This window comes from Melitaea cinxia, chromosome 9, assembly GCF_905220565.1.
Source record: "Melitaea cinxia chromosome 9, ilMelCinx1.1, whole genome shotgun sequence".
NCBI classification, from domain to species: domain Eukaryota; kingdom Metazoa; phylum Arthropoda; class Insecta; order Lepidoptera; family Nymphalidae; genus Melitaea; species Melitaea cinxia.
The window spans coordinates 15,028,861-15,173,039 of record NC_059402.1 but is presented as its reverse complement, the minus strand read 5'-3'; the positions used below and the strand labels follow the sequence as shown (position 1 = coordinate 15,173,039).

The following is a 144,179-nucleotide window of genomic DNA, read 5'->3' as shown; positions in this document are numbered from 1 at the left end:
TTATTTTGACTAGCACTTTGATACAGCTTGTGACCCTGTTTCTGCTCCGCGGTTTGCGGGTTCGATTCCCACCTGAGTCTGGGTGTAATATTTGTATACATATATATTTATATATATTTATATATGAAACTTGCTAATTCTGTGGGCTATGTCGGTTACTTTCGTTCTCTCGCGGATAGTCTCATTTCTAATCCTATCTTTGAGAGAAACCCCAAGTATAGCCCGTTCCATTACACTTACATTCATTTTCATCACATATTTATAAAAATATTATGATGGCATGAAATGTAATAAAATTAAGTACTTAATAGAAGTAACCAACAAAGCCTTCTACTATACAAACATATATATAATTTGAAGAAGAAATTGAACTTTGATTTACTTCTAATAAGACATATATTAATTAAACAATAAATCAACGTTTACTAAACATGGTTATGTCGCATTGAGCTATCAAGTTAATCCATATGATTGGAGGAATTACGTGGATTAGCGTATTGTGAATCATTAGTGACGATCAATAAATATTTGACAGGTTAGACGAGAGTAACAATAATAGAAGTTATGATTGGTTATTATGATTATGATATCAACAATCAAATAGTTAACAATAAAATACCTAATGTTATTACTCTGGTGTTTTTCTTAAAAATTCTATTGAGGTTTTATTCTCGATCATACCGATTAATTTTCTTCGTAGCTTATCTATCCTACGTGATATTGACGAAATTATCAGCGCTATTTTGGTATTACTCAAAATCAAAATTAAAAATTACTCTATTCATATGAGTTTCAGAAGCACATCGTCATTCGAAAATCTAAATTTATATTTATTTTAATTAATTATAGTTAAAAACGAAATTACCACAAATTCGGAATGTAGACTCTACAGAGAGAAGAATTGGCAAGGAACTCCGCTGTTACTCTAAAAAAAATGTGTTTTAATATAAAATTTGTAATATCTTGTATGAAATACAGCACATCATTGATTATTAATCCTGAACCGAATAATATGCTTTAGCTATTAATCCCTTTTTAGTACAAACTTTAAATTTTTTTCTCTCGCAATTGCGAAATCATCTGTGGGATTTTATTATACATGCGAATACCAAGAAAGTAAACTTAGAGTTAGAATTTTTTCAATCATTTTGGTTTTTTTACTTTGGTTATTACGACTTATATCAAAACAATCGATATTCTTGTGTGAATATATAATATACCTTATGAAAAAAAAATCCGCAGGGAGATATGAGCTCTATTATCATAAATGCCGCGAATAGTCCTTATTGCAAAATAAATACAGTCTCAATACCTGTAGCATTAATCCACAGTAACATATCGTAAGACGTAACACTATGCAAATAGCTAAAATATATTAAACGCGCAGTAGCGTCGGTCAATTGACGAACTTTTCTAACTGCGAAAGCTGTGATTAGTTATTTATTTTCATTGTACCGAATGATATTCCTCTTTTGTTGGAGATTGTCTGTAAGAGGCGCGATTAGTGATAAGGCCTTTGAACTTTTTTAAAAGTTATATCTCTCTCTACGAAGGAAGAGAATCTGAGTTTAATACACCACGCTCTTCTATTGCGGGTCGGAGGATATATTCCCTACTGTGAGTAAAGATTCGCTTCAGCCTGTAATATCCCACTATTGGGCATAGGCCTCTTTCTCCATGTAGGAGAAGGATCAGAGCTTAATCCACCACGCTGCTCCAATGCGGGTTGGCGGATATATTCCCTACTATGAGTAAAGATTGCTAGCAGATATTTATGATAACAACCGGAACCGATAGCTGAATGTGCTCTACGAGGCACCGTGGGGAGACCCACAAGGATAGATATTCAAACCGAAAAAAAAAATATTTGTACAGTGTCATCGTTTTAAGCTAACACACCACTACTCCAGAGCGGAGTTTAGATTGAATGCTTGTCTTCTTCTTGAAGTGCCATCTTCTCACGAAGTTCGGCGATCATTTTGACAACTTGTACCCTTGATACCGCAGCCCTGAATAACGAACGGATGCTTTTCCCAAACCATTGGCGTAGATTTTTTAGCCAAGATGTTCTTCTACGACCCACACTGCGCATGCCTTGGATATTGCCCTGGATAATAAGTCGAATCAGCTGGTATTTAGAGCTTCTCATGATGTAGCCGAAGTATTCAAGCTTTATTTTCTTAACCGCGTACACAACTTCCGCTTTCTTCTTCACACGACTTAGCACAGTTACGAATGCTTATAATGCTTATAAATTTGTTTATATAATAATAAATAGGTAAATATTTACAACATAAACACACAGTCCTGTTCCTAAAGTAAGCAACTTAATGCTTGTGTTATAGGCAACAGCCGACTGGTATAGCTACATATTTTTTTTTCGATAAACATACATATCAATAATACATATATAAATAAATATATTTATTACACCCAGACTCGAGGTGGGAATCGAACCTACAGCCCCCGGAGCAGAAAGCAGGGTCACTACAAACTGCGCCAAAGGGCTAGTGTATGTACAGCAAAAGCTACTTCAGAACTGAAATAAGTGTTGACAATGAAAACAATGTTTAATGTAAATATTTTCGGTAAGAGCCTAAATAAAAATAAATATTAATTTCATTTAATAATGTAAAAAACTTTACAGTTTTTATCGTAAACAGCTTTAATATCGCATGCCATAAATACTTACTCAAGTTACTTAACAGTTATTGAAATTATAATTTATAAACATTAAAGATTTAAAGGTTTAGTTTTGATAAATGTATGAAGAACAATAAACGAAGCCGGCTTGAAAAGCTTAATACATTAGAAAAGTACAAAACTCACTTAATCAACTCACTTTGGGAACCTTGGAACTACGCAAAGTTGGATCCGAAAAATTCAATCGAATTCACAAAATAGTAATTTGCAAACTAAATAATATTATTTACGATTCACGAGCTCGAATAAGCTTTTTATATTCTACGTTACGATATTAGTATTTGGTGTCAAATACTATAGAGAAAAAGTGATGTAAATTTGGAATGAAAATACATCACTGTTTACATATGTATTTCTTTTTTACAAACAAAGTTAATACTTACAGCGGTAAAAAAAGTTCTTAAGCTAGTAGTTTTAACTGAGGTAGGGCACAGCAGGAATTTCCTGCTCAAAATATGGATCAGCCCGACTGGGGTAGTACCTCGACCTTACAGAAGACCACAGCTAAATAATACTGTTTTCAAGCAGTATTGTCTTCCTGTTGGTGAGTAAGGTGATCAGAGCTCCTGGGGGGATTGGGGATTGGGTCGGCAACGCGCTTTCGATGCTTCTGGTATTGCAGGCGTCTATACATAAGCTACAGTAATCTCTTACCATCAGGTGAGCCGTACGCTTGTTTGCCGACCTAGTGATATAAAAAAAAAAATAGTAAAAGGCAGCAAACAAGCATACTTGTCCGCGTGATGCTATCGCAGCCTATTGACACCTGCAAAACCATGGACATTGCGAGCGGGTTGATGATTAAAGTCTCAGTCCTCCAAAGGAGCTCTGGCTACCTACTAACCACAAGAATACCATTTTAGGGCAGTGTTATTTAACCTTGTTCTTTTGTTGGGTGTAAGTATATTTTTGATTGATTGGTCTAAGGGTTTTTATGTGCCAGTAAAGCACATTTGTTTCTGCCAAAGTCATGTACAATGGAGAAAGCACGAAGAAGTATATTTTTAAGCATATTTTTAACTCGGACAATTATTACAAATTAGAAAAATTATACGGTATAATTTTAAAGATATCGTATCGTATATTGTAAAGTACACTCGTAGTTCAAAGTATCGCAATAAATTGAAATATTTTGCTCGCAATAAACTCACTGAATAGACGCGAGCAATAACAGCTAACGTCACGGCAGTTAGGAGTTTTTATTTGGAAATTAATTCTTTACGTTCATAATGTTGCCATCTTTCAAATAAATTGTTTTCCACTTTTAGTTCTTATTCAGTCACGAATGTTGGCAAAATGGGAAATTGTTTGTTCTTGAATTAATTAAGCGTATTGTGCACCTATATTGAGTGCATGTAACATGATTTGGCGTTACACATTATAGACTAGCGGGTGACCAAAACAAACGATCTGATTCGGTGAAAAGCGGACTATTAACGGCCTGTGGATTAGTGTTGATATGTTGGCGTTGTGTTTGGAAGACGTCGATTGACTGTTGCTATAAAAATGTGTTGGCTGGATTGTGTTGAATTTAGTGTTAGTAGATACGTGTAAATGTGGCTGAAGCGTTTGTTTGATGATTTTGGAAAATTGAAGATTTTTTTTAGTTTTAAACCAAATCATGTTTTAAATCATCTATTTGCATATTATTTAAAGTGTGTATTATTACTTTCTACTGATCGTATTAGATATTATACCTAGCTATAAAATTGTTCTATCAAAAATATAATGACACATTTTTATTGTTCTTTTCAGCCTCGAGTGCCTTTTGACAAATTTTTCAAATATTTTGCTTAGGATTTAGCTGTTTATGACCGCTTATAATCACTCTGAATGTATATGCTTTGAGCTTGGAGATCAAACTAACGGCTCAATCAGTAGTTGACGCATTATGCAAATTACTAAGACTTAACTGTTTGTTTAACATAACTATAAGTGTCCGTAGCTTCAAACAATATCTGTTATCGATCTATTTTGATATAGATATATATTTCATCAATTTACTAGCAGGATATATGTCTGATTTTATATTGATTGCGCATAGTATTGGCAGTTTTTAGAAGAGTCACTGTCGATTTATTTTTGGTTCCTCTCAGCTATATAGTTGAACAACTCCAATGCTTCAGCTTGTAATATGCCACTGCTGGGCATAGGCCTCTTTCCCCATGTAGGAGAAGGATCAGAGTTTAATCCACCAAGCTGCTCCAATGCAGGTTTGCGGATATATTCCCTACTATGAGAACGATTGCTATCAGGTGGACATGAAACAACCGGGACCGACGCCTTAACGTGCTCTTCGAGGTTGGGAGACCCAAAAGGACTGCACAAACACCCAGACCACGGCAAACACTTGTATGACCAATACAAATGTTTGTAATGTTCGGGGATCGAACCCGCAACCGACAGCACAACAGGTACAATCCATGGCTGTAACCGTTGCACCAACACGGCATCTAACAACAATGCGTCTAACAGAATTATTTTCAATAGATATGTTTTATTATGATGTTATGCAGCAGTTGAACATCAACCGTTGGCAACAATGTGTGTCATCACTGAATGGTCACAATAAAATGAAAATAGCACGCACCATCTATCGAAATGGAATCGGGTTGACTTTAGAGGTACACATAGTTTCCTTAGAAGTGGTTGAAAGTCAAAATTTAAATTTATGTGTAATGCGTATTTCGATTTTATTTTTTCTATTTGTGTTAGTAGGTATACTTTACTATTTCGCAAATATTTTAACGTAGGTATTTAATACATTAGTTTGAAATTACAGACTTTATATTTCCTTAGTAGTAGTCCAAAGTTACTTAAAATGCGGAATGTACGGACATCTTTAAACGTAGGGCTCATCTTAAGCTGGAGTTATATTATGTCTTGTAGGCTTAGTGAAAGATAGTGAAATCGCGAAGAAAGTCACGAATACAGCTGATATTTATTTAAAACATGCTCATAATTATAAATTATGTAGAATTATCTTAATTTGAAATTTCGAACTGAAGTCCTTTGTGACAATAATGGTAACATTCTGTTTCCAATTCAAGCCGTGGTAGTCGACAGTAGACCTATAGTGTATTTTCCAGACATGATGCTTTCACGTTAAAATTTACACCGGGGGATTGACTGCCCTAACAGATGCTACCAATGGGGTAATATAGATTAAATCACGGCTCTCTCTCGATCTCGAAACGTTTATTTATCGTTCCGATTATCGTGATGGAGATGTTACAACTTTGACGATACAACGTACCGATTTATCGGGGAATTTGAAGATAAACGGTAAAGGAATACTGTTACAATACTGTACAAAATATTTTATAAGGAATGCTGTTACAGTACTATACAGAATACTTTTTTTACTATATATATGTACATATAAACAGACATATTTCTTCAGATCATCTTCTTTTGGCGCGATAGGAAAAAATGAAGAGTATATTTACCTGATGCGCGCGCACACCGTCACAAAAAATATTACTCTGAAATTAGCTAGCCAATGAAGTATAACTTCTTACATGCGTACATAAGTACACACACTTTTTTAAATTGAGGTTTTTCTTATGACTATTTTGTTTAAAATAAGGAGCAGCCTAATTAGGAAAGCATTACCTTTAAAAAGATTATTAGTACTCATCAGCGGTGTTGACTTCCCGTGGTAATAAGAGGTCATTGGATTATTCTGTGTAGACGGTAGGAGTAAGGTTGGCAATACCCTCGTAATGTTGTCGTTGCAGGAGTCTATAGGCTACGTTGTTCATTTATGTGTAGCATGTATTACCGTACACCATTTTACCACACTAAAAGACAGAGACTACATTTATGAGTAACTTTCTTATAAAAATAGTCATCTTTAGAGGTATCAATTATTATGAAATTTCACAACGCTTAAAAAGAATTAAATATTATAGGATGTAGCAGATAAAGCTATGACGAATCAGTGAAAGGGTAATCACTCAATCATTCGTTCAATACATAATCTCCAACTAAGCATTACATCGATCCAGACGACAGCAAACAAATTGAATCATTCACGCACCGAAATTGGTGTAAATTTTTAAATCGTCGACTTCGTACACAAAATAAACAGCACTTTTTGTATTTGAACCGAAAATTACACAAATACAACAAATTGTAATTGATATCTGATAGATATTTACAAATTAAAATTTTAAAAGTGATTATTATTTTTAAAACTGACCACCGATTCGGAATGTATATTCTGTAGGGAATAATCGTCAAGAAATTACGCAGTTACTCTTTTAAAATTAATATATAAACTGTGTTTTAGTACAAAATTCGTAATATCCTCACATGAAATACAGCGTCAGCAGTGCAGCGTATACAGTAATTTGAAAATAAATGAAGAAATTGAGATTAAAATGAACTGTCTTACATTACCGCCGTTGCCGTTACTTTAAAAATTGTACAAAAACGTGTAAATAAATATTTGGAAATGCGTATGAACGTATGATACACACGTACTTGTACATCTTAATTTAAAGTGTAATTACTTTTTACTTGTTTTTTTTTCTGGTCTAGCTTTTTCTTATGTTGTCTTTCTTTTTAATAATTATTTCTCTGTATAAAGACGTCGACATAAGAAATTTTCATCAAAATTTCGAACCAAAGTTCGATCGTGGCGCACAATATCCGTTGAATAATACCTACGAGCAATGATCGCGATCCCGGGTTCCCGGGATCCGGGAAACACGTTCCCGCTCTGCCGGCGCCTATAATTTGTGTAACGGTTTCAGTGATGCATAGAACAAATTATTTTGAAAGGAAATGGTAGCTCGTTTGTATAGTTTTTGTGATATATATTTTGATGTTTGTATTTTAGTTTTTGTACTTATTAGTTTTTTTACTTTATTGATAAAAAAAAAACGTGTAACAATATTATAGCAAATTAAAACGTAATGTTACGTCATGTTTGAAATATTTCCTTTATATAAGTTGTTTGTAAGAAAACACTATCAGTGATAAGACTGCCTTTGCACCTTTGCGTATTTCTTTCATGTACATTTGAACTGTGCGAGTATTAAATAAATACGATATTCCTAGAAAACATAATATGATTAATATTTATTATACATATTCATCATCATCATTATTACAGCCTATACAGTCCACTGCTGGACATAGGCCTCCACAAGTTTACGCCGAAAATAACGTGAACTCATGTGTTTTGCCCATAGTCACCACGCTGGGCAGGCGGGTTGGTGACCGCAGTACTGGCTTTCTCGCACCGAAGACGCTGCTGCTCGTCTTCGGCCTGTGTATTTCAAAGCCAGCAGTTGGATGGTTATCCCGCCATCGGTCGGCTTCTTAAGTTCCAAGGTGGCTGTGGAACCTTGTTATCCCTTAGTCGCCTCTTACGACACCCACGGGAAGAGAGGGGGTGGCTAAATTCTTTAGTGCCGTAGCCACATATGTATATTATATATATTATTCTACCAAAAATATAATGAAACAACTTTTTCGGATTTTATCGCGGTTTCTTAAGTTTCTTAGATTGTATTTTGATTTCGGATACTTAACAGCAACTATCTTTATGGGAGGACTACCAAAAATATCATCATCATCATCATCAACACAGCAGCCTTTCGCAGTCCACTTCTGGACATAGGCCCCAACAAGTTCACGCAAAAATGGCATGAACTCATGTGTTTTGCCTATAGTCACCACGCTGGGCAGGTGGGTTGGTGACCGCAGGGCTGGCTTTGTCGTCGACTGACGCTTTTATTGACGCTGCTTCCCGTGTTCGGCCTGTGTATTTCAAAGCCAACAGTTGGATGGTTATCCCGCCATCAGTCGGCTTCATTAGTTGCAAGGTAGTAGTGGAACTGTGTTATCCCTTGGTCGCTTCTTACGACACCCACGGGAAGAGAGGGGGTGGCTATATTCTTTGATGCCGTAACCACACAGCATAAATATGTTATTTTCAAACATGTTAAAATTATATCACTCCCTTATTCAACCAAAAATACACATTAAAAGAGGTTTGTTATAATTATCATAATGTAATCGGTCACCTCGACCCACAGACGTCACTTCGAAATCGCTGTTCTAAGGTATCGGGCCACTGTTTGCCGAGTCATGGTCGCAGGATTATTTGTGTAGCTTGATTTATAAAGGTTAGGTTTGTCGCGGGACGGTAGATTGGCCCCTATTACTGATAGTGTTGGCCGAGGGTCGGGACGGGGCTTAATCGAACTTTTATCGTAGCTTAGTAATTAGTCGAGTGCTCTGAGCTCGTATTGTTGTAGATGTCTTTATAATGTCTGGGTAGTGATGTGTGATTTATCGACAATGTGCTCGATTTTATTTATTTATTTTTTAATTATTATGTTTAACATTTAACATTAACGGCCAATTACTTTATTATCAATAGTACAGATTAAATAGATAATATGACATAAAATCCAAATTGTAAAATGTACAATAACATTTTAAGTAATTATTTGGGAAGTTAATACAATAATCCAATAAACGAATAGATATTTGTAGCGGTAAACATAAATTGATGAATAAAAATTATTATTTATTTACGGTTACACTCAATTAGAATAAACCGACTTACTTACTTGAGTTACTTAGTATATTTGAATAATTTATAATAAATAAAAGTACGCAGGGTAGTAAATTAAGCTTTTACAATTTGCTTATACATGAATATGCCTAAATTAACCTAAGGACACCTAGCAGTGGAGTGAACAGGCTGTACATAATGTATGCGTCATCTCTTAACGTCAATCAGAGCTTCAATCTAATCCGAACGGAAGACTCGTCAGAGGAATCTATGGGGACGTATCGACAAATGAGAACGATTTGAGAGATCAACCCCTTATTCGAAACGTTTGCGGAATTCCACTCAAATGTCAAACGGGTTGACATCGAGGAAACAAATCGATGATATTAAAATTTAATCTTTAATTGGAAAATAGCTTTTATTTTTTTTTTTAAAATATAGTTTTAGCAAAAATGTTATTGAATTTCTGTGACGTTAAAGAATAGAATTTTTTTTAAATTTTAAAATACTATTTAAGTAGTAACTATTTAAATAAAAAAATAAAATATATAAAATCGAGAATATCTATTAATTCATCCCATTGAAAAATTTGCTATGTTTCACGTTTAGACTTATATTCATTTCTATAAAATAATACTTTAAAAAAAATACTACTATTTTTGATCACTCTAACCAAATTTAGCAAAATATATACATAGTCAAAGAGTATGTACCTACAGAAGAACTTTATTTCACTGAACTGTGTAGTGAAATACATGTTGAATTCGGTTTCAAGGACAAATCTTGAATGAACATGTCCCAGTTTCCTTTTAAAAATACCACATGCAAAATTATCATTGGTATGCTAAGACAGAGGAAACCTGTAGGGACATAACGCGCTAATGAGCCCCGGGAAGAGGTCAAGGCTCGTTGTTACGTCTGAGGGGGATTTGCACCAATTCCCAGTCATATATTATGTACGTCATCATTGTTTGATCAAAAAGGGAGTTTTGTCACGTGTTGATTTTGTATTACAGCTCCAGCGAGTTTTACATTTGGGGTTATAATTGTAAGGAAGGCTTAAAGCTTTATAAAGTTAATGTTAAATAGTTAATTCAATTAGTATTCGTAGTAGGTATTAATTATAATTCATTTTGTTATCTATATATTTATTCGTGAAGCAAAACTTTGTATCCCTTTTTACGAAAATTGTGCGGACAGAGGAGTATGAAATTTGGCACACTTATAGTTTATATAGAGAAAGAGTGCAGGTTGCTAAATTTTTTTTTAAAGTTATGTATAAAAAATACATTAAACACACTACCATGTATTTGACACACACACACGTATGCATATTCTTTTGTTTATTATTATAGAAGTGTAGTCTTTGACAACAGAACTTTAATAATGTTCAAACTTATAAATTTAAATTAATTATGGTCGAATTTCGACCACTTGGCGACCACTTTAACATTGTATCAATGTATTAATATTGGACTAATAAAAGCACCCGCTTTGAGGATGAACCGCTGTGAGGAATGTCAAAGATTATAAATAGAGTGAAAAAGGCATTATCTCTCCTTTTCTGGATTTGGATGGATTTGGCATAACAATTGCAAACGCGTCCAACACTACAGTGTTGACAACGTGGTAATATAGGCTTGGATAACCTCAGCACAAAGTTCACTGACCTCGGTAAAGTTTCAAATCAGATTGACCCAAACATAATCAAGATAAATAATTGTGTTTGCTCGCAAACGAAAAAAAAACCGACTTCAATTACATCGACAAGTAATACAACGTAGATCGACGAAAAAATAGTCAAGCAACTACGCGTTATCAAAGATTACTCAAAAAGTAGTTATCAGATATTGATAAAATTTATATGTGACCACATGATAAACATCAGCTTTCGATTAAATTAAAAATTATCAAAATCGGTACACCCAGTAAAAAGTTATTACGGATTTTCGAGAGTTTCCCTCGATTTCTCTGGGATCCCATCATCAGATCCTAGTTTCCTTATCACGGTACCAAACTATGGATATCCCCTTTCCAACAAAAAAAGAATTATCAAAATCGGTACATCCAGTAGAAAGTTATGTGGTATAATACAACGTAGGTCGACCAAAAAAGCGTCAAGTAAAAACGCATTATTAGATATAACTCGAAAAGTAGTTGTTAGATCTCAAATAAATTTAAATGGGACCAATTGGCACACACAACCTATCGATTAAAACAAAATTTGTCGAAATCGGTCTACCCAGTCAAAAGTTCTGATGTAACATACATAAAAAAAAAAAAAAAAAAAAAAAAAAATACAGTCGAATTGAGAACCTCCTCCTTTTTTGGAAGTCGGTTAAAAAATGAGATAGATTGATTTAAATTTCAATCCGGAATAGATTATAAACATTACTTTACAGTCTCCATTATAAATATACTAATAAATCCAGAAATCCTTACGTCTCATCATCATTATCATTACAGCCTATACAGTCCACTGCTAGACATAGGCCTCCACAAGTTTACGCCAAAAATAACGTGAACTCGTGTTTTGCCCATAGTCACCACGCTTGGCAGGCGGGTTGGTAACCGCAGTACTGGCTTTGTTGCACCGAAGACGCTGCTGCCCGTCTTCGGCCTGTGTATTTCAAAGCCAGCAGTTACATGGTTATCCCGCCACCGGTCGGCTTTTTAAGTTCCAAGGTGGTAGCGGAACTGTGTTATCCCTTAGTCGCCTCTTACGACACCCACGGGAAGAGAGGGGGTGGCTATATATATTCTTTAGTACCGTAGCCACACAGTACTTACGTCTAAATATATTGAAATGAAAGTAAATAATTTCTAATTCTCAATTAATTTCGTTAATGAAAAGATGGTATCACAAAAACCTGTTAACGATTTCCTTCGTTAAGGTATATTGGTAGGGATATTGTATACCATTGAATTCAGAAAATATTACGCTCGTCAAAAACGTTACAATGGGTCATATTTACATTTCGTTTATTGTAAACAGTCGAAAAACCTTTTTTTAAAATAGTTTACCGAACATTTTAAACAATTCCATTCAAAAATATCTTACGTTAACGATCTCACATTAAAATGCATAGCTCCAACAGTTTGAAAGTGCAATCGAATCAGGCGCGCCGCTAATTGATTGTCGAAAAGATTAAAAGTTAGAATTGTAAGTTGTAACTTGACTTAACCTTTAGGTCTCGGATTAAATTCACCTCATTAAAGTTTTTCTTTTCTTTCTTTCTTTAAGTGACTTTGTACTATTTGATGTTAAGTGTGATACATTTGTTTTGTATATTATTATAATTAGATGACTAAGTAATTTGGGGTTTTATATCTACGTAAAAGTATCTGTCATTCAAAAAAAAGTTTTTGATAATTATATAATATGGGAATAAAAAAAATCTGAAATAAAAACCTGAAGTGAACGTAAAAGTATTTAAAGAAACCTGAAGTCTTATGTTATAACTGGCTGCTCGGACACACTTCGTTCTGTCAAAAGTTATTAGTAAAAATTGAATTTAAATTTTTTTTTGTATTAAAACCTTTCGGTGCACTTAGCAACATTAATTTTAATTTATATAGATAATAGAAAAGGTTTTATAGTGTGAGTGATACAATTTTAAAATTAAGAGTAAATTCAAGACTTTGTAAGAAAGTCAATTGTCTGTATTGAATTTTAACAAAAAACATTTTAAATTATTATTTTTAAAGATCAATTTATAAAGATTTTTGTTTATTTTTTTTGCAACAACTGGAAAGTTAAAGATTTAAATATCAGATTAAAAAAAAGCTCATAAAATTGTAATAAAATTGATTTTTATTGAGGTAGGGAACAGAAGCCCAATAAGGGAAGTTAATATTGCAGAACCTGTGATTGAGAACCTGAGGTGGACCTGAATATTACAGAATATTGTGTCCCCCCCTATGGTGAAAGTAGTCCGAGCTATGTTTTGTGTCTGGAGACGCGCTTGCGGTACTCCTGATGTTACGTCTGTGGGCCACGGTAACTGAAATCAGATGGATCGTGCATTTATTTGTCTCCCTTGTGGTATAAAAAAATTAGTTATTTTTTATATTAGATCAGATAAATGGATGTCTTAAATTGTACAATAAATTATAATTTGTCATTTTTTCTTTAAAGTAATTTGTATAGTAACATTCAAATTCTCGCAAGAAAATGATCACCAACTCAAAGCGCCTTATCGTGATTTTATGAAAAAATTAAAAAATAAAATTAACTCTTTATTATTACGAGACAATTATAAATTAAAATCAAATAAATTTTAATGTCTAATTAGTAAGCACGAAAACTTAAACATTAAACCATAAACTTTTTGGTTTCTTCTGGTTATATACCATATCTGACTGCAAAGCTATTAATAGCTTGTGTAAAGAAATTAAAGCAAGAATTGTTATTGTATATCATGTAACTTATCTGATGCATTATTTTAAATAATGTAGTTTAAGTTTTCTATGTAATCAGTTCACACAAGCTTCTTATGGTACCAACCAACGTAGTTATAATTATTTATCATTATTTTTAGTCAAAAAACAATCCGTATTCTATAATACTTAATTTTCAAACAATTCAATTGAGCTTCTAGAATATTTTAGAATCTATTTGCTTTATTGTTTTTTTATTGAAAAAGTGCGTAGTTTCGCTTAAAAATCGTTATTTTATATTTTATTAAAAAATCGGAAAAAATAGCTTCGACTTAATAACTATATGCAATCAATTTTTTTATAAAAACTTGGTAACCATTAAACAAACACTAACGAATTCGAGGTGTTCATAAAATATGAAAAATATATAAAAATTAAGGTCACTTGGAGAACACTTTCGAATGGTAACAATTTTGCGTCAGTCGAGTGACTTTAAAACGACGAATATTTAAAAGCAACATCAATTAGAGGCAAATATATGCAGATATCGACCGGCAGCAATTTGCGATCAGAATTTTCGGTCAACTAAATGAAGGAGGCGGTTTTCGAAATACGTTTGTTACTGCGACATATTTAATTAATGAATAACCAACTTTTGATGATGGATGTATCTAGTCACGAAAAGTAAGATTTTGTAAGAATAGTTTGTCATTGTAGTAGATTAGATATTAGCGTCTTCTGTGCGACAAAGCCAGCCCTGCGGTCACCAACTTAGCTTAGTGACTATGGGCAACACACAAAGTTTACGCCATTTTTGGCGCGAGCTTGTAGAAGCCTATCTACTTAGGAGTGCCCTCCAGCAGTGGACGGCGATAGGCTGTAGTGAGTAGTAGATTACGAAGATCTTAGGAAGATGTTAAGCAAGATCAAAGACAATACTTATAATTAGATATATACAATCTATCAATCTAAAGATGTTCTTTAATTGACTAATTTTATGATTTACTAGTTAAATTAGGTACCAAATTTGACATTTATAGAGATAAAATAATAGTTTTTGTTTTTATTACGAAACTTTGTTTATTAGGAAAGTTGATATCTAAAAGAGATATTGCCAAAATTCTCCCACATTGATCTGATGGTTACAGACGATAAATGTTACCCAATCATAAGAGAACAACCATTGAAGTATTAACTGAAGTAGGACGTAGTAGGAAATTTCCTGCTCAAAATATGGAGCAGCCCGACTGGGGTAGTACCTCAACCTTACAGAAGATCACTGCAAAATTATACTGTTTTCAAACAGTGTAGTATTCCTGTGGCGAGTAAGGTCACCAGAGCTCCTGGGGGGATAAGGGATAAGGTCGTCACCACGCTTGCGATACTTCTGGTGTTGAAGACGTCTATAAGCTACGCTATAATCGCTAAGCTATAATCGCTAAGCTATAATTGCTTACCATCGTGTGAGCCGTGCGCTTGTTTGCCGTCTTATCTAGCAATATACAACAAAGAATCACAGACTATGCTATGAATGCAATTGATTTATTTACAATACGACTATAGCTTTAGATGAGATGGTATTGGTACAAAATTTTAAATTAATTTTACATTATTTTAAAACTTAAAATGAATCGAATTATCAAATTTACGTAATTAGAATAGCTTGTAGTTTTAATAAAGTTATTGTTACCGTCGTTTCGTTGATAAACTTAAAAATCATAAGTGGTTTTGTTGTTTGGATCTTTTAACGATTATTCGAAGTTGTTTTAATTTTTAACGTTCCAATTGTAAAAATTACTTTAAAAACACAAAACCGTTATTTAAATACTTAATACAATAAACGATTGCATGACTCTCATAAGTAAAAAAAAAAACTTGAAAAATTACGAGGAAAAAGTTTTAAAAAGTTATAATTACGACGTCATAAAATGAAATTATTAAGTGATCTCTTGTTCTTTTTTAAAGGTGAATTTTAATATAAACTTCAACGTTGAAACACATTCCTTTAGTACAAATTATACCCTTACATGATTAATCGGTAAATTCAGCCTTATTAATAACGGAATAAAGACTAATACGGTGAGCAAAAAATAACTTACCTGTAGTCTGAATGAAATGCGATTGCCGTGACAAATGACTTTTCTTTGACTAATGACCTTATTTTTGCGTTATTTCTAAAGTTGCGCCTTTTATTTGATGAAGTTTTTTTTCCTTGTAGAACAACGACCCTGAGAATTTGCTTTTTAGTGTTGTCGCAAATTATATTTTCTTAAATTTTCTTGTTGTTCTTACCTTTTTCTTTTTTAAATATAACTTGTTATACATCAAATACCCATGTAATAAAAATGTCGGGTTGAAAAGAAAAATAATATTAATAAAGTAAAAATGTATATAGTTTTATAAAGTTAATACATACATAGAAGGTATATTGAAAAAAATATAGGGATATAATAGATATTTATAAAAAACAATTGCCGGAAATACATACGTCTATGTAAACATTATAACATAATAATTGTATAACATAATTAAGTTGTAACTATTAATTTGAATTATGATATTTATTTTTCATTTGTTTATTGTGTATGTAAAAAGTAAATGTGTATACTAATATTATCTACTATAAATTTTTAGTCAACTGGATATCCACAGGTTCTATAATTGTGTTTGCAGGCAAACGAAGAAAAACCGACTTCAATTACATCGACGAGTAATACAACGTAGGTAGACGAAAAAATAGTCAAGTAAATACGCATTATCAAAGATTACTCCAAAAGTTGTAATCAGATCTCAATGAAGTTTAAATGTGACCGCATGATAAGCATCGGCTTTTGATTAAATTAAAAATCATTAAAATCGGTACACCCAGTAAAAAGTTATGCGGATTTTCGAGAGTTTCCCTCAATTTCTCTGGGATCCCATTATCAGATCCTGGTTTCCTTATCATGGTACCAAACTAGGGATATCTCCTTTCCAACAAAAAGAGAATTATCAAAATCGGTTCATAAACGACGGAGTTATCCCCGAACATACATAAAAAAAGTATATGTATATACGGTCGAATTGAGTAACCTCCTTCTTTTTTTGAAGTCGGTTAAAAAATGCCCATGCCTTTTGTAAAATATCATGCATTATATAATTATGCTAATCCTACAGGCGATTTATTCTTAAGACTCAGATTGACAGTCCCGTGGAGTGCCTAGTAGCTAAAGCTAGGACGTCGACCAATTGACAGTCTTGTGGACTGCCTAGTAAAGCTAGGACATGATCCGATTTTTTTGTAATATTAAAATAATGTCATGGAATTGGATTTGTTGATTTTTTTATCTACATATTATTAAAAAAAAAAACTTACTTCTTTGTCTACGGTTTAAGAAAAAATTCAAAGGTTCATTACACATTATTATGAAGTGTATACCAATTCAAACTAATATTAATAAAACAAAATAAGCGTTTTTTTTTACTCGCTTCTCTCGGGTACTATTTTGAAAATTGTCTGTTTTATGAATCCTGTTTATTGTGAAAAGTTTTGCGATATAAAAATGAATAAATGGGAGTCGTTTAGTCTGTACTATAATAATATAAAATATAATAAACGGTAGAGTATTCACATAAACAAGCTTATTTAAGAATTTAAAGGAAATATATCAAAAATTATTCTTATATTATACTGCTATTTTTATAGCTACACCATTTTTATAGTTTGCCTTTTAAGCGGGAAAAATATTTTCATCAAATACAGAGTGCTAGATGCGCCTCTTGTTTTTACCCGCGTAATTTCCAATTCCGTGGTCATGTCGGTATAAAAAGTAGCTTATGTATTCTGCATCTTCAGCTATCTACGTACTATGTTTCAATACAATCAGTTCAGTAGTTTTTGCGTGAAAGTGTAAAAGTTAAATATATATATTATATAAAACACCTATCTATCATCCATCCGTCCGTAAGAATTAAGCCTGGAAGCTACAAGGCTTGTTATGCTGGTTTTTATACCGGATATTGACATAAATTACGTAATACTAGCTTCCCACTTTGGCTTTGCCTAGATTACATGATTTTGGCTATTTCGATGTGATCACGTAGTATTCTATTTGTGAAAAAAATTTAAAGTCGATCCAGTAAATTTTGAGTTCACCCAGTACAAACAAAAAAAAAATTACTAAATTAAATTTTTCATCTTTACAATATTAGTATAGATTTGTTTTTTTTTTTGTAAAGTGCGAAGGTAACTGCTGAGTTTGTTGTCAGTTCTTTAGAAGATTCTAAAAAACTTACAAGACACACAACTTTCTCGACCCATAATATAACATTAAATATAATATACTAGTACGCTTCAAAAGCGCTTTAAAGCTTACCCGAATAAAGTATATTTGATTTTGCTCAACTTTGTAAAGCAACTAGCGAGTAGAGCTGCAAGGGTTGTCTTGTTTTAATTATAAAATTTCCCAGTCACGATAAGTCAGAACATGCTAATAACTCGTTACGAGACTTGTCAAGGGCCCATTGTTACTGTAATTGGTATGTTAAGGTTTAACACCGTGATAATTTATATGATTATAATTGATGTGCTTCAATCTTAATTTCTTAAAAGAGTTTTTTTTGTGAGTTAACTTTAATTGGTCATTGTTCATAGTTAACTGGTTGTTTTATATTTTACATAGTTGCAGGTTTTTCATAAAGGGTTATTTCGATTTATAATTCGATTTTTTTTCTTGTCATTGTTTCCTTTTACTATTTAATTTAGTAAAGCGTTCTAATTAAATTCCAAAATCAGTAGAAAAATAAAAAATATATAATATATGAATAAACTTTTAAACATTGAACCAATTTAAGTGTATATGTTACAAATATAACATAAAATAAATGCTAATACGATGAAGTCTTATAATTGATTTTCAAAATAATTTCATTTGAAACATATTTGTACGTAAACATAAATATTATGAAATACTGTGAAGAGAAAAATTTAAAGAAAAATCATAATAAATAAAAATAACAAAATTCAGCCAAACAAAGTAGACTAGTAACAGTTAAAATATACAAATAATTGTATTTCTCATACATTTAGAATATATTTGTTAAATTTTTAATACGGAAATGATATGAAGTGAGGCCGCTATTGCAATATAATATTTGTATTTTTGTATATTGGTACAGATATTAATAAGGCCATTTAACACTAATCTTTTTTAAATTCTCCATTTTTTGTAAATAATACAATATAGACTGATATAGCAACAATTGACTATATATTGTCAATTTCATTTTAAAAATTTCTGAAGCAAATTTGTGTAGCTACTCGCGGCATCGGTATTACTACGTTGTTTTCGATTTTTTAGATTACAATCATGAAAATTAAATACATAAAAATAATAATAAATGATTTTAAAGAATTAAATATAAATACTTAAATTATGTTACACTGTGTTATAAAACTCATCAAAATCACAAATAAGGGTCGTGCTTACTTAACGATACTTTCAAACTCGAGTCCGCGTGTGTCAGTAGATAAGTTTGTTTGTTGAGGCCTCGGTCGATCCGTTAATCGTTCCTAATGTTCTGGGATTCGCTTAATGGATTGCGTAGGTTAAGCTGTGGTCGTTCACTAATAGCTTGTTAACTCTTGACTAACAATTACATCTAACCTATGAGTCTAATGTCCGGAATTAGTTATCCTCAAAGTGTAGGTGTTAAGTTTTATCGTTAGGAAAAAGTTTTGTATGAGTGTTTCTATATGAATTTATTCCTCTGCTTATGATTTTTTTTATGTAAAGTTATGTCCACAGGCTTATAATGCACATGCTTTTGTTATTCCGATTTTGATTTTTTGTTAGTGATCATTTACTTAGTAAACTACTGCAGCTTACATTAAGAAAACTAATTATGCTATCTTAGTATCCCTAATGCAGACGTGAGTCCACCGACCAAAATTATGCTAACTTAATTGATATCTTACATACAAAAAGAGAGTTCAGTTTCGATACGGTATTCGTGCGAAATAGACGCGTCGGTAATAGTATTATTGTTTGTTTATAAAATATCATCGTGACACTCGGGTCGACGAGTTTTTACCTGGCCGTCCGGCCTTGACGGCACGGCTATAGAAAAAAAACGGTTGCTTACAATGAATGAAGACATCATTTATACGAATGACGATAATATTGAAAATATGTACTGCAATAGTTCGATGATTGAAGACGAAACTATATCAGTTTGGGAAGAAAATGAATATAAGGAAAATGAAAATGTCATGGTAGAAAGTAATCAAGAGAAGAATTTACGAGCGGAGAAGAGAAATAGAGTAGAAGATGACAACGAATGGTCTGTAGTTAGTGGGAAGAAGAAAAAACCAAAATCACAAAATAGTAAAATCGAAATTTATATAACAGGTACAGAGATTTTGCCTAAACAATTCACGATTGCGAAACTACTCAAAAATAATAATATAAATAACATAGAAGGAGTTAAATACATCAGCCCATACAAGATAAGAATTGATTTACTAAACGATATTGATGCTGACAGATTAATAAACTGCAAAGAGTTTATTGAGAAGAAATGGAGAATCTATAGAGCGATGGAGAAAGATGTGTCCTATGGAGTAATAAAAAACGTAGATTTAGAGTTAGCAGATGACGTCATACGGGAAAGTATAGTATGCCCAAATCAATTTGAAGTGTTATCTGTCCTGCGACTTCTGAGACGGAGTACGAGTAGTGGGACTGGGTGGACGCCAAGTGAATGTGTCAGGTTATGCTTTAAAGGTGCATATATGCCTCCATACGTGTTAGTTGACGGTCTAAAGATAAAAGTTGATCCGTATGTCTTTTCTGTTACACAATGTGCTAAATGTTGGCGTTTCGGTCATATGACCAAAAGGTGTCCGAGCAGTAAAATAATCTGTCCAAAATGTTGTGGAAACCATGCAAACTGTGAAACGACAACGTATAAGTGTATTAACTGTGACGGAAACCATATGGCTTTATCAAAGATATGCCCAAGCTACTTAAAACAAAAAAGAATTAGAGAATTAATGGCAGAGTACAATTGTACGTATAGAAAAGCATTGACCGCTTATGTTGCTCCAGCATCCTCAGATATAGCAACCAATGAGAATAGTATTAATTACAACCCTGAAAATGCTAGTGAAATAAATTACTTAGAGCACAGTCAAAAACGTCTAGGCAAGAAACCTTTTGATATTTTTCCTCAAGATTATAATGATAATATAGAAGTAAAAAAACAAGACATGGTTACATTCGCTGAAATAGTCAAGACAAGAGCAGACGTGCATTGCGAAGAAATTTCACGTAACCCGTCAAAAACTGAGGCTAGAAGTACATCGAGAACATTTAAAGGACAAAGTAAGGAAAGTCAAGATAGGACAAAAGAAAGGAAGACAGATAAGAATGAGTGTAGTATAAGTGCAACAGAAACAGAGAAAGAAGACAATAGCGTTAAATTAACTGAACTTTTAAGCCGGTTAAAAGATATTCTATTTCTTAAAGATATTTCGGTTCAATCAAAATTTAATAGTATGTTAAAATGTTGTTTAGAATGGATAATATTATTTGCAACACAATTTCTATCAGAGAGATCATTGTTTAAATCTGTTTTAGAAATCTTTATAAATAATGGCTAGATCTAATAAAAATATTAGTTTAAATATTTTGCAATGGAATGCTCAAAGTATTAAAGGTAGATTAGTATCGTTACAGAATATTCTTATACAAGAAAAAATCCACATTGCTGCCTTGAGTGAAACATGGCTTGACGTAAATACAGTAATTAAGGTAAATGATTACAATATCTTTCGCAAGGATAGATATGATTCCTATGGGGGTGTAGCGTTATTAGTTCACAAATCAATTAAGGCCAACGTTATATCGATAAGCGACGTAAATCGTTCTTTAGAGGTAGTAGGAATTAATGTACATAATTGTGGTGTAATAGAGTTTATTATTTCTTTGTATTGTCCCCCTTCTGTTCGTTTGAATCAAAGAGATTGGGATGATTTTTTTGCCAGGTTCAATACAAAGTCTCTTATTTTAGGGGATTTTAATGGACACCACACTAATTGGTCAAATAGAACAGATACAAGAGGAACGCATATATTTGATTCACTAATTGAAAATTCACTTACTCCTTTAAATAACGGAAGTCCGACGCGTTTCCAACTAGTTAACGGTATCTCACAACAATCATCACCAGATATTTCTTTAGCTTCATCGGATATTGCATTACAATTTAATTGGAACGTATTAAGCGAATCATTGGGAAGCGATCATTTATTGATTAAAATTTCTACAGAAGTTGGCTCTACAAGAAATTCAGTTAAACGGCGCAACTATAAAAATGCTGACTGGGTTGGCTACAAAAATCTTTTAGAAACAATGTTTACAGAGTTTACATACAGCAATAATTTACAAGTAAGTTATAATAATTTTATTAAGTTTTTAAATATTGCTGCAGATATTTATATACCGTATAAGAAATTGAACCCTAATCCCACTAATAACTTTCGTCCTTTACCCTATTGGAATCCTGATCTCTCTAAGTGTGTAGCCGAACGTAGATTAGCTTTATCTAGACTAAGACGGAATCCTACTCCCCAAAATTTAGATAACTATCGTCATAAAGTACAGGTAGCTCAAAAAAATATTCGCAGAGCACGGGAGAAATCATGGCAAACTTTATGTAATTTATTAGGCGAATCAACAAATCCAACAGAAATGTGGCATAAATTAAAATGGTTTAAAGGATACAAAATGTCAAAAAATTATATTGACAAAGAGAAATGTATTAAGATACTCGAAAGCATTGCACCGGACTATGTCTCACCAGAGATGCCTGTGTTTGTATCAGATAATGCACGCTTAGAGTCAGAAATATCGTTGCATGAATTGAATGGCTGTATAAAGAATAAAGATACATCACCAGGTATTGATATGATTTCATATTCAATGATAAAATATCTCCCATATAACGCGAAAATAATTCTTTTGAAATTATTTAATTCTTTTTATATGAGTGGGTTTGTACCATTACAATGGAGAGATGTTGTCATTATGCCTATACCTAAACTAAACGGAAACTCAAGCACAGATACAGAATTTCGACCTATTTCTATGTTGTCATGTACGTGTAAAATTTTTCATGCCATCCTAGTAAGAAGATTAGAATGGTTCATAGAAAATAATAATATCTTACTGCCAACAACAACTGGTTTCCGTAAGGGTCGGTCAACTTTAGAAAACGTATCTCTTCTTGTTTCAAATATTCAATTAGGCTTAACTAAGAAATTAAAAACTGTTGGTTGTTTTATAGACTTAAAGGACGCTTATACTAATGTTGATATTACAGTACTTCTAACAAAAATGGATCACCTAAAGCTAGGAAAAAAAATGTGTACCTATTTGTGGAACTTCTTAAATGACAGAAATATAAAAATCAATGTAGATAATACTTTGTTTTCTAGGAAGTGTAGCAGAGGTTTAGCTCAAGGTGATCCATTTTCACCCTTATTATTTAACATTGCAACTTCTGACCTATGTCGAAGCTTAAACACTAGTCAAATACAGGTGTCTCAATACGCAGACGACTTTGTTTTATATATTACATGCAAAAACTTACAAAAAGGTGCACAATGCTTACAAACTGAAATCGATAAGTTTGTTTACTCTGCCTCGAGATTAGGACTGCAAGTATCTTCCGAAAAATCTAAAATTTGCATCTTCAATAATAGGAATAGTCATGAAATGGTTAATATTAATATAAATAATTATACACTAGAGGTTACTAATAATATAAAATATCTGGGTTTATGGTTAGATAGTAATTTGAGGTGGCATAATCATATTAATAATTTGAAAATGAAATGTAATAAATTGTTGAATTTATTTAAAGTGCTTGTAGGGCCTGGGTGGGGTGTCCACCCAACGCATTTACGTCGACTTTATATAGCTGTAGTACGCAGTCGCTTGGACTATGGCAGTTTTCTTTATGGAAGTAGTTGCAATACACATTTAGTTAAGTTAGATAAATTACAAAACCAGTATATGCGAATAATAGGTAGCTTCGTCAAAAGTACTCCAATCCACGTCATGGAATCCGAATTAGGTCTCCAACCTTTATACGTTAGAAGGGAATATCTTGCGGGTAAATTTTGGTTTAAATGTATGTCTCTAGTTCAAAATGATATTTATAGGGTTTTAAATGAAATTATGGATACCTACCACAATAATAGATGGAGGCGTAAAAAAATACCACCATTGGCATTAGCTCATGAAAAATTTAAAACAACAACTTTTTATAAAAATAACAGGTTAGGATGTTTCTGTTTAGACACGTGGGTAAGCAATGTGGATTTATCGGATGTAGTAGAAACAAACATTAATGAAATAGATGATGCTAAAAGAAATTATAATCCTACTAATCTAAAAAATATATGTACGAGATATTTAAATGAGAAATATGTAGACTTTTATAGAATTTATACCGATGGCTGTAAGAGAAGTGAAGGATCAGGAATGGCTTTGTTAGATTATCAAACAGGTGTGTCATGTAAATTTCAAGTAAATCACAATATGTCCATAATGCATATAGAACTGTCAGCTATAGCTGAAGCGATTTCATATTTAGATTCTATGGTACCAGGTAATTACTTGATTGTAACAGATTCAAAAAGTGCCTTACAGCATCTTTTAAAATGTACAACAGATGTTAGGGGAGCACCTGTGGCGTATGACATATTAAAAGCAATAAATATTTTGTCTCGTAAAAATAAACAGTTAAAGCTACAGTGGGTTCCATCTCATATAGGGTTAGTTGGAAATGAAGATGTGGACCTTCTCGCGAAAGAGGCTTGTGTAGACGGTATACCTTTTGATGGACTTCCATATTTCAGTGAGCTTACAAGATTAATTAAAATAAAATGTAATGACATTTGGAACGAACATTTTGATGTCCGATCGCTCACTAAAGGTATTTGGTATAAGACCGTTCAACCTTCACTTCCGATTACACCATGGTTTTCTGACTTAAAACTTAAAAGAAAAGATTTAGTCACGGCTTTTCGACTTCGATCCGGTCACATTCCCTTGAATAGCTTTGCAAACCTTGTAGGGAAAGCACAGTCTGCAAAATGTACCGAGTGCGACCAAATTGAAGATGTGTATCACATACTCATGGAATGTGTGCGGGTCGAACTGGAAAGGCAGACCTTTATTACTTCTTGCAATATTAATCTGCTTGATATAGGTATGGTTAATGTAATATTAAGCCATCCAAAATCGTCAGAAGCAAAAATTCTTTATTATATGTATAACTTAGCGTGTAAGCGAAGGTAGTTTTAAGATGGTTCTATGAGGGTGTCATGTTCAATACTTGAACAAACCCTCTTTAAATATTAAAGAAGAAAAAAAAAAAAAAAAAAAAGAGAGTTTTTTTTATTTCAATATTGTTATTATTATTATTATTTTTTTTTCTTTTTTTATTATATTGCGCCTTATCTTAATTATTATTTTCATTATTATTATTATTATTGTCTATGTTTATATGAACACTTACTTGCTATCTATAATATAATCTGTTTATGATTAAAAGTATTATGATTTATCATCCAAAATAAAATGGCTAACTGCTTGGAATTCGAGATTTTTTTGTTCAAAGGTGGCAAACAAGCATACGGTTCGAATAATTGTAAGAAAATACCATAGTTTATCGCAGCAGCAACATCAGGAACATTACCAGCGTGTTGTCGACCCTATTTTTGACCCTTCTCTGAAGCTCTGGTTAATTTACCCACCACACAATAAAACTAAGAGGAATGTAAGGCTCTGATCTTTTGTAAGGTTGAAGTATGTAGAAGTGAGTAGTTAAAATTTCGACAACACCGACGAAGAAGTGGGGTTGGTCGAAATTTTAAGCAAGATGTTTCCTACTGTGCCTAATCTCAGCCTTGTTGTTTTTAACTATCTCTAATTTCACCTCAATTATAAGGTTAAATATTTTTTGCTTAAAAAAGTTATTTTAGCTCCATAATTGCAGAATATTAAAAATGCTGAAACGTGTGTTTATATTCATGCATTTTACTACAAAGATACCGGTCATTCATAACCATTGATCGCTTATGATGTCCCTATCCTCTAGGAATACAATTTTTGAAAATATTCCCTTATTGGATGCGTATGTTGTAAAACAGCTGCACTGGTCAAATATGTGTCTAGCTGTATACGCCATTGAAAGTTCAATGGTTGTGAGTCTGAAACACTGATATTGTTAGTAGTCGTTTCCGTTATACTATATAAGTTCATTCAAGTACTCTTTTTTCATGCAATCGTTATTTTGTTAGATTTTAAAATTTTAACTCAAACTGAGATTTTAAATTTTATGCGTAATTGGCGTTATATGGATTGATATAAAATAATCTATCACAAACTACAATTATGCAAAGTAACCGTCTTTTGACGAATAATCAACAAAGAGTATTAATCAAAGTTTAAAATGTTAAATGTAGCGGAAATATAAAACTATAATTCTTTATAATAAATAAAATAAAATTTTACTTCTTCTTATTTTTATGTATCATGTGTATTAAATATAACATATAAACCACGACGCCCTCCTTAGCTTTCGTCAGAGATTACCTCATGTCGACTGTGTCATTGTCGTCAGTCTGTTTTCATAAAAATCAGATAATCTTAAGCATATAGTTACTATACTCTTTTACCTACCTGCCTTATCAAAAGTTTTGTGGTAAACTTTCCATTTTATTGTTCACGAATGTATACACAAGAACAGCTTAGCTAAGTCCATAAAATAAAGTATTGAAGAATATTAAGTGAATAGTAATAATTAAGTCTATGAAGTACAAAAAATTAACCAATTTTAATAACTATTAAAAAAAAAAGATGAAAAATAATGAAATAATTTCACGAACAAATTTCACTTACATATTATCTATATCAAAGAAATATCATCACATTCTCATCTTGCGTAACAAAAAGGAAAATTGAGATGTAATTAATTATTTACCTCAACATGAACTTTGATACATTTTCGTTATTAGGATTACACAACACAGAAAAATACCCAATTAGTCTAGCGATGTCTGACAGGCGGAAAAATTTCGAATGGTTTATTGCAATATGACCAAAAATTCAAGCAAAATTCGATCTAAGTTTTGATAATAGCAAATTTTGGATAATTATCATTTTTTTTTCGTTCTTTGTACTCGAAGCTTCGCCACATCGCATGATTGCTGAATGCAATTAATGTTCTTGGTAACTCGCTATGTCAGCCCCTTGCAGGTTTTAATTCGGCCTTTCGTGTGCCACAAAAATTGCTGGCCTAGAATAATTTGATGTTTTAGATTTTTTTTTGGTATAATTCAATTTAAATTTCAATGTTAATTTTTTTTATTTCATCTGTTTTTTTCGATTTTTTTGAGTTTTTTAACCCTAACCCAATGGTTATACATATATTAACGTATCCTATTAACCTAAAACCCGGCTGGAAATAAATTTGACGAGAAAATATTGTTAATAGCAACTGTAACACAAACATAAAAAGAAAATAGCGATACGAAGAGATAGTATTATGAACCGGAAATTCTATGTTGTTATGAATACGTATATAGTCTCTTGTTTCTTGTAGATAGACACAACTTCAATATAATTTTGTGATTGTCTTAACTTAACATAGTATGTTACGTACTTCAATATTTTTTTAACTGCTTACTAAATTACCGCTTTTTTCTATACATTTTTATTTAAAATTAAACGATGTTTAATAACCTTATCGGCACTAAGCAATCGTCTTAGTGTATTCACCATTCTACGCGACATTGGCGAAATCATTTCAGTCATCTTAGCACTGTTGTCATTATACGAAAGAAGAAAAAGCCCAGCTTTTTAATATAGATCTTTTTCCTACATCTGTATAAGATAGTTCAAAATATTTTAGATGACGTCACAAACTAGTCGCTGAGAAATATTTTTAAACCATCTTTTACAAATGTGGCTCTCGTTTTACATACGCAATGAGTTTTCTTGTTCGAGTGGAATCTTTTAAAACGTTACCTTTTCAACGATGTCATTTAGAAGGTTGACATACATTTACTGGATATAAAATCGTTAACGAACTAAGGATGATACTTATATTACTTTATGTGGTCTTTAGACTAGTAGATTTGATGTCTGAAAAAAATAGAAATTTTTCTAGATTAGTTCATGAATAGAAGATAATAGGGTTATCGACCATTATTTTTTTTAAACCAAAATTTGAAAATCTGCTAACATAACACGAGCCAAACCCGTGTTAGCCCTAGTAAAGTGTTAATGCTTTATTATTAAAACACTAATCAAACGCAATGGTTTTGTTGGTTAACAGCATTTGTACTGCCATAATGGAAACGTTTATAGTACATTATTGTACGCGGTTTGTGTCAATTTAATTATCATTGACGTTTTTAGTTAGTGCTTACATTAGAATAAAACAGAGTGTATTTGAATAGGTGGAAAATCGATTCGATGACAAATCGTGCTTTTGGATGCGTATTTATCTTTCTTATATATAAAATGCTCGTGTCACAATGTTAGTTAAAATACTCCTCCGAAACGGCTGGACCGATTCTTATGAAATTTTGTGTGCATATCGGGTAGGTCTAAGAATCGGCCAACATCTATTATTAATGGGGAATTAAGGGGGTTAATAACATATATGGCAAAACAATGTTTGCTAGGTCAGCTAGTTATTATATCATCATCATTACAGCCTATACAGTCCACTGCTGGACATAGGCCTCCACAAGTTCACGCCAAAAATAACGTGAACTCATGTGTTTTGCCCATAGTCACCACGCTGGGCAGGCGGGTTGGTGACCGCAGTACTGGCTTTGTCGCACCGAAGACGCTGCTGCCCGTCTTCGGCCTGTGTATTTCAAAGCCAGCAGTTGGATGGTTATCCCGCCATCGGTCGGCTATATAGTTATTATATATATAGTGCATTTAGGAGATGTATATTTTCAGGATAATTATATTTTGGGTACAATTTTGAAAGTTTCATTTCATTCAAAATTAAAGTTTTCTTTATTCAAATATGCTTTAAAACTACTATTGAATCTTTTTTCACAAATTTTAGTTATATTTGTCTTTAATTAATTAATTATGGCGAGTGTTAAGTTACCACCGATTAGTAATGTAGATTCTGCAGAGAAGAATCGAAAAAAATCAGCAGCTCTTTTCAAAACTGTCAGTCACATAAATTTACTAACAGTATATTTCCGAATTTATTCCAGACGCTAACAATTAGTTATATAGGATCATAAAATGTTTTTATTATTCTTAAAGTGAAGCCATTTAATAAACTTATACCACACTATATTACACGAAAAATCCATTCCGTGTACCGCTCGCATAATTTACTCAACACGATTGAGATATTTATTTACTATTTCGCAACTTACGTAGGCAGTTTTATCGAACGCCCGAACAGTAATTTCGCCGTTTTTAACCGATAAATAGTGACCCGAAATGCGAAATTGTTAGGAATCGAGGATTTATTGGTCTCAGATCATGCGATCATGGAACGATTCGCATGCCACTTCGCGAAGTTTTTGTTAATGTTCGGGATGCCCTCATTAGATCGTGTCGGATTTGCATTCAGTATTTCGTTAATGGACTTTATTTTATCGTTTTTGTTAGTGGCTTTATGAAGTTAAACATTTTTTGATATTTCAATTTTGATATTTATTTCTGGTTTTTTTCTTGTTTGTCTCTTACTTTCTATTTTTCTCTTTTACATGCGACTAAGGTTTGAATCCAATCAAACTATAATAGTTGACTCATATAATGTAATAAATATTAGGGAATTCTTAAATTGTCTCATATACTTGTCTTCTTTCCTTCTTCTATCTTTACACATGTTATATACAATTTTACACTGTTGAGTACGAGATTAAATACATTAAACAAATTCCAGAAAACAGAATAATTTTTATCACCCTTACTAGTTATATATTTTTTTTTCAATAAATTTTTCGGGTGTTCCAATTTAGACTCCATTTTAATTATTCCACTAAATTGCTTTCACATTGTCGCTTGTATTACTGTCATTCAGCTACTGGTTTTTAAAATGGGTCGCTGTTAGAATCGTTTTTAAGCACTCTATATTCGATATTTAAAAAATAAAATTCAACGAAACGCTTGTTTACAGTGACATGTGGGTTACGTTGGGGATATCCATAGTTTATACTCGAAAATAGTATTAAAAATATTGCTTGCTTTTATTTTAAGCTACGGTGTAATCCAATTTCGTAATCCTTGGAAGCGAATTTATAAATTATTTATTCGTGTCAACGTGATACTAGAGTTTGTTCGCGGTTGTATGTAGAGACTTATTTTTAATTAATTACAAAAATAATTTAATCTTTTTTAATTGATGATTCTGAATGGATTTATATTTTCTCTAAATTTATAAATTAGACTCATAAGTAAAATGCTGACGTAATAAAAATATATATCATTAGATCTGTCCCACGGTTTCTTAGGGTTCACTCGTTAATTTGAGCAAAACAAAAATAGCCTATGATACCCTTCATGGTAAACGAACTATCCAACACAAAAATAATTTTTCAATTCGGAACAGTTCTGGCACCTAAGTGCATCAGTTTCTTGTTATGATAATATTTTTGTTTGACATCATAAGACATTGTACTTACTGTTCTTTATTAATATTATATATATATATATATATATATATATATATATATATATATATATTCGTATATTTATTTGATATATTATGTTAACTATTTTTTCATAATTAATGCAAAATATTGTGTGAAGAAGGTCTTTATAAAATAATACTCATATTTAAATTTGAGTTGTACTCTGATAAATCAACTTAGTTTACAGATTAATATTAACCAAAAAATAGTTTAGAAAAGGCATTAAATTTTGTTGAAATTTTGATCAATTTTGACTAATACTATTTCATCAATAACACATCTTAAAAATCTATAGAGCTTTACCTAATCGACGTCGATCAAGTCAAATTATCTTCTTTCTAAATTCGATAAATTCGCCGCACATTTCATTAAATAACAACAAACTTTATTACAATCGCGATAAAGGAAAAATTCGCGTCACATTCAAATGTAGTTTATCAATTCTCTCTCAGTTTGTCGACAACTAGAACCTTTTTAATCTCCCCGCGGTAACGGTCGCCATAAAGAGGGCTCCCAGAATAATTTGTCAAGTAAACGAGCGAACTGATTTTTTTCCACGAATAATACTACGCTAATTATTAGGGCTTTTGCTTTGATGCCTCGAATTCGTTCTGTTTTTGTGTCCATATTATTTATTATACGTTATTAATATGACGGAGAGCATGGTCGTATTTTATTGATCAAATCTTGGAAGATAATAAATCGACTTGAAAAAAAAATGTTTGGAGCTGGTTGGTTGAGGCTTGGTTCATTTGTTTTGTGTATGCCTACTTTTATTGCCTTAAACAAAGTACAAATTCAGGCTTCTGTTCATTAAAGCTAAGTAAACTACACCATAACATAAAGAGTTTTCAGAACAAAAAACAAATGACTTCGTGTTATTACTATATACAGGATGTTCGCCTTACATCCAGTTTGTTGTAAACATTTGTCTACGGGGATTGTGTTTGCTTTGTTCAGTTTATATTTATCGATTTATCTTGTATAAAAAAAGATTGTTTTCCTTTAACTTTTATTCTTTCTTTACGCGGTGTATTAAGTGATAATAATAATATTAATTCAATAACGTTTTTTATCGAGATTGGTAGCTAATCAAATGATATTCGAACTAGTATTCTAACTCTTCAGTTTTTTTTAAAATAATATTACTGACAGTAAAATATCTCTTGTTTATCTGTTACGTCGTTTTCTAAATCATAAATACGATGTATAAGTCTGAAGCATAAATTTGTATTTTTAATTTAATTAAAACCTTTAGACAATGCGCTACAATGACGTCATTAACAACTTGGTAATCTAATCTTGATAAATTTTATTATCATATATATTAATACGCTAATGTTAAGATCGCCTCCCTTTTTAGAAAAAACCTCATAGTTGTTATACATAAATTACATATCATTTTATAGATATTTGCTTGCTCTACCGGCATCCACATTCCACAACTAAAAATTTATTATTGCTTTTATTTTTGTAAATTAGTTAATGATTAAAATTATTAAGTACAAATTATTGTACGAGTATTGCTAGTTTATATTAATTAAACAGAATGATGACGACGCGTTGGCGCAACGGTCACAGCACTGGTTGTGGCTATTGCGTTGGTGGTTGCGGGTTCACACATGACAATTTTTTTTTATTCGCCATACAGTGGTTTGCCATAGTCTGAGCGTTTGTGCCGTCCTTGTGGGTCTCCCAATCGTGCCTCGGAGAGCACGTTAGGCCGTAGCTCGCGGTTGTTATCATGTACGCCTAATAATAGTGATCGTTACTAATAGTAGGGAATATATCTGCCAACCCGCATTGAAGCACCGTGGTGGATTAAGCTCTCATCCTTCTCCAAAACGGGCAAGAAGGCCTATCCCAGCAGTGGGATATGACAGGCTGGTTTGAAAGCAATCGTTTTATGTTATATAGTCTTTAAAAAGTTGTGTTAGCTAAACACATGTTTCAAGTTATGTGAATCTAGTATGTTATAAAACTCTGTGGTTGAATCAGTTAGCCTCAAGCAATGAAGTAAAACCGGTACTAATTACTGTTGAAGTATAATTATTATAAATTACGGTCAGTTTATTTTTTGAAGTGAAACCTCTTAAGGCGCATGAGGGTAAAATGTTTACCGTTGAAACGGCAACGTTTTGATGAAACGGCAACGTTTTTGTCAGACTTAAAAATTAGTTTGTCAAAGAAGTTTCAATTCTGATTTGTGTACTTTGTACGCACGCACTTTTATTTTCATTTTTTGCGTATTATTCTACCGTTTGATACTAAAAGGTTTTTCTTACTTTTTTGACGACTTTGGACAGCAGTAATAGTAATTGGCTGATGCGCTGGAGGCGAGTTTGGCAGATACTTTTCGTGGTGAGACTTTTTGTTTCCTCAAAATTATAATATCACCTTATTTCCGAAGTGTCAGGTTTTTTAAAATCATTATACATTAAAAATGCAAATCGTTCTAAAATTATGCGTTTTTTTTATTAATTTAGATTCAAAATCAAACATTATCAGCAAACAAAAACCTAAAAGTGCGCGACGATCGTAACGATAGTTCGCATTGACGCATCGTCGTTGTCTAGCGAAAAAAATGCCAACTAACATCGACCCTGATTTATGCATCCAATACGCGATTTATTAGTCGTCGAAAAATCCATGAATCTGATGGTCGTTTTCGTTCTGACATAACGCGTGATGGCGACGTACGGAAATATTGTGTTGTTTTACGATACGTAAAAAACAAAAACAGAGAATTGTTATTCAAGTAGATAAATAAAGGCTTTGTTACCAGCTAAAAAAATATTAATACTTTTTCTTGCAGTAAGACATAGTGATAGAAAATAATTGCAAAATCTTAGAATACCACTGCTATGGAAACATTAGAAACATTTGATATTAATATAATCTTCATTAATATTATGTAGTATTAAGACGAATAAAGGTTGATTAGGGGGCAGGGCGCAAAGGTCGTAGAATAGCAATTAGGTCGGCAAACATATGTACGGCTCACCTGATGTTAAGCGATTACCGTAGCTTATAGACGCCTGCAACACCAGAAGCATCGCAAACGCGTTTCCAACCGTTCCCCCGATTTCCCCTAGGAGCTCTCCCTAGGAACTCGGTCACCTTACTCACCAACAGGAATACAACACTGCTTGAACATTGTGTTATTTAGCTGTGGTCTTCTGTAAGGTAGACACTGGTAAGGCTGATCCATATTTTAAGCAGGAAATTTCCTTTTGTGCCAATTAAATGGAGTGGAAAGGTTCTCGTGTTGAGATCAGATCAGGTCAGATAGGACAGCCGTCGGTCAATCAAGTCAGACAACACCGAAAGGTCGTACAGGTATAGATTACAATATTGTCATTAACCAAGCACAAGACATGTCTTAAACAATTCAATGGAGCTTGATTTGTATTTCGATTCTTTGTATTTAACTCAGTGACGTGGCGAGTTTAACTGGCGCCTGGGGCACAATACCTTTTTAGTGCCCCTCAGATTCGAAAACCATATGATATGTTTAGCAATTTTTTGTTTTGCGGACCATTTGGCGCCCCTTTGTGAGTAGCACTCGGGGCATGATGCCCTCCCTTGCTCCCCCCTTGCTACACCACTGATTTAACTGTATATCACCTTTGCCGTATTGACCAGATAATCTAACAGTAAGAAACAAGGCTGCATGGATTTGTAATTCCACACTATTAAATCCTAATAATCTATATTAATATAAATTCTAAAATTATTTTCGATATTCACGATGAGTTAAATGAGTTAGACGATGTTTCGTACGAAGAAAACTTACTCGGCAATATTACTATCAAGTAAAATTACTTTATTGAACATTAAATTGAACTCAATTCTATTAGTGATAAGGTTAAAAATCAAATGTTAGACGATACTTTTGGCAGTGCCTTCATATAACTCAGTTAGTGAATTCAGTACAAAATTTGTCGATTTTAGTCATTGCTATATAAAAACGAATTAAGATTTTTAGCAACAGCCTCACGCTCACGCTCCTAGGTAATCGAATCTTGAATTTAAAACTTAGATAAATGTCTGCATTTTATTTAATTTACTGTAAAATTTTTGCTTCTTTAATTTTATTGATTTTATGTGCTTTTCAAGAGGATTCGCTCGCTTCAGCCTGTAATATTCCACTACGGGGCATAGGCCTCTTTCCCCATGTAGGAGAAGGATCAGAGCTTAATCCACCACGCTGCTCCAATGCGGGTTGGTGAATATATTCCCTACTATGAGTAACGATCGAGTTGTATTTATTATATTAGGATGAAAATATTTAGGTAAACCAGTACTAAATCGAATATGTATTTTTCTAATTTGCTTTTACGATGTTCCATTCAGCTAGTTAGCACTACTTCCTTAGGTAACCTCGCAAAACTCACTTTTCTAGTAAATAAATAGAAAGGAATCAAGATCCAAATGAACTAAGAAGTACTTAAGAGTTAGCCGAGGTTTGAATTCACCTCAAGGAAAGTCAAAATAGGTTCTAAAAAGTCGGATAGCTTTAGAATTAGTTTTAAAGGTGCTAATAAGCTTCAAACTATAAGTACCATGCTGATACCGCTTCGTTAAATTCCTGTATTTGTCTGATGTTTTAACTTAATTTGAACTTCTAGTATTATATATATATATCTATGTGTGTGTCTGTGTGTGTGTGTGTGTCGAGCGATGATGTGCGCTAACAGTAGGATATATCCTGTCCAAAATTAGGAGCAGCCCTACCGGGGGAGTACAACTCAACATTACAGACGATCACAGTTCGATAAAACTGTTTTCAAGGAGTGTTGTATTCCTGTGGTGAGTAAGGTGGCCAAAGGATGGTCAAAGGCCAGATGCTTCTGGTGTCGCAGGCTAGGTTGTAGGCTACTATAATCGCTTACCGTCATCAGGTGGACCGTACGCTTTTTTGCCGAAATTGTCGGCTAAATAATTGTGTTTGCTAGTAAACGTAAAAACCAACTTTAATTGCATCGGTAAGTAATACAACGTAAGTAGACGAAAACAGACGCACTAGTCGCCAATACGATTTTCGAAGGTTCTTCTCGATTTCTCTAAGATGCCATCATCAGATCCTACTTTCCTTTTCACGGTACCACCTTTGGGATATCTCCTTTCCAACAAAGAAAAAATCAACAAAATCGGTCCATAAAAGACGAATTTGTCAGCGAACACACATAAAAATATGTATATACAGTCGAATTGAGAAATCTTCTCCTTTTTTGAAATCGGTTAAGAAATATCATGCCTTTTTTCCGTAGTCAGCGTTATTCCGTTCCCAATATCATAAAACAGGCGAAAACACTTCACCAGGACATTGCCTTGTTTTGTATACTCGTGACGATTACTGGAGCATATCCTGTTTCATCTGCGTCATAAATTCTTTGCTTGTGAACTTGAAACTGTTTCCTGTAGTTATGACATTATATCATTTATTTTCTTACTAAATATAATAAATATTATCTAGTAGTAGTAGTTTATTTATTAATTAATTTATTTATATGTTTATTATTTATTTATATTATTATTATATTATTAGATTGTAGGATTCCCTATGTTTTGCCTTTTTGATGACCCTACTCTGTTTTGTTTTAAAATCTCCTCTACCCCAAGGTTGTCTGGAAGAAATCGCTTACCTAGCGATAAGACCGCCTTTGTGAATATTATTATTATGTAAGTTTTTATTTTTTTAAGATACCTATGTACTTTAACTTTTATGCACAATAAAGTATATTTCTTCTTCTTCTAGTAATACTCCAAAAAAATTTTTTTTTAGTGTGCTTTGTAAGCAATACTGAAGCCTATACTACAGTGTTTAAAATTTTTTGACTAGTAATTTATAACTCGAAACTATTTAATACATTTAAATTAAAATTAGTAAAGTTTATACTAAGAGCTAGACTACAAGCTGCAATATTTTTTTACTTATTTATTTATTTACAAAAAAAAAAATTGATACAATTTATGTGATAATCAGTGCAGCCAAAAAAATTAACAGTATAACAGTGCACTGTTTTTCTAAAGTAATAATACTAAAGTACACACGAAATTTTATACTAATATAAAAATATGATACAAAGCTATACAAATATAGATTATATATGTGAATATAATTGGAAAGAAAAAAAATTAACATCAAGTGGTTAAAGAATAATGATAATTATAGTAAAACGAATAAATGCGGCCATTTCATTCTCTCTCTATATGTTGGTCTAAAAAGAATTTTCTAAATATGTCATTATTTATCGTTGTGTCCATTTGTTATAAATATTCTTTGACGATTAGCAGGAAAGTGGACATAGGGTGCCAATCAAACCACCAATTGCAAATTCATGCGACGTTTCGATCCTTTATTGGACCATCATCAGGCATCTACAAAATACAAAACATTGAAGAAAGTTGTATACCTAAATTAATCCACAACAACAACCAAACAAAAAGAACCAAATCATCAGTACCTTTACATACGGTAGTCAAAAGACATCTCCCCGTCAAAGTTCTTTCATTATGTAAGATTCTAAATCCAAATACATTATATATTATTTTTAAGTTATATTTTAAACTGTAATCTCTAAATTTTGAAAATTTAAACTAAAACATTTGAATTTAATAGGTAACAATATGCACAATTTTAAGTTATTAAGTTTTTGATTTTTACAATTTCAAGGCATCAAATTCTCCGAACTTGACTATTGAACTGCATCTAAAACATCAATCATATATGTACACACAAAACCATCAAAGACTGACAATGTCTACACAACGATCACAACCAACATTTTATATTACCTTTACATATGTTAATTAAATTTATAATTTTTTTCCTCCTATTTTGGTTCCTTTAATTTATATTATTTCTACCCACATGTATTTTTCTTCAATTTTATATATTAATTTTTTTATTATTAATTATTTAAATTGTTAAGATTTAAAAATATTAGTCATTTCTTATAAAATTATGTCATTTAAAATTGGCTAGTTACAAAATTTTTTTTTTTTTTTTTTAATTTACATTACAATTTCTATTTTGTAGTTATTACTCTTTACATTTACTACTTAACTACGGTACTAACTACGGGTTAGTACACTGGTAGTGTGTAGTTTGTTTCTTGTACAATGCAACGTGTTCGGCTATGTCTTATGTATAATTTGTTGTTTTAGACACGAGAATACAAGAAATTGGAGAACAAAATGTAAATGTAAAGAGTAATAACTACAAAATAGAAATTGTAATGTAAATTAAAAAAAAAAAAAAAAAATTTTGTAACTAGCCAATTTTAAATGACATAATTTTATAAGAAATGACTAATATTTTTAAATCTTAACAATTTAAATAATTAATAATAAAAAAATTAATATATAAAATTGAAGAAAAATACATGTGGGTAGAAATAATATAAATTAAAGGAACCAAAATAGGAGGAAAAAAATTATAAATTTAATTAACATATGTAAAGGTAATATAAAATGTTGGTTGTGATCGTTGTGTAGACATTGTCAGTCTTTGATGGTTTTGTGTGTACATATATGATTGATGTTTTAGATGCAGTTCAATAGTCAAGTTCGGAGAATTTGATGCCTTGAAATTGTAAAAATCAAAAACTTAATAACTTAAAATTGTGCATATTGTTACCTATTAAATTCAAATGTTTTAGTTTAAATTTTCAAAATTTAGAGATTACAGTTTAAAATATAACTTAAAAATAATATATAATGTATTTGGATTTAGAATCTTACATAATGAAAGAACTTTGACGGGGAGATGTCTTTTGACTACCGTATGTAAAGGTACTGATGATTTGGTTCTTTTTGTTTGGTTGTTGTTGTGGATTAATTTAGGTATACAACTTTCTTCAATGTTTTGTATTTTGTAGATGCCTGATGATGGTCCAATAAAGGATCGAAACGTCGCATGAATTTGCAATTGGTGGTTTGATTGGCACCCTATGTCCACTTTCCTGCTAATCGTCAAAGAATATTTCTAAATATGTTTTTATAGTTGTTTTTTTGAATTTTTCTTTTATATCCGATGGCAGACTATTTATTAAGAAAGGAATAATATATTCAAGCGTACGTTTTCCATAAAAATTACTATGTCTAGGTATTTTTGTTTTTACTTACGAAACTCTGTATTGAAACTTGTATTATCTGTATATTACTGTAAAATCTCCACAACTAATCAAAAAGATTAGACTAAATAAAAGGTTTATAAAAAAAGTGACATTGAATTATTTATAATCGATTTTTATTTGATATCATTCACTTTTGATTTTTAAAACAAATATGTATGTGTTAAACTATTATTTCTCCTACACAAAACATTTATGTTCAAGCGTGTTAGCAGTAAATATTGTGAAAAGCTTCTGACCTAGTTAATAAACTGGTGTACCACTAAAACTTTCATAAATTTAATTACGGGACGCTTTGTAATATATTTAAGATAGTTCAACAATTTTCAGCTTGATAAAATTTTGCAATCTATCTATAATAGATTTACGTACTGTGTTGTTCTGAACTTATTTCTTGCAACTTAAAATGTTGCAGTTTATAATTACTACTTCTACTACTGACTAGCACGTTGGCGCAGGTTGTAGTGACCCTGCTTTCTGCTCCGGGGGTCGTGGGTTCGATTCCACCCTGAGTCTGGGTGTAATATATATATTTATTTATATGTATATTTATCGAAAAAACAAATGTAACTATACCAGTCGGTCACAAGCACTAAGTTGTTTACTTTAGGAACAGACGACCGTGTTTGTACGTTGTAAATATTTATTTATTTATATATTTATAAAAACGATATGATGATAAAAGAAGTCTATTTATATTTGTAATAAAAAGAAAAAAATGTCATATAATAGATTTTTTATTTATTTCTTCAAACGTTGTTTTGACCGAAAATCTAACATTTTGTTATATTTTCGAGAAGATTTATTATTTTATACGATATTATTATACTGAAGTTCCTAAAGTATAAGGTGTTTTATATCTTTTTAATTAATGAATTAGCCTGTCTGTTTGTTGCGATATCAATCATATTTTATTTAGTAAATATTAAATAAATAATAATACATTGCACAATGCGTTGGTCTGTAATAAAATAAATACTGTGTGTATATGTGTCTCCATAGTGGTCTATGGAGGGTAGATACATAAAGTCTTATATTTCTTAAGTTTGATATAAGTAATGTATTGTAAATAACGCTGACAACGTATGTCAGCTGTCTGACTGATACGAACGACCCAATTTCCGCCATGATTCAGCCTATGATACTTTTTGGATGTCGATTTTATATCGTTTTATTCTACCTGTATATGAACATAAAAATACTAGTAGGGATATGTAATTATAAGTAAGATAATTATTATAAACAAGCAAATAAGTTTTATTACTAGCACACCCCCACCCGGCTTGACTTTATTTAACAAAAATTTCAAAATAATTTTTCCCAAATTTTTTTGAAAATATAATATAGCCTATGTCACTCGCGGATCGTATGGCTTCCCAACAGTAAAAGAATTTTTTAAATTGGTTCAGTAGTTTCGGAGCCTATTCAATGCAAATAAACAAACAATCAAATTTTTCTTTATATTAGTATAGATTAGTATTAGGGGTTTTTTGTACTTCTAAGTTAGAAAGCATTTGTTTTGAAGCATGGCCATTACAAACTGCGCCAACGGGTTAGTCAAAATAAAACACCTTTAATTTATTTTCGCATTATACCCCATCATATCGCGGTAATATTATGTCGTACTTTATTCTTACACGAAACAAAAACAACATTACACATTAATAACTTAACACATACATACATAACGGAAACAAATAAAATTTCGACCAACTGCCCATATAACTCATACAACCTCCGATGATTTGTTTATCTTATCTCCCAGTAATAACAACTGATCAATAAATCACAACGGGAAATTGTTATGGATGACTCTTGGATAACTTTTCGTTACGGTTAAATAATTTTCAAATTGGTACACCGCAAATGGACAATCGTTTAATTATTGAATTATAAACATAACTATCGGATATTAATTTCGACGATTGTTTGTATAAATTTCTCAAATCTATATCGCTTCAGCCTGTAATATCCCACTACTGGGCATAGGCCTCTTTCCTCATGTAGAAGAAGGATCAGAGCTTAATCCACTACGCTGCTCCAATGCGGGTTGGCGGATATATTCCCTACTATGAGTAACGATCGCTAACAGGTGTACATAATAACAACCGGGACCGACGGCTTAACGTGCTCTCTGAGGCACGGTGGGGAGACCCACTAGGACTGCACAAACGCCCAGATCACGGCAAACACCTGTATGGCCAATACAAATGTTTGTCATGTGCGGGGATCGAACCCGCAACCGCCAGCGCAACAGGTACCATGGCTGTGACCGCTGCGCCAACGCGAAGTCAATCTATATAAATAAATAAAATTGGAGTAACTGTTTGTAAAATTAAGATAATCGATTTTTACTAAATTCATATGTGTAGATATACCAAAATAACGTTTTTTTTTAATAATTTTTGTCTGTCTGTCTGCCTGTCAGTCTGTTTGTTTGTTGAGCGATTTCTTCAACAATTAATTTAGGAAAAGAATGATATAAGTAAGCGAATAATCTTTTATTAATTTTCTAGCTGTGCCCGCAACTTCATCCGCGTGGAATTTAATAAAAACTTATTGTTCAGATCGCAGAGCTATAAAATAAATGAATTCCTAAAATAAAAGTAGCCCAAGTTACTATCTGCCAGTAAAAGTCCCGTCAAAATCGATCCAGCCATTTCAGAGATTAGCCGGAACAAACAGACAGACAGACAGGCAGATAGACAGACAGACAAAAATTGTAAAAAATGTTTTTTTGATATATGTACCGTGTATACCTCCATTGGCATTTAGTAACACACGGTAATTTTAATGTTACAAACAGACACCAATTTGATTTATTTGTCTAGATTACAGAAGATTAGAAGAACATAGAAAAATGTTTCACTAAAAGTTAAAAAAGTAATTCAAACGTATACAATTATAAGTAATTTGTCTACCGTAAGTTAATAAATCTATACTAAAGTATAATTCTTTAAATAATATTGAGTTTTAAATATTTGTATTAAGTTATAACCGTTTTAAATTTTTATATGGAATTAAATATTCTCGTAAGAATGTAATCATCACACCACAGAAAGTAAATCTGATATGAAAGATATTTTAATACTGGCGCTGTTTCAGATGATTTGATTAAATATTTGGTTTGAACGTGCGATCCGCTTCCCCCTCACCGATTCAACTGCCAAATCCATTTCAATGTAATACCGCCCATCCATCTGGGATCTTTCAATCTGCAAAGATGAGCGATATGTTCATTCAATTAGGTATTTTATTGAAAAAAATTGAAATGTTTCATGAGAACAAATAGGTTTTTGGGATAGAACTTCCGCAGTATTGTATTCTCTCCAAAAACATTGTTTTAATAAAAAATATATACATAACAATCGGGTAAATCTTTATTAATAAACATTTATATATTATTAACATACGTTACGCAGCAAACTTACAACATAGGAGGTAGTCTGGTATGGACACTCCTTATGCCGTCAACATCTACCCGCAAACTTCAGTCTTGTGAACGAGACAATCGTAGTTAATGTCGAAATATCAATCTCCGCAATATAAAAATAAAAAGCATGGTAAATATCCCGTTTTAAATAATTTTAGTAATGAGAATAACGGCGTTAAATTAAAATGTTATTATGAGTACAGGTTGTAAACATTAATACCACGTTATGTCTTTCCAACTATATATTTTTGTTAACATTATTATAGGAATGGAGATTGATAATTTTTTTTTGTTACAGACCCAAAAGTGGTTCGATGCTTCTATACAGCCGCAAGAAGGTACGTTACCGGCGCGATGGTTACTGTTGGAAGAAGCGAAAAGATGGAAAGACCACCAGAGAAGATCATATGAAACTGAAGGTGCAGGGAACGGAGGTAAGGAAGCACTTCTTTTTTTAAATATAATACTGATAAAAGTTATGATATATTCTTCTTTTTTATCATCAGAAATCCACTTGAAGCGATTTTTTAAATTGTAATAATTTTAAAAGCCTTAAAATTAAATGATGTTTGGTTTTATGTCTATTTTAAAGACTGTCAAGTTAATCTAATCTCATGTGAAAGAAAATCCATTAGAATATCTATCGCTGAAGTAAGAAAAAAAAATAGAAATATTAACAAAAAATTACTTCCCTAAAAATAAAAGCAGAACTGGAAAAAAAAACAAGTATTTGTACGTAATACCTCAGGTAAAAAATAAACTGTGCTCGTATTTATTCCGTGGTTCGTTTTAACCCGGTATAAAAATAAACGAACGCTATAAATTTCTATAAACAACATTGTATTACAAAAGGAAAATGTGCTATAAACATAATTTGCGAAATGGAAATCAAAGAGGGGAAAACAACATTCGCCGTCCACATCTCAGACAAACACACCTGTTTGCGGAGTGTCAGAATGTTTGCGGTACTTTTTTATCTTTTATCATATTTTAATGTGCGTTTAATGCTAGATTAATATCGGATTTTTCGCTAATGTTTTAGGAATTTCATGGCCTTTGTTCATTTTTTTTATTAAGTCAAGATTGTTCGGAAAACGAAATTATGGAGTTTGTTATTTTCACGATAAAAAACAAAATTGGCTTAGAATTTCATCTTTATCTTTGTATTCTCTATACCTAAAAATTTTCTTGTTTTTCTGTAGTCAAATTTAAGAATCTAGAGTCAAAAGTCAAAAGATAGGAAATATTGAGTTCTGGGATTATGACGTGTCGATGCCTTGATAACAAACAAAATAGAAATTTTGCGTCTTAAAAAAAAACATTTCAAAAAATTATTCATACATATAAATACGATTTTAAAAATTTTTCAAGTCACGTGTCAAATGGACGAGAAAATATTCAGGAGTTATTGAAGACAATGCTAGATTTTCAGAACAGTTCAGTGAATCTCATTTGGCGCTGACAGCTGGGGTCGCAGGGTGACGTCAGCAAACGGCGCAGCCTCGAATACTCGATTATGAGGAAATTTAAGCCGGCTATATTTCGGTGCCACACAATGTTGATTGAGTAGTGTTTCCTGGCTGTTATTTTTGCACGCTATCAATTAAAACAATAGCTTAAATAGTTTCTCGCGTTTCTATTACTATACCTATAAAATATTAAAGACTATGTCCATAGAATTTCTATTGTTCGCAATAGGCGTTTCGTTGTTTCGATAAAACGTAAAATTTTGTAACGTTCTAGCTGATTTTCAATGAATCAACTATCAGAAAATCGATCAACAATGGAAATAGGTAGTGGGTGAAACAACAAAAATCCCATTTAAGCACCCTTCACATAAACAAATTGATGTTGACCAGTACCCTTTCGAAACGGTTTGATGAATAAGCAAATGAATCTCTACCAATTAACTACGGGATGGGAACCACTAATTGGACCCGATAAAGCGGTCTATGTGCTATATTTTATTCTTTTCGTATACGCTCGGTTATTGAATTCATTATTTTGGATGGGTGTCACTTATATTAATAATGATTTTGGGGACGCCTGGCCAACATTTATACTTCAGGCTTAAATTGTTAAATCAAGTTATACTTCATTAAATTGCAACTGTTTTTGTGTTGATTAAAGGTTCTTTACTCTTATCTATGAAAAACATGCAAATATTTTTGTTACATTAGCGCTAGCGTCCGGTGACCCACAAATTCATGGAAAAATATATTTAGCTGGTGAAAATGTAACCAGTACCGTAGGAAATGTCCCATTAAATTCTATTTAAAAATATGGAAATAATGTAAGCATAATATAAGTGAAAATGTAAATTGTCCCATAACGGGAAACCAGTGTTTTCGCTTTGAAAACGAGAAGTTGAATAGGGCACAACAATTAAGAATAATAAAAATACGCGTGAAAACCTCTTTTGTACACAATTCATAACGCTTAAGCCGTGTAGCGTGGGCGTTTTAAAATCCAATATAAACAGTTGAACACTCTAATTCACGTGGCAGTTTCTCGGTCTGGTATCAGAGCACGCTAGTGTTTTGTTCTTAGTTTGGAATGATGCCAATTAAGGAAAGGTGGAAGTAGTTAGCGAACCGCGACCTTGTTCAGGTGAATTTATCACTCGTGCTGTCTGCGACTTTGCAAGGGATTCAAGATAAAATATCGATAGAGATGAACGTGATGTGCTCACGTCTAAGTACCGCTAACCGAAGAATCGAGCAAAACGCTACTTTATCTTTAGGATCATACGTTCTATTTTAATAAATAGTTGTTAATGAGAAATTTTATTCATATCTCATTTATAATAATTAATTAAAATAAATGAAAAAAATTTAAAATAAAAAAAGTATTATCAAATATATTTCCTTGATATTGTTACCAAGTTAAATAAAATAGGACACGGGTATTTCTTTAATTTAGATAAGCGTTATGGTATATTTTGTTTAGATTTCTCGCTTCTTCCTAGATTTTAATCAATTAATTAAAATAAATAAAAGTATTATCAAATATTACCAAGTTAAATAAAAGAGGACATGGTATTTCTTTAATTTAGATAAGCATTATGGTATATTTTGTTTAGATTTCTCGCTTATTCCTAGATTTTAATCAAAATGTTCCACGTACACAAAACTCAAGAAACTAAAGTTACTATTAAAGTTTTGCATCTCCAGACAACTAGCTTAGACGAGAACTACTGTCACACTATCTTTAAACAATGTATTTAACGTGACGAATTCAATTACCTAAGAGACTAACTGTTTGAGACTATTAAGTGAAATGTTGTGAAGTTTGCCGCTATCTCCTATATCTTGGGTAGCATTTCTTGGGCACGCAACTCTGTCTGTTGTTTATGGGCAAGAGGCTCCAGGTGACGGTAAAGTGCTGCGTCACCAGAACACTATCTTTAGCGATAGCATCAGAGAGAGAGTGAACTTTAAACTTTACCTTGTATAATGTCTCAACTATTCGTGCAAGATAGCTGAGTTGACCATTTCTCGTCTATGGCTTCTTTTGTGGCTTCTTGTTTCTATTTAGTATTTTGTTCGTGAAATGTTATCGTCTTTTATAAATATTGTTAGTTTTTATATGATATGTCACATATAGTCTTGATATTTTACATTAACAGTTGATTTTTAATTAGTTATTATTTGACAAGTAAATTTAACTAGAGTCTGCAGTTACATTTATGTAAAAATAATAGTAAGTATAAAATTGTTTTTGTTTTAAAAGGGTTATAAAAAAATAAAAAAATAGCTAAAATATAAATTAATTTGTCAATATGTGCTTATATGTTATACTTAAATAAAATAGAAGCATGTTTTAATTCAAAGATTTTTGTTTTCTATTTCTCGTACTTATCTAATACATATTTAAAAGTTTTCGTTCTTTCCTTGAAAACCATTATCCAAAGTGTTAGAGGTGATGCATTAGCTCAACTATAGAATTAAACATAGTGTGTTCACATGCGATTCAAAAATTGCAGTACATCGGAAATATTTTTCTAACGTTTCATGCCATTCTAGTGAGCTAAAATTATTTTTTTCAGTTTATTATTTGAATACTACTGATTTATAAATTTATTATTGTAAACAATTTGATTTTGTTTGTACATTGCTTTGCCCAGTATTGGGATGTTTACTGTACTCAAGCGATGTTTAAAACAACTGTGTATGTACTTTCATCATCATCATCATCATCATCATCGTCATCATTTCAGCCTATTACAGTCCACTGCTGGACATAGGTCTCCACATGTTCGCGCCAAAAATGGAGTGAACTCACGTGTTTTGCCCATAGTCACCACGCTGGGCAGGCGGGTTGGTGACCGCAGGGCTGGCTTTGTCGCGCCGAAGACGCTGTTGCCCGTCTTCGATCAGTGCTTTCAAAGCCAGCAGTTGAACGGTTATCCCGCCATCGGTCGGCTTTTTAAGTTCCAAGGTGGTAGTGGAACTGTGTTATCCCTTAGTCGCCTCTTACGACACCCACAGGAAGAGGGGGTGGCTATATTCTTAATGCCGTAACCACAAGCGTAAAGCAATACTTTCAATCCATGACAAAAGATTTCAAAATATCATCGTATCTGTTTATTTTATTTTACGTTATTGTAAAAGTTAACGTGACAAAAATAAAATAAAATAAATATGACATCTAATCTTTTGTCAAATCTTTTGTGTTCGTATATCCACATGGCAAGGTCATTATAACCATCACATGTTGATCTGCAGGAACGAAGCAGTAATTTTAAAAACATGTCAATGTAATAAATATCGAGATGCCAATGAAACCACGAAGTATTTCTAGTATGATATAATTGTGCAGTATAAATTTGATGTGGGATAAAGTATGATGCCTCACAAAATATAAACTTCGGATATTATGTGTATAAATTTTTAGCTGCACAATAATTTTATAGGATTAAAAATTTTACCTATCGCATATATTCGCATCAATTTGTGGCAGCCATAATTATGAGGTAGAAACGGTCGTCTGGTTCGGACTCGGCTTTTGAATGCATCGTTACCTACGATCCCTGTACCTTCTATAGTGTATAGTATATGTAACGTCATAAATTTTGCTTTATGTACACGGGCGATGGAAAAATCGTTTTTTATTTATGATTCAAAATTTATTGCATGAATCAGTTTGTTGTATTTTTTTCGTTCATGGAATCTATCTTAACATTACATTGTATTTTTGTAATTTCTATATCTGAAATGAAAATACTTTTAATTTTTTTCTTAGCTGTTCGTTAGCTGTTAGTTTTAAAAGATTTTAAAAAAAGGACGAAGTTTTTCACTTCAACCGTGTATTTATGAATGTTCGGGGAAAACTTCGTCGTTTATGAACCGATTTTGATAATTCTTTTTTGTTAGAAAGGAGATATCCCAAGTGTGGTACCATGATAAAGAAACAAGGATCTGATAATGGAATCCTAGAGAAATAGAGGGAAACTCGAAAATCCGCATAACTTTTTACTGGGTGTACCGATTTTGATAATTTTTAATTCAATGGAAAGCCGCTGTTTATCACGTGGTCACATTTTAATTTAATTGAGATCTGCTTACAACTTTTGAAGTAATCTTTGATAATACGTATTTACTTGACTAATTTTTTGTCTACCTACGTTGTATATTGAAGTCTGTTTTTTTTTCGTTTGCCTGTAAACATAATTATACAAATACACATTATACATATACTTTAAAAACTAGATTCTTTAATTTTTTAATTGACTTCAAAAAAGGAGGAGGTTACTCAATTCGACCAAGCAAATACAATTATTTATCCTAATCAGGTTCATTGCCTGTTACTTTATTATACATGTTATTTAATTCTTAAAAATTACATAAATCAACCTTTATCGTTAAAATCGTACGAACCATACCTTTGATAGCTCACTCACGATTCCCATCAGTATAGATGACAGAGGCTCTCAAATTAATACTGTGTCTTTCGAAACAATTGTCAGAATCGGTCAAGTAGATCCGAGCATTTGTTTTCAGTCCAATAGCTGTTAACCCTGGCTTGATGCCAGTTCACCTCGTTTATGTAAGCAGCTCGCGCCATATCGCCGCTTGGTAAATCAGACGATCGCGACTGGCGCAGCTAAATATCACGCTTGGTTTAACATTACTGACTGATTGTCATTGTCATTTCGGTTTATGATAGTGTTTTAACCGAGTTTCAGCGGAACTGTTCTTGAAACGCCTGAATTGTTTTGTTTGTGTATATTTTATTCTTTAAACGTAAGCTATTTGTCGATATTTTATAATTATCACTTTTACTTGAATAGGTTATACCTTCTGGTTGAATGTGAAATGTATGATAAATAATAGCTACACTGCTCCAAGTTATTAAGTCTATTAATTATTTAATGTTTAGGTTTGAAGCATGAACAAAAATTAAAAGATGATATCTTATATCTTTCCGGTATCTCATACAATACGTTACGCCAGTTATAATTGAAAACAAAACAGTCGAACGAGTCAGTTAAAATAGTCTTCATTGTAACAATGAAGGCTTTAAATATGTTTTCTGGCGCAACTATAAAATGTTGTATGTAAATGCTTTATTTTATAGAAAATTCACAATTACTTATAACGACAAAACGAAAAAAAAATCGAATAAAATTTTGAAAAATTATACTAAAAATAAAATGGAAAATTCGTATACCTACAACGTATTCTTTTCGGTTTAGTTTAATAATCGAATGCGAATTATTTGAATTTCCGAATATTGTTTTGAAATTAGAAAAAAAAATTGAAGGTACCCCGTAAAATTAAATCATGCGCATCGGCTGCTTCGAACGAACGTTCCGGCTGGAGTCTGAACTAGTTCCATTCAAAGACCTATGCGTGCGGTGCTTGTAAAATTTATCCGAACCCTTTAAATGTTCAACGAACCGATAAAAATGAAGCTATTGGAAATACTATGCATATAGGTCTCGGTGAGATTTCTTGTACTAATTATTTATTTATTTCGCACTCCAGTATTATTATTAATATACATACAATCGAACTGTAGGTGAAATTGAAAGTTGTTGCTTTTTAGTTAAACTGAACTCTTGATAATTCTTTGAGAGAAGAGTTACACAAACACACAGATAAACATTTAGTGTTGACATTTGTTGTTATGAATAAACGTTTACAATAAATTCGTTTTATACATAAGTTGTAGTTCTTTTACATTTAAATAAAATATTTTCTTAGTATTCAAAATAAGGTATGTCGCCACACGTATGAACTATGAGTTTAATAAGATTTTATAACTACCCTTTTTTTACTCAGAAAGAAGATCAGTAACCGTTGACACGTACGTTTATTTAAAAAAACACATTTCTAAAATACAATGCAAACTGAAAACGTCGATAGTTTCAATAAGATTGGAAGCAAAATGTTCCGAAAATACTTTTTTTCCAATAAAATACGAGTACCCTCAAAGAAAAATTTTACCGAACTGGTATTAGATTATTGATTATAACTTGAGACATTCGTTTTAGATATACGAGAAGTTCATTAAAATCATAAGTATTCTTTTACAACAATTTCATACTTCAAAAACATTCGAAATTCAATGATAATCTTCAATAAAGCGTTTTAAAAGCAACATTTGGTAAGCAAAAACCCTACAATTTATACATAGGTACCGTACCTACGTGGCGCTTGAAGTGGCTTCATTAAAAGTTGAGCGTCGTAGAGGGCAGGCGTCGGACTAAATATATTTCCGTTAATAGGGAATAAGAACCTTTTGATGTCGCAGCTAAAGTATCTAGAAACGCTTACAATCAATTTGTGTAAATTATGATTAAAATGAAGCTCAAATATTATGTTAAGCGTAAAAGATATTTTATTTGGACGTCACATGTTACAATTTATTCTTCTTAAGAGTGTTTATTTTTAGACTTGGTACGATAGTTGAGTGTGTGATATAATTGCTATATACGAATCTCTGTAATATATTAGGTTAGAAAGGTATTCATAGGCGAGTTAAATGGATGTATGTGTACGTGAAATTGGAACAACATACTTAGAATAATAAATTTCTCATAGAAGTCTGTGGTTAATTAATTATTTTAAATAGCTTTGTTTAGAGATGGAAGATATTATGTATAATATTTTTGATCGCTTATAGTTATTACATATCTTAATATCTTGTTCATAATCTGGTACCACCTGTCTGGGAAGTTACCTCAATATTACAGATGATTACAGCCAAACAAAGTGTCTAAAACTAGTGTAGAGTTCCTGGGTATGCGGCTATGTTGACAGCTAGAGTAGGCAAAACCCATTTATGAGCACTGATCGTTGGATGTACATTCGCTTGTTTTTCAGCGTACTGGTATTACAAAAGAACGACTTCAAGCAAGATTTCTATTCAAATAAACATTTAAAACAACCACTCCGTTCATAAATACGAAGTACCAATTCAGCAATAACGATCTTAAAGTTTTCCGATCTCCTTTATCGAATATCTGTGACACCTTTACGTCTAAGCTAGCCGGTGGATAAACAGATATTTGGCTCGGCTCCAAGTCAAGTGCACTTGAAGTAAGAAATGTCACACGGAATCACATTCAAATAACATTTTACAGAAACTGCCTAAACAGGTGTACGCGTTTCAGGTAAGGTAAAATATATTTTAACTGGCACCGAGGATGCAAATGCCTTTTTAAAAGTTTGCGGAGTTAAAAGTGAATTATGTTCAAAAGATACATAGACTTTGATAAATGCTAGTCTTTCGCGATTTAATTAAATGTGTCGTATTTTCCTTTCGTATTTTACTTCCAAGGCAGATTTTAGTTTTAAATATTTTAATGTGTCTAAAACATTTTATGGAGGTCAATAATATATTAAATTAGGAGGATTTTAGGACACCTATAGTTTAGATCGTTTCTTTAGATTTAAAGCCTTATAATATAATATGTTATGTTTTTAGTTTCTTTAATCTATCTTCTGTATTAATTATTTGTAAATCGCAATAAAAGATAAATATCTTTTTTATCTTATAATGTCTAATAGCTATGTGTTTCTTTAACAATTATAGATGTTTCATAATTTGACGATTATAAAGCAACGATTTGTAAAAAAAATTGTGTTCGAAATATTGCATATAAAATTCTTAGAAATAATTTTCTAACCACAAATAGAAGTATTTAAAAAAATATTCGGTTAAATTAATAAAAAGGAAAAGTTGTCCAATATTTCAAATTTTAACTCTTCCATATTCGAGTTTTCCTGAAATAATCAGATAGACGTTGTCCAAATATTACTCTCATATAAATTGAAGCATTGGTGATTGATCGAGATAAGAGCGTGTGATAAATTATACCAACTACAAGCTCTGACTGCTTCTAAACTACAAGCCGTACGTGACTTAAGGGTGGAGCGTATTCTTCGTTGAATGCTCTCATAACTTAAGATCTGAAAGCATTATTTTTCTTATTATTGAAAATATCGATGCATTCTGTTCATATTTTTTTGAGGAGGTTTTAATGTTTAATGCAAAATATTTACTTAATTTTTTTTTGTCTTGATTTATTTTTGTTATCTTTATATGTTTTACTGTAAGAAAATTATAAAAAAAAACTGTTCAATAATATTAATGATTCTATATCGATTTTCTTATTTAAAATCTTTAAATTAGTGCATAGGTTTTGAAGTTTGTATTTACGGTTTGTTAGGTATAATTATTAGTCATATTTATTATTTTTGTTGAAAACAAAATCAAAATGATGAGCTAATATTTTTTCAATAAGCTCTATTTTTATAATATTTTTAGCCAACTTTAAAAAAGGAGGTGGTCACACAATTCGACCGTATATATATTATCTGTGCTCGGAGATAACTTCGTCCTTTATGAACCGATTTTGATAATTCTTTCTTTGTTGGAAAGAAAATATCCCAAGTGTAGTACCATGATAAGGAAACCAGGATCTGATAATGGGATCTCCGGGAAATCGAGAGAAATCCTCGAAAATCGTAGTGACGACTAGTGCGTTTGTTATTTTTTTTTCGTTTACTTACGTTGTATTACTTGTCGATGTAATTGAAGTCGGTCTTTTTCGTTTGCGAGCAAACAGAATTATCAATGTAAAAGTGTTCAATATAAAACTAAATTTGAATTTTAAATCAACGTGTAATTCAACTGCTGTATACCCTCTCAGTATAAAATGTATTTAAATCTCGTGTTAATTTTAATTTCAATGAATATCTGCTAGCTTGGCGGTTAGACTAATTAAATGCAGTTCTGATCCCGGAATCTGTTTTCGCCTGTCATTGCATTTATTATGAAGTTTCTAGACTTTGGAGAGATCGCATTAATTGTTATAGCATTTTGCTTTTAGATTTAGATGCTAATGTTTCAAACGAAGAAACGATTTCATTTACTTTAATATTTTTCATGGCTTAATTTAATTGTTTCTTTCAAACGTGATGTACACGTATTGTTTTTTTATTGTTTTGCGGTCATAACATACACAACATGTAAATTTAGTTTCTCGTTGTCTCGTTATCTAGACAAATAACTAAAATTGGAGTGTCTTAGCTAAATTATTATTAAATTTAGCTAAATGCATATGGATGTATACACGATACATATAACAAAATAACATTTTTTTTTACAATATTTGTCTGTCTGTTTGTCTGTTTGATCCGGCTAATCTCTGAAACGGCTGGGCCGTTTTGACGGGTCTTTCACTGGTTTTGAATTTATTTATTTTATAACTCTGCGAAGTGAACAATAACTTTTTTGTTAAATTCCATGCGGACGACGTCGCGGGCACAGCTAGTATAATAAATAGAATTATAACATAACAGTGTCAGATATTAGTATTATTTATTTATTTTAGGCAAACTATTACCAAGTAACTACGAGTATAATAGCTAGGACAAAATGTTACAATACATTGACACATAAATAAAAGCAATTATTTTAGGCTAGCACGTCTTAAGAATAATTTACTGAAATAGCTAACTTTTTCTTACAAACCATTGAGTCACGTCGATAAACGAACAAAATGTTTCTTTCCTTTTAGATTTATTTTCATAAAATTTCAATGTTCAGTCATGTTTTATTAGTCCTCGAGGATTTTTGCTGAGTTCGAAAAAAGAAGAAAAAAAATGCCCAGTTCATCAACTATCCCAGGAGTGTTCTCAAAATCTCTTCGTGTTTTGCCGTAAAATGTAAATTTCATAAATTACACGATGTACGGAGTGAATCAAAAATGTTCTATATTCGAATTTAAAGTTGGATTAGGATTACGTACATCGGGATAGCTTTGAGTCATAAAAGTCTAATTCACTCACGAGCAGATGTTATTCTATGGTACAATAAAATATGTGTATTATAGGAAATATTGTGAATAGGAAAAATAATAAAAAATAATGACAAAACGTACTAATCTTAATATCATAAATATAAAAGCAATTTAGGTCGATTGATTTATGACCTTATTTGAATAACCATTTATTTTTTTCCTTTCTCTTTTCGTTCAAATAATTTCATGGAAGACAAAATGTTTTATATTTCAAAATCAATCTAATATATAATTTATATGAAGATTAACTGTAAAATGAAATAGTCAAGTGACTCTAAATGCGTTCTTAGTATCAAGATATATTGGCGTGCTACGCTTTATTTTGCTGTGTATAATACATTTCTGTGAGTATGTAGATTTGGAATTTAGAGCCTTAACTAAACTTTACGGCACTTTCTGAATACTTTCTATATTAGTTTTCCTGACATATCTAATGTTCACTTACATTAGAATAATCTGTCTCAATTGACTTACTCAAGATAATCACGAAACGTAAATATTTGAAAGCAACACATCAAACTATAGGAAATGTCGTATCATTCCAAATTATTGGGTTTATTTTGAATTAATGTTATCTGTCAAAATAAGTGTTTAACAAAACCATATAGTCTTTGAAGGTAACTCATAGTTATAATATTTACTTATACTCACTTAACTATATTGAGCAAGATGTCGTGAACAAAAATATTGTTTCGTATTGGTCTGTAAGTAGTTTTCCATGCTGATTAATTTAATAAAAAATTAGAAAAACATAAGGAACCAAAATTTTCTAACGTCTTGCAAGTTGAACGTTATAAACCCTTTCTGCGTATAAGTGTAGAAAAAGAATTACGTTCACGTAACTTTATCGACACTTAAGCCTAACAGCAAATATCATACGGAAATCTTTACCGAAAAATCTACTTCAGAATCGGTTATTGGGTGGAATGGTGCCACAAAATACGATTCGGCAGTTGAAACGATTTAGGCCCGTCCATTTGCCAGGTTTATAGGTTATCTATTCGATTGGACTAGACCCCAAATGAGCGGATTGTGGGCGAAGCGATTCATTAAATTGATGATACTGTTCCAGTTTTTGCTAAAACCAGCTGAATTTTTACTTCGTTGTCCATAGTGTGATTGTTAAGTATTACTAGGGTTCGATTGTTTTGAATTGGGTTTCATGATCGTTTTGTAGGGATTTTTTTTTGTTTTGAGTGTATATTAAAATATTTGATCTATTTAATTTTGTGCTGTTTGAATTTTTTATTTTTTGGATGGTAAATAAGAAGAGATAGATAGAGAAAGATTTAACTGAGAAGGCACAGGAGGAAATTTCCTGCTCAAAATATTAAGCAGCCCGACTGAGGTAGTACCTCTCGGCCTCTCTGAAGATCACAGCCAAATAATACTGTTTTAAAGCAGTGTTGTGTTCCTGTTGATGAGTAAGGTGACGAGAGCTCCTGGGGGAATTGTGGGTAGGGTGGCAACGCGCTTGCAATGCTTCTGTGACCATCATGTGAGCCGTACGCTTGTGTGCCGATCTAGTTGCATAATATATATCAGTGTTCTTCTATTTTAGTAACTAGTCTTACTTATATTTTAATTTTACACTTGACACAAGATGGCTAATGTATAGAACGTATGAATTTAACCGGAACGTATAATTGAAAAAATTTCGGAATTTGTTTGAAAATTCATCAGATATTTTAAAATTAAAGAAAACATATCTCTAGACGAATTGTGTATCTGCCAATCCAAATAGTAGCAGCGCAGCGAAGCGGCTTAAGCTGCTCGTATACTTTTCCTTAACAAGATTTGAGGTCTTCAGCAATGACTTGTATGCTGCTACTACTATTTCTGAAATTAGTACTTGTATTCATAAGTTACAAAATAAGGTAATATCCCAAATATTGATAGTCAAATTCGAAATAGTAATTATAAGTCGAGATTACTTATATTTCTCTCATTAAATATCCTCAAGTGATTTCCTAGAAATCCATCAGAAAACTTACCTTTTCAACGACGTCCTTTAATCCTCGAATCCAATAATTGAACGCTTATGAAGTGTAAATTAGCGATAATCGATGGCTGAACTCAATTTTGTTCTCTTTCAAGTTGTTAATGATAATTAAATTAACGAAATTAGTGACAACGTTATTTATTAATGCACATTTAATTCGAATAACAGGGAATAAAGAGCGTAATTTACAGTTTGTCGAGAGCCATTACAGTACACACTTCAGCTGTTGGTTTTACTGTTGAAACTGTTATTTTACGTGTAGTGTGAAATGGTTTTACAAGAGTGCTGTATACATTCACTATTTATGTTTAATATTTTGATGTATTTTAAATGACAGAAATAATAATAATTAATTATTATTAGTATTTTAGTCTTTTTTTGGGTTATTTTGAATTGAAAGCTTATTTTTGTTTTTGCGATGACAGTCGCCATTAAAATAATAGTAAAATAAAGAAATAAAGTATCTTAAGTAATAAAAGCAATGTGTATAATATAAACAAAACATTATAAATAAATATCTACAATACACACGCACGGTCGTCTGTTCCTAAAGTAAACAACTCAATGCTTGTGTTATAGGTAACAGCCGTCTGATATATAGCGATTGGTATACATATTTTTTGTTGATATACATACATATAAATACTACATATGTAAATAAATACAAATTACATCCAGATTCGGGGTGGGAATTGAACCCACAACCCCCGGAGCAGAAAGCAGGGTCACTACAAACGCCAACGGGCTATTAAAATTCAGATTTAAAAAATATTTAACCTTAAGATTTTGCGTACAAAATTTTTCAATTTACATTGAATTTTAAAAAGTATTTTCGTTCGTTCGATAGATAGTTTGAATTTCGTGAACAATTTTTCATACTCACAATCACTCTTTGCGACCGGTCCTGAGCTGTGTCCAGAATAAAAATTTAAAAGTATAATGTCTGTGGTCAAAGTTCTCACGTGCAGACTAATACGTGGCGGGTAGTTCGGTGCGCTGAATAATACATTCTGTTTGTGACGCTGAGTGCTCTGTGGTACAAGGTTGAGGGCCTTTTTATATTAATACCTGTAAACAAATTTCTTGATTGTTTGTTCTTGTTGGTAGTGCTCACTTATCAATTACGTACATCCATCACTAATTTCAATGATTAAGTTTTGATATTGTCAAGAGTAAATATATTAAAAGAGGTACATACCTTTGTTCCGACTTTCTAAGTAGTCAAAGCATGGCGAAATAAAATTTATATGCATACGTATTTTTTTAAGTAAAAAGCTCTAATAAGCATTTATATAAGACTAGCTTTTACCCGTGACTGCGCTCGCATTTAATTTTTTTTAAATAAAAAGTATCCTATGTTACTTTGTACAATTTTATTTTTGTGTTATTCGCACACATTAGGAAATTCTAAACATTTTTTAATATCATATCAAAAATCAACCATTTCAGCGGGGATCGAACCTGCATCTGCGACTGACCGTGTCGGTGCTCTAGACAATTAAGCTATGGATCGATGTACTCGCTAGATCGAAATTTTTGATATGATGATTTTATATTCGGTTTAAGCGACTGTGGTTTATCCTATGTTACTTCTAATACCTCCAAGAATATGTGTACAAAGTTTCATGATGATCGATTAAATAGTTTCCGCGTGAAAGAGTAATAAACAAACTGTTAGTAGGGACTGACAACATGAAAGAAAACAATATACTCGTAATACTTAAGCGTCATTCTAATTGATTTAAAATTTAATATAAAGTAGAAAAGAGGAACGTACCTCACATAACAATAGATTTTCACTTCCAACGCAGACAAACACTGGATGAATGAAAATAGCCAAAACATTCATAACAAACTGGAAAATTAAATTAAATAAAAACGTATTTTTTTGAAGTAACGTGATAAAAACGGTCGGATGATTTAGTAACTGCGATCGCGAATATTTTCATTGCCGCGGTTTTTTTGGTCGTTTTTTTCATTTCGAACGAGAGAGGATTATTCTTATAACGAAATAGTGAATGTTTCGGAACTTTTCGAAGTGTTCGTTGAATCTTTTTCCTATAAGGCTAGCTCAAAGTAAAGTTTGTTTTAAGAAATGTCTCAAATAATTTTTTTTTCAATATATATTTCATGTGTGTGTTAGTGAACATAATTATATGTACGTATACATAGTTTTGCTCTAAATATTGTTACAAAGAAAAGAAAAAACTTTTTTCTATTGCAGTTAGTTTAATACATTAATATAAAACAATTAAAAATATATACAGCATATTTGAAGTGGCCGCCATTGACTACAATACAGTTCTTTAAGCGTTGAAACCAGTTATCAATGAACAATCATATAAAAATGACAGATTCCAAATTCGAATTTAATATTTTCTTTATTTTTGATTGTAACAGTATTTATGGCCAGACCATGTATATGTATATACAAATGATAGTTTATAATCCTTACAAGTCTGTAATGTGAGTTCTGAATTTCTTTGGTGGTGGCAACAAAAGGTACGGTCCGCCTGATGTTAAGCGGATACCACGAAGTCCATGAACGCCTGCAATATCTGGAACATTGCAAGCGCGTTTCCAACCTCAGCCCCAAGCCTCCTCAAGAGTTTTGGCTATCTTACTCACCACGAGGTCACTAAACTAATTGAGAACAGTATTATTTCTTTGTGGTCTTCTGTAACGTTATGATAACTTCAAATTTTAATCAAGTTCCTGCTGTGTCCTGTCCTATCTTAGTAAAAATATAGGTATCATATAAACTATATATTCCACGGTATATTTCGAACTAACCCATAGTTCGGAATATATCGTGGACTTAAGCCGTGAAAACATGAAACGAGAAATTCATAGTAAATATCTAGAATTAATAAAAGCATAAGATATATGAAAATTGTAATTTAAATATATTTTTTTTTTCCAGTGCATCTACGGGTGCTACGTTCATTCAGCCATCCTGCCAACATTCCATCGAAGATGTTACTGGCTTTTACAGGTAATTAATTAGTATTTTATATTAATCTTATTATCTTGGCTTTAATATATTGAAATGTATATCTTTATATAATTTAATTTTATTGTGGCAGTTCTTTTGTCGATGTTTTTTGGATTTTCAACGCGATCTGATTCCTGCTAATCATTATTAGGATTAAAATTATAATAATAATAATTTAAATTAATAAGTAATTTTAAATTATTATTAAAAAAGACATACCTACATTTAGATATATGTTATATATTTATGTGCTTAAACGAATAATAATATAAAAAATATTCTAAATAATAAAAATCAAATATTTATTTTATAAATTGGATTAATGTAACTTTTTAAATTTATATATGTATCAAAAAATCATTAACATAACTGAATGAACATTGAATATTTTAGAACATAATTTTTTTTCTTTATTAATGAAAAAAAAAATAATTATGTGAAAACAAATGACAATAACGAAATTAATTAAATATTATATCGCTGATATGGATAGAAAATAGTCTTCGTCCCGATATTCCGAAATACGAATAAAAAAAGTCAAAGAAAACTGTGTCACGGAGAGTTGTACCCAAACTGGCGGAATAATTTCAACTTTAAACGAACGTTCGTTTAATTTTATTCCGTTGCTGCTCTGGCTTTGAATCTAAGATTTTATCTCAAGTGACTGTAGATCGGTGTTGTTCAGTTTTTTGTTTTGGTGAAATTGGATGAAAAAAGTACGTTGCAGTTTATTTTAGACATTTTTTTAACGATTTTATTACACACACACATATTAACCTCATATATATATATATATATATATATATATATATATATATAAGATAATTTTTAATTGATACCAATAGCTTGTACGTTAATTTTCATGCATGTTATTGCCTAAACGTTTAAGTTACACACAAATTCCAAACCCCTATTTTATCGCTTTATGCATCATTTTTCCTATAGCTTTTGCTTAACTGACGTCTTCTACTCATAATCTACCTTCATACTAAATTCCAATTTTATAAGTTCACATAGTATGATTGCATTTAAAATTTTATATAATGTTAAAATTAATAGCTAAAATTAATATAAAGTCAGGACATTTGTCTAGTAATTCATTTATAGGCAAGATGAGTCTATCCCGAAGGTCGAAACTAACAGGATTTCGTAATGACGTCACACGAGGTAGTTTACTGGAATAATCCGGTTTCATTACTAGTTGTAACCGGAATCGGGTAATACCGAATAAGCCTTTCGGTACATCCGGAGTCACCGCAGTGCTATCTCGTTTGATATAACGTGTGTGTTTAATATTATCGAAAACGACGTACACGGTATACGATTCATACATTTTTAAATCAAAATATACTAAGAATGGAAAGTTCTTAAAATGGCATCGGTTTTTTTTCATCATTATTTAAATATTTTTGTTTTAAGTTCTGTTTTAAGAACAGTTAGTGAAGATAATTTCAAAAATGAAAACGTAGTAACATTGTTTGACGTATATAAAAAAAAATAAGTCATTTTTGATGTCATAAGTATAACAACACAACGTATTAATTTAAATACTATATAGAATTACTAAACTTCTAGAATTACATAATATGTGTGTACAAATTCAATATAATTATCTTGACAATAATTAGTGAATTCAATGACCATCAATTTCTTCCATTAGAATTTATAAGTAGAATTTTTTGAACATAAATATTGTCCGTCCTATTCTTTAAACATTTTAAAATCGGTATACAATTGTCACCTTCTACATAGAGGAAATAGCTTATATGGGATGTTAAAATCTCAATAAGTCATATAATTATCGAAGACACCTCACAGTAATCAAAAGAAAATCATTTGAAATCAATTTAAAAAAAAAACAGGATGCTTCATTTAAAGAATCAATAAAGCTACAAACGGCACGTCACAGTTTAGCATTTCCAAAGCTTTTAAGCTCTGCGGTCAAAAGTACACTCACAGATATAAGTGTAACACACGTCACAAGTATTGACACCTGTTACGCTACATTCGGTTGCAACGATGGAATCAGAAATTCAATTACCCGTCGACACTTTGACCTGAAATCTAAACTTAACCGATTTAATGGTATTTCCAAATGAAATTTTATAACTACTGACGGCCGGGTAGCGCACTGGTCATAGAATACTACTGTAACCGATTGTTGCGTTAGCGATTTCCGGATATAATTATGTATGGGTTATAATTATATGTCTGTCGAATGGTGTTTGTGTTTTGTGTTGTGACTGTTTCTGGGCTCCTGATACAGGATTGAAGATCGTTGAGTGTATTGAAATGAATGAATTAAAACTTGTATTTCGGATATTTAATTTAAATTAACCCATATGTGCTCAACTTTTTTTTTCGTAAAAACTGATATTTTTTTCGTTATATTCTAAGTCCAATAAGCATAAAAATAAAGGTATTCTGAAAATTAAATAAAAAAAATATGCCGTTTTGGACATTTTCACCGCCCCAATTTTGGGGCGCTGAGCACGGCAGATCACGTCTATAACCACTCCTTAATTTTTTCAATTGCATTTATTTTAAAGAGTGATATTAATAAAATAACTGTTATAGAGGTTGTGAAGAAATTTTTATTACATCTAAGAACATCTATACACATCCACACATCAGAATAATACCACTTTTTTTATTTATGCTATTGCGGTAGCAGCCTATATTTTGATCTAGACGATCTACTCCGCCCATATATTGATTATACATTTGAACACAAAAGGGCTGTTGAATCGAGGGTTCTTTTACAGCACTTGACCATCGCTTGCGGATCCAACTGGAGGAACACCTTCACAGCTCGAAGCTACGGTAACGACGTTACTGACGTTGTATCGCACTAGGGACACGCCTGATGTTTCATCAATGATTTGATGAAACATCAGGCGTGTTGATCATAGCTCCCTCGCTGTTTTTTCTTTATGTCGTCGATTGACTCCAGCAGCGCATTTCCGACCCTTTGGCCCGTATTGTTCATGTCCCCTGGTGACCAAAATCCTTCAAAGCGATAAGCAATCTAAACGATGTAAAGAAATTGTCTATGTAAACATGAACTCGAAAATCTGTAGGCAATTTGGCCGCCAAGTTCGTAATGACAGATCCTCCAACACCTAGATCAGGATTAGTGTTACCTGTGCTACCTCTTTTTGGCGCAGAAGTGGATGTATCTCCCGATAGGGATATCTTGTCGTCATCAATCGAGTCCACTTCTATAACTTATCTTTGTAAAAGTGAACCCAATTTGCGCACACATACAAGCAGCGCCTCGGCTCGATACAAGCAGCGCCTCGGCTCGTAGTTGATTGCCTGTCAGGTGATTGATATTACCTACAAGCGCATTTACTTCGTCACTATCGCAGTCTCTCGTCAACATTTGGTTGCTGGGCTATGTGTAGATAGTGTCCTCATCTTCGTCTCCAATAAGTCGATAATTTCTGCCAAACTCAACCTAAAACAACATAATAAATATAAAAGTATAACATATAAAGTACCAATATAACTGGAAGTTGCTATAAACAAAGCAAATAAAATATAACACATATACTATGAAGTTTGAAATCAACATGCAAGTACGTGCCCAGCGCCCCAATAATGGGGCGCTATAAATAATGCCTCTAAAAAACTAAATCTCAACCGAAAGAATTGATTTTTATCACAAAACTAATCAAATATAAAATAATACATATAAAAAAACTGCTTTACACGGTTTTACTTATAAATAAATAAAAAATAAACTTACTTTTTATTCCCGCCATCGTGAACACCACACTTGCACTTTCTATTCTTCCAAAAAACAGAAAAAATGGCGCCAGCAACTTTTCGTTTTTTTTTTTTATAATGTCAAAATGTAAACAAAGCGAACAGTACCATTCAATAATCAAACCACAGTTTTAGTTCGACACAGAAAATAAATAACCTGCCGTTTTAAAAATGGGGCGGTGAGCACATATGGGTTAATATTAATATAGTAATAGTAAATTTCAATTAAAGTCTTGTCTTAAGTTTCTGGGAAAAATATTCGTTTATCCGTATACTCTTTTTTATACGTTTGTAATGTTATATTACAAATCGAAGTAAATTAGCGTTTTAACAAATATTAGTATTATTGTACAGATCAGTACAGTGCTCTCGACCAAAGGTCAATTGTCCAAATCCAGCTAAATAGGTTTTTTCGAGTGTTTTTTATTTGATAATTATTTAGCATGTGTAAGCGATATAGTCAGTCAGCACTGTATATTTTGGTAACGTGTCAACGTAATCCATTAATAATGTAACTACTATTTATACTGCTTATAACATAATGTAGCAACTAACACATTCACGAATCGCTAGTTAAGAAAAGTAGGTACATATTATTTTTCTTTCACTAAAACAATGTAATAGCTACAAATACTTTATAACACTACTAACTTATATGGTCACTATAATATTATAAATAAAAAACCACATTGAACAAAAGTATTAAAAAATGTTATGAAAAATATTTTCATAGCATCTTATAAATGTAATAAATTTTTGTCTTCGAATTTTCCCTAACGTTAGATGTATTTCCATTTCAACTGCTGAAATGTTGATGAATATCAATCAATCTAAAAAACTTTTCTTATTTAATCAGAATATTCGAAACAGAATTACGGATTCGTGGTATTTATATATAATGTTTTTAATAAGAAACGAATGTTTAAAAATGTTTTGAAAGAAAAAAGTATTTGAATTGTATAAATATAAATATGTTTGACATACACACACGGTCGTCTGTTACAAAGGTAGGTAACTTGAAGCCTGTGATTTAGACCAAAGGATAAAGATTCCTTTATTAAAATTAATACATATATACATGAATTTATACATATATACATGAATTTATACATCAGAACTCGGACGGCAATCGAATTCAAAGAACTAAGAAGAAAGCAGGGTCATTATAAACTGCGGCAACTGGCTTATCAAATATAGTGTTTTATTAATGATTAATATTTTATTTACATACGAATACTTAAATGTACAATTACTTAAAAATAGTTAAAACGCTTCTTATTTTAGACACACTACGAGGGGCAATTTAAAAGATTAAAAAAGTTTTTTTTTTGTGTGTTAGAAAGCCCGTTTGTCAAGGAAGGTCACACATCACGCTATAACTCATGGGGTAGAACCCATTAAGGTCAAAGTGGGTGTTACCGTGCTGGTTGCCTAGTACTTATATATCGCAGAGGTTTATTTAGCTTCAAGCTATGGCTTGCGAGATAAGTGATTAATGATTCATCTTAGATTTTTTGATAGAATTCAGATTCGATATTCAAAAATGTTCAGATATACAGTTTTAAGAACACAACCCTTTTTAAATTTATTTTTCAATTTCTTTTTCTTTTCCTAGGTTTTTTTTAGCATATTTATTTGTCCTTTATAGTTAAATAAATATTTTTTATTTTTTTTTTGGCTAATTTTTCGTCTTATATTGTTGTATTTTTTAATATAGAAATCCCTACAGTTCGTTAATTTTGTCTTAGATTTATTTATGATACGTAAGTGGAATTCTGGTATTTTATCATAATACGTTATTAATAAATCATTGCTGTTTATTATATATTTTTTATAGTTAGACGTTGAAAAATAATTATAACATCATTATGATGAACATCGTGCGAACTATCTGGCTGTGCCGAAGTCACGCACACAATATGGCGTAAAACGTTAGTCTTTGAAGGAGCGCAGATGTATAACAAAATACCCTCAATAATAAAAAGTTTATACTCGCTCAATGCAGACGCAACTTGTCAAACATCTAATTGCTGATCAGTCTCGTTTTTCTCGATCGATATTTTTAATAAAATTAAATTTCTTAGTAATTGTTGTATTTGCCAATAATTGAGTGTTAGCGCTATGAATACTGACGAGTGTAAATTTATCTTTCTCAACTGTGTAATATTGTTCTCAAGTAAGTGAATTTGTATTGTCTTATTTGGAATATTTTTTTAAACCTCAACCTATGTAGATACGCAGATATTTTTGAGGTCTTGGGACGTTTAAATTTACTTTGCAGTTTTAAAATTTTATAACGTTTTTTTATTTATATTTTCTATTTCTTTGTGTATCAAGATTAATATTTTTCTTGCTTCATCCGTATAGTATTATTCCGAAGAATCTTTTAGTTGTATATATAAATGAACGTATATTTATTTAGTAAATAATATTTAAACCGTGGAAATATAAACTACCATTCCTGTTTGATTATTTATTGTCCGCGGGGAAATCGCTTCGAGAGTATTGATCGTAAGATCGCTGTTAGCTTAAAAACGAAAATTGATTTAGATTGATTTGTGGATTTATGTTTGCTGAGGCAGGATTAAATAGTATACGTGGATCGTAAAAGAGTTCCGGATTCAGATGTAGATCTGATTTAAGTGTTATAGAACTGTATATATGCAAATGTTTTAGTAATTTAATTCGTCGGAGTCAAGTTCAGTTAAAGAATTAGGCGAACATTAGTCAGCAAGTCAGTAATTTTTTGACATGACCGACATTTGACTTTTCTATAAAATAATTTGGTAACTGTTTAAAATACATCTTGTGTGGTCATATAGGTTTTATACTTATAGTTTCCTGTTTTGTTGGGCCAAAGTTTAACTATACTTTAAAATTGTGTGCTAAGTATATATAAATTATACGTTTAATGTTTAAAACATTTTGTGTATTAAGTGAATAAACACATCGAATTTTGGCTTCCACGCATTCAGAAAACCATGCCATTTCATACTATTTACGACAAATTATGATTTTAGCGACGAGTTAATGAAAAACCACAATATCTACAATAAAGCACACGTGTCGAGTGGCAACCCTGTCCAGCGGCCATTACATAAATAATTCCGCCATGTTTATTGCCGCCATTTTGAAGACAAATGGATAGTTATTACGGCGCACTCCGTTTTACATTCGGTCTTTCGCGCTAAAAATTAAAATATTGTGTATTACTTATTTTTGCGTTGTTTAACTGCGTGCGAGTCGATTTAGGGGTTGTTATAGGGTGTTGGGGCGGGTTTGTTTTCTGAATTCCTAGTTTTTATTATTTTTTCTCCCTGTTTTTAACGTCGGAGTTTATGAGCCCGTACTTTTCTCGTTATGTGCGTTCCGTTTCGTAATGAATGGTGCTTGTATTAAATCTCTTCACATCACTAAACTAGAGGGGACGCTTTGATATATTTTTGCGCATACATCGTATATTTTATTAGTTATTATTTCTTCTTTTTTCATTTAAAATATGATTCCGTTATTCCGTCTGGTTTCTTCGTGAGTTGCAATTGTTAACGGATTTTTTGACATTTACATATATCACTTGCTTCGCTGCTGTAACACGTTGTTTTATGATTTTAACTTATTATTAAAGGTTTTTTAGTAACTTTGTTTTAATGCCAAAAACTAAGATTTAAATCTACCACGTATATCAGCATATAAATTAGATTTAAAAAGCTTATATTCACTAAGATACTGTATAAAACAAAACCAACAATATTATCATTTTTTAATTTCGTTGATTTTGATATTTGCTACAAGAAAATTAAAAAAAAAATTCTATATTTTAAATAACGATTTCCCAAGGTTCAAACATTTGTCGGTATTTTTACCGACTTCAAAAAAAGTAGGAGGCCCTCAATTCGATTTCTCTTTTTTAAAATATATGTTTCCTCAGAACTTTTTACTGGGTAGACCGATTTTGATTATTTTTTTGTTGATCGAAAGGCGATGCGTGTCACGTGGTCAAATTTGAATTTATTTGAGATCTGACAAGTTTTTTTGAGTTATCTGTAATAATGCGTATTCACTTGGCTATTTTTTCGTCGACCTCCGTTGTATTATACCTGATTGCTTTTTACTGGTTGTACCGATTTTGATGATTCTTTTTTTATCGAAAGCTGGTGCTTATTTTTTCGGTCTTACTTAAATTTGATTGAGATCTAATAAGTACTTTTTAAATTAACTCTAATAACGCGTGTTTACTAGAATATTTTTTTTCGTCTACCTACGATGTTATTACACTGGTCGATGTAATTTTTCGCTTACGAGCAAACATAATTATTTAAAGGAAATACTCGTAACTCGTAACGGCTCAGTGCATTTGTTTGTTTCTTAGAAACAATATTTTAAATGAAGTCGATTTGAAAGAGTTTCTTGACGCAAAAGTCTAGACTGGTAAGCCGCAAACCAATGAACTAAGATGTTCCAAAGAATTTCTTTAGACTGTATCTATCTGTTCTTTTTACACGTACTGTAGCAATGCCTTCGTGAGCTTTGATGTTTATATAGAACTGGTTAAAATAAATAGGTTTCGTATGACTCAAGTAATGTATTGTTTGGTTTACCATGGAAAAACAATTTGTCTTTTAAGAAATTTAACGCTACTTTATAATATAAGGAGATTCAGTTAGATAGAATTACGTAAAAATAATGAGGTAGTCTTTAAAAGAACAAGGAAGTACAACAAAAAGAAAGGAAGGTATTAGGTTTCCATTAAAACAAACAAGAAAAAATTGAGAAATTGATCTTGGAGTCCATCATTAGATGTGATCTTTGTAATTTATTATAAATACACTTTTGTATCACTTTGTCAAATGTTTTATTTATTAAATGAGGATAAATTATACAAGTTTTTAAGTTTGATTCTCGTATTCATCAAATGTCGTCTGCTGAGAATCTTGATCTTATCTCACTCCAACGCTAAAACTTTTGTTGTTATAAACAAAATTTCGCATCACTATAGACGACATATTTTTATTTCCTTAACTGTAAACGCTAACTTATATACAAGCATTCGATATAGTGGTGCGAGAAGTTGCGAGTTGGTTGTAGAGCCTCTTCGGGGGCAAGTATTTATAACTGATCTGGTTGTATATCCTCGTATTACCGTGTTCTGGAGAGCACGTTGAGCCACCCGCCTGACACTGATAACACTGGTCAACAAAATTTTGTAACAAGAATGGTGCTAGCTAATTTTAAATTACCTACCTACTCTCATTTTATTACCATATTTATTTTGATTCTATCAGGTCTAGTTTTCGTATGACAGCTACTACCCACAAAATTAAAAATTAACTGTTTTTATTTCACTTTCCCAATCAGAGAATTTGTTTATTAGAAGATCGCAGTGTTTTGTTATGTTTTTAGGATTAAGTGATTCTTAAATAATGCCAAGAAAGTGTTATATTAGTTTCAAAACTCAGCGAAGGAATTTGACCCTATTAGTAACTAAGTTATATGAACAGTACTTTGGCTTTGCCATCGGACAACAAGACAAAATGTGGGTCCCACACATCTGTTGTGTTATATGTGTGGGTCATTTTACTGGATGGGCGAAGAGATCTCGATCTATGCCTTTTGCAATCCCTATGATTTGGACAGAACCAACGAACCACTTATCTGATAATTATTTTTTTCTTACTGATACAAAAAGTATTACAATTAAAACAAAAGGTAAAATCAAGGATCCTGATCTGCCATCAGCTAAAAGACTGGTCCCTCATAGTGAAGATCTACCGGTACCAGAACCACCTCAAATTGTAATATTGTGAGTTTTTAATCCTGATTTAAAATATATTAATTTCAGAATCCCGACATAGTCTTGGTGCACTACTTGAATGTTCCGTACCCAGATGACAACAAGCTAGCGACGGTGGCGCCCAGCCTAGCACTGTGGGCTGACAAAAAGGAGTGGACGAAGGATGAGCTAGTCAGCCAGTTGAAACCGATGTGTGAGTAATTGAAGGATTTTACTTATGAAACATGTCAGAATTTTGATGATCTCTTGATGCTCAATGCACAATTATTTTAACAAAAACTTAATTATTAAAAATATGTTTTAGTCATATTTAAAATTAATGAGTTCAGTTCTGGAATAGAACATTTGTAATTTTAAAATAAAATATTAAACTTGTGATGCAAAGTAAAATATACTACTAAGTCCTATACCAAGTTGGTATTTCTGTTCTAAATGTGTAAAATGAATAATATTTAACATCCATATGTACAAACACTCAAAAGCTAAGTATCCATTAATTAATAAATTCCATTTATTCCATTTATATTTTGTAAATGTATACATATTTTATCAAGGCACTATAATGTGCAATGTTGGCAAAATGATTTGTTGCGATAAACATGCACTTACCGCATTAGTTTTGTCCGATTTTCAATCACTTATATCCAATATGAACACCTATTTATTAGACTTTACTTAGGATGATCTTATTTCATCGTTATTTTAACTATCCTATAAAATACTGTGTCGATAAGCAAAATTATAAATATTTTGCTTTATAGGTCGGTAACGAAAAAACAACACTACGTTTGAGGATGGGTGCAATATTAATTAAAACAAGCACAAAAAACGCGAACATAATATAGAAATATGAGTTGCTATCGCATTTTAATTACTAGTTAAAGTTTAAATGGATTTTCATAGAAAATTTTCCCCAATGAATTTAACTATTCTTGCCAGAGCGCAAGTTTAATCAAATAGTTGTCTGGTGCCGTTCATAAATGTTAAGTACTGAAAATTAAAACGCAACAAGCAAAGTTCGCCCTTTCATTGAATATTTATGAAGAGGGAGGGTGATAAAATAATTACTCTATTAATGCTGATCCTAATTGATGTAGATCATTACAGCTATGAATTTGCTCAAACTCAATGTTAATTATTTTATCGTCGCTTTAAGTATTTTAAATTAATTTTGTCATAATTTCGAAGTCCTGTTTTACGAGAGTGAAATTTATAAGGGTATTTTTTTACAGTTTTCAGCGAGGATGAACCAGATCTCAACAGCGATTTGGAAATATCGGTACGTGTTTTCCCTTTATGTGAACTTAAAAATATATTTCAAATATAAATAAAGACCTTTCCATAAATTCAAGTTTAGGGAAAAATGTTTCAGACAGCGGAGACAGTTGAAGCAATTGTTGGCCAGCTGATGGAGAAGCAACGTGCAGCGAGGGCAGCTGCTTTAGCTCGGCAACTCGAGTGTGGTTGTCCAGACTCCACCTGCCAAGATTCGAGGACGTGCGCCCATCCATTACGAAGGATGCAAACCGCTAAACCTCCTCCATCTGATCACCACGTTTCGTCAACTACGGGTCCTTCACCAAGACCTATGGCACAGCCACCAAGACAGTATACACGAGATCATCGACCCTCAACACAATCGTCGCCGTTGCTGCTCTCCTTAGGTCAGATACAGGGAGGCGGAGGATTACTCATATTGAATGGAACGAGTAATAGTTCACAGCAACACTCATCGCTAGTTTCGCCTCTATCAGTAACGTCCTTTGTGTGTGAAGAGCCAAGGGAAAGGTATCGACAGCAATATAAACCGACATTTGTCCTGAAAAGGGAAATTCCTGATAGTCAACAGACTACAGGAATAAATGCCACTGAGTCGACATTCGAAGTAGAAACTCGTGTTGAAGAAAAGGTAGAAGTAGAAAATTTTGATAGGAAAATTAAAATTGAGCCAAGAAGTCGGAATCATATAGTTGCTAGTGCACCAACTACGCCGTCTCGGTACCCCGATTTAGTTGAACGCTTAGAAAATAAAGTACAGGTGGAAAACTGTGATGATACGTTAATACTGTTAGGAACAGATGGCCATTTAGAAACTTCTAGTGGATTTTTTGATGAAACATTGGAATTATCTCATGAAGATATACAAAAAACTTTGTCAGCAAATATGCCAACTTGTGAGTTGGATCGAAGTGTAGTGAGGTCTGAGACAGCTAATGTTATGGTATCTGGAATAGATACGATGGATTTCATTGAAAGTTGTGAAGCAGTAGCATCACCTACACATGTCGTAGATGATAATGTATTTGTAAATCTGGACGCTTTTGATATGCTCGGTGATTTTCCAGAATTGGAAGTATTAGATCCAAGTACCATATCAACGAACCCTGTGGTAAGTCAAAAACGTTATTGAATATATATTTTTAATTTCGAATAATTAATTGTCTATATTCCCAATTTTGGTAGAATTTGTTTTCGTTTCAGACTTTGTGCGGTAATTCTCCTCCGGCTGAAGAAAATAACGATAAAATGCAAACTGATAGTCCAGGTGAAGGTGCTTTGAGCATCACAGATTATTCTCCAGAATGGGCGTATCCTGAAGGAGGCGTAAAGGTGCTAGTAGCAGGGCCTTGGACGGATACTTCAGATCAATATACTATTCTCTTTGATAACTTTCCGGTGCCCTCAATTTTAGTACAAAATGGCCTTCTTCGATGCTATTGTCCTGGTAATTGACATTTTTTTAAAATATAAAGTATATATTGAAAATTTAAATAATTTTATATTTATTAAGAATTCATTGATTTTTATCATTACAAATAATATTATTTTACTTACTACTAAGGGTAATTTAATTGAAATCTAAGCAAATTACAAAAATATATAATTGAAATTGCAGCTCACGAAGCTGGTTTAGCAGCAATGCAGGTAGCTCGTGGAGGCCGCGTTGTCTCTGACACGGTAGTGTTTGAATATAAAGCTGGTCCAGTTCTAGCGCCATCATCGCCAGCTTCAGCGCCTCTACCATCGTTGGATTTTAGACGTTTTTCGCTACTACAGCGCTTACAGCGTCTACACGAACGCTTACAATTGAAAACGGAACCTATGGATGATAACAATCAGGTATGAAAGATATAAAAATATTCATATCATTATAAATTTCATATTTGTATTGCTTCAAAAATAATTTTGAATTTTTTTAAGAAATTCGATTAGAGGATAACAATTTATGTTCACTTTCAACTTAACCATAAAAATTAATAAATTGGAGTTTTCTTAATATTTAACAAAAATAATTTTTGTTTAAATTTCAGATAGAAGACGTTAAGCTATACACTAACCCAAAATTTGAAGACCGTTTAGTATCATTTTGCCAATTGATAAGCAGTAGGTCTTTCGGGAATTCAGAGGGCTTTACTACAGACCCTGGGGAAGACAGCTCAACGATCCTGCATTTGTCTGCAGCTTTGGGATATACGAAGCTGACAACAGCGTTGTTGCGATGGAGGCAAGATGACAATAGCTTAGCTTTAGAAAAGGAAGTCAATTTAGGTGCAAGAGACTGCGATAACTGCACGCCATTGGTAATTGACCTTTTGACTATTCTAGAGTATTTGAGGTCATTTTGATTTCCGTCGTCATCACCAATCCACCTTTTAATTTTTTATGTACCTAAAGTATTTAGTTTAATTCAAATAAATACTAAGTATACGTTTTATATACTAAAGGAAAAATTGTAGGAACAAAATAAATGTATTCTAATTTCCCGATGAGTTACTAATGAATTATTTTTTGTTTTATTAATAAAATACCTATGTATATTTTAAAATAAAGCATTAAATCATATAAGGAACACATGAAAAAAATGTGTTCCATTCTACTTGATGTATGTTAAAATTTTGTTCTTTTATCTTTATATTTTCCAATTTTAACTAACCAAACCTTTATAATTTCTTTGACAAAATTTCTGTTTGACTATAATTTCTATGCTTTTATCACTAGCTATAATTTTTTGATCTTTGTATGAAAATAAGACAAAACTGTTAACTAGAAGACGAAATAATATATAAATAGTTTAAAGAAATTGCCCTTGACTCTAACTTGTACAGTGAATGAAATTGTGATAAAAATATAACTCAGAAGATAAAATAAATCTACAGATAGTTCAGAGCAACTACCCGTTACTCTGTATTTTATCTCTTCAGATGAGCTTGCAAGTGAGATGCCCGCGAGTGAATTTGCATTTAGTAACATCGCACTGTTGGGTATATGCCTCTTTTTCCATGTAGAATAAGGATTGGAGCTTAATCCACCACGCTGCTTTACTGCGGGTTGGCAAATATATACCCTTCTACGAGTTACGATCGCTTTCAGGTATTTATGATAACAAACGTGACCGACGGCTTAACGTGCTCTCGTGACAGACATCCAAACTGGAAAGGAATATTTGTACAAATACAAATATCCAACCCGAGCGGAAATCGAACCACCAAACCGTCGGTGTTTTAGGCTACTACTCGCATCACTACATCAGGGCAGTTGTTTTGACGATAGTTTACTGAAGCTACGTTTAACTCTGTACCAGATGCTCGCAAGTGCGGCGGGGCACGTGGAGACCGCAGTGGTGCTGGCGCGCTGGAGCGCGGGCACGCGGCGCGAGGCGGGCGCGCGCGCCGCCGCCGCCGCCGCGCGCCGCGCCGGACACGCGCGCCTCGCCGCGCTGCTCGACCGCATACACCCGCCCGCCGGCGACGCGGTCTTCCGGCGGCCGCACAGGTACCTCATACATACCATTATTACAGCCTATACAGTCCACTGCTGGACATAGGCCTCCACAAGTTTACGCCAAAAATAGCGTGAACTCATGTGTTTTGCCCATAGTCACCACGCTGGGCAGGCGGGTTGGTGACCGCAGGGCTGGCTTTGTCGCACCGAAGACGCTGCTGCCCGTCTTCGGCCTGTGTATTTCAAAGCCAGCAGTTGGATGGTTATCCCGCCACCGGTCGGCTTTTTAAGTTCCAAGGTGGTAGTGGAACTGTGTTATAACTTAGTCGCCTCTTACGACACCCACGGGAAGAGAGGGGGTGGCTATATTCTTTAGTACCGTAGCCACACAGTACCTCACTATTGACTATTGTCTTAATAGTATAATGTTTAGTTGCTATATTAAAAGAGTAGTTTGTTTGACTGAGGGCACAGCAGGAATTTCCTGCTCAAAATATGGAGCAGCCCGACTGGGGTAGTACCTCGACCTTACAGAAGATCACAGCTAAATAATACTGTTTTCAAGCAGTATTGTGTTCCTGTTGGTGAGTAAGGTGACCAGAGCTCCTGGGGGGGATTGGGGATTTGGTCGGCAACGCGCTTGCGATGCTTCTGGTGTTGCAGGCGTAAGCTACGGTAATCTCTTACCATCAGGAGCCGTACGCTTGTTTGCCGACCTAGTGATATAAAAAAAAAACTATCGAACAAGACATGTTCTAAATTTAAGTATTTAACAAATAAAGCTCGAAAGCCCGATTTCACTATACATATAAAAAAATTGGTTCGTTGAATGTAGGAAACGGGCGTAAGACTTTTTCTCTTTATCGTTCATAACGAAATTGTTTTCAATTATTTTAAGTGAATTGTTTTTAATGTCAGATTCTTTTTTGAATAGACTAATAAATATCCCTTTATTTTATTTGAATTTGGTCACTGAAATTTGTTTTTTTTTTTTGTTTTTACTGCATAATAATAATTATATCTTTTGTTATGGCAAAACGGATCTTTATTACTGAAATATTTCTGATTTAGATAGATAGATAGATAGATACTCTTTATTGTACACAACAACGATCAACACAATGACATATTCTATAATATAAAAATGAGTCGCTGAATGTGTTGCTAAGCGCAAAACTCGAGAACGGTTGGACCGATTTCGCTAATTCTTTTTTTTAAATATTCCTTGAAGTACGAGGATGGTTCTTACGGAGAGAAAAATTCTAAAAAAAAAATTAAATTTCCTGAAAAAGTCTAAAAACAACACTTTTCTATACTCCCATACAAAAGATTTGTGATAATACTTAAAAGTCACTGTTAGGCGATACGAAGTTCGCCGGGTCAGCTAGTTACAAATAAAAAACAGTGTACAAAGGCGGTCTTATCGCTAGAGTAGTGATCTCTTCCAGACAATCTTTGGGTATATAGGACACAGCGTAGTGAAAAAGCGGTAGGGAAGTGTACACAGAGAAGTGACAATTAGTGTCACCTAGAACAATATCAACTATCGAGTACAAATACACATACATATACAGCACAATACATACATAGATACATACATACAAACATATATATATACACATATATATACACACACATATATGTATATACACATACATACATACACATATATATACATACGCATAAAAATACTATACCTACATATAAACGAAATACATATAATATAGATAAAAGCATAGAATACAAAATACAAGTGAAGCAATACTCCTACATTTTGTTATGTAGAGATAAAAAAAAACAATTATGACGTACTAAGTGACAAATAGTGCGCCTTGAGGTATTTTTTAAAGCAAGACAGGGATTGGGCTTGTTTTATAGGAAGAGGTAGAGCGTTCCAAAGTTGAACAGCTTTAGCTGAAAAATAATTGGAGTAAAAAGAAGTAGTGTGAGCTGGAGTTTCGAGCATCAAAGTAGACTCAGATCTAAGATCTATCCTCTAATTTATATACGAGTCTACATACTTTAATTTCAGCTTGTCCCAAAAGAGCCGGGTTGGAAGCTTAGAGAGTAATCTCGTGAAGAGACCGTCAATTGATAGTGGCATCAACATGGCTGATGCCTTCAGATCCAGTTCTGCTATAGACAGGAACGATAGCAGTTCTTCAGCCAGGTAACTTAGATTGGACTCCTTAGAAATTTATGGTGCTAGTTATTATTTTTATGCGAGACATTCGAATTCCAGATGGGAGAGAAGTATGTCATTACCATTAGATTCCGACAATTCCGAAGATAGCCTCGGCGATTCCAAAATCGGACGAAGGATGGATCTCGCTCTCTGTAAGTTCAAATCCTTCTCTATTCATATTCATAGAAAGTTCAGTTTTCATTTGCAAAAGATTATTTATTTTCATCGGCACGGCGCCTAACTTTTTCGAAAAATCGAAATTTTTTATCGCAATTTTAGTTTCGCGTTCTATTTCGAGGTCTCGACGTTGTCAACGGTCGCCAGATCGAGAACTTGTTAAAAACAGGTCATTTAAAAAATTGGCTCAGTAGTTTTATTAGGTGTCGAGCGGCAGAAATTACCGTAGCCACCGACTTTATAATACTTTTATTTTAATTTAAAAGTAGATTGTACTAACGAATTGTTTTATGCGATTAAGTAGAAGATTTATTAAAAAGTGTAATATGTGTGGGGTGTGATGTATTTAAATGCGTATTCGCAAATCTGGCGTTATCGCGATACCTTGAGGGCAGCGCTGACTTGTCCGTCCGTCCAGGCGAGACGGCGGCGCGGCGCGCGAGCCCGCTCATAGACGTGGAGGCGCTGTCGCCGGCCGCGCCCGCGCTCCACCCGCCCGCAGGTCAGTTCGCTGCACGCGCGAAACGGTATAGACACGACCCGAGCGGCGCGCTGCTGACCTTCCGCAAGCAGCCACGAACGTCGGAGTCGATCTAGTTCAGACACCGATATAATCGGTTGTGTCAATAGCATGGCGCTACTAACGATGTACCGAAAACTGTTACTAATAAAAAAATTAATAAGGGTAGTGCGAAATAACCAAACAAAAAATTCGTATCTCGTTTAAGGAATACGACAAAGCGTTACGAATCTAGCCAGAGCTATGTGGCAGATTAAAAAATTGGCAGAAATGTGCGATGTTCAAAGAATTTATACCATCTCAAAATTGGCTGATATAATGAACACGGCATGAGTAAAACGTTCTATACCATTTCAAGTCGCAGCCAAACCTCCGCTCGACTTGTTTATCGATGTTGTAAATGTTGTAGTTGCATGGCCGCTCCGGCCTCCTCTTCGAAACGTCGTCTGTCTTTTCTTTGTCGCCAGTGTAGTTCTACGTCATCGCTATCGGTAGACCACTTGTAGATTCTTCTGTATTTGTATCCTATCGAGCGGAGATGCCCTGGTGTTGTCAGTAGTTACCTTTTAAAGTCGAACCGAATAATATTGATAATTGATATACATTTCTTCAGAAATCTTCTAGAAGTAAATATTTATCTTCAATCATGTAAACGAAAATAATTGTCAAATTATTCGGTTCCACTTACTCGATGTTGTCCTTCGGTGTCGCTTTCAATGGTTCGTATTGGTCTATCCACTATCACTGTACTTTCAGACACAACAGTTTTAAGTGGTTTCCTATCTTCAACAACATCTTTACACTCAATAACAAAAAAATTCTAAGAAGACGATTAAAAAATTTAATTCTACTATTCACGACAACAGTACAACACTGCATGATGGCTCAACTGCTTGCATGAATCGATATCTATGTAACGGCTTTTTATGTGTAGTTAAATAAACATTTGCAATCAAATTTAAAGGTAAGTATGCTTTCACGAAAGTTTGGTATTATTGCACCGATTTTTATTCTAAGCTATTCTATATCTATGTTTTGGTGTTTAACTGACTAACGAATAACGTGTGATAGTATATCCATATTTTCATATTGGCTCGAGCTAAACATCTGTAATAGAAAAATAATTCATTTTCAAAATTTTCTTCGTATAAAAACAATAAAATCTCTTGAAAGTTATAAATAGTATTTCCGAGATTCCACTATACCAAAATATTTCAGGGGAGCAGGATGACCGAGTGTTTACGTTGGCAGAGCAGATCATAGCGGCTATGCCAGAAAGAATAAAGGTAATCTAATAAAATTATTTAATAAATCAAGTAAAAAAAAAAAACTTAAGTACTGATATTTACTATACTTACTATCAATAACATCTACAATTTATAAAAATGTGGCTAATCTTAGTATCAAATTTTAGTGAAACCCGTAAAATTGGTGTCGAGTTAAGGTGACACTAGCATTACCAATTGCGCTATCTCATATTCGTAAACTCTTTACTACGAGTAACAACAAAAATTGAATTTGGTTAAAATTACGGTAACGGTTATTGTATGGATAACATTTCTCTCTTATAGAAGAAACAACTTATACCTATTAGAATGACAATCTGCGGAATGATAACTGATGGAGGGATTTGGGGTAGGGTCGGCAACATGCTTGTGACGCTTCTGGTGTTGCAAAGCTCGTAGTACAAAAAAAAGCATTTATAGCAACATCAGACTCAATTGAACATCTGAAATATAATAATTCGAAAAAAACAAATAATCAAAAAACGATGCTATTAAATAATATATACAATTCATAGGTGAAACAAGAAACAAACGATATAGAGGGAAGGATTAAAATATTATAACATAAGTTCACATAAATAGGCGCAACTGGAAATGTGATTGTTAGCGATTTATTTTGTTTCACTATATAAAAAAAAAATGAATACTTGTTTCATCAGTTTTGGACCTAAGAAGTATTAGTTGTTTTATATAATATTTAATATTTATTTATTTATTTAATACACAGAACGAAAGCTCTTCGCTTCTAAGCGGCTGCGACCTGGACAGCGGCGCCGGAGGCAGCGAGGACGCGCTGATGGTGCCCCTCCTTGACGACACCACCACCTTCAGCAGCGACTTCAGCTTCGAGTTCTGTGACAATACTTACAGGTACCTACAAAATAAATAGCCACATTAAATTAGGTTTTTAGTTATCTGTAAGCTTTTATACTAAAAATGGAATTTTAAAATGTTTCAAATCAAAATTGACAGATTTTAGGGTATGTATTTCAAAGATTATTAAATGAAATTTAAGCCTCCTACGTCGTTTGTAAGTGCTCCACATTGTGTGCATCTCCAAACATCTTAAAACATCTTCAACATATTTTACACATTGTAAATGATCACTAATATACTTTACGCATTGTATATGATCAATAATATTATTTAATGATATTGTCATTAGTCACTTTACCTGTCGGCTGTCCATCTCTTTGCCACGATTGACCATAGTTTGCATTAAAAATAATAGTATTTATTGTAATGTGAGGATTAATTTGATTTAATTCTTGATTTTCCAGATACTGCGGCGGTTCGACCCCATGTTCTTCAGGATCAGTGTCGCCGGGGTCAGCGCTGTCCCCTCCTCCAGAGTCACCGCGGACTTCACTACCCACGTCATCAGCAACTCTTCAGGAATTCTTGAACACTACTACGCATTTTTCAAGTCTCACTCTCAATGGTTTGTTACTTTTTTATATCAAAACCTATTAACTAATGTCTATGTACTTTACTTTTTATTTTATCGCGAAACTTAAAAAGCACACGGCATTAATGAAAAATTAAGACCACTACAAATAGCTCATCCAATTGTCTGGAGCAGATTTTGAACACTAGTGAACCACTGCGCTAAGACATTATTGATATAACATACCTTGAGCAAAATTAGCGTCAATATTAAACCAGTAACATCATCTACAACTATGTGTTCATATTATATGAACACTATTATTTTTTGTTAATTGACATTTTGGAACTGCTTGCACTATTGCGAGTCTTCCGTGACGATAGCGTCTGCAACATCGTTAAATTATCAGGAGTTTCAAAATAACAATCTCAATCAGAAAAGTAAAAGTGTTGATGCATTCAGCCTTTAACATTCCACTTTTGGGCATTGGCCTCTTTCTCCATATAGGAGAAGGATTAGACCTTAATCCACCACGTTGCTCATATATCTCTCGGATATCCCTATCGCGAGTAACAATCGCCATCAGGTATATGTGATAACTACCGGAACCGACGGCTTAACGCGCTCTCCGAGGCACCTCACCGCAACAGAGAACCACAAGAACACATCCAAACCGAAAAGGAATATTTGTACAAATACAATCCATCCGTCGGTGTTTTAGGCGACTACTCGCGCCGCTACACTATAGTGGTCGTTAAAAATGATGATGTTAATTGTAAAAGCTTAAAAAGTAACAATGTGTTTGTACACAGATCGCGAGCAACGCGAGTTGTACTCGGCCGCGATAACCATCCAGAAGGCGTACCGCCAGTACCGCGGCCGGCAGCTGCAGCGGCGTGCCGCCGCCGCCGCCATCACCATACAGAACTGCTATCGGCGCTACAAGCAGGTCCGATCTTATTTGTATTTTTTTTAGACGCCTGCAATACCAGAAGCATCGCAAGCGTGTTGCCGACCCAATCCCCAATCCCCCCAGGAGCTCTGGTCACCTTGCTCACCAACAGGAACACAATACTGCTTGAAAATAGTATTATTTTGATGTGGTCTTCTGTAAGGTCGAGGTACTACCCCAGTCGGGCTGTTCCATATTTTGAGCAGGAAATTCCTGCTGTGCCCTACCTCAGTTAAATGTAGTATCCATTTTAACTTACACAGAGTATTGAAATTAATTTCCTTTGTATGGTTTATGTTCTGTTCTTTCATCCGTAGCTTCTGATAGTATGCTTAGGGAATAACTCCTTTACTTGTCCTTTGAAATGTTAATAGTGTTTCTTGATAATATCGTAAATTAACATTTAAAAGGGCTATTCTAAGTTTACTACAACTCATTTATTATTAGTGATCTAAAATTAAATTGAAATAAATACACGAGCGGGAACCTACCGATACGCGCCAACGCACCACTATACCAGAGCGGTCGTCAGAAATGTATAACGTTGGTGACATTCCAGTTCGCGTACCTGAAGCAGATGCACGCGGCGGCGACGGTGATCCAGCGCGGCTACCGCTCGCTGCGGGAGCGCCGCCTCGTCGCCGCGCCCGTCAAGTGAGTGCTCTGCTTCGTACTGTTGGGGAACATCTGGGCGCTATTACATCCATCCGTCAGCCTTTAATACTACTGGATTAGGCCTCACTACTTGCCTGTCGCTGGAGGGATCCTGTTGCCTGCAGATCCGGGACCCTCCAATTAAAGCGGCTGAAGGCTCCCGCAGGGGTTTTGGTCGGTAGTGCACCCCCATGTGCTAAGCCGACGTACGGTCTAGGAATGACTACCCGGGCAACCTGGATATTACCCGTAAATGGGTTACCCTGCGATATCAAAAAAAAAAAGGCCTCACTACTTGTGTTCGACACTACATCCGGTCTTGCGGCTTCTCACCACTCTATCCGGTCTTGCGTCTTCCCGCTGTATTATTAAGGTCTTCTCCTTGCAAAATGGCCTGCCCGTTCAGGTCTTAATTGATGTTTTCAAAAAATTGCCATTATTTTAACCGTATTATGATAAAGTTGAATAGATTAATCCGTCAGTTAGTCAGCTCAGCCTATTGTAGTCCACTGCTGGATATAGGCCTCCCCAAGTTCGCGCCAGACATCCCGGTTTTCCGCAATTCTCATCCAGCCTACACCGGCAATCTTACGTAGATCGTTGGTCCAACGGGCCAGAGAACGTCCTACACTGCGTTTGCCACGACATGGTCGCCACTCCAGGCCATCTGCTTCAGCAGCCATCGATCCTGCGACAGCCACTTCAACTTGCTAATTCTGTGGGCTATGTCGGCTACTTTCGTTCTCTCGCGGATAGTCTCATTCCTAATCCTATCTTTGAGAAAAACCCCAAGCATAGTCCGATTAATCCTTCGTTTTTCCTTTAGTAAACAATTTGTTATTATAATCATACACAACATGTAATTTATTTTAAAGTTAGAATTTCATAAAAGTTTATATTTCACAGACGGACATACTCTCAGAGGCGTCAAAATCAGGCAGCGAGAAAAATACAACAATTTATGAGGCAGTCCAAAATCAAGTATGTACCACGTTTTTATTTCTTAAATGATATTTGTAAAAAAATCTTAAAATTATACTATTATTTTATAAATATTTATTGCCGTAGATAACATTTTAGAAAAACAGAAAAATAGATATATTATTTAAAAAAACGTGTGATGTCGTGGGACACCAGATAGGAAGCGAATGTCGGCTACAAAACAATTCTATCATAATTTTAAAAGTATTGTAGCAAAATCTACGCTTTTATATTAAAAAAAAAAAAAAACTGTAGGAATAACATCGATTAAAATTTGAGGAAACATCTTGCTTGCATAAAAACGTGTGTGTGTGTGTGTGTGTGTGTGTGTGTGTGTGTGTGTGTGTGTAAATCACACATGCCAGAAGTGAAATTTCTGAAAAGTTGTGGAAAGGTAGTTGTGATTTATTGTATTCACGATGATCACGGTCTTGTGAAAAAGGTCGTATGCGCCATGCAAAACACGTCGTTTACGCGTTTTAAGCACTAATGTATTTATTCCATTTGTATACGAGGATATGTATAGTATGTATGTGTTTGTTTCTTTATAGTGACGCATTTTATATCGAGTTGTATCGAGTTTCAAATCACAGTGATTCTAAAGAACTTTCACTTCAAAATTGTAATTTAATATGTTATACTCAATTAAAATTTCTGTGTATACCTAAAAAATTAAATACTTGAATCCTCGTGTCCCTAATATCTGTATTTATATTAAATGTAATATTAACATAAATTGTAAACATGATATCGAAGTTACGATCAACGTGCAAATCTTTTACCCCTTAGGGTAAAATAAAAAATAAATAGGACTAGGAGATAAGTATATGGAGGGATGTGACATTAACTGGCTGAAATTAGGAATAAGTGACTACTGCCAATTTTGCACATACTTAATTATTAAGTTCTGATTTTCTAATGGATTGCGTTTGGCGAGTTAAGATGAAAGTGGGGTATTGCTATTTAATGTAGAAAAATAAATATCTTTTAATTTATGAATACTTTAGAAATGTCCTTTGTATTATATTTGTTTAAATATATTTTGCCAACTGCATCCCATAAAAAAACTAGAATACATTAATAGGCCGTACAGTTGCAACTATAAATTGTTTAGAAGTTGAAGTTGAATTAGAAATGCGATTATTTATATTTGTATAAAGGCTTTGTGAAATAACACTTGATTTAAGGTCACTTGTTTGGAAATCTACTATCCATAGTACATTTAACATTTTTGGCATGTAACATTTTTGGGTCTCAGTTCATCAATTATAAACACCTAGTAACAATCTTTATTCTATTGATTAGACAATGATCCGCCAAGCATAGCGGATCAGCAAACTCACGGGCTGTTTAAATTCAGTTAGTTTTAATTATGGGACTCATCTACTCTACTACTACTAGTGAAAGTGGTACGATTGGTTTTAAATGTTCCAATTTCTTTCACGCAACTAGTACTTGGGAGGAATTTACGACAAACGTAAGTTTTTCAAAATCTCTTAGTGATATCTATAAAAAAGCATCTAAAAGTGAATTAACAATGAAATAACATTTCTACCTATTTCCACTTTATTGGAATATATAAGTTATGTAACTCGGACGTGATTCTGTAAAAATTTCTCTATACCAAACTTTCTGGTAAAGTCACGTTTCACATTTAATGTGCGGTTACGCACGTACACGCCTAAATAAGACATAATATGTCGAACCCTTTAAAATAATTTGTCCCATACGTTACCTGAATTACTTACTTCACGATTCCAACTTTTCTCTCCCTGTGTGTGTTTTTCTAATATATTTATCAGCTGCTGGATATTTAAAATTGAACGAAGCTTTCATCCTATTCTCTTTGAGAATCAAAAATTAAGGCAGATTATTGTAATGCGACAGATTTGTAGGGACTTTGTAGATTACATTTGGAACCTAATTGAATACTTTGATGAAAATATAACGATTTGGTCTACAGGTTGCAGAGCGAACGAGCCGCAAACGCGAAGGTGGCCCGGCTATCCCCGGATGCCCACCAAAACTTGTCGCAGCCCACCACCAGTACAGCACCCACGCCCAATAGGTGAATATGTAAACCTTAGTGATAATTAAATATACATAACTGAGATTGGGTACAGCAGGAAATATCCCTTAGTAAATATCCATTAGTAAGATTACACCCGTGGCGAGTAAGATGGCTTGAAGATGAGATGACGTGAAGATGAGAAAGGAATTGGGGATAGGGTCAGAAAAACGTAATATATACTAATTTTCTAAGAAAATCTTTTCAAAGTTATATAATGAATTTCTCTGCATTTGGATCCGCTGCAAAATAACTTAATGTGGACATTTACCAATATCAAAATCTTACTGCTTATTTAAATCACAAATTTAGTACGATAATTTTGTAAAGATTATGAAATAAAACATTTAAAGAACCAAAAGGATAATAATAACAATTGTTACAGAATCATTGACTACTTAGCACCTGAATCACCAATGGACGCAGATGATGACCTTTTGATCGAGCTTCTGTTTAAAATGTGACCTGACTCTGCAGTTTATTCCTATAAAAACGCTTAAACTTTGGGTTTCGAATTAAATAATTTTGCAAACGTTTAAACGATGAAAAGATTGCATGCATCAAGATTTTTAATAAAATAATTGTATACCTATAATTTGAGTGGAAACTGCCGGAGTTTGGAGCTGATTTCTTTGGCTTCGAATAATTTTAGTAGTTTTAACCGGATACAAAATTATATTATATATTTGACAATTCAAAGAAGCATCGGTCTCATGAAACTTATAAAACGACGTACTGCCTTCTTTAGTAATTTTTAATCATGATCATCTTACTATAAAGCACCTATTTTCCTCAAACAGGTTTCATAGAAGTTGTGACGTAACTCAGGCCTTGAATTTAAAAATCTCAGTATTTTCTTCATTCTCCATTGTTTTCTCCGTAGAGTGTTTTGACCATGACACTGTTTTGTTTTGATTCAAATGTATTCTTTCCTTGCAAATTTATTTTGATATCTCGTTTTGATTCGTTTTGAAAAACCTTGTTCATATTTTCGACCTTGATTTCATCTTTGCGTTTAACTCTTCAGGTCATAGACAGGGTTATATTTAGTATAAATTTTATCGTATTTGTATTATATTTTCATAATGTATTTTTGAGAAATTTGTTTAGGGCGTTTATTGGAATCATATTTTTGAAAACTCTAAATTGAATGTAACGTAATTTTCTTAGATCATCTGTAATATTGGCAGCGTTTAACTAAAATTTATATTCGTTGACGGCACTACTTTAAAGAAAAATTGGAAAAAAATACATTTTTGTGCATTTACGATAAAATTGGAGGAATCGATCGTGTGTTACGTTTACCCGCTTTCAGAGCAAGAGTTTGAGAAATTCGAATCTTGCAATTTTTTAGCTCTATTTATTTTTTTTCACGGTGGAGTTAAAAGTAAGTAGGTTAAGTACAAATTCAAATTATTAAAAAGCCACTGTTCTTATAAAGTAGATGCACCTAGCGTATAATACAATAAACCCGACGAGCTGTGAGTATTTTGAGATTTTATCGTATTTAAGAAAAAAAGTACTTAGTTTTACTATTGGTCTAAAATTTACCATATAGGTTTCATTCCAGCCTAAATAGATTAATTCTCTTTCAGTATATGCAAAAAAAAAAACAGAAGAAAAACACACTAAAAATGTTTTAAACATTTCTGTAGATAACACCAGTCTTATGAAAATTTTCGGACTATCACTGTTTATTGTTTCATCATTGTTGAGACTTCATTTAAATGTTACGATATAGTTTATTAAACATTTTCAATTTTTCCCATCCCTAGTTCCTACTTCAATAACTATTATAATTAATGAATTATCGATACAACAATTTAATAATTAGTTCATTAGATAGATAACTTTTGTTTTAGATCCTCGATAATGCTAAATGCCATAATAATCTAGCGTTCATGAAAAAAATAAGGTTGTGCACCACTTAATATAGAAATAACTACCTAAATATTCCCTTTTTCTGAATTCTCTGATATTTTAACGTAGATATATAGATGATAGTATAAGGTATTAGAAGTAACCATAGCTTAACAATAAGACGACGTGCTGCCGTCGAGATATTTTCGATTCGTATTTTTATAAAGCAAAAGTTACGAATGACTATGATTGCTTTGCTTGTGCAGGGCCGTGGAACAGAATTCTTACTTACTTTACACACCACATTTATTGTTTCCACATCTTTATCGATTTCGACTTCAACTATAGGCTTATGTTTTAAATCATTTTCGATCTGATGATTATAATGATTTAGGAAGTTATTTTATTCAACTTTCAGTCTTGCATCCTTTACCAGTAATTTACTTTCGATAAGACTAGAAAGGCCCGGAGTTGTCATACGGATAAGGATGTTTGTATGTTGTTAACAGTATTCGATGTTTTAAATATAATTGGTGGAAATACGGTTAATTTAAGATCAACGGTACACACAGTTTATAGTTGATAGTTTTATGAACAGGATCGTATTGTTAATAATATATGAGCAATTGTCAGATGAATTATATGAATGTAACGCGACGCAGTTCGAGAATAACCGTCCAGTTGTGGCGGCTTTTGCACCCTCTGGTGGCGTAAAGGCAAAAGTCGCATTACAAGCGAAAAACACCCTAACGACTTTGACTATAGTGACGCGATTCGCTTGCAAGGCACGGGGCACCCGAGGGCGCACGAATGCAACATGTACATTTTATATTTTTGGATTGCTAACTTTAAGATGTTATATTTATATATGTATATGTAGTGATGGCGGGTACGAAACCAGTATTTCGAAATGTATTGCGCCAAAAGTTTTGATGTATTCATTTTCCAATAAAATTCTCTCGTTTTTCTTTTATCGAATGAATAGTTCGTTTAGCTAGTGGTCATGTATATATTTTTGGATAAAGTGCACGATTGCTTTCGGAACGCCGACGATATAAATATAAGGGGGTAGACGAAGATTGTAAAACGGCAAAGAGTATTTTTAACGATAACGCAGAACCTCTGAAAGCAATAATATTTTTGTGGTAAGAAAATTACTCCGATTTATAGAAAAAGAGTATTTTATTATCCACGCGATCGTCACAGAACAGTTGAAATATAGGACGCTTTTTAGTGCTACCGTAAAATGTGCTCCGATTTTAACAAAAAATTGAAAATCATTAAAAAATACCGCCGTAAGTGACTTATTAGTTGCGAAATATGCTTAGTTGAATTCGCTTCCTCGGAAAGATAACTAGAGCGAATTTGATTTAGACGATTCGATAGCCGAATATACATAAATAGATAGAAATTATTTTCTTAGTGCAATAAATACTAATTTTAGAACTATTTACAGGCATGAGTATTTCAAGCGAAAAAAAAAATTAGCTCCAGTCTTAGCGATTTTAGCATTTTGTAATAAAAAAAAAGAGAATAATTTGAAAAATCCATCGGGGCACATGATTATGGCACGCGTTAGTTATTGACCACAGCTAAAATATAGTGCACTAGACGTAGAGATAGTTAGATAAATTACTAATTATGTAAATGAAATAATAAAAAAAAGAAATCTTGAAATCTATAAATAGAATTAAAATTTAAAAGTTTAACTCATACTTTTTATTATTATATTGATAAGAAGCTTGTTCACACATTATAAAAATCGTATTTAGGAAGTATTGTTAAGAATAATGAATAGAGACGAACAAATTGAAAATGAGTGACATGATAGTGAGTGATGATGGAGTTTAAGTTTATGGGTGGGCTGTTATTACAGGATCTTCCGTACATAAAATATATAGACAGTCTGAAAAAATTACATTGAAAAATGAGGACAATTAAAGTCTAGTAAAAGTTCATTTATATAGATGATTCTTTTATCATATAAGAAACTCTTAAAAATATCTCTTTTGCACATATGTGGTTATAAACAAAGCAAAATAATGTAAATGTGATCATCTTTAGACATTCTCGTTGAGACTTTGAAGTTGAGAAGTTTATAAATTTTGTCTAAGTCGTCATAATAATTTAAAAAAAAAATATTTGTTAACATTTTTCTGGGTTAAACTTTTTTCTCAAAAATATTTTGAAGTTTCTAATGTGATTTATTATTTGGTCGGAATTATTGGAAAAAATATAAAAATCAAAGTTGTTAATTTAGTATTTTTGTAATAATTCAAATTCTATCGTCTATATATTTTATGTAAATATAAATAAAAGCCTGTAATATTATGATATTCTAATTGTTTACGAAGCTACGCCAAAGGCGAATTACTTTAATATTGTGATAAAAGTTGCGAGAAAAATTGATTTGAAGCGTTTTAATATTATAAGATAATAATAGTTTAAGCTATTAATTTTTTTAGGCGTTTCTTGTTTGCGTTGCGGTAGCTTGCTTTACAAATAGGTTGATAGTTTTCACTGAAAATGTATATATGTATGTATAATATGCTATAGTAACATATTTTGTGTCCGTTCTTATATTATTACATATTACAATAGCGATATTGTTATTGTGTTTAAAAATCTCAAACATGAATTCCTACTATAATTTTAAGCGTTACGACATTTACGTCACGAATACTACTTGTGTTCACTGAGATACTTATTCCCGATTACTATATTCAAAAAAACGATCCTTTATTCGAAAACGGTTCGTTAGCATAACCTTTCGTTTTTTCCGATATAACAACCGGATTTTAATGTATACACTCATATTTAGTGTATGTATACAGTCAGTTTAAATTTAAACCTGTTATTTTGCTGTTTATTATGTGACAGTTTCATAACTATTTTACTTCTAATTTAATTAAATCTTTCCTGTATTAAAAGATAATTATTGTGGCCTATAAAATAATAGAAAAAACAATGTACCTATTTAATTTCAGTTATAAACAAAATTTAATGATTATATTCTGTATAGCTCAACAGTGTCAACATATAATTGTTGTCAGAGATTTATTATTTTAAGTTATTTAGATCTTGTGCAATCAATAACTGGTTATTTGTTATTAGTCAAATATCAGTTATTTTTTTAATCAGTGAAGTATCAACCTACGATTTTAAATTTTATTTTTAATTAAAGCCTGCCTACCTATAATCTTGCATATCAATTAGATATTATGTATTTATAAAAGTTTTTCAAATTATTGTATTTCTTGATTTCTATGTAAAACGCTAGATTTTTTTTATTATTTATTTGTTATTTTTTTGGGTAGCAATTGTTTTAATAGGGTTGTCAACGTCTTTTTCTTTTGTGTACTTAATTTATCCTTTTATATTTCGTGGTATAAGGCCATATTTTTATTATACCGTATTAGTAATAGTTAGGGATTCTATGATTTTATTGGCATATAAAATAGTTCTTACGTTAGATATATTTCTACTAATGAATAAATCGTTAAACTTTGATTCCGTGCATTTTCTTAAATTCACATTCTTGTTAATTTGAATGATTGTTAAGATTTTATTTTACCGTTATAATTTCTTAATGTTATGCCCCTATTTTTATAGTTAAACTAGAAATGTTGCTTAAAACAATTTTTATATTGTAGCGTATACGTATTTGATAGCAAATTTTTATGAGGTTATTTTTTTAATATTTAAAAATAATATGATGTATTTAATTTGTACGCAATGTAATCGTTATAATTATTAGTTTTTCTTTACGATAGAGTGTAAAACGTTGTTATGTACTGCCAGTTCTGAGGTTCTAACACCAACTAATGCGAGAAAAATCGTTGTAAGGTATGTATGTATATTGTCCTGGGACGACTTTACTATCATAATTTGATATTTATATAAATCGCTTATTCGATTTAATTCTGATACATCGACTTTACTTTAATATACTTTTCTTTCATTTACGAATAAATCGATTAAGCGCCGTGTTTTATCGACATAGAAAAAAATTAAGCGTCACTCTTGTCAACCAATCGGAGTGGTGATGCTGTTTTGTAACCTTCCGATTGGTTATTTTGTACTAGAAGTTATTTCTCTTACTTGTATTAAGGAAAACGAAAAATTCCATTTTTGAATAATAATAACAAACTCGAAAATATATTTGTTTATTTAAATTATATTGTATCGAATAATTTTCTTAAAAACATTCCAAGATTAATAAGTTTGTTTAAATTATTTAGATTGTTTTGTGTATTTGATACTTAAATAGCTCTGAATTTGTATAATGATAATGACGCTTTATATTATTTAAATAAATATTTTCAATAGTAATAAAAAAAATTTGGAATTGTTAATATTATGTGTATTAATAATGGAGTGGATAGGTAAAATAACGAAAAGTGGCCGTTGTATATTGCCAAATATTTGAAAATTATAATTTCGTGATAAAATTGAAAAATAATGTTTTAATAACTGCTAATTAATACGCGCGAAATAAATTTTAAATCTGTATACAATATATACATATGTTTTTGATAAAATATTAAAATATAAGTTACATATTGGATGATATATTAAATACAAAATTCCGTTTGCCCTTTAGGTAGTACAGAAGTTTGGAGTGTATCAAGTAGTAGTAGAGAACTACCCACTGACATGACGTCACCAGAAGCTTTTTGAAAATCTTTTCTTAATCTAGAAATGTTCTATGAAATTAAAATAATAACAAAGTACAATATAAGCAATAAATCTTATCGACAATAATATGAAAGATAGGTTATTTATTCAATAAATTTTTTAAATAAACCTCCGAAAAGCCATTTAAAAACACGTTTAAGGGGACTTAAAAACTAAATGACTAAATGTCACTAAATCTAAAAATTACTCCAGTGCTTAAAACTTGTGAAGGCAGCTATCCGTTCTAATTAGTTTTTATAATCTTTTTTCAATGAAAACTAAAAAGTATTAAATTTTCAAATTGTATAAGCTTTGAAATTATGTTTGGATTTATTATTCATTTGACTATTTATGGAACTTATTTATCGACATACAACGATGAAGAATAGTAGACAGAATATAGTTTAGTTTCAGCTTTATCTTTTTTTACTCTATAAAACTGTTTAACTAAGTTCAGATTATATAGCAAACTCATTATACAATCACATAAATTTAATAATAATTAATAACAGATGTTGATGTGTTCCTAAGCCTTTATAAGCTTAAATGTCTTCATTAATATATATACAGGATCTGTTTTAACTGAGTTTTACTCATACATGAAACAAATAAGAAGTTGCCATTCCAATTAAATCATAACAAGGCATCAAAGGAGCGCGTTTTTCCGAATGACAGAACAGAATTAACGAGCGCACGTAACTTGTATTTTTTTTTCTGTTGTCATGGCGATCAAATTAATATACTTTTTTATGTCAATAATACACATATGTGTAATATCTAATGTGACAGTTATTATTAACTAGCTGATCAGACGAACTTGTTACTACCATATTTTTGTGAATGTATATTTTAGAATGAAGTTACTTATCGCGCGGTATTGCTGCGGGGTGCTGAGCGGGATGGGAGTGAGATCGAAAAAGCGTAACAAGACATTTTTTCGACACTTATTGCTACTAAAACGTACTATATACATTTGTTTTTTATTTTATTTTATTTATTTATTACTATACTATATATAGTATAATAGGCGACTTATGGCTAATTTTCCATTTCTTCCAAACAACCCAAATCCCAAAAAATATCTAATTTTGTGGTGGTACACAAACGTGTCTAAAATAAAATTTAACAAATATTAATAATTGTAAAATATTTGTGTAAATAATACGTATTATTAATGCTGTTATTTATGTTGGTAGCTGTATGAGGCATTATTTTCTATTTTAATGTATCGACAATTTAAAACTAACAATTGTAATCAGTATTAACTAGTGGAACAAAATATTTTTAGATTACTTCTTAATTAAGTTTTTATTATATTATTCTGTTCTTTATTATTATATTGTAATTTAAACATAGCTTCTCCAATGTATTTTATTATTATAGTATAGTATTGTATTATAATAAAATATCCTCGATTTTACCTTACCATTCCATTATCAATAACAAAATAATAATTATTATTTCGTTTTTAAAAATAAAAATGTGATTAAATGAATGTTGGACAAGTACGAGACTAGTAACTGTGTACTTTGAAAACGAAAATAATCTTCCTTTGTAATTATTATATTCTATAAACACTACAAAATTGTGATTCAAAGCAATTTAAAATATATCTGCTGATTAATTATTATTTATTGTTTGGTTTACCTCGTCGCCCTAAAATGCCCGTGAGTTTCTAAAATCTAAATCACTCACACTATATATATAAAAATAATTTCGTTGCTGACGAACACATGGTTATCATTAAATATTTTCGAAAAAATACGCATTAACTTTCCAGAACTTTGTAAACCTCGAAAAACAAATCTACAACAATATACGAGTAAAAAGACCGGTCATTCCTCAGTAATTACGAGGGCGCGTTTTAATATTCGCAGAATAGGAGGTATTGAGTAAAAATAAAAACACAAAATAATTTTTCTTTTATATATTCACCTACAAGACGAATACATTTTTCAGAACTTTCAATTAACTCATTTATACCATCGTAACACAATCTTTTTATACACAAAAATTATGGCGAAACCGCTTCCTTAACCCCATCTTCAGTGAAAAATTTCTTACCACGTAGTTCTTTTTTCATTTTTTCAAAGAGGTAATAATAACTTGGAGCAAGACCTGGACTATAGGGTGGTTGATTTAAAATATCGCAGCCTAAGTTATGCAGTGCTGCCAGAGCAACACGTCTCTTGTAAACAGTAGCGTTGTCATCCAACAACAGGACACCTTTTGACAATTTTCTTCTTCTTTCCTCTTTTATGGCTTCTTTTATTCTTTTGTAACTTTTTTGAACTGTTTTGAAATTGAACCACAGTATTTCTCCGTTAGAGAAACACCTTTATCCTTGTAATCTATGAATAAACTTCCTTCTGAGTCCCAAATGTTAGCTTTAACTTTGCAATTCTGGCAATTATTAAGTATTGGATTTTGTGTCGATATTACTCTTATTGTTTATTCGCTTAGTACCGGAACAGTACAAAGATGATGACGCCATCTTCCGAATGGTTAATGCCTATTCATTTACGTTTAGTCGGTCACTATCTTTATTATCTGTTTTGCAGAGTAACAAATTACTGTTATCATTTAAATGTGAGCTTCTAATTATTTTATAAGATTGTATCGTTCTTATTGTGATTATTATTTGTTGAAGTACCGGAAGAGCATAAAGATGGAGATACCATCTTCCGAATAGTTAATACTAATTTTCTAACTGGTCAGTCGCCATCTTTCTCATGTATTGGCGGGGTTATTGTCCTATAAATATGATAATTTGTAAATGAAGAAACAGTTGTTTTTTAGTAATTATGCGGCTGGCGTTGCTGCTCGATAAGTGGCGTATAACGTATTCAATGTTGTTAAAATTATGTATTTTGAATGAATAACTATAGTTTTGAAGTGAGAAATAAATGTTGCGTTGAGTGTTTTCATTCGGGTTCTACACAAAGACTATCGCCATGAGTTTTCTGACCGGCTGTGATCATTTAAACTTCTTTGGTGGTGCTGTACCCGTTTTATGCAACGGTATTGTTTGGACTCCGGCTCATAATGCTGAATCAAATTTCATCATCAGGAACAATTTGATTGGAATCAATACGTTCTTGTCTTCATTGCAGAGGCTTAAAAATGCACGAAAACATTTCAGACGCTGTTGTTTTTGAGATTGGTTGAGCACTTGCGGTACTCATTTTGCACTAACCTTAAAAAATTAACCTAACCTAACCTTGAAAATTTTGTTTCCGATACTTTAACAATTTCTGCAAATTCTTTCTTTTTTAGTCGAGCATCTTCCTATAATAAGTTTTCTATTTTTTCAAGTTCTGGTGTGGTCAACTTATCGGGGCGACCCGGCTTTGGATAGTCTTCAAGTGTCATTGTCCTGCTTACACAAATAATTAAACGTGTAAACTATTGTTTTTCCTGGAAAAGTATTCTCGTAAACCAATGACATCTTATTCAGTATGGTTTGAATAGACTTTCCTTGGTTGGTAAGGAATTCATTACCGCGCAATATCCGATATTTCGCCATTTTTTGCACCTCGTTCCCGATTGAGTTGTTTGGTCAACGAAAATTCAAGCATTAATAATCTGATTACAACAAACCTCCTTCCGCTAAAACCACCCCTAAAACCGCTACCCTCTTCTCGTATTACCATTCCGCAAACTTAAAAACGCACCCTCGTGTCTAATATTGTGGTAACTCGAGACTCCTTCAGCAAAAGTTTTCAATAATAAAGATATACTTCAGTAAGTCTACTACGTACGACATCTATGAGTACGATTGTCGGTACGATACACAAGACTCTTTAGTTTTTTCGCCTGTTCGTGGCATTCAGAGCTCGTCAAGCTATCGGGTCACACAATCGCACAAATAGCTATATTTAATTTTATTTCTTTTCATCTTGGAGTCTCATTGAGATCGTTGCTAGGAATTTGTTTTTGATGATGTGATGTGCAATTTATGTGAGTTTTCATTTTGATTGTGGCGGGATTAATGAACAAGGCTACCGAAAGCTTGGTGGTCGTAGATCTCATTGGCAATGTTCCACCTTTAAGCGATCTAATAAAGCAACTAGCAGAACTACTGCTTCACCTGGTCCGCTGAAACCTCAACGCTCTCTAACCCTAGAGTACGACATGCAGTCGTTTGAAAACTATCAAACACAAATTCCCGCCCCACTAAAATTTGGCTGCTGACGTTGAGTTAATAAAGAAAGTTGTTAAACAATTAAAAGTGGATGTAGAAAGTCTTACCAACAAAATCAAATTGCTGAAAGAGAAAGTGCATATAGTAAAAACTTCAAAAACGAGCTGAGTTCACTAAACTCACAAGTGGGAGCACTTCAAGATGAGATGCATACAAAGAAATAATGTGCCCGAACAGATAATGTTGATTGTAAAACAAAAGGTGACGGAGAATATTATTGGTATCGTCAAAAACGCATCAAACGCCAAATCTACCTTGGTGTCTTTTATTAACGAAGAGGACTTTGTGGCAGTGGCTCGACTGAAATCGTTTACTCCAGTTGTAATTGTATCACAAGGATCACATAAAATATAAGCAATTGCTGGCCAAAGCGACAGCACTCACAAGAGAAAATAATATTCAGTATTTTTGGGCTAAGCATGTCGAAATCTTCACCACGATGAACACTATATCTCCAGTATTAACCACCATGAAGGAGGGTGACTTGAAAAAAATTAGTGCCAACTTAAATAATTCAGGACTTGATGAAGTCACTTACTACGTATTCGGTCAATTTCTATTTTAGTTCATCTTCCCTTCGTCTTTTTTTATTGTATTTTAGGTTTACCAAAGTTTGCACAGGATCCGTATTTATATTTTACTTTTTGCCGCAAATAACACATTTTATATTATAGGTCACTATCGCAGTTGTTTTTCAAATCACCAATGGTAGCTACCCGCTCTTTGAGCTCCCATGAAACTGCGGTTGTTATTGTACAATCGGTTGCCTTCTAATTTGCCGTGCAAGTTATTTCGAACTAACCTGCCTAGCATTTATTATTAAAATTATTTGTATTGTTTTATGCTTTGATTGCTTCGTACAAATAATTTAATTTGTTTACCACGTGTTTTTCGTGTTAGGTTATTCATTCATATTCGTTTCATAACAAAGCTTGAATTTTACTTTTTATACTTAAGGGAATTCAATTCATTATTTTCGTCATTTTATTTTGTTGTCGTTTTGGGAAATTTAAATAGCTAAGGGATCTATTATCAAAATGTGAGGGATCGAGAAGTAAAACGGATGTTTTTAAGTTATTTAAAATTAAACAACTACGATATTATTCATATAATGAAACTTGACTTTTAGATAGAATATTGGATAATGAACTTTTCGATGAATGCTATGTTGTGTGGTGAAGTAACAGGAATTATGCAAGAGCAAACACGGGATCACAGGAACTATTTGCAACGCGACGGGATATTTTCGTTACTTTTAAGCCACATTAGAAATCTAGTACAGAGGATTTATGGTTCGCAATTCTTATAACTACAACTTTAAGGGACTAGTCAAAGCGGAATGATACGCTTAATTTAAATATTTGTACTATTTATTTATGTTACGAATATTTGGGTTATAATTTTGCTACGCAATTATTTGCTTTTAACGAGAAACTCGTGTCGATCATTGACGATAACCCCTTGGAAAAATATGTAGTATTGGGGGAGATTAACATGAGTATTATTAATTAGAGTACATCTGGACGTGGACCTGAAGTTAAACTTTGTAGTCAAATACCCATTGATTTTGTTAAAACTATATACAATGTTTTGACCTGGATCAATTTAATTTTCTTAACAATAATTATGATCGAATATAAGACTAAGGGGTGTAGTTCCGAAAAATCCATACCGCTTTTTTTCTTGAAATTTCGTATATCTATGTATTTTGACTCGCTGATTACGAATATGATAGTTAAAATTGGCGCAAATAATATCATTTTCAAGGTCAAAATTAAAAATAAAAATTGATAAAAAACTCATTTTCACCGGTTTTTCTACGCTATCTCAATAAATATTGATCTTGGAGAAAAATGTTTCCCATAGAAGTGGTAAATTATCAAAAAATACACGTTTTATGTCTTGTACATTTTTTTTCTAAAACAATTTTTTTCCGAGAAAAATGGGAAAAACGGTCGTCACCGCGGAAAGGTTGGAGTGTCTTCAAAGCGTAGCGTAGCTTTATTGTTTTTTCAATACTCGGTTACGTTGGTTTTTTTTTTCCTTTTTTTAAATTTATCGTTTTGTATTTTTTTTACTATAATTGTTTTGTTGTTTTTTTCAAAACTAGGCTTCGTTAGGTTTTTATTTCTTACATTTTTTTTTTTAAATTTTTCTTGTTTTTTATTTTTTTTTATGTATGGGGATAACTTCGTCGTTTACCAATTTTGATTTTGAACCAATTTTGATTATTCTGTTTTTTTTCGGAAAGGAGATATCCTAAGTGTGGTACCATGATAAGGAAATCAGGATCTGATGATGGGATCCCAGAAAAATCGAGGGAAACACTCAAAATCTGCATAACTTTTTACTGGGTATACCGATTTTGATGATTTTTAATTTAATCGAAAGTCGATGTTTATCGTGTGGTCACATTTAAATTTCATTGAGATCTGATTACAACTTTTGGAGTAATCTTTGATAACTCTTTTTACTTGAATATTTTTTCGTCTACTTACGTTGTATTACTTGTCGATGTAAAAGAAGTCGGTTTTTTTTAAAGAAAGATTAAAGTCATTTTGAGATAACTAGTAATAAATTGATGATGAATTGATGTCATTTTGAGATAACTAGTAATAAAAACAGTATAAATGCAAGAAAAGATGAAAATATTCTAACTTCAAGTTTTTGACTGCGCGAAGCAGAAGTTTCTTTTTTGGCTTTAGCATTCATACATTTAACAAAATCTCTCAGACGATTTTACGATTGTTAAACAATTAGCTTAAAAGTCATATGTAAAAATAATTTCGTAGATAAAGCATATAATAAATATAATTATGATCATGTGTGTGTAGACTCAGTAACTTAAGATATTTTATGGAAGATGACTGATTGCATTTTTTTAAAAAAACATCTAAAAAATTCTAATTATTTAAGGAATTTTATATATAAAATAATAATAATAGCTTTATTTAATTCCACAATAGTAAATCTACTACAATAAATGCAATTTAATCTCCTAATGTGGACCTCCTCGGGTCAGAAGCCTCCACCAAAGAATAACCCTTATTATACTGTATGTAATATATTTATGTTCTGAAATACAGTTTCACTTTTACGAATAACATTTCATTTAGTGTAAAAACAAAGTAGTCGAAATAGTTTCAATATATTTATATTGAAACTATTTCGACTACTTTGTTTTTATTTATTTTTTTATATTAAAAAAATCATAAATAATATTGATTTTTTTTTCTAATATCTATTGATTTTTCTTTCTTTTTTTTCACAAATATTTATTGATTTTGTTTTCTTTTATTCTTTTTCTTTTTTAATTTCTTAAACGAAAATTCTTTGGAGGGTTGTGGTCTGACTCTCCCGTGGTGGGAGATAAGTGGAGAGTAGTCCGGCTGTCTGTTCGATTTTAGGTTAGTTTCGGTTTTTCAAGTATGTAATATCTCTCATATTAAAAGCTTTATTTTTCTTCAGTGAATGTCCGTTGTTGTGTTGAGCTTTTTGGTTATCGAAGTGCGGTGGTATTAAGTCCGGTGACTCAGACAGGTTCCTCTTACTTATTGGCTAGCGGTAGTTACTCTTATTATTAGACAATACTATAAGTTTATCGCACTTTATAAAAGAGGTATTGCCTACTTCTTTTTCCTTTCGTAGTTGAGCTTGTGATTCCTTGTGCTTATTCAGGACTCCTATAGGGTAGTATCCTTTTATATAGTATGGCGTATTCTGCATGCACGATTTATTTTTCGAAACCTTAAGTTTGATACCCATTGTCGAAAATTTTATTATAACTGGCCTTATTCTTTTCTCCTTTTCTTCATAGTCTTCTAATCGCTTCGATGTGCGATCCATCGCATGGGAGTTTAATAATAATAATATAATAAAAATCATTTATAATATCTTCTAATTCATGGTAGGATTTTTCGCATTCTTCCACACCAAACATGACAAGGTTTTAACATCTAATATGCCTTTCTAGGATGATAATAATAATAATAATAATATTCTTTATTGCACACCATTAAAAGATACAAACAAAACTAGTATAATTAGAGGAAGATGTACAAAGGCGGTCTTATCGCTAAAAGAGCGATTTCTTCCAGACAACCTTTGGGTATAGTACAGCGTATAGGAAAGCGGTTAGGAAGTTAGTAGCGGTTCCTGTTTTTTTTGGGTAGAGGAATGAGTTGAGAGTCTTTCCAGCAGGCGGGAAAGGTATTGGAAGTTAAGCATTCATTGAAAATGTGGGTTAGGACAGGTAGAACAGAATCTATAATAGGGATGATCATGTTACGACTGATGGGGTCAGAACCCACCGCGTTTGAACTTACAGCTAAAATGCTCGCCTTGACATCACATACGGATAATTGTAGAAGGTAAAGGAGTCCTAATGGCAGAAAGATGGTTGAGAGTATTAGCCTTTGTCGTATCGTCTAAAGTGACAGTAGATGAAAAGAACTTATTAAGATTATTAACATCAACAGAATTTGAAGCAATTTGTTGTTTGATTTTGTTTTTTTGTTGCAGCGATTTCGATATTTTTTATATTTCCCCAAGCCCGTCCAGGCTTGGATCTAATTTATACCGAGTTCTAGCAATGTTCTTCAACTGCTGTAGTGTTCTGATTTCCGTTGTTAGCCAAGGAGCAGGGAGATGTTTCATACGTACTGGTCGAATAGGAGCATGTTTGTCAAATAACTGGATCAGCTGAGAATTAAAAATAAGTAGTTTATCATTTACCCCTGACGCAATAAATACGTCAGACCAGTCTAATTTAGCGGCATCTTTACGTAAAAGATCAAAATTAATGCCACCAAAATTGCGCTGCAGAAGAATTATTGGCTTAGCTTTAGGCGGCCGGACTTTATAGGAAAGAAATATGAGATCATGGTAAGAAAACTCTACGGCTGTGCACTGACCATGCTTTTCAACATGGTCAAGGGAGGAGACAAGTATTCAATCAAGGAGAGTGGGAGAACAGTTAGGAGAGGAGTGAGTGGCATTCAGAGGGAGGACGTGCATGTTGGCAAAATTAACAAGAGAATGGAGTCGCGAAGCTCTGTAATCTTGCTTTAACAGACAGGTGTTAAAATCACCCATCAATACCGTGTGACTATATTGAGGACTGTAGACTTCTAAAAGACTTTCAAACGATGCAAAATAGTCAACAGCAGATGATGGGCTATAATATACACCTAAAAGGATCTGTGTTGGAAAGAATTATTTCAAGAAACAGGTGATCTGGGCTATGACCATCGCGAGACGACGATTTGTTGATAATGGTAAAAGGAATGTGCGAGCGAAGGTAAATGGCAACGCCACCCCCAGCGCGCCCAGTGAGGGCAGGAAAGGTTTAAGCCAAGATTCGCTTACCAGAATCGCATGAATATGATTATTCTGAAAAGATGTCAGCATATCGGGAAAGTGAGCAGGAATACTCTGCGCATTAATATGAACAATGTTAAGATTCCTCGAAACATCAAGAAATTTATGATCAAGATTATCATAGAGGGTAGTTATACTGAGAAAACTAAGTCATCACTATACACTTCAGAGGAAGAAGTAAACGAGTGAAACGTGTCGTCAATGTCACTAGCCATGTGAATAATAAATAGTAAAATATAAAAAGCAAAAAGATATAAGTGATAATAATAATAATAAAATACAACTGTTTAAAATAGTGTCCATACACCCACCCGCCAGCTGTAGAAAACAGAAAAAAATAGAGACAGAAGACATTTACACCGTAGACTTTACACATAAAATCAACAAACAAAAATTAGATTTATATAAAAAAAAAAAAAAAAAAAACGAAATTATAACAATGATAATGAAATTATAACAGGTGTTATGATAGTACGAAAGTATATAAATTAGAAATAACAATTCACACCAAACTACATTTAACTTATCCTTTTATATAATAATGCAAACAAAATTAAAAAAACAATTAAGAGAAAAAAAAGAAAAATAAAAGAATTGAGTAAAAAATTAATAAGTGGAAACCTTAATAAAAACGAGTTTCCGAACGTTTTGCTTCAAACATCTGTCACATCAATGTCAACCCGTTATTTGAAGTTTGACACAAAAGTTATATAAAAGTAAACAAACAGTAAACCTTTAATCTATCTATAATATTTAAAATTTTAAAAGTAAGAAAGTGAGATAATATAGTGGATCTAACTCTAAATATGAATTTGAAAAGGGAAAATAAGTTATAGTTAAGAATCAAACAGTAACTGACAAAAAGGGATATTAAATACAAGAAATAAAACATAAAAAAAAACAATAAGTTATTTTTTTACTGTCTCTTCGCTCGTGGCACAGTCACTTTCACTACGTTAGTTTTGGATGTCTTCTTCTTCATGACCTGGAGATTTTTGTGAAGCGGAACTAGGAATACTGTCAAGGTCCGACATACATTCCGCTTTATGATGCTGTCCATCCGCTGACAAAATATGGATGCAATCGTCTCGTGTCCAGCAGCTATTTATGCCAAAGAGCCGTCTCGCTTCTAAAAACACCTGGTGCCGGGTTTTAGTAAGGAACTCAGATTGTGTAAGCCTGGTACCCTTGAGCTTTGTTTTGGTGAACCACACCCTGTCACTTACACCAGCATCAGCAAACTTTATTACTATCGGCCTAGGTTTCTTATCTATTGAGCGATCTAGGCGATAGTACTTCTTAATGCAGCTACTGGAAAAATTCGCTAAAGTCAGATGCTCAGCCACGAGGGAAGTGATTCTGGCGGAAGTGTCTTCAGACTTCTCTTCAGAATTAACTACTTCTCTTCTGGACTAAAAGCATCTTACGTCTTCTTGCCATCTCTGAACGGTCCACATCTCTCATTAGAAAGTCTACTTGATGTTGAAGCAAATCAAGTGCCGAGAGAATAAACGTTTTGAAATTGCTAAACTCAGTAGATAAAGATGCAGGTGAGCCTCCCTTCTGAAATTCGCTCATTTTTGAGTGGAAAACTTCAGAAAGATTAGTTATTGACTCCTTCATGGATTCCATAGTTGAGGTGGTGTTTATCTTTTGTGTCTAATTTGTGTAAATTTCTAGGATAACACTTGTTGGTGGGTGATGCCACTTAAATAGAAAAAAAAAAAACTAAAATAAAAAAATTAAATAATATGCATAAAAATAGCCGAATACAAATATTAAAAGTATTTTTCGGTAATAAAAAGATTACACTATCAGAAATATACGTATGGTTAGTTTCACTCCTACCCGCGAAAAAAATATATATAATAATAAAATATATATAGAATGTTTATTTTTGTGTTTTGTTCTTCTGTTTTTTTCTCCAAAATAGCATTTTTCTGATCTAGACTGTTGAATTTCTCATTTATATTATTGTTTATTGTATTTTTTAATGCCATGTCTTGTTGCATTTGTAGTAACATTTGTTTTATTTCATCCATGGTGAGTAAAAAAACGTGATATTTAGCGACCTCTATAAGAATGTATTACAAAGGTACGCTTAGTACCAGATGAAATGTGGCGCGCGGTGCGTGGCGCAAGCTCTAGTCTTTTTCGTTTTGGAAGTTTCAACTAGTAATGATAGATGGCGTTGCTGGTAACATACTTATGGGATCGATTATTCACAAAGAAGGTAATCAAATCGTTGAGTCCTTATTTTCATCACTGGAGATAGTTTATTGTTATGTTCGTAGTCTTTTTATAGTTTTCACTCCCAACATTAGTATTGTGCTATGGATAAGTTAATTAATTATATTTTAGAGGTTTACAAAAGTCATTATCGTTGCAACGTATTTTTACACTATTCAAGCTGTTTTACAGCTCTTTCACTGATAACTTCAAATGATCCTAGTGATTTTAAGCACTATTTATAATTTTCTTACACTGTTTCCACTATTTTTACCACTTATTTATTTTTAAGAATAATATAAATAATAGTACGATGTGAACCGTGGCAACGTGGCACCCCCCTACGAATTTTATTTATAAGATAGGTAAATTTGGTAGTTTTATGTTCTTAGTAAAACTTTCAAAGCAAAAGTTATTTTAATTCTTTTGGGTGCATTTCAAATAAATCTTTTTGTAAACATATTTCTACTTTTAGTCAAATTTTTACTTTATATTCATTGCTGGACAGCTTTCTCTATCTGGTTTTCTCAGTAAGCCCTTTCATTTGATAACCAAAATGCAGAAAAGCATAAAACACTTATTTCACGATCTTTACAAGTCTGCGACATTAGATTTAGAGTAACTTCAGTTTATTTTTTGAGTTACGTTCGATATCGTTATTCTTATATATATTTATATATAGTACGAATATATTCGCCAAATTAAATCGCGGTGGAGCAGCGTGGTGGATTAAGCTTCGATCCTTTTTCTACATGAAGAAAGAGACCTATGTAGTAGGTTACGGGCTAGATCGTGACTGTGGTACATGCATAATTATGTAAAAAGTCTGTCTTCTTTATAATGCACACGTTCCCACGCCACCTGTGAGGTAGTGTAATTGGCGCGTTTTTTGACGTTGTTTCCCCGGTAGGACTATTCGATTTATTGTGATCCTGTCACATTCGCCACTACTCAACATTTGGTTAGGGTGAAATGTACCGAATATTTCGTGATAAGTAGCACTTTTGAAATAATTTCGCCACCATTGGAAGCCATTCTATGAAATGAATGAATAAATCAATGAATAAATTCATTATTTCGCCATCAAAGTAGCGAACTAACGTCTAATGCGGCGTTGCATTTTTCCTTTTGACCCATACGTATTCTTAAGAGTCTTAAATAGCATGGGTGCTTCAATTAATCGAGCCACATCATCTTCTTCGACTGGCGATTGGCCAATATGGCTCGAAATAGTCGAATGTGACCTGCCAGAAATTTATCACGAGTCGATCGTATTTCGCACCATTGTTTTCTTCCGACTTTTTCAGCCAATACTCGACCAACGACGCCATGATTGTCGCCGAGTATTTTGTCAAATTATGTTTCACTTCCGAGTCCGTTAGTGTAAAAATATTTTCCAATCAAGTTCGATGGATACATTTGACTACTTCTAGAACGTAGTCGTGTTTTTGTATCGACAGGTAACAAAGACATTCCGCTAAAATGATCTTTGATACGTTACCTGTGAGGAAGAATTTTTTTTGTTACAAAATCCAACGATTGAAAAAAACTTTCAAACAATGTTGTCTTTCTTATGAGTTATATGAAATAATTGTAGAAAAATAAAACAAAAAAAACTTAAATTCTAAAAAATACGAATTTTGAGCTTACATACCCAGTAAAGATAGCATTGAATAACATGGTATAAAAGTCCTTCGTGAACCAATCGGTCGGCAACTTGGACAATAACGGCAGTACCGTTTTGGCTAAAAACAGGATGGGTATTTTTTTTAATTTGGTAATTTATCTCAAAAAAAGTTGTCCAAAATCTTGACGTTTTTTAAAGAACTCAGAGGTCGTTAGATGAGCAATGCCTTTCTTCTCAAACTATGCATCCCATACCTAAAATATAAAGGATGCTCTTAGGTTTTTATACATACATATTATAACAATAAAATACGTATTATTCCCTTCTGAAAGGATTTTAACTAGAGGCAAAGCTATATTTTTTATATTTTTACAAAATTATGATACGGTAAGGGAATCTAGAGAAAACGTAGGAGCTTCCGAAGAATGGCATATAGCTTATCTCAACATGACTCATAAGACGCAACACAGCCACGCAGTTCCGATCATCGACAAACCCACGTTCCTTCGACACGAGCACTCGGCCGAAGCGCAAGCGAGTGCTGAGATATTCAGCCGTGGACGTCACGCTCGCATATACGCACCCGCACGCGCTATACCAGCACGCCCTGCGAGCGTAAAATTATAAAAATTAAAAATCACCTTCCTCTTCCTTTCTCTTTCCTCCCCTAGTCGAAATTTTGCTTTAGATGCAGTCGAGAAATGCTGGTACTATTGATACGGCTCTCTCTGTGATTTTTATTTTATTTTTATTTTTTTATAAGGTTTGGCAACAGTTGCTTACATTGATTCATTAATATTTAACATTTAGAAATAATATATTATACACAAATGAAACGACTACTTATAGGCTAACACCATATGCAAAAATTACAATTTCACTTACAAATAGTATAAACAATAAAGTATTATTATAAAAAAAATGCAGATAAACATTATACATCAAAACTAAAATCTCAAAAAGATTTAACAACCGGACGTAACCTTATTTTTACACAAACTAGGTTGCATCAGATAAGACAATAAATAAGTAATAATCAATTAATATCAATTAAAGCTTAAGAATTACTTTAAACCATCAATATTCAATATATTAAGAAAAGAAAATCAATAAACAACAACAAAACACAACTCTTTACATTTCACAATTTATAGAAACAATAAATAATATTAAAAATCATGTCACTCATGGCAAACTAATTTTTAAGTCTCGTTTATATTTATACAAATCTAAAGCTTTAGATTTCCGTTCCAGCGCCATCGACAAAAATATTGTCTTTTCATCAAAACTTTGCCGTTTCATCCGTAAAAAAATTACCCTCATGCGCCTAAAGAAGTTTCACTTCAACAATCGGTCTAGCCATTTTAAACCGGTTTTGAGCCCTCTTGCGATACTTTACTGTTGTCATGGTGCCCCTGGTCCACTAAGAACGGAAATAAAAAAACCAGAGTACCATGCATTGAAAAGATTTATAAAAATAACTCAACCCGGTGAGGTAGATGAAAAATTGATATTTATGGGCTGGGTTGAGCACTTAATTCACACAAGTTCCAAAGTAGTCGATTCAGATACTCTCCTGCGTTTCGCCGTGTAGATGGTGATCCCGGAAGTTCCGGGAGGGACTTCTTTTTCTATCTTGTTCCTGGCTTTTGCTCTTTCTTCGGCAGTCCCGAACCCCATCGGAGATCACGTTTTTGTCCCTAGCTTTTCGGACCTCTTCGTTCTTTCCACAGTCGTTTTTATGTTATTCAGGACGCCATCCCCTGATTTTTAATCGTCCGTTGACGATACCACCACAGAGTGTAAAGCTGCAGGCCTCGAAACTGCTGTGGCCCAGCCGCAGTCACACTGGCATAACTTCTTTTATACATTTCGGCGGAGTCGCTGTATTTTGCCATTTGCTCCTGGAGAACCTCTATCCTTCTGTTGCTCTCTAGGAGCAGCCGAGAGTGCTCTTCTAGCTTTTTGCTTAGCGCCGGATCTGGGATCGCCGCAGGCGCGGGGCCAGCATTCTTGGCTACCGGAATTTTTGGATTTTGACGTAGCGAAGTTTGATTTCTCGATCAGCTTCTTCGCTGTTTGCATTCTACTTTTTGTCCTTTTAGTCTTGATGAACTCTGGGGAAAATCAGTGAGGACTGCAGGAGTTCAACTCCTTTTGCGATTCTGCTGTTCCTGTCGTGCTTATAATTTCTTTTTCTGTAGCGTGGTCGGGTGTCTAGACAGTGTCCGTTCCCGATGTAAAACAACTCTTGTGCGAGTTATCAGCCTTTTTTCTGCGTTTTTTGGGTATGGCTTTTTGCACCGAATCAATGTCAAAGTGGGTGGGGTGGCAGGGCAAACATTTCGGAGATGCCAGGAGTCAGAGAGGCAAAAATTTCGACGAATAGTATAAAATAGGAAATTATAATTTAATTAGTCGAAAGGTTAAAATAAAACAAAAAATAAAAATAAAATGAAGGATGGCACTTCCAACTTCCGTCGAGCCTCGCGTGATTGTGTGTATGATTTAAAATACGACTTCGTTGTCTTGGATGTTCGGCTCCGTTGGATTTAAAGGACGTTACAAAGCCGACCCATGCATTGTCGTCCAAACTAAACGTGTGTAGAAAATTTCAGCTTAATCAGTTGAAAATATGTAGGTATATGCTTCGAAATTGAGATGCAGGATTTGCAATTTAGATTAGTAGAAATATCCGTGGGTAGCAAAAATTAAAAAAATAAAATAATTTACCGCATATACATCCGATCCGTGAATAGAGAGATCCTACAATGAGAGAGATTCAAGGAATAGCTTCAATTTGTCCCACAACCATTTATTGTGTTTCTCCGTAGCTGAGTAACAAAATATTTGAATGCCCTCAGACTACTTGAAAGGATACGTTCAGCTTCCATTTCAATTTCAACCTCAGCTGAATTGTAAAGACTGTAAGAAAAAAGAAAGAAAAAATGCGGTACAATCAAAATTTTATTTCAAACATTATACCACACCAGCACCATTTAAAGCTAAAGTTGACGATTTATTGTATACATTTCACACAGGATAATTTAATATAGTGAAGCATGGAATTTAGTATGAAGTATTACTAATTTTTCACTGAGCGTTCTTTCTGGATTGCCCGATAGCTTGTTTTTTTTTTTCTTTATTGGGAAACAAACAGCACAAAGAATATAATTCGTTCATGAAACATAAAAAAAATAATAATCAAGCCAACAAAGTTTCCACTTAAAACTATGAACAAATAAATGAGACAATACAATAAATATAATTATACATACTACACAATACAATAAAATATAGTTGTACTTAGGACGTATATATAACATTATATACATTATACAAATCGAACACTACTACACTATATTTCGATTAGTTTTCTTTTTCCCTTTCAAAAAGTATTTGTACTCATTGAACCCACTGCTGAACAAGTCGATGTCATTATACCGGTCGTCATAGACTTTATATGACCTTGCGAGAAATGAGTTGCCACAATACCTTGTCCGAGTGACAGAGGGGGAGAAAGTTGCTCGGGATCTTGTGCAATAACTGGGGCACCTAAACGATACCCTACTAAGTAGGTACTGAGAGTCTACCAAACCATTAATCAATTTGTAAAGAAAAAGCTGATCTCTGTGTTCTCTACGATTTTCAAGGGAAGCAAACTTAGAAAAACAATAAGATCCAAATTTGACTTTCAACCTTTTAACGAATTTATTTTGTATTCCTTCAAATATGTCTATGTATTTCTTATATTGAGGATTCCAAACGGTAGATGCGTATTCCAAATTTGATCTAACATATGCATTATACAGGAGAATTAAGGTCTGAGCATTTTTAAAAACCATCCCTTGCCTAAATATAAAGCCCAACATTCTATACGACTTGGTTGTTATCTTGTCTATATGCTGGTCAAAAATGAGCTTGCTATCCAACTGAACTCCCAGATCCCTTACCTCCGTAACTCTTTTTAAACTGGCATTAGGGATTGAGTAATTATACAAAATATGTTCTCTTTTTCTCGAAAATGTAATTGTACAACATTTTTCTAAATTCAAATACAAGCTATTCAATCTACAGTATTGTTCAAGTCTATTTAAATCATCCTGCAATTCATCACAATCTTTTTTATTCTTTATAATTTTAAAATTTTTTATATCATCCGCATATAATATTAAATTTGAATTATGAGCAATATCAATATGTCTGACTTGCAGAACGATATTATATCGCCCAACTTACTGCCAGGCAAAGCGCTCTGAAAAAGAATCACATAACATTCATGTTAACATCATAGGTTGAATAATTTGTATATTATGTTTGTGAAGTTTTACTTAACTAGAAATATTAGCGTCCTAGTTCGTTCACCGAGGAATGTTGAAAGCTTTAATATAATGTGCTCTACTAAACCTATGCAAAGGAAAAAAAACTGCACTGTTGGATAGCTTCCACAAAATTTATGGTATCATTCGTATTCGGATTGTCTAAAGATCGTTCATAATTGCACCCTTTACGTTACGAATCACTTACCTCCAGGTGAGTTAGCGCCAGATTGCAGACGGGCGCGTGGATATCGTGGCACGCAAGCAGCCAGGTGGGTAGCAGGCGTCGCAGCGCTGACGCCGCGCGCCCTCCGCTCGCTCGCACCAGTGCGCCGTGGCATGCCTGCACACGCACAAGAGGTCAAACGACTGCTGGATACAACACACTTGTGTCCTATGCTTTCGAGTTCGTACTTTCACAAATGTTCAAAATACTTAAAAATTAGAATAATTGTTCGTCTATCCACATATCAGTCATAGATAAAATAAATGTTTTTCGAGCAGAACAGTTTATGCTAAAGTAAGGCGAGTTGACGAGGATCTGTACACATGACACGAGAACTACGTATGGAAGTATTTATATACGTACATACATGAGCAACCTTTCGTACTCTGTGATCATTATCAGTGGTCGAGGTCTGACAGTGATCAGCCCAACTTTCAAGTGCAGCCACGGCATCTTCGACATCACCATTCCTCACCATCCGATAATTTCATACAAGTTTTGAAGGAAATTTGAAAAGATACAAATGTTTAGGTTCGACACATAATCTATACTAATATTAATGAAGAGGTAAAGTTTCTAACTATTTTTGTTTGTAGATGGTAATCTACGTAAATAATGATTCGATCATAAAAACTCTTTTACTAATAGAAAGCTACACTATTCATGAGTGATATAGGAAGAAGAAAGTCAAGAACAAGAAAGTCAGTGAAAAATAATAGTGTATGTAAATCAAGTCGGAGAAATACGACCGAGATGGAAACTTTACTATATTTGGATCACAAAAGTACATCTAAGTTATGCTAGATCGAAGTAACACTTAGTACTAATCACAAAAATAAGTTTTTATGTACGCTATTAAAGACACACACAGCGTAGAAAAAGGTCAGTAACAATATTAGAGAACACTTGCAAAAACAGTAGAAGAACGTCTAATCACAGCGAGAGCCGAAACCGTAGTGCGAATAGTTTTCAATTTTATCTGCATCTGAACTACGAATAAAGGAGCGAGAGAGACGGGTATTTAGAAAGGGCCTTAATTGTGTTTTACCTGAGAATACGTTTTTTATATGATGATGATGATGGTCCCAGCTGATTTCGGCTACAGCGACCACAGCGATACAGCATGACTCAGCTGCAGGCACCCCTTTGCTCCGCCCTCTCATGCACCCGAATATGGCTGAGGTAGCCAATTTTCGCACGAAACGTGCGATTGCACTTGGGGCACGTCAGGACACTGCCACTGTAATTAAAGTTAATAGCCGCAGGTGTATGGGCTTTTATCTCGTCTCGTTTGGTATCAAGGTCAATTTTTCCTTTGTCTTCAAAGGAGGTTACGCTTTGCTTGATCAGCTGCCTCCATTTTAGGTGATCTTCAGCCTGCGATTCCCACTGCAATTGATCCAGTTCGCACCGCTTCATGTGCCTCTTCATAACGTCACTATATCGCAGAAGCTGTCTGCCTTGCTTGCGCTTGCCCTCTTGAAGCTCGCAGTAAAAGATACGTTTAGCAACTCTTGTTTCTGGCATGTGAGAGATGTGCCCGCACCATCGTAATTGTCTTCGCATAATGTATGCCTTTATTCCGTCTATGTTAGTACGGCGTAAAACCTCTGTTTCTCACGTAGTCAGAGCAATGGATGTTCATGATGTCACGCAGGCACTGAATGTGGAATCTATCAAGGCAGCGAATGTGTTTCCCACACAGAAACCATGTTTCGGACGAGTAGAGGAGGTTCGGTATTACTATCGCCATGTACACCGAGTACTTCGTCGCTAACTTGACATCGTGCAACCGAAAAACTTTGTTGTATATGTCATCTAAACATTAGCTTATTGCATTATAATTGCAATGGAAATATACTCAGAAGCAGTTTAAGTACCAACTTTACTACTTAATAGAAAAAATCTTTGTATAGTAACAGGACTTCAGCTTACTGTAATAATACTATTAAAGAAACGAAAACTAAATATTTCACAAATAAAAATATATACGCAAGAGGTGTTATTCTATCATCAATACTAGTTTTTGTGAATTTCATAATTCTTCTATACCAAAATTTTAAATGCAAATCTGATATTCGATCAGCTTCTTCGCTCTTCGCATTCTTCTTTTTGTCCTTTTAGTCTTAAAATCGGTGACGACTGCAGAAGGCCTACTCCTTCGGCGACCCTGATGTCCCCGTCGTGCTTACTATTTCTTTTTCTGTAGTGTGGACCCTTGACAGTGTCTGTTCCCGATGCAAAACGGCTCTTTTGCGAGGTATCAGCTTTTTTCTGCCTTTTTTTGGGTTTGGCTTTTTGAACTGGACGAATTGCGAGGGGGAGGAGGTGTGTTTCGCAGGCCAAACATTTTGGAGGCCCGTCAGTAAGTCGAAATATCGATGAATATTATAGAATAGTACATTATAATTTAATTAGTCGAAAGGTTAAAATAAAATGAATAATGACACTCCCGACTTCTGTCGAATCTGTCGTCATCCCGTTGAGTTACTCAAGGCATGTGCTTTCTGGCTGCTCCGATTCCCATAATATTATTCGATAGTTTTTTTTAAGTAATCAAATAAAAGTCAGAAAATATTATTTACATAGTTTATTTACTAATTAAAATATACATTGCAAAAAAAATCGATACTGAACTATCACTACTTCTTAGTTGGCTTAGGATTACTAATAAAAATATACATTGCAAAAAAAATTGATACTGAACTATCATGACTTCTTAGTTGGCTTAGGATTACTCGGAGATATTCTGAATGGTGGTTGTACGTAAGTTATTTGGGTGACATTGGGTTTGTTGTGACCTGTCGTTCGGCTATAAGCGGTCACTTGGTTATATTTGTAATAAAAAATATTTTTATATCAAGTAAAAGTTAGAAAAAATTATTTACATAGTTTATTAAGTAATAAAAAAATATACATTACGAAAAAAAATATCGATACTGAACTATCACGACTTGTTAGTTGGTTTAGAATTAATCGGAGATATTCTGAATGGTGGTTGTACGTAACTTATTTGGGTTACATTTGGTCTGTTGTGTCCTGTCGTTCGGCTGTAAGCGGTCACTTGGTTATATTTGACTGATTCATCTTGGTGTGCTTGGTGCTATCATGCTGCATATTTTCCGTGAACTTTACTTAATCCTTGTGGACGACAAGCTGGTGTTGTTGTTGTTGTTCTGAAAAATATGAAATATAAAAATAAATAGCATATCACGAGATAAAGTGAATATTATGGTACATTTATAATGAAATGCTCAACAATATCGTTTTGATTATAACCAAAACATTAAATCATTGCATTATATACGCTAATGCTCAGTTGAAGTAGGAGTTGAAGTTCCAGTATTTCTCTTTTGGCGCAAATCTTTGTCTAACAGTAGGGCTTTGGCTTCCGCTTTTGTAAACTACACATTTTATGATGTTAATCAAGATTACTTCGACAAATTGATTTTATAATTGAAATCACAAGGTTTTTGTCAACTTACTGTCTATCCTTCCTTCTCAACTAAAAAGTTGCTTTTGATGCATATAACACAATGGCACATAAATGGGTAAACTAGAATATAGAGGAGATTTCATCGTTATTTTTCTTTTTGTGTAGTTACCTAATAACTCTTAGTGATTTATTGTTATGCTAACGATCGCAGGTACAAATGTATACTATACAAATAACTATAAACGAAGTCGTTAGTAATCATTTTATATTTAACGTATTTACTACCAGAAACCTATTAATAAATTAACAAATTAACTTGTCTAATAACACTTTGCAAGTCATTTCATTAGTTATACAAGTCTGTCATTAATGTTATAATTCGGATGTGGCGTCTAGCTGTGAAATTGACGCGTAATAAAGCAAGCGTGAGTCAATATCAATATATTCAACATAGCTATGGTTTTGTTAAATCCTCTGTACAAAACCTTGTAATAACATAATACTTTTGCAAAATCTTTGTACAGGAAATTATTATGACAGCATAATAGCAGTAGTATGTTGTATTTCCAGTGTTGAAAAGAGCTCAACTTTCTACATACTTATTTTTTTTTTTCGTTTAGGAATTGGTTATCAGGAAGGTTAATTACAAAAACTAAGCCAAATCAAGCGTGAGTCAAACTCAAATATTATCGAGTGATTTCTTAAACGTCCATTTACAACTCATTGTACAGGAAATTATTATTATATTGCTACGTGTTAAAAAATTGTTCATTGGGCCAGAGAGTCACCCACAATTCCCAACACGAGACCACAAGAGAGAGAGTAAAAAAAAATCCTACAGAATCTTAATCTTCTTTTTGAAAAAACTCACAAAATCAACTTATATTAATGCAAAGCTTATACCATAAGAAACTACAATGACTCACCCACTATAAATTGCACCCAGATCTTAAGACGGCGAGAGAATCCAACCCAAAAAGGCCGCAAACACTCGCCCTGAGGCTTATATACAGGCTGAGGCTTATATATGTTGATAATATTTTACAGTAATACGAATATGATACATATTTACAAAAACAGAAAAAAATCTATTTTAATGCAACTTTGCACGAGGGTTCAGAGGTGAAATTCTGTACGGCGGTTGTACTACTTTTGTGACATAAATTCGTTTGCTTGTTTTGATTGGTGGGCTTGCGAATTGAATTGTCTTTGTATTATTGGTCCAGGTACAGATACTGGAAGGTTGCATGCTTTGTGGTGCTAATAGATGCTCTTCGTGCATGTCTAGCCAACGTTGCACCTGTAAAATACCAAACATAAAAACAAATTAGATAAAAATAAACATACTAAACTAAACGTAACGATTGAATAGAAAATCTTAACAATTGAATACATATTGTTTTCTAATGTTTACTCGAATTTCACTCATTGAAATGAAACAACTTTTTCGGATTTTATCGCGGTTTATTAGGTCTGAGGTGTCAGACGTCCTAACGTTACAAAGTTATTCGAAACTACCCGACATACATCAATATTTTAGTTAGTCCTATCTACGTAGGATATGCTAATTGAGTCTTTAGTCTGTGGTATATTATGCTTGGTTTTTGATTTAATTATATTATAAATGGTCCTTAAGCACGTGGTAATAGCCAGCATCTTCTCTATTGAAATTTGGATGTTTTTTAATTTCAATAGCCTCACGGATCATTCTTGGTTGAAATCGGTGTTCTTTTGCGAGGACCTATGGTTTACCGAATCTAATATAATGGCTAGCTTTGTCTAGACTGTGTTCACAGATTGCGGATTTAGTATAGCGACGCCGTTTCAAGTCAGCTATATGTTCTTTAACCCGAGTTTTAATTGATCGTTTTGTTTGTCCTATACAGTTACAATCAAGCTTGTATACTCCTGCATCTTGTAAGGGTATACGACACTTGACAGACGGTAAAAATTGACTTATCGTTTTTGGTGGCTTGAAAAAAGATTTTTATAGAAGCTCGCTTTAGGGTAAAGCCAATCTTGTCAGTGACCCTTTTTATAAAAGGTAGCACAGCAGGTACTCGTTCGACGGTGGCTAGTGGTTTCACACGTTCACTGTGATGAGGACGCGGTACCCTAAGCTTTTTGTCTAGTAGTACTTGCTTGACATGTTGAAGTTCGGTCTCCAGGTGTCGCTCATCGCAGATCTCTTGTGCTCTCTGAAACAAAGATTTACCCACGGTAGCTAACTGTGTTGGATGATGGTGAGATTTACCGTTTAAGTACCTAACCGTATGGGTAAACTTTCTCTACACTGTATAGCTTAATGTATTGTTGGGACTACGGATGACTAATACATCTAAGAAAGCTAAAGAATTATTTACCTCTAACTCTATTGTGAATTGAATTTTGGAATTTATGGAATTAAGATGGTGTAAGAATATGAATACTTTATCAGATGGTAATTTTATGAAATTATCATCAACATACCGTTAGTAGAACCTGGGTGTTATCGGCGAGGTACGCAGAGCAGTCTCCTCGAAGTCCTCCATAAATATATCGGCAATAACGGGGGATACTGGTCAGCCCATCGCTATGCCATCTACTTGCTTGTAGAACTGATTAATCCACAACATGTAGCCAGATGTAAGACAATGCTTGAGAAGGTCAGTATATTCTATCGGCATGTCATTTTCCCTCAGCTTTCTTGATACAATACTAATGCAATCTTCAATCGGCATGCATGTAAAAAGTGATTGCACATCAAAACTAACCATAGTTTCACTGTCACTGAGATGTAGATGTTTGATCACCTTAACAAAGTGGTACGAATCCCGTGTATGTGTTCTGGTTTGTCCACTCAGTGGCGAAAGTATATGGGCAACATGTTTAGCCAGTCTGTAGGTTGGTGAGTGGATCTCGCTTACAATTGGATGTAGCAGAGCATTAGCCTTGTGTATTTTTGGCAAACCATACAGTTTAGGTAGTTTCGGACAAGAAGGACCCAAAGATTTGACGTCCAGATTCAACGACTCGAAGTACTTTTTAATTAGATTACTAGTAATTTTCAAAACCTTCTTAGATGGATCGGCTTTGATATTTGTGTAAGTGCTTTCATCCGGTAATAGTTGATGAATTTTATCATTGTAATCTGACGTATCCATCACCACCGTTGCATTGCCCTTATCTGCACAAAGAACCGTTAATTCACGCCTGTTTCGTAGATCTAATAAGGCTTTTAATTGTTCGCGGGGAAGATTTAGTTTCGGCACAGAACTTCGTCGTAATGCTGACGATATATCTTGTCTGATAGCCTCCGAATCTTCCTTCTTTATATTGTTTCTCGACAGACAGTCTTCAACGTTACAAATAATTTCTTCAAAAGGTATTTTGCGAGGTGTAACAGTGAAATTTAATCCATCAATCGTGACCATGGTTACCGTAAAGTACCTGAAACGTCGGGCATCTAAAAAAGTTAATAAACCGCGATAAAATTCGAAAAAGTTGTTTTATCCAACTTTAATACATAATTAAACATTTCGATCAGGGGTGGACCAAAATTAAAATTACTCCCTTCTTTAATTTCTATATTTTGACTCACGCTTCCTTAATTATTTTAAAATATTTGTTGTAATCAATTATTTAGAGCACGGAGAAGATTCGGTAAAAGTTAATGCAAAACATTTACTCTTTAAATACATCAATTTAAATACATCATCAAAATAAAAGTAATGTTATACTATTTACAACATTTATTTAGAAAGAGAGTTCTTACAACAATTGTGCGTAATGTTTGACTTTGCACGCGGGTTCAGAGGTGAAATTCTGAACGGCGGCTGTATAAAAGGTGTTATTACTAATTTTGTTACATTAATTTGTTTCTTTTTAATGTTGATGGGTGGACTTGCAAATTGAGTTTTCTTTGTATTATTGGTCCAGGTACAGATACTGGAAGGTTGCATGCTTCCTGGTGCTAGAAGATACTCTTCGTGCATGTCTAGCCAACGTTGCACCTGTAACATACCCAACATAAAAACAAATTAGATAACAGTAAACATACCAAATCAAACGCAACATTTAAATAGAAAGTTTTAACCAATCAAATTTCGTTATTATCTTAACATTTTAATACATTATTAAACATTTCCATCTGCAGTGGAACAAGATTAAAGTTACTTTCTTCATGACAAGGAATCTGCCTGACAGTGAAATATATATTAGCTGGTACATTATAACTTAAACATTTTTTTTTTTTATGTCACTAGGTCGGCAAACAAGCGTACGGCTCACCTGATGGTAAGCGATTACCGTAGCTTATAGACGCCTGCAACACCAGAAGCATCGCAAGCGCGTTGCCGACCCAATCCCCAATCCCCCCCAGGAGCTCTGGTCACCTTACTCACCAACAGGAACACAATACTGCTTGAAAACAGTATTATTTTGCTGTGATCTTCTGTAAGGTCGAGGTACTGCCCCAGTCGGGCTGCTCCACATTTGTCTATGGCCATTCTCCAGTAGTATATAAAATGTAAAAACTTTTACTTATTTCGATTATAAGCATCAGAACACAGCCAAACAGCAAGACAAACGTCTTTAGTAGAGTTATGTTACGATAATGTGATTAAAACAACAATAACTTACGAATCTACAATGGCAATTGGGACCACACTGATGAGAAGATATTTTCATCAAAATCAAGGTATATTTGTAAGGTCTTACTATCCGTCCTTCCTTCTCAACTGCAGAGTTGCTTGTGGTGTATTAAATAAGAAGCTATGAAAATATATATAGACGAGTTATTACTAGGAAACGGGTTCCTACAAAGATTTCTTTGCAAATGAATCATTACAAAATTCGTCATTATTACTACTTTATCTAGTCTTTCTTGTTAAGGGGACCAAAACGTGTCATATTTACCACTGTTAACAAGGGTTCTTGAAAATAATAGACACGTCGGCACGAACTTAACGTAGCTACTAGCCGTCAGCCGTAGAAGTCTAGACGAGAAAGAAAGCAATTGTGTCACTCGAATGGCGCTCGTCGGTCAGTTGCGCCGGTCACCCGAGGTCCGCAGGGGTGGGGAGAGGCATCCCACGCGCATGCCGCCCGAGGGGCGCGGGCAGAAGTGTCCGACGCGTGTGAGAGGAATTCAATTCCTGCTGGATCTGATGAAATTGGGGTGAGAGGTCTAGAATTCAGTACTGCTTCGATTTGAACCAATACAGTGTACACCTCCTCATAATCTAAGTGAGCCATGGATAATACGTGATTTAAATGTTTTTAATACATTTTACTGAACCCTTTGCTACGCCGTTAAAATGTGGACTATAATAGGCTGGATTAAATTTGAAATTGATTTCATTTCCCACTGAATATGAAATAATATTGTGTGATTGAATTTTTAGAAACTTAGCTATTTCGTTGCAAAGCACCCACGAAATTAGTTCCGTTGTCGGAATATATAGTAGCTGGCTTACTTCTGTGGGTCAACCGATTTAAAGCGGTAATACAGCCTTCAGAAGTTAAATCGGCGACAAGTTTTATGTGTACAGCCCTCACTGCTAGGCGAACAAAAACAGCAATGTATGCCTTTTCCAACTGACCGCCACGACCTTTTCTGCTCGCAATCAAAATGGGGCCAGCGTAGTCCACAGCTGTAATTACTGAATGGGTAGCCTACTTGAAATTCTTATAGTGGTAGATTGCCCACGATAGGTTGGTAAGTCTTGCCTGCCTAAGATAAGAGATGCAATCAAGGTTTACCTTTCTACAAAGGTTATGACCATTGACTATTCAGTATTTTTGACGTAATATCGATAACAACAGGTTAATTAGGCTATACGCGTTGACTCGAGAACCTAATCCATTTTTTTCGTAGTTTAATAATAATTAAACAAGTTGTTTCTAAAAACAGAGGTCAATGCCAGAAATCGATTTACAAGTGTTATTGTATTTCATACACAACCGTAGTAAGGGAGCTTCTTTACATGTGCGCTTTACGCAAGGTATGTCACATATTATCTTGTGACCATGTACATATGATATTCAGTGAGTCCTAGTGGGAGCCGGTATGAGTATTCACCTGGTTATTTCAAAATTGCTTTATCATCTATAACGTTTTCAGGAACGTCGAATCTAAAACTTCAGACCTACTTCGAAGATAAATCACGTGAAACCTTGCCAAACAGTCTTTGCACAATTGCCTATGAAAAAAGTCCTTTTCATGGAAAGCAAGATGCCTCGTAAAACCACGCTAAATACTCTCAATACGCTGAGAGTCTATGCAGTTCTGATAATTCAAGATAACACTGGCGTTCTCGAGACATCTACGCACGAAAAAAAAACTTACCGGACATATTCTAAATCGTGCATAGAGAGATCTCAAAATGAGAGCGATTCAAGGAATGGCTTCAATTTGTCCCACAAACATTTATTGTGTTTCTCCGTAGCTGAGTAACAAAATATTCGAATGCCATTCGACTGCTTGAAAGAATACGTTCAGCTTCCATTTCGATTTCAACCTCAGCTGAATTGTAAAGTCTGTAAGAAAATGAAAGAAGAAATGCGTTACAATCAAAATGTTATTTCAAACATTATATCACACCAGCACCATTTAAAGCTAAATAATTTCTGGATTGCCCGATAGGTTGCTTATGAGCAATATCAATATCTCTGACTTGCAGAACGAAATTGTATCGCCCAACTTACTACCAGGCAAAGTGAAAAAGAATCACACTTAAGACTTTGAAGAAAGCACATGGGTCGAAAGGCAAAATGCAACGTCGCATAAGGCGTTTGTTTGCCACTCTCGTGGGGAAATAATTAATTTTTATATGCCACTAGATCGGTAAATAAGCGTACGGCTCACTTGATGGTAAGCGATTACCGTAGCTTATCTTAGAATAGGCCTCACTGGGAAACCACGTTAAAAAAACGCACCAAGTAGACTACCTCACAGGTGTTGTGGAAGCGAGTATACATTTTTATAAAGAAAACAGATAAATAGCCTTCATTTTTTCTATTTCACTTGCAATGTAAATTGCAATCGTCGTATGTACACATGTTTGTAACGGTGGAATCTTGCATCTCCAATCCGAAGCATATACGCTTCAGCCTGTAATATCCCACAGCTCATAGGCCTTTTTTCTCATAAAGGAGAAGGATCAGAGTTTTATCCACCACGCTGCTCCAATGCGAGTTGGCAGATATATTCCCAACTTAGAGTAACGATCGCAATCAGCCGGCCTAGCATGCGTACAACGAGATATCTCTTGACGAGAGAGAGAGATAATGTCTACATCGAGTATTTTCTCGATTACCCTAACATGCGCACTACGAGAGACAAAATTCTCTTCCGAAGACTTCGCCTTGTCGAGTAGAGAAACATTATCAACCATAATCACAACTGAATATCATTCTTATTTCTTATGTCGTAAAGTTGAATTTACAAGGTTATTGACCAATCGTGCCAAATCGGGATGAGCCAACGTTTGTATAATTTCAAACGAGTGACACATGTTTTATTTAACAATGTTCTCGGCCTTTTGGCTAAGATAAAAAGTGTATATCTAATTTAAAAAATCTAATATGGAAAATAAAACGGCGTAAGTAAATGAATTTAATTATATATGTAAAACAATATGCTCGTGTTGTGCTTTATATCTGGTCGCACATTAGATAATTGTAATTCTATCACGCATTGTTTTATTTTTATTTTATTTTTTTTAATTTTTAAAATTTTTTGAATTTTTGATTTTTTTTTTTTTTTGATTATTGATTTTACTTTTATTCTATTTAATTTTATTTTTACTTATTGATTTTCTTTAATATAATTTTGTTTTGTTTTTTATTCTGAATGTTGTCTTATCTTGTTGTACTAACCCAATATGGACTTATACTTTGGTCTGAAATAAAGTATTATTATTATTATTATTTAGAATAAGAAGCAACAGGGCGCAAATACGTTTTTTTTTGTCATTATATGGCACACTTTACTCGACTTTTCGCATTTCCCGCTCTTCGTATACCGAAATTATATAATTATAATAAGGAAACGCCATGGTATACAAAAAATAGGCACCCGGTTTTATTTATTTTTTATTTATCGTCTTTCTCGTCGATAATATTGAAAACGAGAAGTTTCTCTTCCTAAAACGACAAAATTCGACAAAATTACGATGCCATGTTAGCTTCCGTAGAGATAAATATCACAGATCACTAAAATTTAATGATTATCTCTTCTATTGACGTAACGAGAAGAGTATCGCGTGCACGCATGTTAGCTACTGTAGACATAGAGAGATAATACGAGAAAAGGGGTTGACAAAATTTTGTCGTGGCGCGCATGCTAGGCCTGCAGGTGTACATGATAACAACCGGGATAGACGGCTTGACGTGCTTTCCGATTCACGGTGGGGAGACCCACAAGGGCTGCACAAATACCCAGACCGCGCCAAACATCCATATGGCCAATACAAATGTTTGTCATGTGCTGGGATCGAACCCGCAACTGTCAGCGCAACAGCCACAAACCAGTGCTCTGACCGTTCCGTCAACAAGTCGTCAATTCCAATGCATATAGGTACATATCTTTAATCGATTAAGTTGAAATTTTGAGTTATGTGACTTCCTTTTAAACCCAACGTAGCGGAACATCCAAGACGGCAAAGCAGTTATTTTAAATAAACTTTTACAATATGGTTATCAAATGTGAGAGCTTGCTGAGAATAAGTTAAAAAATAAAGTGACATTACCCTTAGGGACTTCTAAAGATGGCAGACCAAGCTTTTTATGCTTTTCTACAATATGAGTATCATATAAAAGGGCTTGCTCAGAGTACGTCGAAAAAATAAAACTTTACGCTTAATCTAGTATAGCGGATATTTAAAGATGGTGGACTTAGGTTTTTATTTTGGTTTCTTATATTATGAGTATCAAATAAAAGGGTTTGCTGCGAAATCAGAGTGAGAAATTTATCAAAATAAAAAAAGCATCTTTCCTTTAAAACTTTTACAATCAACATAAAACACCATTACATAATTTGTGTGGTTTGAAAACTTAACGTGAGATTTATCTGTGCAGATAAACAAGAAAATTAAATAACTTAAAGTTAGTTAAAGTTTTTAATTTTCACACTAAAATCTTGCGTTATATATATATATATATATATATATATATATATATAACGCAATATATAATATATATATATATATATTTTTAATAGCAAAAGTTTTTTCTATTAATTTCGAAACATTTAAAACAGAAGCTTGTTTTTTTGTTTAAGTTTTACTTATATATTAATCGTCATACCAAGCCATTAAAGAAAAGGTATGAATACATTTTTTAAAGATCTCTTCTTAACAAAAATGCAACCAGTGTAAGTGAAGTCGTTTCTCCCATAAAATATCACAAGTCACTAAACCTACACTTAAGTATTTATCTTAAAATGATGAATATTTTTTAATCTACTTATATAATTATATCTACATATTAATACATGAAGCAAAAACATTGTACCCCTTTTTATGAAAATTGGCCGCACAGAGGAGTATGAAATTTACACACTTATAGTTTATATAGAGAAGGAATGCGGAATGCTAATATTTTTTTAATATAAAAAAACATCACACACACACACACTACCATGTATTTGGCACAACACGTAAATAAATTCTTTTGTTTATTGTTAAAGAAGTAGTCTTTGGCGACAGAATCCTAATAATATTTAAACTTATGATTTAAATTAATTATGGTCGAATTTCGACAACTGGGTAACCACTGGTCACAATAAGATAACTATTAACGTAAGCACATTTTTGCATATAAAAGAGAAAAACCGCTTGTCTCTTGATACTCAGTTACAAATGTTCTGTCGCAAAAGCAATCTCAAATAAAATATTTATGAGTTTGAAAAAATACCTAGTTTATTAACTAATAGAAATATGCATTATAATAAAAAAAAAAAAAAAAAAAAACGATATATCAGTATCATCATTACAGCCTATACAGTCCACTGCTGGATATATCAGTATATATCACGATTTCTTTGTTGACTTATGATTACTTGGAGATATTCTGAATGGTTGTTTTATGTAAGTTTTGTGAGTGACATTGGATTTGTTATGTCCGGTCGTTTGGCTGTAAGCGGTCACTTGGCTATATTTAATGTTTGAGTGCATGTTTGACCGTTTCGCGCTATCACGTTGCATATTTTCCATTAACTTCAATTTAATCCTTGTGGGTGTTGAGTTAACGTTGTTCCTAAAAAATATGAAATATCAGAATAAATATCACAGCACAAGATAAAGCAAGGCTGATAACACCCCTCCTTGGGAATATCCTTTAGCAACGATAGCACCTGTTTGTTGTCATTGTCTACTCTTACAATCCTGTTTGCCAGCATGTTTCTGATCCAAGTAATTATAGTTGGGTTTGTTTTGTGGCGGTTTAGTGCTGTAACTGTGCTGTTACAGTTAGTTTTATCAAAGGCCCCTTCGATGTCAATAAGGGCGCCTAGGCAGGATTCCTTGATTATAAGTGCTTCTTCGATCTTGCCTGTAAGTTGCTCTGTAAGGCTGATTCTGTAGATTTACTTGCACTATAGGCATGTTGATTCTTATGTAGGGACACTTTTGGTAGTACGTTATCTCAGGTACCTATCGCATAGTCTCTCCAAGGTCTTTAGGAGCAAGGATGTGAGACTGATTGGCCTATAGGACTTTGCGTCTAAGTAGTCTGCCTTGCCGGGTTTAGGTATAAAGATAATCTTTACCTCCCTCCATGATTTGGGCACATAGCCAAAAGCCAGGCAGGCTTGAAAGATTGTGTTAAGTGCGTGATTTAATCGTGTGCCTCCCCATTTGAGAAATGCAGGGTATAAACCATCTGGTCCTGGGGTTTTGAATGGCTGGAAGCTCTTGATTGCCCACGCTATTCTCTTTGGGTATATTACTTCACTTGCGCACTTCCAGGCGCTGTCTGATGTAGTGAGGCTTGTATTCTGCCACCTAGTTGTGGTAACCAAAGTGCAGTAAGGGAAGTGCGTCTGGATTAGCACTTGATGTGACTTTTCTGGTGATTTGGTGTAGGTGTTGTTCGGTTTCTTTAGGGACGCCAGTTCTCGTTGTGGGTCCCCAGTAAGGATTTTGCGGATTCTAATGGCCTGCACAAACGATTCGATCGCTTCGCAGAAATTTCGCTATGCTCGAGAAATGAAATGAAAACATTTATTTCGTCCTAAGGTGATATACACACTTAACGAAAGTCAAAATAATGTCATTAACAGAAATAATAATACAAATAAATTAAAAAAAAAACGACAGTAATAAAAGACAGTAAAGGCAGCAAAATTTATATCTTAACATTGGGTACACTTAGGTAATATACACAATGTTATGTGCAACCTTAACTTAGTCAAAATAATCAACATATTAAGTTACTTTAAATTTCTAATGTCTCGGTAGATATTTCATTCCTATTATGTCCTCGGCTTTATTAAATATTATAATAAATAAGATAAACTAATGTGTGTAGGCCGAGAGGAAAAAAAGTCAGAGCATTAATTAATTTTTAAGATAATGAAAAATAAAAATAATTAAAATATAGATAGAAAACATATTTAGAAAATTATTTAATAATAATTTGACCGTATTAATGTAATAAAATCATTATTATAAAAAATAATAATATATTATACTTTCTTTACCATTCACAACACTAGCACGATAGTTTCGAGTTTCTGTCTCGGTACATAATATGCCTTAAAAATCCCCGTCAGTGTTTACTAATCACGTCCCGTTCCCGTCCCGTCCCCGCCCCGGCTACGTTAGGTATGCAGCAGCCTTAATTCTCAGCAAGCCTTTTAATTTGACCTTTTACTCGTATTGTACAAGTTTATTTTAAATAACTGCTCCGCTATGGGTGTTCCGCCACGTCGGATTTAGAATGACGTCGTAAATGCAATGCAAACATGCGTTCTCATCCAAATTAAACGTGTGTACAAAATTTCAGCTGTGTGTGTGCAAAATTGGTTGAATATAATATGCATATATTTTGGAATTGAGATACAAGATTCCACTGTAAAATTTATGTACGAGTACATTTCAAGTTAAATAACAAGTTAATAACAATGCAAGTGGTTTAAAAAGGAAAAAATCTGTCTTCTTCACAATAAGCACACGTTTCCACGCCACCTGTGAGGTAGTGTACTTGGCGCGTTTTTTTTAACGTGGTTTCCCCGGTAGGCATATTCCACGATCTATTGTGATCCTGTTTTATTCGCCACTACTCAAAATTTGGTTGGAGTGAAATTTACTGAATATTTGGTGACGTAGAAAAAAAAAATTATATCCTTTAATTCCATTCATAGAAGAAAAGGATGGATATCCTTAGAAAATAGATTCACCACCAACGGTAGCCATTCAACGAAATAAATGAATGAATTCATTATTTCGCAATCAAATTGGCGAACAAACGTCTAATGCGACGTTGCATTCTGCCTTTTGACCCATACGTATTCTTAAGAGTCTTGAAAAGTAGCATGGGTGCTTCAGTCAATCGAGCCACATTATCTTCTTCGATTGGCGATTGGCCAATATGGCTCAAAATAGTCGAGTCAGTGACGTGCCAAAAATTTATCACGAGTCGATCGTATTTTGCACCATTGTTTTCTTCTGACTTTTTCAGCCAATATTCGACCGCTTATTCCGCTAAAATGTATATCCACGTTTCAGGGTTTTTCGATCGTAACAAATCCTTGTTACGTAACCTGTGAAGAAGAAATAATTTTTTTTTTGTTAAAAATTTGACAATTAAAACAAACTTTCAAATAACGTTCTTTTCTGTGTTATATGAAATAATTGTAGAAAAATAAAATAAAAAATAAACACTTAAATTCTATAAAATACAAATTTTGATCATACGTACCCAGTAAATATAGCATTGAATAGCTTAATATAAAATTCCTTCGTGAACAAATCGGCCGGCAATTTAGATAATAACGGCAGTAGCGTATTGGCTAAGGTTTGTGGTTCGCCCCATCCACCTGGAAAAGAAAATTAAAATAAAACGTAATTAGTTTAACTTTTTTTTTATAAATTTAGTAATTTTTTTAATAAATAAATCATAAATAAATATCGTATAACACATACACGGTCGTCTGTTCCTATGGTAAGCAACTTAATGCTTGTGTTATAGGTAACAGTCAACTGTTATAACTATATTATTTTTTAATAAATATACGTAGAAATATTACATATATAAATACATAAATACAAATATTACACCCAGACTCAGGCGGTAATCGAACCCGCAACCCGCGGAACAGAAAGCAGGGCCACTACAAACTGCGCCAACGGGCTAGTAGTAATCGTAATAAAATGTTTAAAAAAAAAGTACAAAATCTTACCATTCTTTATAGAACTCAGAAGTCGTTCAATAAGTAGGCCTTTCTTCTCAAACCACGAATCCCATTCCTAAAATGAAAGAAATGTGCTTAGTTTGTCATACATACATATAACAATAAAATAGTTATTATTCCCTTCCGAAAGGGTTAACGTTAGAGACAAAGCAATGTATTTAATATTTATAACAAAAGTATGATACGGTGATGGAATCCAGGGAAAACGACTTCCAAAGAATAATTCATCATCATCCATAATTTTACTTTACCTCAACACGACTCATGAGACGCAACACCGCCACCCAGCGGTGATCATCGACAAACCCACGTTCCTTCGACACGAGAGCTCGGCCGAAGCGCAAGCGCGCGCTTGATACGTTCAGCCGTGGACCCTCACGCTCGCATATACGTCCACACGCGCTGTACCAGCACGCCCTACGAGTGCAAAGTGGTTAATGTAGTGGACATTAAAAATAAAAATGGAATGAATTTTGTTTTAATTAAGACTTCCCTCATATCTAATAACGATTCAAAATCCCTTTTTGAATCCTTATTTAACAATAAACAACGAATATAAACATATTAGCCTTTAAACATCATCGTGGTTAATGTAAGCTACAAGCAATTCGGAATGAAGTCTGAATACGTTTCTATTTTAAAATATTAGTTCATGCAATTACATAATAAACATGTACATAATTATACTCAAGAAGTACAAAAGTAGCTATGAGTTACAGAGAACAGGTCTGTATGTGATAATACCCGCACCAGTAGAACAAATTTAATAAAAAACAAAATTAAACTTACCGGACATATTCTGATTCGTGATTAGAGAGCTCCCAAAATGAGAGCGATTCAATAAACGGCTTCAACTTGCCCCACAACCATTCACTGTTTCTCTCCGGTAGCCGAGTAATGAAAAATTCCAATGCCCTCAGACTACTTGAAAGAAAACATTCAGTTTCTATTTCAATCTCAAGCTCACCTAAATTATAAAATCTGTTTGAAAATGGAAGAAAAAATACGTTAAAATCAAAACGTAATTTCAAACATTATATAACACCAGCATCATCTTAAGCTAAGGTTTACGTACTCGTATCTGCCGCATATATTTGCGTAGGACAAAATTATTAGTGCAGCTTAGAATTTAGTACTAAGTGTATTGATTTAGTGTTAAGTATATTACTAACTTTTCACTGAGCGTCCTTTCTAGCTTGCCCGACAGATTGTCCGTGAGTAATATCACGATTTCAGACTTGCAGAACGAAATCGCTTCGCCCAACTTGCTGCCAGGCAAAGCGTTCTGAAAGAGAAAAACATATTATTTATGTTAATGTCATAGATCGAAGAATTTGCATATTTGTTTTTCGAGTTTTTCTTTAGTAGGAATAATTGTATCCCAGGTCATTCATCAGGCCGTGAATATATAATGTGAAAGTGTGTGTCTAAAACTATGCATAGGAAAAATAAATCACACTGTCGGACATCTTCTATGAAAATTTTGGTATCATTTATATTTGGCTATAGTTCATATATAACGTCACAAATTGCTTACCTCCAGGTGAGTCAGAGCCAGCTTACCGACGGGCCCGTGGAAATCGTGGCACGCGAGCACCCAGGTGGGTAGCAGACACCACAGCACTGACGCTGAGCACCCTCCGCTCGCTCGCACCAGGGCACCGTGGCACGCCTGCACATGCATAAGAGGTCAAACGACTGCTAAATACTAATTAATCGTGTTTTTCATATTTCCAAATTCATACATTTTTAGGTAAATAAATATTTTAGAACAATAAACAGCTAACGCTAAAGAAAGGCGAATTAACGAGGATCCTTGCATAAGACACGCTACGTGCGTACGGAGGTATTTATACATGTACATACCTGAGCAACCTCACGTACTCTGTGATCATTGTCAGTGGTCAAGTTTTGATAGTGATAAGTCCAAGTCGGAAGTGCAGCCACTGCATCTTCTACACTACCATTCCTAACCAATTTGATAATTTCAAACAGCACCTGCGGACACATTGAATATATTGAGAGCAAGTTTGTTATTAAATTTAATAAGGACCGTTCAACTACTAGTTTACTCGAATCATATATTCTAAATAAAAAAAAAAAAAAAAAAAAATTCTTGAGTCAGTAAAATCACCTTTATCGTGCTGCATTGTTCTTTATTATTGAGCTGTTCAAATCGGGCTGAGTATTCAGGATTGAGGTTTCGAATTTGCTTCATCTCATCACCCATTTTTACTTCCTGTTTAGAAATTATCGGTTGACTATCAATGAGATTAATTGATGCGGTCGAGTTTCCGAGTTACTTCAAGTTTTGAAGAAGAATATCTAAAAAGATACAAACATTTAGGTAAGAGATACAATTATTATTATTATTAGAGAAATAACAACAATTGGTATTAATGTACACTATTAAAGGAACAAAAACCAAGAATATCATTAATATGAGACGACACACGACACGAGAGGTATAATTTTATTATGTGTATTATCAACACTACACAGTTTTTTGTGAATTTTACAATATTGCATATTCCTTTATACCAAAATTTTAACTACGAATCTGATACTTGGAACGCGTTGAGCTGAAACTAGAAGAACCGTTCTTCGTGGTGATCGAAAAATATCGGACGTGTTATACTGACGCATTTTCAATTATCTACATTTTCTGCTTAGTACTACTACCCATAAAATTCAAAATAAAACCGGAATTCGAATCACATTACTGAGTTTGTGAAATGAAATATAGTTTCATAATACCTAAGACAACCGCTTTGGTGTAGTGGAGCGTATATCGCCTAAACCACCGATGGTTTGCGGTTTTGAGTCCCACTCGGATTAGATATTTTTATTTGTACAAATATTACTTTTCGGTTTTGATATCTGTCTTTGTGGGTCTCCTCGCCGTGCCTCGGATCGTACGTTAAGCCGTTGGTCCCGAATGTTATCATAAATACCTGATGGCGATTGTTACTAATAGTACTTCCCTACTAGGGAATATATCCGCCAACCCGCAGTGGCATCGTCATGGATGACGCTTCCTACATGGAGAAAGAGGCCTATGTCCATCAGTGGGAGGTTCAGGATGAATCGTACACCTAAGTATCGGTTTTGAATTTATTAAATTCGTAAAAGGATAGGTTATTTTGGTTTCTGTCCTTTTACAAATTTAATAAAATTAATCTAGTATTAAATTCCAAAAATTATCTTAAATCGTATTTAATCTATCAATGAAGCTAAACTACATTTTGAAATAAAATATGGAATAAAATACTCTTACCTTATACACAGGCACAGCAGATAGAGTTGCAAAGAGATGCACAAGACACACACTGTAGCAAAGGGTCCACTATCAGTACTAGAAAACAGATGTAAAAACAGTAGAAGAGCGTCTGATCACAGCGAGAGCCAAAACCAAAGTGACAACACTTCTTAATTGCTTTTGCAGCAAAACTACGACTAAAGGGAAAAGGGAGAGGGGTTCCTAGAATGGCCCTTAATTGTTTTTTACCTGAGAATACGTTTTTTCTACACAGGGTTCGAAATTGCTTAAATAACTGTTTTTGGTGAGTATTGATGAAAAAAAATACGGTCCAATGTATTAGGCGTGAAATAGATAAGACAATAGTTGAAAAAGCAGTAAAAGTCAATTGTCTGTTATGAGTTTCGCCGACAATGTACGATTCTTAACAAAAATATGACTCACTTTCTTTCAAAAGGCCTTAATAAAACATGTTTGGGACCCTTAACAATAAAGACACACTATTAACTAATGACTAATTTTACAATTGTTTAATAAAAAAAAATAAAAAAAAAACAAATAAAAAAACTGTATTGTTATCCCTGACATTGTAAAGGTAATTGATGTTTTGAATTATATAATAAACTGGCCAAGTGCAAGTCGGACTCGCGTACGAAGAGTTCCGTACCATTGACTGTGTAAATTATTTAGACAATTTTTTTGTCTAAATATTTATTTTTAGTAACTTTATTATTTATTATTAAAGTAAAAACACAACTGAGTATTTTGTGAATATTTCAAGTGCCTACCTGTTGCCTTTATTGATTTCGAGCAAAAAAGGGCAAGAAATCGCGTTTGTTGTATGGGAGCCCTCCATATTTATATTATTTTGTTTTTAGTATTTGTTGTTATAGCGGCAACAGAAATACATAATTTGTGAAATTTCAACGGTCTAGCTATCGTGGTTCTTGAGATACAGCCTGGTGACAGAAAAACCGGACGGACGGACGGACGGACAGACAGCGAAGTCTTAGTAATAGGGTCCCGCTTATACCCTTTGAGTACGAAACCCTAAAAATAAGGGCACATGTTTTCTATAGTGCGTTAACGAAAGGAGAAAATATTCGGACGCCCCTTTCATGTTGCAGTTATTTATTTTTATTTCATTCCTTACGATACATAGAATATATAAATATATATTCAAGAATAGTTCGTTTAGGTAATATATAGTTATAATACTTTAATGATTTTATTTTAATAAGATTTAAATTTAAATAGTCATTATCAAAATATAATAATTCTGCGTCCTGGACTATATTTTTTGTTAAATTCCACGCGGACGAAGTCGCGGGCACAGCTAGTGCAATTTACTTTTGTATATCTTCAAAACATTAGCTTATTGCATTATAACTGCAATGGATATATACTCAGAAGAGGTAGCAGATTAAGTTTCAACTTTACTACTTAAGAGAGAAAATATCTGTCAAGCAACAGGACTTTAGTTACTGTAATATTGCATACAGAAAAAAAATCAAAGTTTTTTACATACTACCCTAAACTCAGAGCTACAGAATATGACTTATCTGGGGCAAAATGATTATAATACACAAACTACAATTATAGTTACACGAGAAATATGAAGAACAGCTTACCAATTTACCGCGACAATCAGGATCGCATTGAAGAGTTGACTTCAATCAAAATCAGAATGTTATGGTTGAGTGTGACTATCTGTCCTTCCTTTTTGAAAGCAGAGTTCCTTTTGATGCATAAAACAAAAAGCCACGATTATTTATAGGTAAGTTATGAATATAAGCGGTATTTGTTCTATTTTCTCAAATACTTAACTAATTACTAGCTTAATTATTGACTTAATGTTTTATTATTACGATAATGATCGCAGTTACAAATGTTTTCCATGCAAACGATTATAAAAAAAGTCGTTAAGTAATTAGTTTTTTCATCTCTGTAACGTATATCGTAACGTATTAACAAAACATTATTAAAATCAATTATTTAACATATTAAATTGACCAATAACAGTTTACATGTAAGTTATATTATTATTACATGTAACTTTACATGTAAGTTATATTTTTTTTTTTATTCTAGACCCCCACACTAGGGTGTGAGACTGTGCTAATCTACTCAATCATACCAGTTCTCGCATTTATTCCTCTCGTACTTTCATTCATCATACTAGTTCTTTCTTTCATTCTGTCCACATTCACACTCTGGGTGGATTCCCATCTAGTCTATTGCTTACTTCTACTGCATTACTTAAATTAACTTAAGAACTGAACAGTTCTTCCGTGAACATGGCGCATGCAACTGCGCCGAAATATCGGAGCCTCAAATACAAAAAGGTACATGGTATAACCTCCTGGATGCTAGCGTCATACCTATATTACGTAAAGAATTAAAAAATCGTCCTAGAGTCATCTGTGAATCGATTGCAGAACTAATCGTTTTGCGGTAGCTAGGTAAGCTTTGTTAATTGGCAGCACTAAACCCAACACCGATTTGACTTGGACACATACGTCAAATGAGTTTTTCTTTGGAGCGCCACGATAAAGATGTCTCTTCGGTCAGGTGCATGTGGTAAGAAATCTAAAAATTATAATACAATCACCTGATATTTCATAATAACTTTGCTTGATTTTTATTGATAATGTACCTACGTAACTAATAAACGTATTATTACTTCACATGGTTATCAACTTTCTGTTTTACGGCCAGAAACTTTTTAATGTCATACTGGTATTACATGAGTTTTCAGTCCGAACTATTACTTATTGTTTATGTCATATATTTATTACATTGGTTCTCAAAGAGATCTTTTTACAGTCTTAAGCGAAGATGAAATCATATCACGACTCGAAGAATCGGACATAGATCTCTCTGATAATGATGAAAAAGATGACACTGCGTATACACCGAGACCTGAAGAAGACGAGGGATCAAGTACCTCATTTTCCAGCTCTTCAGATGAGGAAGCGGATTCTCAATCAGTAGTCTCTTTGCAATCTTCAATAATAGGGAGAGGAAGGAGACGAGGCCGAAGCCGCACTCGCCCGCCTGGTCGAAGGGGGCGTAGTAGCACTCGTGGGTGTATACATCAAACACCAACACCTATCTCCGATGGATGGAATGGTCAGTTTGAGCCTTTAGAAATTCCATTTTACCAACCCAGTTACAAAAAAGTTGAGACGGAGTCATGGACACCTGAAAATTATTTTACACAATATATCGATGACGACATACTGATTAAAATGGTTTCTGCCACAAACCAAACTAATATACTTAGAAAAGGGAATAGCTTAGGTCTAACAGTAAAAGAACTAAAAGTCTTTTTTGGAATTCAAATGGTTATGAGTGCTATTAATTTGCCAAAAATATCGTTATTTTGGTCTCAGAAATTTGGAATTAATGTTATAAAAGGGGCTATGACACGAAATAGGTATTTTAATATAAGAAACAGTCTGAAAGTAGTATTTGATAGCGATGTCTCTGATGAAATTAAGCAAAAAAATAAATTATGGAAGGTGGATCCACTTTTTCAATCTCTTTTACGAGGCTGCCATGCACAAGAAAAACCTATCCAACTAAGCATCGATGAAATGATTATACCATTTAGCGGGCAATGTGGAATACGCCAATATTGTCCAGGAAAACCCAACCCTGTTGGTCTGAAAGTTTTTATGTTGGCCACTCCTCAAGGCATTGTCTTAGACATGCTTCCATACCAGGGTGATACTACTTGTCCCCAATTAATTCGAGAAGGATATACTCTTGGTGAAGCTTCTATTCTCAGCCTCTGTGAAACACTAATGAAAGGTCACCACATTTACTTTGATAGATATTTTACCACGGTAAAATTGGCTGATATTTTACTGCAAAAAGGTTTTTATGCTACTGGCACGATACAAAGAAACAGGATTCCTAAAAACTGCCACCTCTCTGATGAAAAAGTCTTTGCAAAGATGTCCAAAGGATTTTCTGAAACAAAATGCAGAAATGACAAATTAGTAAACATAGTTCGCTGGCTGGATAACAAACCCGTCATCCTTCTATCCACAATTCACTCAAGTGAAAAACAGGACCTATGCCGTAGATGGTCTAAAAAAAAGAAAATCTACGAATTTGTATCTAGGCCAGAAATAGTCAAGTCATACAATCAGTACATGGGTGGAGTGGACATGGCTGATCGCATGCTGTCTGTATGTCCCTCCAGATCACGGACCAAAAAATGGACAGTAAGATTTATTAGTCACATGTTGGATTTGGCAGTATGTAACGCGTGGTTTTTGTTCAAACAAAAAGAAACTGAAAAAGGAACAAACATATACAAAATACCACAGTTACGCGATTTTAAATTGGATCTTGGTACCAGTCTAATAGAAAAAAATACATTATCATCAGATTCTGAAAGCGTTGACGAGATTGACGAACTTCAGCCTAAGCACAAGAAAAGGAAAGTCCTCATAACACCTGTACCGTCGGCAACAGTAAGACATCACAAGGCTGAACATCTAGTTGATTACAGTGACAAACAAAAAAGATGCCGATTTCCAACATGTTCAAACACTACAACGGCGTTTTGCACGAAATGCAAATTATTTTTATGTAGCACACCAAAAAGAAACTGCCACCTGAAATTTCATCAAAAATGATTTAAAAAATATGCCAATGATAGTAAGAAGTTGATTTTATTTTAGAAAAAGTTGATTTATTTTAGAAGATGTAAGAAGTTTATTAGAAGAAATTAAAAGTTTATTTTATTTTAGAAGATTTTCACTTTGTTCATTGGTATTGAAATTTTGATTAGTTTTGTAAAGTATACTTACAGTTCCTATTTTCACGTAAAGACTGATTGTTACGTTTAAGAGTCCCTAATAAAGGCTATATTATGACTAAATATTTTTGCTAATAAATGTTATTTCATAATTCATGCATTTTTATTTGTAGTAGTAAAATTCCAATGTAATACACATATGACGTAAGTTTCATATATATATTACTAACTGAGAACCAGTGTAATATATACATGACATTAGTAAAATCCATATTTTAATAGAAATATTTTTTTTTGTATTTTTCTGGCATAAAGAGATCCCTAATATAACAAAATATGTAACTTTTAGTCCAAAAGCAAAACATTTTTTTTCTGGAATCCAGGAGGATAAATCCCGAAAAAACGAATTCAAATTGTGTATACATGTTACATACTTTTCTTAATTCTATTTTACTTTTATTCTATATTACAGGGGTTGTACATTACTAGGTTCTCTTAAATACTATTATTACTTCTTAGAAAAATTTAACTAATTTTACATATAGAAGCTATTCTAATTTCTTATTTCTATTCCTACTTACATATCTTAATTACTTATGTTATGCTTAATATACAATTATATTGAGAAAACATAATTTTACTAGGTCTTATTCCTTATATTTACAGCTTTAACTACTTTTATACAATACTGTAGGAACAGTTCTCTGCTTAGCTTATTTTTGATTATTTCGCACAGGTTTCCTTCCGTTAAGTATACGCCTGTTTGATTTTCTAGACGTAGCCTCTCGTAGGCAAATGTTGAACACTCCAGGAGGACGTGGAGGATGGACTCAGAGCATCCAGGGTCGCAGACGCACGATGGACTCCCCTTACACTTGAAGCGGTACAAGTATTCGGAGAATCCGCCATGCCCCGTCAACGCCTGGGTGACGAGCCCGTCCATCCTTATTTTGCTCGTGATTCTGTATGCGGCTATCGCGTCAGGGAAGAATACCCTGGTGACGCCAGCCGTTTCACCGCCACGATACCGCTGGTTCCATTCATCAAGCGACTGCATGCGAATGCTCCGCTTGATGAACGAAACCGGGCAGCTGTCATAGTCAAACGCGCGTTTGGACTTCAGCGCAGCCTCCTTGGCCAGATGGTCGGCACGCTCGTTCCCCTCTAGCCCTGCGTGGGCTTTGATTCAGAACAATTCTATATGTTTGTCCCGGAGCAGAGCCCTTCGCAGGTGTTCCCTCGCCTCTACGGCCAGGGGATGGAGGGCTTTTGGATTCTTGAGTGTGAGCAGTGCCGACAGGGAGTCAGAGTATATCCCGACTGATCCGGCCAAGTTGTCTGCGGCCATCCGCGCCGCCCGGCATATCGCCAAGAGTTCCACCTGGTACACCGTGCAAGGACGGCAAAGCAAGCTTGAGGGTTCTAGCTTCGGCGGCGCCAGTCCATACGGACAGGGCCGCCCCCACCTTGCCCTCAATCTTGCTGCCGTCCGTAAAGATGTTGACTTCGTGTTCGCTATTTGCGGTAAACTGTTCTCGGTCGACCAGGCACTTGAACTCGAGGTCGACATGACAGGCGGGATGCGGAGACCGCAGAGCTGAGGACATCCGCTCCACCTCTCGATCCCCTATCACCCGCTGGGGGACTCCCCGTCTCGCCTCGTACAGATTCGCGGCTTCGCGAACGCGAAGGTCGAGGGGGAGGATCCCAGCGAGCAACAATGCGGAGTTCAGAGAGGTGGTTCGTATGCCCTACAAAGCTTCTGCGCGAAGCCCCGCTGGACCACGTTCAGCTGTTTGCGAATACCGAGCTTGTCCACGGCCGACGCCCAGACGGCAGCCGCATACAAGATCACGGGCTCAACCACCGCTCTGTAAATGGTGCGGATTACTTCAGGATGGAGACCCCAGCTGGCCTTAGCCGCACGGGCCAGCTGGTGGTAAAAGGCGAGCACGCGCCTGCAGACGTTCGCGACGTGGGCGTTGAAGGTCAATTTGTGGTCTATGACGACCCCCAGCAGCTTGATCTCGCTCGCCAAGACAATGTCGACCCCGCCCATGTGAAGACGCGGGGTGTCATACTTCAGCTTGCGCGTCACAACCATAGCATTTGTCTTGTGGGGCGCAAACCGAAGTTTATTAGATGCTCCCCACGCTCTCACACGTTCGAGGGCGGCATTGGCCCGACGTTCGATCTCGAGGGCCGTTTCACCCTTGAATACCAACACCACATCATCGGCGAACGCCTACGCGTACTCGCCTTTGGCCTCCAACTCCTGAAGTAGTGGATCCAGGAGCAAGTTCCACAAAATCGGCCCACCGATAGATCCCTGCACCCAGCCCTTCCCAGTGTCTCTTACGTGCTCCTCCCCCAGTTACCTCACTCTAGCACGTCTGTCGCTCAAGTAGCTGCCCAAGAGCCGCCGAATGTTTTCGGGGCACCTTTCCTCAGCCAACTTTACCCTTATTTTAGGCCACCAAGCGTTGTCGAAGGCGCCCTCTATATCCAGCGAGATCAAGACAACTATCTTTTTTTCTTCTAATTTGTTTCTGATATACTTAACTAGGGTATATAGGGCGTCTTCGGTGCTCCGCTGGGGCATGAAGCCAAATTGACGAGTACTAAGCTTGGGCAGCAAGTGGTATTTTAACCTGGCGACTAGCATTTTCTCCAATATCTTCCCAAGCACCGGAAGGAGACCGATTGGACGATATGTAAGTTATATTATATATTATGTGTTAATATGTCCATAGTGTTTTGTTAATAGATAAGTCAAACTGATGAAAAAATATTTACTTAACGACTTCTCTTATAATTTTTTTCGTGGAAAAAATTTATGCTGAAAACCCTGAACTTATTTTAAGACCTTATCCGTATCAAAACACTCAAAATTGGCCAAGTTAGACAGGCCAGACAGACAGACAGACAGACAGATGGACAGACGGACAGACGGACAGACGGACAGACGGACGGACGGACGGACGGACAGACGGACGGACGGACGGACGGACGGACGGACGGACGGACGGACGGACGGACGGACGGACGGACGGACGGACGGACTGACAGACAGACAGACAGACAGACAGAGTGACAGGATTTCTTAAGGAATCAAGTAAAAGTCAGAAAATATTATTTACATAGTTTATTAACTAACAGAAAAATACATTACAATAAAATAAAAAAAAAACTGAATTATAGCGACTTCTTAGCTGGCTTAGGATTGTTCGTAGATATTCTGAAAGGTGGTGGTATGTAGGTTATTTGGGTGACATTAGGTTTGTTGTTTCCTGTCGTTTGGCTGTAAGCGGTCACTTGTTTATATTTAACCGCTGGAGTGCGCGTGGTGGACTGATTCATGTCGGACCGTTTTTCGCTGTCACGTTGCATGTTTTCAATTCACTTCAACTTAAACCTTGTTCCTGAAAAATATGAAATATGAGAATAAATATCACAGCACAAGATAAAGTGAATATTATGGTACATTTATAATGTAAGTCTTAAATATCTATACAAATAAATAAAATTGGAGTGTCTGTTTGTAATAATAAAATAACGGCTTTTTACTTAATGCGTGCGTATGTATACACGGTACATATACCAAAATGAGATTTTTTACAATTTTGTCTGCATGTCTCCCTGTCTGTATTTCTGTTTGTTTCGGCTAATTTTTGAAACAGCTGGGTCGATTTTGACGGGGCTGTCACTGGCAGATAGCTCATGTAACAAGGAGTGACTTAGGCTACTTTTATTTAAGGAATATTTTCATTTTATAATTCTGCGTTCTGGACTATAATTTTTGTTAAATTCCACGCGGACGAAGTCGCGGGCACAGCTAGTGCAATTTACTTTTATATATCTTCTAAACATTAGCTTATTGCATTATAACTGCAATAGATATATACTCAGAAGAGGTAGCAGATTAAGTTTCAACTTCACTACTTAAGAGAGAAAATCTCTGTCAAGCAGAAGGACTTTAGTTACTGTAATATTGCATACAGAAAAAAAAATCTTAAAAAGATTTTACATACTATCCTAAGCTCTTTTACTGCAGACTATGATTCATCTGGGGCAAAATGATTGTAATACACAAACTATAATTATAGTTACACGATAAATATGAAGAACAACTTACCAATTTACCGCGACAATCAGGATCGCATTGAAGAGTTGACTTTAATCAAAATCGAAATGTTTTGGTTGAGTGTGACTATTTGTTCTTTCTGTTCGACAGCAGAGTTCCTTTTGATGCATAAAACAAAAAGCCACGACTATTTATAGGTAAGCTATGAATATAAGCGGTATTCATTTCATTTTCTCAATTACTTAACTAATAAATAGTTTAATTATTGACTTAATGTTCTATTATTATGATAATGATCGCAGTTACAAATGTTTTCCATGCAAACGATTATAAGAAAAGTCGTTAAGTAATTATTAATTTTTTTTCATCTATTTAACGTATCTATTAACACGACATTATTAAAAATCCATTATTTACCACAATAAATTGACCAATAACACTTTATACGTAAGTTCATTATTAATATGTCATTAATGCTGTAATCCCGATTTGGCGGCTGTAGCTGTTCAAGTTGACGCGTATTAAACGAACAACAATGAAGATATGATAATGTAATAACTGTGAGTTTTGTTTAAACCTTCTTTGTAAAATCTAGGTGCAGGAAAATATTATCATAAACTATTTATTTAGTTTCGGATTTTACTGTTTTTGCAAGTGTTCTACCGTATCGTTAAAGACACTGCGTGTCCTGTGCATTTTTAAACCCAGTCAGACGGTGTTCAAGGTAAGCTTTTTATTTTTTATTTTACATCTTTATATAATGTTTTATTTTGCAACTATATTACCTGCCAGTGTAGTCAGACAATAAGTTATGTGCTGGTTAACTGAGAGCGACGATATTTAGTTCTTAGAGAGGAAAAATTTATTCCAAATAAAAAACAACTAACCGATGTTCACACTACTAAAGTGTTTTTCAAATCTCTAACTGTATCTCCATTTAACATATAAGCATTGATATAATAAGAGTTACGTAATTATAATCACACACGATTACAACTATGACATATTATTAATTGACAAATTATTGACTTTTTAATTGTCTTTGCCTAGTATAGCGTATAATATAATCGCTCTCACAAAATCATAATATAGCTTACTGACTATAGTCTTAACATAATAGTGTGAAAAGAATTAGTCACGTTATCAGAAAGGCTGACTCAACACAACACGTTTTGTCCCCTTAACGAGAAAGACTAAATAAAGTATTAACTAATGACTAATTTTGTAATGATCTATTTGCAAAGAAATCTTTGGTATTATTATTATAGGGACCTGTTTTCTAATAATAGCTCGCCTATATATATTTTAGTAGGTTCTTGTTCAATACACCAGAAGCAACTCTGCAGTTGAGAAGGAAGGACGGAGAGTGAGACCTTAGAAATTTACACCGATTTTGATGAAAATGTCTTCTCGTCAGTGTGGTCCCGATTGCCGTTGTAGATTCGTAAGTTATTGTTGTTTTAATCACATATTGTAACATAACTTTACTATAGACCTCTATCTGGCTGTTTGACTGTGGTCTGATGCTTATAATCGAAATAAGTTTTTACTTATTGTGTGTGTACATTTTATTTATTTATAAATTACTTATACTACTGGAGAATGGCTTTAGGCAAATGTTTAAGTTGTAAAATACCAGCTAATATAATATATTACACTGTCTTCTTGTATTGAAGGAAGGGAGTAATTTTAATCTTGTTCCACTGCAGATCGAAATGTTTAATTATGTATTAAAGTGTTAAGATTTCCTATTCAATCATTGTACTTTGGTTAGTTTATTTTTATGTAATTTTTTTTGTTTTGTATTACAGGTGCAACAATGGCTAGACATGCACGAAGAGTATCTATTAGCACCACGAAGCGTGCAGCCTTCCAGTATCTGCAACAATAATACGAACATGACTCGATTCGCAAGCCCACCCATCAACTTAAAAAACAAACAAATTTATGTAAAAAATGTAATAATTGTACCTTTTGTACAACCTCCGTTCAGAATTTCACCTCTGGACCCTCGTGCAAAGTTGCATTGAAATAGTTTTTTTTTGTTTTTGTTTTTGTAAATATTTATTGTATTCGTTTTACTGTAAAAATTATGCACAACTGTATTTCTAAATAAATTTTGTAAATATTATAACTTTACTTTTATTTTAAACCTAAATTAATTTCATTCAGACTAGAAACAAAAAGTGTCTGTGGTTTTCAGTCATATAATTGATATAATCTTAAACTAACTATTAGCAATATTGTGATTGACAATCTACAATTACTCAATTGTCGCTTGTTCTTTATTGGTCACTATAATCATTCTGTTCCTTATAACTACTCATAGAAGACGTAGTTAAAATTATTATATATAAAAGAAATCCGAATTTACCGACATTATTTTAGTAAAGAAAACATGTCCTTTTATATTTGAAGATGCTTAAATAATATAAATACAAATAAGTTTAGCTACAACAATCATAAAACGTATAAATAGTAAAATAAAATAAGTCACAGAACATTCAAATGTTTTGAGGCAGTTATGCATAGAGTCATATTGACATAAGTTAGAATATTAGTAAGAATAAATGTCGTTATCGGCGCCGTCGTCGTACGTGTAGAGCATACACGTAGGTATGCTCATAGGTCTACGACGCGTAACCCTCGGATCTACTACGTGTAGCCCGTGGGTTTAGTACCTATGCGTATTGCACGGTCTACTATGCGCAGCTTGTTATATGCCTTTATGTTTTTTTCTATCGTCGCATAAGTTTTTAACGTCTTAATGTCTCAGGGATTATTTATCGATAATTAGATTCATAAAATTTAATGAAATGAAATTAAAACATTTATTTCGTCATAAGGTCATATACACACTTAACGAAAGTCAAAATAATGTCATTTACAAAAATAAAATACAAATAAATTAAAAAAAAACTCGACAGTATAAAAGAAAGTTAAGTTTCTTGTCTACGTAATTTAAATATTAATGAAGTATCATCAGCAAACAATACAATCTCATGCTTCTTCTCTACTAAATACGGTAGGCCGTTTATGTATATTAAAAACAAAAATGTACCAAGAATTGAGCCTTGTGGGGCCCCCATCGGTATATGAGACCCAGACGACTTGGTACCATTTACTTCAACCCTCTAAGTTCTATCACTAAGATAAGAATTCAGAAGTTTTAGTGCGGTATTTTTAATGCCATAGTGACTGAGTTTCCTGATTAATTGATTTGAGCATTGATTGTTGAGCGTCCTTTAGTGAAACCGAACTGCTTGTTATGTAAATGTTTATTTGTTGTGAAATAGTTTAAAAGCTGACCGAGAATCACTTTTTCAAATATTTTACTACAGGCGGGTAGAATAGGAATGGGCGTGTGATTTGTTGGATCTGTATGATAACCGGACTTAAACAAAGGTATAACTTTACTATGCTTCATAAGCATTATAATTTTTTTTATAAGCATTATAAAAAAATGTATACAAGGAGTAAATATTTGCCTTTATGAATCTATGTATACTCTAAATTGGCGGTAGCTTCACTTTTGCTATAATGAATTAATTATAACAAATATAATTTTTATTAACCATCCAAAACTTATTTTGTAGCCTATTGTAATTTATAAGGCCGTTTTTTGATATTGATTTTTATTTTTATTACGTTTAAAGCAAAAATATTCTTAAGGAAATTGTTTTCGCAATTAACACGTGTGAGCCATACATAATATGCCTTAAAAATCCCCGTCAGTGTTCACTAATCACGTCCCGTTCCCGTCCCGTCCCCGCCCCGGCTACGTTAGGTATGCAGCAGCCTTAATTCTCAGCAAGCCTTTTAATTTGACCTTTTACTCATATTGTACAAGTTTATTTTAAATAACTGCTCCGCTATGGGTGTTCCGCCACGTCGGATTTAGAATGACGTCGTAAATGCAATGCAAACATGCGTTCTCATCCAAATTAAACGTGTGTTCAAAATTTCAGCTGTGTGTGTGCAAAATTGGTTGAACATAATATGTATATGTTTTGGAATTGAGATACAAGATTCCACTGAAAAATTTATATACGAGTACATTTCAAGTTAAATAACAAGTTAATAACAATGCAAGTGGTTAAAAAGGAAAAAATCTGTCTTCTTCACAATAAGCACACGTTTCCACGCCACCTGTGAGGTAGTGTACTTGGCGCGTTTTTTTTAACGTGGTTTCCCCGGTAGGCATATTCCACGATCTATTGTGATCCTGTTTTATTCGCTACTACTCAAAATTTAGTTGGAGTGAAATTTACCGAATATTTGGTGAGGTAGAAAAAAAAATTATATCCTTTAATTCCATTCATAGAAGAAAAGGATGGATATCCTTAGAAAATAGATTCACCACCAACGGTAGCCATTCAATGAAATAAATGAATGAATTCATTATTTCGCATTCAAAATGGCGAACAAACGTCTAATGCGACGTTGCATTCTGCCTTTTGGCCCATACCTATTCTTAAGAGTCTTAAGAAGTAGCATGGGTGCTTCAGTCAATCGAGCCACATTATCTTCTTCGACTGGCGATTGGCCAATATGGTTCGAAATAGTCGAGTCAGTGACCTGCCAAAAATTTATCACGAGTCGATCGTATTTTGCACCATTGTTTTCTTCCGATTTTTTCAGCCAATATTCGACCAACGACGCCATGATTGTCGCCGAGTACTTAGTCATGTGATGTTTCACTTCCGAGTCTGCAAGTGTAAAAATATTTTCCAACCAACTTCGATGGACACATTTGACTACTTCCAGCACGTAATCATGTTTTTGTATCGACAGGTAACGAAGACATTCCGCTAAAATGTATATCCACGTTTCAGGGTTTTTCGAACGTAACAAATCCTTGTTACGTAACCTGTGAAGAAGAAACAATTTTTTTTTTGTTAAAAAATTTGACAATTAAAACAAACTTTCAAATAACGTTCTTTTCTGAGTTATATGAAATAATTGTAGAAAAACAAAATATAAAATAAACACTTATATTCTATAAAATACAAATTTTGATCAACGTACCCAGTAAATATAGCATTGAATAGCTTAATATAAAATTCCTTCGTGAACAAATCGGCCGGCAATTTAGATAATAACGGCAGTAGCGTATTGGCTAAGGTTTGTGGTTCACCCCATCCACCTGGAAAAGAAAATTAAAATAAAACGTAATTAGTTTAACATTTTTTTTTATAAATTTAGTAATTTTTTTAATAAATAAATCATAAATAAATATCGTATAACACATACACACGGTCGTCTGTTCCTATGGTAAGCAACTTAATGCTTGTGTTACAGGTAACAGTCAACTGTTATAACTATATTATTTTTTAATAAATATACGTAGAAATATTACATATATAAATACATAAATACAAATATTACACCCAGACCCAGGCGGTAATCGAACCCGCAACCCGCGGAACAGAAAGCAGGGCCACTACAAACTGCGCCAACGGGCTAGTAGTAATAGTAATAAAATATTTAAAAAAAAAGTACAAAATCTTACCATTCTTTATAGAACTCAGAAGTCGTTCAATAAGTAGGCCTTTCTTCTCAAACCACGAATCCCATTCCTAAAATGAAAGAAATGTGCTCAGGTTGTCATACATACATATAATAATAAAATAGTTATTATTTCCTTCCGAAAGGGTTAACGTTAGAGACAAAGCAATATGTTTAATATTTATTACAAAAGTATGATACGGTGATGGAATCCAGAGAAAATAACTTCCGAAGAATGGCATAATTTTACTTTACCTCAACACGACTTATGAGACGCAACACCGCCATCCAGCGGTGATCATCGACAAATCCACGTTCCTTCGACACGAGCGCTCGGCCGAAGCGCAAGCGGGCGCTTGATACGTTCAGCCGTGGACCCTCACGCTCGCATATACGTCCACACGCGCTGTACCAGCACGCCCTACGAGTGCAAAGTGGTTAGTGTAGTGAACATTAAAAATAAAAATGGAATGAATTTTGTTTTAATCAAGACTTCCCTCATATCTAATAACGATTCAAAAACCCTTTTTGAATCCTTATTTAATAATAAACAACGAATATAAACATATTAGCCTTTAAACATCATCGTGGTTAATGTAAGCTACAAGCGATTCGGAATGAAGTCTGAATACGTTTCTATTTTAAAATATTAATTCATGCAATTACATAATAAACATGTACATAATTATACTCAAGAAGTACAAAAGTAGCTACGAGTTACAGATAACAGGTATGTATGTGATAATACCCGCACCAGTAGAACAAATTTAATAAAAAACAAAATTAAATTTACCGGACATATTCTGATTCGTGATGAGAGAGCTCCCAAAATGAGAGCGATTCAATAAACGGCTTCAACTTGCCCCACAACCATTCACTGTTTCTTTCCGGTAGCCGAGTAATGAAAAATTCCAATGCCCTCAGACTACTTGAAAGAAAACGTTCAGTTTCTATTTCAGTCTCAAGCTCAGCTAAATTATAAAATCTGTTTGAAAATGAAAGAAAAAATACGTTAAAATCAAAACGTAATTTCAAACATTATATAACACCATCATCTTAAGCTAAGGTTTACGTACTCGTATCTGCTGCATATATTTGCGTAGGACAAAATTATTCGTGCAGCTTAGAATTTAGTACTAAGTGTATTAATTTAGTGTTAAGTATATTACTAACTTTTCACTGAGCGCTCTTTCTAGCTTGCCCGACAGATTGTCTGTGAGTAATATCACGATTTCGGACTTGCAGAACGAAATCGCTTCGCCCAACTTGCTGCCAGGCAAAGCGTTCTGAAAGAGAAAAACATATTATTTATGTTAATGTCATAGATCGAAGAATTTGCATATTTGTTTTTCGAGTTTTTCTTTACTAGGAATAGTTGTATCCCAGGTCATTCACCGCGGAATGTTATGGGCTGTGAATATATAATGTGAAAGTGTGTGTCTAAAACTATGCATAGGAAAAATAAATCACACTGTCGGACATCTTCTATGAAAATTTTGGTATCATTTATATTTGGCTATAGTTCGTATATAACGTCACAAATTGCTTACCTCCAGGTGAGTCAGAGCCAGCTTACCGACAGGCCCGTGGAAATCGTGGCACGCGAGCACCCAGGTGGGCAGCAGACGCCGCAGCACTGACGCTGAGCACCCTCCGCTCGCTCGCACCAGGGCACCGTGGCACGCCTGCACATACATAAGAGGTCAAACGGCTGCTAAATACTAATTACTCGTGTTTTTCATATTTCCAAATTCATACATTTTTAGGTAAATAAATATTTTAGAACAATAAACAGCTAACGCTAAAGAAAGGCGAATTAACGAGGATCCTTGCATAAGACACGCTACGTGCGTACGGAGGTATTTATACATGTATACACCTGATACATATACATACCTGAGCAACCTCCCGTACTCTGTGATCATTGTCAGTGGTCAAGTTTTGATAGTGATAAGTCCAAGTCGGAAGTGCAGCCACTGCATCTTCTACACTACCATTCCTAACCAATTTGATAATTTCAAACAGCACCTGCGGACACATTGAATATATTGAGAGCAAGTTTGTTATTAAATTTAATAAGGACCGTTCAACTACTAGTTTACTCGAATCATATATTCTAAAAAAAAAAAAAAAAACATTTCTTGAGTCAGTAACGTTACCTTTATCTTGGTGCATTGTTCTTTATTATTAAGCTGTTCAAATCGGGCTGAGTATTCAGGATTGAGGTTTCGAATTTGCTTCGTCTCATCACCCATTTTTACTTTCTGTTTAGAAATAATCGGTTGTCTATTGATGAGATTAATTGATGTGGTCGAGCTTCCGAGTTACTTCAAGTTTTGAAGAAGAATATCTGAAAAGATACAAACATTTAGGTAAGAGATACAATTATTATTATTATTATTAAAATAACAACAATAGGTATTAATGTACACTATTAAAGGAACAAAAACCAAGAATATCATTAATATGAGACGA

The 144,179-nt window shown here is 33.5% G+C and overlaps 1 protein-coding gene, 2 long non-coding RNA genes and 1 pseudogene across 3 annotated transcripts; 2 read left to right on the top strand and 2 right to left on the bottom strand.

The window, feature by feature from the left end:
* The first annotated feature begins 42,172 nt into the window (after positions 1-42,172).
* LOC123656240 (calmodulin-binding transcription activator 2) lies at positions 42,173-83,190 on the top strand. The gene is made up of 19 exons (XM_045591940.1): positions 42,173-42,355; positions 58,161-58,232; positions 67,843-67,987; positions 69,027-69,073; positions 69,152-70,183; positions 70,276-70,519; positions 70,691-70,914; positions 71,106-71,375; positions 72,377-72,567; positions 74,549-74,686; positions 74,759-74,853; positions 76,617-76,684; positions 77,412-77,554; positions 77,965-78,125; positions 78,884-79,020; positions 79,583-79,677; positions 80,584-80,658; positions 82,622-82,726; positions 83,112-83,190. The coding sequence occupies exons 1-19, from the start codon at positions 42,236-42,238 to the stop codon at positions 83,188-83,190; spliced, it is 3,441 nt and encodes a 1,146-aa protein (XP_045447896.1). The 5' UTR covers positions 42,173-42,235.
* Positions 83,191-112,301: 29,111 nt separating this feature from the next.
* On the bottom strand, positions 112,302-113,685 carry LOC123656170 (annotated as a pseudogene).
* A 21,557-nt stretch (positions 113,686-135,242) lies between these two features.
* LOC123656687 lies at positions 135,243-136,365 on the bottom strand. The gene is made up of 2 exons (XR_006743578.1): positions 136,248-136,365; positions 135,243-135,534 (listed from the first exon to the last, which is right to left on the bottom strand). It is a non-coding gene; the product is annotated as an uncharacterized LOC123656687 (long non-coding RNA).
* Positions 136,366-137,527: 1,162 nt separating this feature from the next.
* On the top strand, positions 137,528-138,327 carry LOC123656222. The gene is made up of 2 exons (XR_006743500.1): positions 137,528-137,640; positions 138,008-138,327. It is a non-coding gene; the product is annotated as an uncharacterized LOC123656222 (long non-coding RNA).
* The last annotated feature ends 5,852 nt before the right edge of the window (positions 138,328-144,179 follow it).

What these genes read in the sequence shown, in the direction of transcription:
- LOC123656240 (XM_045591940.1), top strand. Translation starts at nt 42,236, where the DNA reads ATGCTTCTATACAGCCGCAAGAAGGTACGTTACCGGCGCGATGGTTAC. An exon ending in CAGCCAGTTGAAACCGATGT is followed by an intron (nt 67,988 to 69,026) that starts GTGAGTAATTGA and finishes ATTTTTTTACAG; the next exon opens with TTTTCAGCGAGGATGAACCA. An exon ending in AAGGATGGATCTCGCTCTCT is followed by an intron (nt 74,854 to 76,616) that starts GTAAGTTCAAAT and finishes AAAATATTTCAG; the next exon opens with GGGAGCAGGATGACCGAGTG.